The sequence below is a fragment of the Eumetopias jubatus genome, unplaced genomic scaffold, assembly GCF_037043125.1.
Source record: "Eumetopias jubatus isolate StellerSeaLion01/CBP00866 unplaced genomic scaffold, mEumJub1_p1.0 scaffold_13, whole genome shotgun sequence".
Classification (NCBI taxonomy): domain Eukaryota; kingdom Metazoa; phylum Chordata; class Mammalia; order Carnivora; family Otariidae; genus Eumetopias; species Eumetopias jubatus.
Window position 1 is genome coordinate 26,887,538 of NW_028274819.1, and position 144,179 is coordinate 27,031,716.

General features: G+C 43.2%; 2 protein-coding genes across 3 annotated transcripts; both read right to left on the reverse strand.

Annotated features, from left to right (window-relative positions):
• Window positions 1-231: 231 nt before the first annotated feature.
• Window positions 232-38,090, reverse strand: NAT10 (N-acetyltransferase 10). The gene is made up of 29 exons (XM_028087701.2): window positions 38,002-38,090; window positions 35,973-36,095; window positions 35,537-35,628; window positions 32,163-32,334; window positions 30,754-30,876; window positions 29,049-29,110; window positions 27,299-27,413; window positions 27,094-27,201; window positions 23,622-23,755; window positions 22,279-22,372; window positions 22,057-22,155; window positions 18,916-19,052; window positions 15,770-15,894; window positions 15,176-15,326; window positions 14,793-14,889; window positions 13,603-13,719; window positions 12,395-12,496; window positions 12,226-12,300; window positions 11,548-11,664; window positions 10,363-10,496; window positions 10,114-10,162; window positions 6,922-7,018; window positions 6,729-6,839; window positions 5,604-5,776; window positions 5,002-5,121; window positions 4,481-4,579; window positions 4,052-4,125; window positions 3,328-3,411; window positions 232-1,066 (listed from the first exon to the last, which is right to left on the reverse strand). The coding sequence occupies exons 2-29, from the start codon at window positions 36,078-36,080 to the stop codon at window positions 955-957; spliced, it is 3,081 nt and encodes a 1,026-aa protein (XP_027943502.1). The 5' UTR covers window positions 36,081-36,095; window positions 38,002-38,090; the 3' UTR covers window positions 232-954.
• Window positions 38,091-40,990: 2,900 nt separating this feature from the next.
• On the reverse strand, window positions 40,991-81,181 carry CAPRIN1 (cell cycle associated protein 1). Of its 2 annotated transcripts, XM_028087703.2 has the most exons (19): window positions 81,003-81,181; window positions 80,197-80,412; window positions 66,114-66,176; window positions 65,916-66,002; window positions 61,968-62,206; window positions 61,801-61,883; window positions 58,963-59,100; window positions 57,508-57,560; window positions 57,344-57,430; window positions 55,257-55,412; window positions 55,065-55,173; window positions 53,111-53,172; window positions 52,510-52,620; window positions 52,135-52,284; window positions 50,855-51,005; window positions 47,765-47,959; window positions 46,980-47,080; window positions 45,859-45,922; window positions 40,991-44,324 (listed from the first exon to the last, which is right to left on the reverse strand). In XM_028087703.2, the coding sequence occupies exons 2-19, from the start codon at window positions 80,410-80,412 to the stop codon at window positions 44,260-44,262; spliced, it is 2,130 nt and encodes a 709-aa protein (XP_027943504.1). In that variant the 5' UTR covers window positions 81,003-81,181; the 3' UTR covers window positions 40,991-44,259. The 2 variants fall into 2 exon arrangements, with proteins under 2 accessions (XP_027943504.1, XP_087874173.1); XM_088018047.1 differs by lacking the exons at window positions 80,197-80,412; window positions 81,003-81,181 and adding an exon at window positions 73,260-73,382.
• Between the last annotated feature and the right edge of the window lie 62,998 nt (window positions 81,182-144,179).

The following is a 144,179-nucleotide window of genomic DNA, read 5'->3' on the forward strand; positions in this document are numbered from 1 at the left end:
CACGGCCAGCTAGCTTCCAGGTGCCACAGCTCATCCCTCAGAAGGACCACAGCAAGCACGGCTGGTGCTGGCCACTTCTCCCGCAGGCTCCGGGTTGGTTAAGCATGGCCACTGCCTTCCCTTGGCCTTGGCACCAACACCTTCCAGATTCTACCCAGCAGCCAAGATCCACAAGAAACAGGCAGAGGGGCAACTTCCACCTTCGTGGAGTCAATGAGCACCCAGAGGCAGTTGCTCTTTCTGGCTTATTTATTAAAAATAGATTTTCTATCCCTCCCTCACCCCTGCTAGCAAAAAGGTCTTGCCCAACATTTTTTCCCAAATAGATTAAGTAACAGATTTGGGGACTCAAGGTCCTATTCTTAAATTAAGAGCTCAGGCTTTTCTGGGCCATGGGGCCGCAGGCCTGCGGAGCCAGGAGTGGGACGGTTTACGGTAGAGCGAAGCCCAGGGCACAGAACAGTGACCTGCCGCAGCCACCTGGTTAGAGCTACCGCTGCTGCTCTAGGCCTCAGGGCGTCCGGACAAGGCCCTGATGAGAGGCCCAGGGCTCAACTAGTGGCCTCCTACGCGTCACCAGAAAGCTGTGCGTTTAATCCTGAGACGGGAAAGAGTCAGTGTGGCTTCCATAGATGTGAGAAGGAGCTAATACAGCTGGGCCCAGAGCAAAACAGGAACCTACGGGGGGGAGAAGGCCAGGCGTGCGGGAGGGGAGACAGGCCCTCGGCAGTGCCAGAGGTTTGCCCAACTGTCGAGTTCTAGGTGGACCGGCAAGGAAGTGCCGTTGCCTTAAGCCAAGCTCAGCCCACGGACTGAATTCCTGGCCAGCTTCCGGGTCTGGCGGGGGCTCTCATTGCCTTTAACAGTCTAGGCCGCCGCCGCCGGGCCCCGCCGGAGACAGCTCGGGAAGTCGGGGGGGCTCTCCTTACGCATCAGCCGCTGATGCCCACGCTCCTATTTCTTCCGCTTCAGTTTCAGATCTTTTTTGTTCTTCATGTCTCTGTTTTTCTTCAACTTTTTGTTCTGTTTGGGATCTTGTTTGGCTTCCAGCTTCCTTTTCTTGTCACTGGAGAAAAAAAACAGAAAAACCATGAGTAGAAAGAGAAAGAAAATGAAATATGCAGATCTGTACCATCTTTCAGACTGCTCTGCTTTAGGCTTGCTTTGCTTTGTCCAAAAGGGTTTCCACCTTTGGAAACATTAATGACATTAGACACAAATGTTCTCTGCAAGCCTATCCGCATGCCAGGCACTGGGCTGGGGAGACATGCCGACCCAGTTCCTGCCCCGACCGGGCTCTTCCTCGGACAGGGGAACAACTCTCTCTCTTACCACCTGAAACCAGAGTTCTCTTTGGAGTGCTGTTCATTCTCCACTCCTGAGACCTCAAGGAAAATCTCAGGTGTCATAAGGAGGATTCCCTCCCACTGCTCACCACTCAGGATTACCCAGGAAAGCAGACATATTATCCCAAGGACCCTAAGGAGAGTCTCGAATACAAAGCAGAAGACTTCCAGGAAAACCTTATAATACTTTGTGATGTGGCATTATTTTATTTTTCCTGAATGAGAGAGAAACCTAAAGAGCAGTAACTCAGGTTACACATTTCGGCCGGCCAGCAGGAGCCTGACAGGTCACTACTGGAGTCACTCAGCAAATGGCCACCTTCCTTCCCCTTACAGCTTAAAGATCCTCTCTAGTGGCATTTTGCCCTGGAAACAAACACGTCCCTACGAGGAGAGAACGAACAGTTCTATCCACAGACCACCAACATCATCTGAATGAAGTGACCTCTGGGGGAAAAAAAACAACAAAACACTGGTATCTATCATCCTATTCTTTGAGGTGAGGCCTTGCTTTTTTAACCTCCAAGAGTACAATTGACTCAGAGCCCTGAAGTACCACAAAGGTCAGGGAATTCAGGAGGCTCCTCACCGGCAGTAACAGTCAAACAAACAGCAGGCAAAGCCAAGCTCTGAGGAGTGAGGAACCAGCCATCTCCACACCCGGCACATGCCCCGGCCTTTTGTTGCCGTCAAAGCCCCACGCTCAAGGCTGGGGCCGTCGTGGGCCCTGTGCCGCATCTGCCTTATTGTCCAAACCAGAAACTAGGACACACTGACAGTGGGCTCTTGTGCCACATCTGAGAGCATCTGGGGGGTAAGGCTGACATCAATGCTGGAACCTTCAAAATGCCACGGTAACTTACAAAGACGGCAGAAGACAACATTGTGATTTCTGGGATCTACAGTTGCTAGAGTCACAAGACTTGTCTTTCCAAATACATCCTCTAAGGGACCCTGTCCTGTGGCAATGCCAAGAACTCCCCTCCCTATTAACCCCAAACCAGATGTGGAAGTTCACCTCCAGAGGCCCAGGGCAGGGGAAACCTCATTCTCTTCCAGAGGGAACTCTGATGAAGGTTCTGGCCCGAGGAGCCACTGTCTACGAACGCTCCCCTCTGCAGAAGAGCAGCCGGAGGGGATGGTTATCAAAGCGGGGTGCACGGACTCCTGGGGTCCCCCGGACCTTCCAGGGGGGCCCCAAGGTAGAAACTAGTTTCCTAACGACATAAATACACTGTTTGCCCTTCCGTTCTGTCCTCTCACAGCTGACCGGTCTTCCCGCGGCTGCGAGGTGTGTGGTGGCACCAGACTGAATGCGGAACATGAGCCAGCTGCCTTCCATTAAGCCGGATAGTACCGGTTTGCAAAATGTAAAACAGTGCCTGCCGCTCTAAGATTTTGGGGCGGGGGCGGGTAGTATTTTTTAAGACAGCAAATCAATAACAAATCCATGACTGTTCATTTTGGATGAGTACTTGTTTCTGTTTTTCATTTCTAATATTAGAAATCTCAAAAAATACAACGCACATAAACAAAAGGCCTTTGGGGGCCCTCAATTTTTATGACGCTAAGGAACTCTAAGCCCTAAGCCTTGGAGAACCCTCGGCACAGAGGTACAACTCCAGTCCTCGCGGTGGACACAACCTGCTCCCCATGCCGGCTCCCCCTCCTACTGGCTGGATGCTCCTCGGGAAGTCACCGAACCCCCTCTAGCCTCGGTCACTTCATCTTTAAAGCGGCGCTGGTACTAAAACAGCCACCACCGTTGTTCTGAGGGGAACGGGACACCGCACCCAAGCCCACAGTGGCCCCACGGCCCACCTCATCTGCAGGACAGAGGACACCAAAGCTGCGACCCTCCAAGGAAAGAGCAGTGACTTGTCCCTCAGAGCTTTTGTCTCGGGCCCATCTAGTGAAAGTCACTAGGGAAGCACAGAAGCCACAAAGCCTCTCCGGTCAGAGGTCGTGGGGCCCACCTCACCTCTTCAGGCTGACGATGGAGGCATTCTGCCCGGCTTTGTTCAAAACTTCATTCCATTCTTCGTCATCCCCACGGATTATGTATCTAAAAAAAAAAAAAAGGAACCGTCAAAGCCTGCTTAAAAGAAGACAGCAAGGACAGCCTTGTCAGACGCGGCGTGCGGCAAGCCGGCCTGCTGTGTCAGCGTGAGCGGCAGGGGAAGGGGCCGCGAGCACAGCAGGGCCCGGCCAGACAGCTGAGCTCCGTTGCAGCAAGGGGGGCCACCAGGCCTGCCAGGAGTCCGACTCCCACTCACTGCCCCCCAGGGGAGCCTCCTGTCGCCCCCCCCAATCGTTCACTCCCACCTCCAGCAGCACCCTTACAGCTGGAGCTGGAAGGGGACCAAGAGTCCTAGTACACAGAGGGTTCCACAGCATGGGGTTTTGTGCTTTAGGCAGAATCCTTTCTTCAAATTCACATGCAAAAGCCAAATACAATGCGGCCATTAAAAATGATCCTCATCAATCAGCATCCCCCCCTTCCCTGAGGGGCCTGAGGGAAAATCCTCCCAAATTTTGCAAATAGTGAAGGAGGAAGCTTTCAGCTGTGAGTGCTTCTAGAAGGATGCCATGCAAGGCAGCCAAGGCGCCCAGAAGGGGGTCAGAAGAGGCCCGCAGACAGGTCCTGAGAGTCCTGACGGCCAAGGCGGAGCCTTCGCTCCCCACAAGCCAGGCAGAGGCCTTACTGAGAGAGGTCCATGTTCTTCAGCTTCCCCACTTCTTTCTTGTGTTTCTCCTGGAATTCCTTCGCTGCCTCATCCTGCAAAGGCCCAGAGACAGTCAGAGGCAAGCCGAGGACGAAGCACAGAAAAAGGGAGGGGGCAGAATGTCACCGTGACCAGCACACATGCCCACCATCAGCGGCAGCTCTTACCAAAGACACAGGAATATAAAATGTGCATTGGGAAAAGTCCAAAAGGACCAACAAGAAGTTGTCAGCAGCTGCTGCTGGAGAGCGTGCACGCATGCAGTGGGGAGCTCACACACGGGAGACGCAGGGAGCTCGAGCTGGCTCCGCCTACAGAGCCTTGGCCGGCGGGGGTCAGGGCCAGGCACCCCTCCTCCAGGGGAATGGGTGCAGGGCCGGCGGCACCAGGCCTTCAGCGGGAACGTACCAAATCATCACTGAGGGTCTTCATAGTGGGCTCCATAAGCACGTCCTTCACTGCCGCCATCTGCTCCTCAATGGCCCGTTCCTGCACCTCACTGAACAGCTGCAAGACCACAGGCAGGAGCGGAAGATGAAGCCGAGGCAGAGTCCCAGCCCCTCACCCCCGAGTCACTCGGCACCCACTTCCTGGACACCCCCAAGTCACTCGGCACCCACTTCCCAGAGCAGAGTGCGCGCACATCCACCGTAAGAGGGCAAGAACACAGACTTTTAGAAAGACAGCAAATTCCTCACACTGTGGCCTCTGGGAGAAAGCATGGAACAGTACAGACAGAGCTGAAGCCCGACCCTTAGGGGGTAGGTGGGTGGGTGGGTGGGTGTGTGTGTGTGAAAGAGAGAGAGAGAGAGAGAGAGAGAGAAAATCTGAAATGTTAACATCTATTTACATCTACTTATCTTAAGGCAGGGAGTGAGTTTGTTAAATTATTTGAAACTGACCAGAACCCTGCCCTTGGCTGATGTTACCTTCACAACTTTGCGGATGATCCGGTTGAAAAGTCCCATCAGCTGGCCTGCGGGCAGCTCGATCTCCTTTTCCAGCTGGTCCACAGACTTATGCTGTAGGCCAATTCCCAAGAGAAGAGCCTGGAGGATGGAAAATCTGCTGATGTGGCCACCAGGACAGGCCCTTGCCCATTAAAACGGCACCAAGAACCAGTCACTCTTTTGACCACAGCTATGTGGTACGAACTATGGACTTTGCTGGCATCTTCTCTTTCATCCCATTACTGAAACCACCAAGAAATTCTCCCCCTTCCTGAACTCCCCAAACTCATTATCCTGACAAAAGCTGCTTTAGAGCTGCATGAGAAGTTCAGGGTGTCCCTGACCTCTGCTAAGTTCAAGTCAGAATCAAAGCAACGTGGTGGGGTGGGAAGGGCGTGGGTTGACCGCAGCTCTTCTGCGTGCTAACTGTGGCTGGGCACATGACTGACTTCTGAGTCCAAGTGTCCCCACCTGTAAAATGGGGAGAACACTACCTACCTATCAGAACCGCAAGGAATTAAATGCACAAAATTGCACCCGAGCATCCCAGCCGACACCCAGCACACAAGCAGATGACCTACTGACTGGGCAGCAGACAGGGACAGGTCCCCCAGCTGGTTGAGGAAATACATCCGGGAGATGGCCGGGATCAGGTCCATGATGAGATGGTAGTCCACCATGTTCCGTGAGTACATCTCCAGCCTCTTCAGGTCATAGGAGAGGAAGAGGGCTTCCAGTTCCTCCCGGCGCAGCGCTGTACGTGCAACAGAGCCAGACAGGTCAGGGCAGGTCAGGGCAGGTCTCAAGGTGTGACAGGATTCGCAGATCACACACACAATGGTCCCCAGGTGGCACGCTAATAGCTGCTCCTCCACAGGGCCTTGAACCAGAGCAGGAGAGGAGCCGCCTGAAAGCGCCTGCTCACCGACATAACACACGGCCCTGGGCAGCCTTGACCTTCACCCTGCAAAGGGGGAGGCAGCTCCAGGCCACACAGGGAGCGGGGAAGGCTGGGGTGCACCCCTTGCTCAGAGTTCCATGCCAACACATCAGACCAAGGAAACACTCCTTCCCCACTGTGTCACTTCTCAGGACCCAGCTTCACAGAAAGTGTGTGCTCTGCCCAGTTCAAAGAACACAGCTTTTTCCATCAAAATATAACTGGCAAAAAAAAAAAAAAAAAAAAAAAGGGACACACACACAATGAGCAACAGAAGAAAACCTACAGCTGTTAATACTAAGGATCCACTTTTTAATATTTTAAATATTCAAACAATTTATAAGCCCAAAGCACTTTCCATGTGTTAGCCACATAAGGTTGGGCGCATGTTCTTATTACAATTTCATGAATGAGACTGAGCCTCAGAACTAAGCTAGTTACCCCAGCTCACAGGATTTAAATCAAGTTCCATAATTAACTACCTGTATGACCCTATTTGACATCTGAAGTCAGATCCCATCTCCAAAGCTTTGTTATAAAAATGGAAGGTACTATGGGTGCTGGTGCCCCTAAGGCAGAGCAGGGCCTGGGGTGGGGGGTGGGGTGGCAGTCAGTGGGAGATGCAGGCCTAAGACCCGTCCCTCAATTCCTAAAATTCCTAAGCCAGCCTTCTTCCTGGACCACCACGCTCACCTCACCTCCTCCTCCCACGAAACATACTAAGATCTGCCACCACCAGCCCTCCGCACCGGCCCTCACAGCTCACCTGGTTGTGCTGGCTTCCCAATGTTCTTGTTCTGAATGATGTTCAGAGCCAGGGGGGGAGAGAAGGTGCCGAACTGGTAGGACAGCAGGGCTAGGAACCGCCTTCGGAAGTCTGTGGAGTACAACCACACGCAGTCAGAGGTGTGGGGGCCCCTGGCCTGCTACCTCACTGCCCCCTTTCCCCTCCAATTTACCTTTCCAAAAGGCGGGGAGCCATGCTCCCCGGTCAGCCTCCTCCTCATCAGTCAGTGTCTTCAGCATGATGCATGAGTGTTCCCCAGTCAGGTCATTCTGCGAAACACAAATGCCTGCTTGGCATCAAGAGCGCCGTTTTTTGAAGCATCTGTCACTGCTGAAGGGCAAGCAGGCAGGGTGGGAAGATGCGGTGCCTCCCTGGGCCTTTCCTTCCTCCCAGCTGGGAGAGAGCCCTCTGCACACAGCCTGCACCTTCCCCACAGCTGTCAGAGGCCACTCGGTTCTGACTCCCTAGCAGGTGCCAGCCACCACGGCGGAGCAGAGCGGTTCAGATCGTCCGAGCACGTGGTCTGCTCTGGACCCACGGAAGTGAGCCACTTGCACACATCAGGTCAGATTCTGAACTCAGAGTCATTACAGCTTAAATTCCACGTGATCCAATCCACATGTTTTGGAACCTTACAACAAAACTCCTGGCCCTACACCTAGAATTCCCATACTGGCAATCAGCTTACAAATGCAAGCTTCTTTAGGTGCTGAAATAGTGGGTACAGGTTTTTAAATTTTTATTAAACAACAACCACAAGACCCCACACCATAGAAATATCTAATGGATTTCGACAAAGAGCATTCACAGAAAACACCCACACCACGCCACAAATGAGCGGCATACAGAAGCACAGCAATAATCCACAATCTACACTGAGCTCAATGGTCTGCACCCTCCTTGCTGCTGACCAGCAAACTTACAGCCCAGCCTCAACTAAAACCACTAACAAGGACCCAGCCCATCTGGGAGCTGCTCTATGCCCACACGGAAGCAGCCGAACACCCAGTGGTCTTTGCCAGGCCCACTTTAAACACTCAAATGGGTACCATCCTTGGATACTGGCCTTGTGTGTTCAAAAAAAAAAAAAATCAAATCTCCAACACTCCTTCTCTCAGCTGACAGCCTCTCCTCCCTGGGAAAACAGAAACAACCAGAAGAGAACTTCATCTACCCAATACCAACTCAACCAACCGACACCTTCTGTGCCCAAACTCTCTGCCTCCCCTGTTGCTGTGAAGGAGGAGGTGGCCACCTCTCCTCCTGCACTCGGGTTCCTACTCCCCCTTGCCTCCTCAAGGTCTGCAATCAGAGCCCTGTCACCTATACTACTATTTGTACAATCTCTACAGGATCATACCCTGCAGCAAACAAGCATGTTCTAGAATCTTCCATCTGACAAACTCCCCTTAATGCCAATGTCCCTGAAGCTACCTGGCTTCTCCATCCCCTTTTGCTTCCCCTAAAATCATCTACTTCCTCACTTCCCCTTCTCTCCAGTTGGGCTCTACAGCAGCTGCTCTCCCTCTAATCACCACTGCCAACAAGACCACTGGCCATTTAGTTGTCCTTAGCTTACCTGCTCTCCCACAGCCACAGATTCCCCCTTCTCTCTTTTTGGAGAGAGAATATGTGCACGCAGGCCTCTGTAGGGGCAGAAGGAGAGGGAGAGAGAGAATCTCAAGCAGCCTCCAAGCTTAGCACAGAGCCCAATGCAGGGCTGGATTCCACGATCCTGAGATCATGACCTGAGGCAAAATCAAGAGTTGGACGCTCAACCTACTGAGCGACCCAGGCGCCCCCACCCTTCCTGAAAGACTGGTTAAACTTGCCTTCTGATACCTTCCCCTACTTTCTTCTCCAGCTCAAGGCCACTCCTCTGTCAAGGACCCACTCCTCTGAAGGCTGGAGAGTCCAGGATGCACCATCCTCTCAGCTGACCTTCAGTCTCAGTTTTCAATAACTTTAAAAATGTACTCATTCACTGAACCAAAGTATTTACTGAACACAATACTACTCTACACGGTAGATGCTATTAAGCGCTGGGGTTATAGCTGTGAAGAAAACAAAGTCCTCGACCCTAGGGAGCACATTCTCCTGAGAACACGCTCCCAAGTGTCCATCTCCAGCCCCAACCTCTCCCTGGAGCGCCAGACTCCTGTAGGCAACCAGTTGTCCCACGTCCCCATCAGGTATCCGATAGCCTGTTACACTGCACCAGAGCATTCCCAGTGTCTGCTCCAGACCTGTCCCCTCCAGCAGCTCTTCTCAGCAAACAGCACCTCCATCTTCCAGTTTTTCACCCAGAATCCCAAGCCAAAAACCCAAGAATTATCCTCAAGTCTTCTGGTTCACTCATCCTCCAATCTAATCCATCAGTTCAACCCCCAGACATACCTGGCCTCTGCCACTTCCGTCTGTCTTCACCACTTCCTCTCAGCCCAAGCCCCATCTCGGGCACCCACCTCCCTGCCTTCACTTTCAGGCCGCCACCGTCCACCACGGTCTACACAGCAGTCACAGCTCCTTAACACCTTCCTCCGACCGGACGGGAAAAGAGAGTCCCCACCCACCCTCGCTGCCCCACTGTGACCCACACCAGCCTTCTTTCGCCTCCTTCAAATCACCAAGTCACTTCCACCTCAGGCCCCACACTCGCTGCACCCGCTGCTTAGAAACACATTTTTCTCCAGGAATGTCCACATGGCCGGTCCACTCTGATCATTCAGGGTCCAGTTTGAAAGGCCACCCTTCGGAAGCCTGACCACTCAGTACACTACGATTTCAGTGTTTAGGTTTCTTCACGGCACCTAGTGTGATCTGAAAAGTTCTCGTTTTCTTCACTTTCTTGTTGCCCATTTCGACCCATTAGAAAATAAGCTTCGTGGCTTATCTTGCTCACAGCAGATGGTAAATAAATGAATTTTTTTTATGAACTCCCAGTCAGTAATTCCCCCTTCCATAATCTCCATGGCTCTGTCAGCCATGCAGTTACATCCCTCCCTCAGACACCAACTTATAATCGGAGTCTGTCCACCTGCAACCCTCTCCTAAAAACATGGTTTTACTTTTTACAGTAATATTCGAAGAGGCCCCCAGGCTGCAGGATTCCAGAATTTGATGAACAAGTCCATGTGCACCTCTGCCACTTTATAATCGAGCACAAGGGCAGGCACACACCAGGTGTGCACCGCACAGCACGGGAGTAAGGCCAGGGATGACAGCGGTTTCAGTGTCCATCAGAATAAACTTCTTGCAGGCAGGGGCACACGTGCTCAGAGCACAGAAAGAGGCACCAGGGCCTAAGGACAGGCCTGTCACCAACTGTAACTGCAAACCCACACCCCTCCTCTGCCTCACTCACCGGGGTCTGTCTCAGATAAACAGGAACAAACCCAGCTCGTTTCCAGAACCTGCGAAGATACAAAAAGAGCAGCGTGCACCTCCTGAGAGCAGCTGACACATGAACATGGGAAGGGTATTCAATGGATGGCTGACAGACACACCAGCCAGAAAGGCACGTGCACACACACACACACCCCACAGAACTCTCATTCTGGGGACACCGAGGCCATGGAGTGACGTGAGGAAGGGAGGGCAGGCAAACCCTTACTTGAGGAGCCGAGGGGTCAAGCCATAGGACACACCCAGGTAATCCAAGTGCTCAGCAGGCCTCTCGTTCAGTTTGAGGAGTAAGGGAGGCAGGTCCTTCCGAGGAGTGATGACCTCTTCCAACAAGCTGACGGCCTGGAGGATGCGGAAAAGAACATAGTGCACCCGGCCCAGGAAGAGGGAGCTCAGTGACATTCCCAAGCACGCCCACCAAACAAGGCTCGGACCTAAACCCGGCTAAAAACTGGGACAGGTTTCTTTGTTGTTTGTTCCCTGGTTTTTAATATACAGGCACACCACTAGGTCCAGTGATCATTCCCAAGTACACCAGACACCTGGACACACATGAAATCACACTGCTCCAAACCGAGAATTCAGGTAAACAGCCACACAGTTTCAAAATGCCTAAATATTTAAGAAGAGACAGGGCCTGAAGATCCAGCTCTGTCACCAGGTGGCTCTGTGACTTGGGCAGTGACAAACCCCTAAGCCGTCCCTTAAATACAAGCCCCTTGCCCACCTCCTGAACAGGCATATTGTGAAAATCAAGTGAATGTGTGTGAAAAACTGTCGCAGTTCATGCCGTTAATGATCTTACCAAGAGAGACACAACTTCCCTTAGTCTGGGCCCAGCGACCGGAGGAGGAGTCTGGTGCGAAGGTGGAGCACACATGCGCATTATCTGGGAACTCATTAAGATACACAGATCTCGGGGCCCCACCCCCACCCTCTGACTCCGGAGGCCTGGGGCAAGGCTTGAGAACTGGCATTTTTAACAAGTATCCAGGTGATGCTGATGATGCTGATCTGAGGTTCTCAACTCAAGTGCCTCAAGAAGCTGCTGCTTCTCCAAAACAGGAGGAAATCTGCTAGCGATCTGAGAGCCCAGACCACTGAACAGTTGTTGTTTTTTTTTTTTAAGATTTTATTTATTTATTTGACAGAGAGATAGAGAGCACAAGTAGGCAGAGTGGCAGGCAGAGGGAGAGGGAGAAGCAGGCTCTCTGCTGAGCAGGGAGCCGGACATGGGGCTCGATCCCAGGACCCTGGGATCATGACCTGAGCCGAAGGCAGCCGCTTAACCGACTGAGCCACCCAGGCGCCCCCACTGAACAGTTCTTGATGCTCCTGAAGACGCAGAGAACCATCCTCCTGGGAACAAGGAGCTCAGCCAAAAGATGCTTACCTCGCTGCTGACGGTGTGAATTTCTTGTGGCGTCTCAAGGACATTTTCCTCAAGACAAGGGAATCTGCCTTCGAAGTACATCTGAAGCAGCTGCATGGCTCGGCTGCCATAGCCCATCTGTGAGCAAACACAGAGAGAAACAGACAAAAGGAAGAGAAAGGTTCTCAATCTGTGGAAACCACCTCTACACCCCTGTACTCTCCCAGAAAGCCTTCACTCCGAGTCAAACTACACTTGGCAGAGAACCGATGATATCCCTCAGTGAGGTCAAAGCAGAGACACTAAGAACGAGCACACTATGACCCTCACTCTCACACCATCTAGCCTGAGCAGGAGGAGGGCAGGTCCCCAGATCAGCAAGCCCCAAACTGGCATCTCCATAGCTGACTCCTCAGTGGGGATTTCTAAAGAGATGGGAGCTAACTGTGGAAAGTAGGTCAGGTTCACAGGTGCCCTGTCTTCACGAAAGAAAAGCAAGCATATACAATCATCCTGTCCACCCGCCAACCCCTAGCCCCGGGGCAACTGTCCACAGCAGAGGAGGACCCCGAACTGCTTACTCCTTGACGAGCCACCCATCCAACCAACCAAATAAATACACCTGCCCTAGGGAGCCGCCAGCAGCACAGCTGCAGCTAATAAAGCCCAGCAGGTTGGAGAGGCATGAGGCTGCATTACCCCTTGGTAATCCGGGTGAACAGCAATGCGAACAACCCTTCCACCTGAAAGGCCGCCGAAGTCTGGGTCTTGGAACTGTGTGGGAGACACGAGCCAGGAAGTGAGCCACCAAACATCCTCCAACCCCGCCAGCTTCCCTCACTCGGCCAGGTCAGGGAGAGGGTGGCACCTGTTCCGACACCGTCCACGGGATCAGGTCCCCCGAAGCCTTCTTGCCTCGAGACAGGCTGTTCAAGATGGACTGGCGAGAAATCTCCCCCTCAAGGCACACCTACGGGGGAAGCAGGACAGTGCAGACAGAGAGGCCGGACGTAGGCATCGAGCCCACTCATGGAACATCATCGGCGCTCTGCTGCTGCCTCTCTGACAAGGCCGGCTGTTTCCACTCTAGTTCGGGCTCAATCCTGCAGCAGATTCCTCCATTTCCAATGGAAGTTTCAGGACTGTGCCCTGGGGGCATCCTGACACTGTCATCCATAAGGCAGAATACAGACCTCCTCCTGGCCCACAGAGCAAAAACTACGCTAGAAGACGGTCTCCATGCACGGTGTGCATGTGTGCACATCAATTAAGACACAGGATGCTCCCGCAGCTCTGTATGACACGGTGCAAATTCACAAGGACTCCGGTGTCTAACAGGAGAATGGTTCAAAACAGTATGGTATGTGCATAAATGAAATGCAATGCAGCCTTTAAACTGTGCAGATTATGAGTATCTGACAGGCTGAAAAAAAAACGCAGATTCCAAAACACTATGATCTCACGTTTACGAAAAGGAAAAATAATATAGAAATGCAGAAGTAGGGACGCCTGGGTGGCTCAGTTGGTTAAGCATCTGCCTTCAACTCAGGTCATGATCCCAGGGTCCTGGGATAGAGTCCCACATCGGGCTCCCTGCTCAGTGGGGAATCTGCTTGTCCCTCTCCCCCACCCCTGCGCATACGTGTGTGTGCGTGTGTGCTCTCTAATAAAATCTTAAAAAAAAGAAAAGAAAAGAAATGTGTAAGCACATGCCAGGCATTAAAAACATTATTTTTTCCAACCTGTATCTTCTAATCTTAGAAGTACAGGTATTGCTTTTGTAATAAAGGAGGAAAACAAGTTCTGTTTTAGGAGGAGCCCTAGGTCAAAATACGAGAGGCTAGTTCCGACTTTCACCTCTCCTCCAACAGTGGGGCTTTGGGTTTCCGTCGGCGGTGGTTTCCTTCCACGCACCCTACTCGCCTGCCTCGAATCACCCAGACACTTGGCTCCACACCGGGAATCAACACCTCCCCCACCACGCCACAGTTACTGAGCCATTCATCCTTGATTCCTTTTTTTTTTTTTTTTTAATCCTTGATTCCTAAGTGCTTCCCCAAATCATGGCCACCATACCTGGATGACAGCAAGCACTTCGGGCAAGGCATTCTGGGTGGGGGGCACCGGGGGCAGGAGGCAGAAGAGAAGGTGAGCAGGTGCATCAGAAAGCATCTGGAGATCATTGGGAGAGTTCTGCGGGCACAAACACGAGTCCCTGAGAACCACTCCTCTTGTCCTTTACTCGAGAGGCCACCCCGGAGGCATCGGCTGACCGGTGCAGCTCCCTCCCCAAAGCCAAGCTGCAAGCTGAAATCCCGCTGAGCGCTTTTCTAGTATGTTGGCCAGCCAGCCCGAAACCGTCTGAAATGGCCTAGAGGGGACTTCACCTCAAATGTTTGCTGTCATCTGTACACAGTGCTGAGGCTATGGAGGAGGGCAGAGGACTGCTTCATCAGTACTGTGGATTTCACAGCTGGGAAGTGAACTTTTTCCTGAGAAGAGGCTGCTATTTCAAGAAAACCTGTCACCACTTCTAACACCCAACTCTTCAGGGGCGCCTGGGTGGCTCAGATGGTTGGGCGTCTGCCTTTGGCTCAGGTCATGATCCTGGGGTCATGGGATCAAGTCCCGCATTGGGCTCCCTGCTCGGTGGGGAGCCTGCTTCTCCCTCTTCCTCTGCCTCTGTCTCTCTGTCTCTCTCTCTGACTCTCATGAATAAATCAAAAAAAAAAAAAAAAAAAAAACAACAAAACACCCAACTCTTCAGCCTTCTGCTGAAGGGTGTTCATAAAAATGCTACCTAGATTCTCACCAGGTGTCCTTCCCAACATGCCCTTCAGTTTTGAACACTTTCAAATATTCTAAATTCTCATTTGGTGCTCCTTAAAAACAGCCCAGAGCTGGCCTCGGTCAGTCGGTACCACCGGGTAACCACTGCTAAGCCATCTGAGCCCATCTGCTCAGCAGACGAGTGAGAAACACAAGAACCTATTTTAAAACAGGCAAAGCTCTCCACCCTCCCCAGCTACCAAGCATGGAGCTACGTGCAGGAATTCCACACTCTGTCTGCAAAGCTAGAAGCCCAAGACAGGTCTGATCAATGGGAAATGCAATCTCTCCAGCAAGATAAGTGGACCTCGACAACATCAGGACATCTAAGTCCCAGTGCAATGGTCACCTGAGCCATCAGGTAATAAAGATATGTATGAAAAGCCAAAAAAGGCACTGTCAGAGCTGAAGTTCACCCAAGGGCTGGCTGCAGTTACCTTGTAGTGAGAAGCCACACAGAGGGCCATAAGCCTTTGCAGGAAAACTTCAGAGGCCTTGTGGTAGCAAAAGAGGGTATCTCTGTTAACGTAGTAGCTGCGTCTGGAGTTAAGCAACCAAAACAAACCAAAGAGAGCCCCAAACAGGACATACTGCTTCCAGAAGGGACCTGGATACATGGATTGCCCCCAGCCTGAAAGGAGGAGCCCCACATCCTCCAGACAAGCCCTGTATTGTAGGGCAGGAGCAGAAAGGAAATGGAGAACATTCAACTTTCCCCTCTCCCTGGAGTGGCAGCCTCTGCAACAAAGGGCCGAGGCCTTCTGCTCAATGCTTTCATCGCCCCCCCACCCATCACAGCGCGCAGATGCCGGGAGGATACAGCTCGCAGGCCTCGGGCAGGGGGCAGCCTGAGACTATCCGGGTGATGCTGAGGCAATCCAGGCACAGTAGGTCATTCAGCCACTTCTCCACCGCGTCCCCGGGGGCGTATCGGATGGACTCCTGCAGGGAGACCTCATGCAGGGTCCGTGCTGCTCCCCACAACACACACACGTGATGAGAAACAATTATTAGATGTGTTTTGTCTAAAAGAGCAAGGCAAATGTTCTACTTTCTCTGTCACAGGCCCACGTAAATGTGGCTTGAGAATTTTTTTTTTTTTTTTTTTTTTGGCTTGAGAATTTAAACGGAGTGGTTTTAAACTGTTCTGGGGGATGGTCAATTTGCCATGACACTGAACCCACAGGGATCCCGCTAAGTCGGTGCAACCATGCCCTGAGGCGGTGACCAGCCTGGGTCAGGCTCCCATCTGGTCACAGGCTTGCTGTTCCCTGGGGAAAGCAACTCCACCTCCTGGGGACCCAACCTCTATGCCTGATGGCAGCACAGTCCGGTACCGCCCATGCTGGTACGAGGAGAGGACCTTGCAAGAGAATCTGCGGGACCCGCCGTGGACAGGCCCGTCTGGGGGTACCTGATGCCAGTCTGGCTGTCGCTGTGGCCTTGTTCTCAGCGGTGGTGCTGATCTGGCTCTGGGCACTCTGCTGACGGAGCTGCTGGATCAGCTTGAGGGACAGGGACCGGCCAGTGCCCTCGTAGCTAGGAGCAAAAGCAAAGGCCATCAGGCATGACGTCCCAAATCCACTGTCTAGGAGAGGACAAAGAACTGCCTTCCCCCCTCTGCTGCCGTCTGGACTCCCAGCAGAGCGTGCACACACCTGCAGGAGGCAAGGCAGCCTGGTGGCTCAGCTGAGGGCCGGTGGGGCCGGGGTTCAAGTCTGGCATGACTACTGAGCACCTCTGGGCAAGGAACTCACCCTCTTTAAGCCTCATCCTCAAAAGGGGGTTATTCTACACACCTCACAGGATGGTGCTGTGAACCAAAAAAAAAAAATAAGGACTGGGAAGATGATGCAAGTAAAGCCTTCAGCATAACGAACTGGACCACTGTTCAATGGTCAGTGAGTGAGCGGTCGCTGAAGTAATGCACCGGAAGGAATACAGAGAGCGCTTCCGGTTTGGAAAATCAAGACTGAATAAACCCACCACCTCAGTAATTCCTTTCATCCCTACTTTCACTGAAAAGATGACCAAACAACTAACAAAAATTTTGGAAAAAAAAGAAATCATCTTTACTCTGGCCACCAAATGGGCTCTTGTCATTTGTATTTCCTCCTTCAGTCACAGCGCAGGTGACCAGAGGGGGCAGACCGCTCAGTGGGTCTTCTTTTTTACTTATGGTACTCACTCTGATAATAATATTTAAAGACTATGTATGTAAATACTTCCTTTTACTCAAATACTATTTTTAAAGAATGATGAAAAAATAGGAATTTTGAGGTGTTTTATTCTCCTTCCCGGCCACACATAACAAAGCTTTCTCAAAAGAATTCCATTTACTTATTCAAAAAAGAAAAACAAGTAAGCACAAGCAACAAAACAATCTCTTGTGCTTCAAAGGACAATATCAAGAAAGTGGGAAAAAAACAGAAGAAAATTTTTATAAATCATGTAAGGCACTTATACCTGGAATATATAAGGAAACCTTACAAATCAATAATAAAAAGACAAGCCAAATAGAAAAATGAGCAGAGGATCTAAATAGAGATTTCTCCAAAGATCTACAAAGGGCGGGTAAGCACATGATAAGATGCCCCACATCATCAGCCATTAGAGAAATGCAAATGAGGGCCATAATGAGACACGACTTCACACTCACTAGGATGGCTATAATCAAAAAGACATAACACACATGCTGGCAAGGACGTGGAAAACTTGGAAATCTCATATGCTACTGGTGGGAATTTAAATTGGTGCAGCTGCTTTGGAAAACAGTCTGGCAGTCCCTCAAGCGGTTAAACATAAAGTTACTATCTGACCCAGGAATTTCACTCCTGGGTATATACACAAGAGCAATGAAAACATGTCCACACAGAAAACCTATATACAAATGTTCACAGCAGCATTATTCCTGACAGCCAAGAGATAGAAACAACCCCAATGTCCATTAACAACTGAATGGAAAAAAAAAAGTGTATAAACATACAATGGAATATTATTTGGCCATTAAGAGGAAGGAAATCCTGACACAAGATACATGGATGAACCTTGAAAATATTATGGTAAGTGAAAGAAGCCAGTCACAAAAGACCCTACATTGTTTGGTCCCATTTACATGAATTGTCTAAAATAGGCAAATCTATAGAGACAGAAAATAGACTAGTAGTTCCCCAAAGGCAGGGGGGGTTAGGGAGGGATTAGAGGGCGATAGGTAACGGGTATGGTTTTTCTTTTGGGGGTGATGAAAATGCAAAACTGATTGTGGGGCTGGTTGCACAACTCTGTGCAGATACTAAAAACCACCGAATTACACACTCAAAGTGGGTATATTGTATAGTATATGAATTATAGCTCAAGAAAACTGTTAACAAAAAAAGTAAAATCCATTTTCTTTAAATATTTTCAGTATAAGTAAAGCAGACACAGTAATAAATCTGTAACACAGAATAATCTCTTCAAGATGTGATTTCCGCACAGAAATCTTTCCAATATTGAACATATATACTTACTGGCCTGGAAAGAGCTCACGATATATTGTTACATAAAAAAGCAAATTAAAAACAGTACATAAACTGTGTTTACATTCTTGTTCAAAATAAAAAAGTAAAATAAATGCATAGAAAACGTATAACAAAATTCTAACAGTAGCCATCTCTCAGTGGTGATACTATCAAGTGACTTTTCTTTTTGCTTGCCTATTTTTCCTAATGGTTCTACAGCGAGCATAAACTAAATATTTCAAGTATCTAAACAAAGCTCTTGAGCCATTATAAGACTGCTGTCTTGGGGCGCCTGGGTGGCTCAGTCAGTTAAACATCTGACTCTTGGTTTCAGCTCAGGTCATGATCTCAGGGTCGTGGGATCAAGCCCCGAGTCAGGCTCCACGTTCAGTGGGGAGTCTGCTTGGGATCCTCTCTCTACCTCTGCCCCTCCCTCCACCTTGCTCTCAAGTAAATAAGTCTTTTTATTTTTTTTTATTTTTTATTTATTTGAGAGAGAGAGAACGAGAGACAGAGAGCATGAGAGGGAAGAGGGTCAGAGGGAGAAGCAGACCCCCCACTGAGCAGGGAGCCCGATGCGGGACTCGATCCCGGGACCCTGGGATCATGACCTGAGCCGAAGGCAGACGCTTAACGACTGAGCCACCCAGGCGCCCTCAAGTAAATAAATCTTAAAAAAAAAAAAAGACTGCTGTCTTACACTAATTTGATAATTGCCGTAACACTGTATTTCCACATGGCTCTACAAGAGACGACAACAGTACTGCTGTGTGCTCTCTCAAACCTAATCAGGCCTAGAGACAGAATGAGACCTTTACCACTTGGGTCATGAAATTCTTCAGTTTCATGCTGCCCATTTACCATCAGACCAGAGGTGGGCACCACTCATTAATGAGAGACCGACTCCGACATGCACAAGCCCCAGGAGAGACCAAAGCCGCTCCCACGACTCTGACTTCGGGAACCGGACCGACCTGCCCCAACCCAGGCGCGTTCACTCATGCCGCCTAACAGGCAAGGACCTACAACGGGATCAATGACCCCCACTCGAGGTGCTTACCCATTGATGGTGGATGCCATGAACACAAGGTACGGGCCCAGGAGGCTTTTCACCAGGGGCAGGGGGATGGCAGCGGCTTCATCAATCACAACCAGCTCGGCCTGACCCAGTTTCACAGCATCTGCAGGATGTATATACTGCGGGAAAGAAAAGTTTATATCATCACCGGCCACCCCAGGGCCACAGCTGTGATCCCTGCAAGGCCTCATAAAAGCCACTCTCTGTCCTCTCTCTCTCTCCCCCTTCCCAGTTCTTCTTTCTCTCACTCCTCCTTCCCACTTTTCCCTGGCAGGATAAAACAGAATGAGCTCGGAGCCAGACACCTGGGTTCAGAAGTTCAATCACCAATTATGTGCCCCTAGACAGGTCACTTAGCCTCGCGGCCTCAGACTCCTCTCCACACTGTAAAGTGGAAGAAATTCCTATCTGATGGTTACTCGAGAGAAACATCAGGAAAATGTAGAAACATGTCCTGGCTGGTGCCTGGCCTAGTAATGATAGGCGGGGTTCCCCCTTCCTTTCTTCTCATGCTTCTCCCCAGCCTCACTCTGGCCAGAGAGCTGGAGGGACAGCCTCAGCCCAGCGGCGGCGGCGGCGGATGAGACGATGTCAGGTGTCTCAAGCGCCTGCTACACACTGGGTCCTGGGGTCCCTGCTTGGTCACCGTCATTAAGGCCAAGTCTCCCTGAACTGGTGAGGACACTTCTAAGACTCGATTCCTTCCTAATACACAAACACATGTCCTTAACTGTATTATTAGCTTGGCCACCTAATACCACAAACTTGCCCTAAGTTTGGCATCCTTACACATACTAACTACCTCTTCACTTTCTTCAGGGCTTCCTGCTATTTTTAAAGTTTGTGCAAGGCCACGAAGAGGTATTTTACAGGAGAGGAAACCTGATGGCCAACTAACATAAAGACATGCAACCTCACTAGTAATCACTGCAATACCAAAGACAAGGAGATCCCATTTCACACACAGGTAAAAATTAAATAGCCATAAAACACCCAGTGTTGGTAAGAACTTGAGGAAAACAAAAATTAAAAAAAAAAAAAATGCCATTGGGAAGGTAATCTGGTACACTTTTTTACAGGAGAATTTGGCAAAATCCAAGAAAGGGGGAAATCTGTGCATACTCTAAATCAAACAGTTCCACTCCTAGAAACATAAATAAACAGTAGTATAAACATAAAATGAGTGACATCAACCAGAGCTACAAGCTTCAATCTGGACAAATCTTGAAAACAAATGCTGAGTAACAAGGCAGGCGGGGGAAAAAGGACAAGTATGGTATGTTACCATTTTACCTAGGAAAATACAAACACAAGAACTGAAAGGAAACACACCAACCCAGAGCACAATTACCTACGGGGAATGGCACAAGGAGGGAATGGGACGGCGAGGGGTACAAGAGGGGCCGCGACTGTGTCTAAATGCTTTACATTTTTAAGACAAAAATAAGAATGACTTTTAAAATATGAAATAAACACAGTCAACAACAAAGTGTCGACATTCCTTAGACTTAAGTGCTTAGATTCTGAGTGTTACCTTGACCTCTACTTTTCTGAAGTATTTCATTACGAATAAGATCTAACTGCTTTGTTGGAAGTCGAATGATGGATCAGGGAGACAGCAACTCCACTCAACTCTGAGAGCAAGTACACACCCTCAGTAGGGCCCCATGTCTTGGACTCTTCAAGGGGAAAAAAACCTAAACGAGCACCTCACAAAAGCAGCAGAAAGCAGCCCCCCAGAGAGGTGTAGCTGACTTTAATCTAATATTCGTCTTTTTCTCAATTTCCAGCAAGGAGGAGGAGGCCTCAAAGGGACCCAAATGGAGCCTCATAAAGTCAGGTCACCTCTTCTGTGTTTAAACTCCAGCCTGGAGACAAAGGGACTCTGGCAATACAAGCGGGTCTCTGATTACAAATCCAAACAGCAGCAAGGGCTGAGCCTGGGCATTTCAGGGAAAGGTTTCCTTTCTCTGGTTTGTGTATTTTTCTTGAGTTTTAACAGGTCTCTGTATTCTCACTGCCTGTGGCCTGCCCTCCACCCCACCCCACCATCAGACTTCCCCCCACTTTCAGTGAAGCTGAGGGAATCTGGCAAAAATGGGAAGAAATGTACAGAATGAAGAGATTCTAGAAAGAGACCTAGTAGGAAAAAATTAAGATCCTTAGGTAAAAGACATAAATAAACACTTACCATTATTTACAATCTGGATCTTTGAGGAAAGGTATACCTCCCTGACAGGCAGATACATATGCCTTCACAGGCATAAAGGTCATAAACTGCCAAGTTTACCTGGCTCGCTTCCCACCCCAAGTCCGAAAATAATCGATGAGCCTCCTACGCTGGGAGCCCAGGGGCCTCCATTCCTTCTGCAAGCCTGTCACACTGATGTTTCTCTACAACTGAACAAAACTGTACTTTGGACAAGTGCAGACCATTCAGGCTTCCAGAGCACTGGAGATTTATAGAGCTTTCAGGGAAACACTATTTAAAAAGGAAAGTAGGCCACTGGCTAAACCACAAAGATTCAGAGTACATCTTGCAAAATTATTTTTCTCTTTTTAAATGGAGAGGCTGTTGTTCTAGTTACAGATGCACCATCTCAAAACCTACTGTAACTAAGGAAAATCAGAACTGATGTCAGAACAGTGATAGCACTTCTTTTAGCTGATTCGTATACTCAAAATCCCACTTACTCGATTTTCAAGGGATAAAACGATAACTTTCCAACGTGGCTACATAAGTTTGTGAGTTTGCTTGCAAGTTTACCTTGAGAAGAGGCCGAAAATCTGGATCAGGTTTATCATAAAACAGCAACACTGTATACGAGACACCCACTTAGGGCGCCTGGGTGGCTCAGTCGCTAAGCGTCTGCCTTTGGCTCAGGTTGTTACCCCAGGGTCCTGGGATCAAGCCCCACATCGGGCTCCCTGCTCTGCGGGAAGCCCGCTTCTCCCTCTCCCACTCCCCCTGCTTGTGTTCCCTCTCTCACTGTGTCTCTCTGTCAAGTAAATAAAATATTAAAAAAAGAAAAAGACACCCAATTTACACAGGACATAAAATGACTGTATTTAAATACCGCAGGACAGTGGCCGAACACAGCAGTGTTTTAGAATGAGCCTCACCTGAATGGTCTGCCTGTGTTCTCGGAATACATTCACTCTGATCACAGCTCTGTTAAATTCAGGATTGAGAGACTGAATGATCTCATAATCCAGATGCTCCTGATGGAGAGAGTCAAATCAATGACAAATGTTAGAAATTAAAAGTAAGCAGGCATTCCAAAGACTTCACCTAGATTTACACCCAGCACTGAATCAAAGTAAGTTCTTATCCTAATTTCCTACCTGATATTGCAGCGCGTCAAATCCTTTAAAGACAAATTCAAACAGAGTGTGGAGGTTATCAGGGCTTGGGGAGGTAACAAAGATATTGGAGTACCTATTGAACAAAAGAAGAGGACTTTTTTTTTTAAGGAATTAGGAAATCCAAAAGGGACGTTTAGGGAACAAAAGAGGAAAAGAAGAGATTTCTGTTTGCCCTGTGACACACGGGATTTACCACAGATAATGGCAGAAAAAAAAGAACACTTTTTAGGGAGGAAAAGTACAACTGCTGATCTGAGTACATTTTTCCTCCCAAACTAATGAGAACACATGAACAGCGAGAAGGCAGCACGTCCCGGCAGTCAGCACGTCCCGGCAGTCAGCTCCTGACATCTGGGTAGGCACGCGGCCGAGAGGTGCGTGCACACGACTCCTTCCGTGTGAGGAGCCAGCGTGCCACTTCCCAAGCTTGTGTCCTGGGACCAGAGGGTGGGCCCACAGCCATCACTAGCTGTGCTGAGAATGCTTCAGACCATGAGGCCCAACAGCTCAATCAGCGCTCAGGCCAAGGCCGCAGCGAACTTGCAGGGGACCCTGGCTGAGTGTAAAGGGTGCCAATGGCGAAGGTGCTGACGGGCCCTGCCAGAGCAGCAGGAACGAGAGACCGCACGTCAGGGGCTGCCCTCAGCCCCAGCACCACCGGCACTGACTTGCTGGGGTATCGTGAGTGACTCACTGAAACTCCCTGAGCCTGGGTTTTATCCCACTGTGAAATGCTTACGGAGCTATTAGGAGCACCAAGGAAGATCACGCATGTGAGGACATGGAAAAGTCTAGGTCCATTATTTCTGCCTGTAAAGCTAGAAGTACACACTCTCCTGGCGACTCCATAAATCTTCCACCCAGGGCAAGAGAACAGAAAGGAACATCACACTCAAAGGCAGCTCCCTAAAAGGAAACAAGATGTTCTACTGATCAAAATCATTAAAATACCAAACGTGTGCTGTCCGCAGTCAACAAAGATGGTCACCCATTCCCATCTCCTGAAGAGTTTTAAAGTTTCTTACTCCTGTTTCTTCGCTTTTATACATCTGTCCCACTTTTTTGGTGTGTTTGTTCAACTTTAAAGAGTGATCACAAAGGTCCTGGTGTATGTATCCATGTGCCTGCACACGTATGTGTGCACCACCAGGGGGACGGGGGGAAACAGCGTCGCTGTGTCTAGACAGGAACCCACAACCTAGAGAAATCACACAGGAGCCCGCACAGACCCAGGGACAGTCTCCCGGTCCCCTGCCTCCTATCCCGCACACTTATTCCTTAGAGCTCAGACTTCCCAAAGCGGGGGAATGAGACCTCCTTACCCAAAAGCCACTGCCCCAGCAATAGCCAATCCCAGAGCTGCAGACTTCCCCCTTCCTCGGGCAGCCGTGAGTGCGACAGTACTCCTCAGGGTCTTTTCAGAGATGCCCTCGATGAACTTTAAGACAGCTTTGGCCTGTGAAAAGAGAACCGTATCAGGTGAGCTTTGAGAAAGACCAAGTTTCAGCCATCTACCACCACTACTGTGGAGAAGTCGAGGCAAAATCAAAGGGGGCCCATTCTTGCAGGCCAAGAGGCAAGGCTCAGCACTCCGGCTTCTCACCGCCTGGTCATCTCCTCTTAAGTCTCAAGGCTTGAAATGCCACTGGGAACACCCAATTCTAGACCTCTTCCCCACCCAGCAATCCCTGTATACATGCAACTGTATACATCTCCACTTGTATGTCTGTCAGACTTCTCAGACTGACCTGAGGGGAACCCAGAGTGTCCCCCACCAACCTCCTCCATCTATAGTCTTCCCCATCTCAGTTAACAGGCCCACTGTTTAGGCCAAGAGCCTCTACATTTTCTCCCCATGCCCGATTCACCAGCAAAGCCCATCAGTGCTACCTTCAAAATATATACAAATCCTACCAACCTTCACCAGTGTCCTCTGCCACGCTCCTCAAAGCCCCCAAACTGTCTTCCCCCATTATTACAAGAGACTCCCAGTTAGTCTTTCCGCTTCCACCTTCGTTCCCCTACAGTCTAGACTCAACAGAGCAGCCAGAGGGTGAATTTTAAAATTCAGCCTGGGGATCCCTCCAGCAGCTGTGCTGAGAGACTGGACACGTGAAACCTTCCGTGGGTGCCCACCTCTCAGAGAGTAAGTGCCAAGCCCTTCAGGGCCACGGGGCTGTGCCACATGACCTCTGTCATCTCCTCCTACTCTCGTCCACTCACTCTGCTTCAACCCAGGCAGCCTCCTTACTGGTCCTCGAGCAGTCTACCTTGAGTCTACCACCAGGTAGACTCCTACCTCAGGCCTCTGCACCTGGTGGCCCCTCTCCAGAAGCACTCTCCCTCCAGACGGCCCCGGGCTCTTTTCCCCAACTGCTCCAAGGCTTTGCTCCAGGATCACCTTATAAACCAGGCCTCCCGCCTCCTGCACTCCCCATTCCTCTTTGACACTGCCTGTGTTTCTCCAGCGTACGCAGCACCTTCTACTACACGTCAGGACTGGCCTGTTTCCTTGACCGGCTGTCAGTCTCAACCCATCGGAACGCAAGCTCCACGAAGCAGGTGTGCCCCTCCTTTTTACTGCTGAGCCCAGTGCCTAGGGTCTTGCCTGGCACCTAGGAGAGCAAGATGCCTGAGGCACAGAATGAGAGGAGGAACCACACCACCACTTGGGGGCCAAACACTACTCCCTGACTGGCATCTGCCCTGGGAACAGGCTGAGACTGGGTAGAAGGCCAAATGGCCCAGCCTGGCCTGTCTGATCCTGCACAAGGTGCTGGACACACCCAGGCAGCTACACTGAAGAAGACACTGAAGCGACACAAGCCCAGGGAGATGGAAGGGAAGAAAGGGGACGAGCTCCAAGAAGCTAGAGTCTCTCCAGATGGAAACACTCAGGAGATCCAGGTCCTACTCATCTTAACTTGGTTTTTGCTGAGCACTGTATTTTGCTCTTTTGTTGCTTACTGTTGAGAAGTTTTAAACTCTGACAAAACATAACCAGGAAAAATCTAACATAACAGAAGGGTAAGCTATCTGGACTAGAAATGCATTCTAGGGGCGCCTGGGTGGCTCAGTGGGTTGAGCGTCCAACTCTCGGTTTTAGTTCAGGTCATGGTCTCATGGGTCGCGGGATCGAGCCCCATGTCGGAGTGGGTCGCGGGATCGAGCCCCATGTCGGGCTCCCTGCTCAGCAGGGAGTCTGCTTGAAGATTCTCTCCCTCTGCCCCTCCCCTGCACAGATGTGCTCTCCCTCTAATAAATAAATCTTTTTAGAAAACACATTCTAAAACAATATGCTAAAATGAAAAACCAACCCCCCCAAAATAATTTACAAAACAAACAAAAAAACCCAGATGACCAAGAATTATATGAAAAAAGTACCTGCTTTTCTCTTAATTAAAGCAACACAAATCAAAACAGCGATCCTGCGTTCCCATGGCACAGGACTGGTAGGCTTAGAAGTTTAACCAGAGCCAAAGCTGGCAAGGTGTAGGGAAAAAGGCGTTTTCACACTGTTGCTAGTTCCACGAACTGGTCCGACACCCATTTTCACACACACACACTCTAATCCAGCAATCCTTCTGGAAACTTTCCTAGAGATAGTGCGTATCTGTAAGAAGGTCCTAACAGCATTGTTTATAATAGGAAAAAAGCTGGAGTCAACCCAAATGCCTACTAGGGGACCACTTACACTGTAGAGTGTAATCCCTTCGCATATTTTTAAAATCTCCATTTGTATGCACAGAAAAAGTTCCAGAAGAACACACAATAAACTGTCAATGGCAGTTATCTCTGCAGAGCGGGACTGCCAAGTAGAAATACCATTTTCCATTTTTAAAGCACACTCTTTCCTACTTAGTGATTTTTTTCTATGCATTTTCTTACAGCACTACTGTTTTTACAGCTTCTCCCTCTTCTGCCCTTTCTCCATCCTCTCGCTCATTTCCTCTCTCTGACAAAGGGGACCAGGAAGTGGCTCAAAGCACCCTAGAGCCTGCAGCCTGGGCTGCATAGAGAGCTATGTGGCCGATAATTCTATTTCTAGAACGAGCAGGGAAATCAGACTGCTGGGCACTGTAGCTGTTTTCCATCATGAGGGCAGAGCCTAGTGTCAAGAGGCCTGGACTGTTCCTCTGGCTCAGGCTGGACCGGAACCCTGAACACACCTGACAGCCTGAAGGCCTCTGGGCACTGCCCAGTCAGCTCCTACTCAGCCCAGGAACCATCAGAGAAGCTGAGTTTACCAGCCCTGGCCACCTCGGTGAGCACAGAAATGCATTCTGGAAGCTCCCTCCTAGCCCACTATCTGTACCTAAAGATCAGGTCCACACCACCACAGAGGGCCCTATCAGGTCTCACTCTGAAACCAGGGTACCAGGGGCCTTAGGCTGTCCTATCACTTTTACGCAAAGCTGAAGCAAAAACCTTTATGTCCTTAAAACTTAACTAAAATGGAAGAATACAGATATATCACCCTCTCTTGGAAAAAAATGCTGGGGGGGGGTTCCTCTTTAAATTCAATCCATCTCCCCCATCATCCCCATCGCCCCCCAGACCCTCTACTCCCAGAACGGATGACCTGGGGTGGAGGGAGAGGTGATCCCTGGACTTGTAACGAACGCAAATGACAGAGACTAGCCCTCGTGTTGTTCAAGCAAGAGAAAAGGTCCCTTCCCCAGGAGAATCCAAGTCCTGACTTGTCCTGACTTGGCTTCCATTGCTTTCTGCACGTTCTATTTCCCCTCTGCACTGTCCATCCTGGGGTAGGGAAGTTCGGAATGCCACACTCACCTGGTCTAGGGTCCTGCAGCAATCCACCAACACGCCCACCGGCTGGGTGTCCTGCAAGTTCTCCTTTAACTCCTTCAGCTCCAGGTCAGAAGGACCAAGACTCTCATCCTACCAGAGAGGAGAGGAGAAGGTTTGCCACTGTCACGGAAGGGTCCTCACAAAAAACATGACCTCACCCCGATTCCTGGACCGCTGGCTGACTCACCGGGGTCTGGGGAGGTAGGGCCTCAATACTGGCAGCGTGCGAGGAGATGGGCAGGATGTTGAGCTGGTCATCGATGACGAGACACTTCTTACAAGAGGCCAGAGAGAGAATAAATCTGAGGAACAAAATGGTCATGAGGTGTTGAGGGGGAAAGAAGGCAATGTCTACACAACAAAGGTATGGCTTTTCTTCAGGAAAATCATTTGGCCCCCATGTCTCTGAGAAAGCCAAAACCCAGTTGGAGGGCAGTGCAAGAGGATTCTGAGCCTCCTTTACAAGGCATCTGAATGTGTTTTGGGTTTTTTTTAAGATTTTATTCATTTGAGAGTCACTGAGTTAGAGAAAGAGAACAAGCAGTGGAGGGGGCAGAGGGAGACGGAATAGCAGGGAGCCTGATGCGGGGCTCCATCCCAGGACCGCGGGATCATGACCTGAGCTGAAGGCAGACGCTTAACCGACTGAGCCACCCAGGCGCCCCCTGAACGTGCTTTATACAGCAAACAAGAACACCCAGAACTGTCTTGAGAGACAGATTACAAGCACTCCTACTGTGCACAACCATCACTGTTCCCTGCGTCACACAGCCCTTCCCACACCCTCTTAGGCTCGCCCTTTGAGGACTGAGCTGTCTCAGGCCATCCTTCAGTGGGGAACTCCAAACCTACCCCAAAAATGATCACCAGTCACACAGGGAAACAAACCCATACACGAATGAATTTACCTTCAGCCACAAGGAAGAAAAAATAAAGACAAGGAAGAAGGGAGAAAAGCTCCCTCAAGAAATTAACACAGACACTCCTGTGTGTAGGAAAACATGTTTTGGCTGGAGAATTCAAACTCCTCCCACAGCGCAAGAAGAGAGCCTCATGGGCTACTAGCACAGGCTTCCTTCTGTTCTATCCAGTAGCACGTGGCCACCTCCTGACCCACTCCATCTACTGAGTGAAAGCACCAGAGAGGATGAAAACTGGAAAGGCCCCAAGCTTTCAGGCCAGGACTTCTAAACCTCAGCACTAGCAACATTTCAGATTCTTTGTTGTGGAGCTGTTCTGTTCACTTTAGGCTGTTCAGCAGCATCCCTGGCTTCTACTCACTAGATGCCGGTAGCGTCTCCCACCCCTCCAATGCTCTCCCCCAAGTTATGACACTCAAAATGTTTCCAGACACTGCCAAATGTCCCCAGTGATCAAGACTGCTCTAGATGAGGACCACTGATCCAGGCCACAGCTTCTCAAGGAGTTTCACAGGCTGCTAACTGGTGTTCCCTAAAAAGGGGGTCTGTGGTCAAATAAATCTGGGAAACGATCAGTTAAATAGGTCCCTGCTGCTGCAAGACTTTTGAGAGGCTATGACAGGCTAAAGTGAATCTTCACTCAAGACAAACCGTATCAGCATTTCCCAGACACAAGTGGCCAGAAATCCTTTTGAAATAAAATCCCTCTTAAAATACTAGTGTTCTGTGAAACACATTTTGGGAAACAGTGACCCAGACAAATTACCCCTCTGACAGAAGAGTAAGCTAAAAGCCAGAGAGGAGGCGGACTTGGTTCAAGCCCCAGCTCCCCACTCACTTTCACTGCTTCCAGTTGGCTTCCCAACCAGCACTGCTGTCAGGAATCTCACCTCTCTGGACCCCTGCACTAGCTGCCCTCAGACAAAAGCACAGCTCTGCACTGGGTCCAAGACAAAAATATGCTTCCCACCACGGCTCCCCACAATTAAGGGCCTGAGAAATGTGCCTCAGACCTACCTCTCATTAAATCTTCCCACCACATCCTGATGGGCCTCAGTTCTGTATCTTGAATGCACGTCCTAAAAGAAACAACATCTGTAAACAAAGACATCCCAAAGTAAGGCTGAGGCTCTGGGTCTAAATGTGAAGACGTTCTAATAAGCAACCCTGGGATAAAGGAGGTGCCAGAGCTACTGATGGAAATTCACTCCTGCAGAACCTGCTGTGCTAAACGGCCCAACTGCTCTTTGCTGGAACTGGGATCATCAAACACTCAATGTAGTGTTTTTCATTACAACAAACTTCCCCTCATCTCAACTTGGATATTTTCCCACATTTTAGCCAGCATCATAAAATGTCTTCATTCAATAAAATGTACGTATCAATCGTGTGCCAGACATGTTGGGTATACACGGGTATTTAATGAAGCATGACCTCTGTTCTCATGGAGCTTACAGTCTAATGGTTGGAGGGAAACAAATGAGTAAAATTCTGGCAAATCCAACAAATGAAAAACAGGGTGCAGTGACAGTGAATGGCAGGGCGGCAGTTACTTACATACGGTACAGAGGGAAGGCCCTCTGAGGTGAGAAGCAGACAGCCATATGAAAGGGAGAAGAAGGACAAACAAACTGACGTGGGCACAATGGTCATTCATTCATTCACCAGCATTTAATGAGTGCTTACTAAATGCCAGGCACTCTTCCAGGATCTGGAGTGCACCGGTAAGGAAAACAAAGTCTCTGATCTCACGAAGTCTAGAGACTAACACAGGAAGTCAGACAATAAACAAATATATATGCAACCTCAGGTATTCGGCAAATGCCCTGAAGAAAAATAAAGCAGGTCATGCATTCCAAACAGGGTATGAAGAAAGACCACACTGACGAGGTGGTGTTTGAGCAAGGACTTGAATGCAGTGAGGAAGAGCACCATGCAGATATCCCAGAGACCACAGCAAGTGCACAGGCCTTCAGGTGAGAGCGTACTGGGCATGTCTGAGGATGCCTGAGGAAGCCAGAGGGACCACAGTGGCAGGTGATGGGAAGAGTAGTGGAGATGGGAAGCAGCTACTAAGGTTTGAGGAAAGTCCAGGTCACCGTATAAACGTAGCTCGTGAAACCCTGAAGCCAATCCTAACGCCATTCCCAAGCAGGGCCATGGGCATAACTAAGAACATCCACGTGGCAATACTGATGGGGTCAGAGAGCAGCTCTGCATCCACTGGGATATATTTCCACTCCTAACCATGTCCTCGGCTTTGGATGGAAAATACCCCTCCCAAAGTCGAAGCTCTTGCCAAACTGGGAGTGGAACTGGCAAATGTTCCTCCATCATCCACCAGGATGAGGACTGGTGAGGGCATCTGTGTGTGGTCCCTTTTTTGCAATAGACAAAGGAGGCACTGACTTGGCTCTCTGCAGAATACCATTCCAGAAATGGAACTACGTAACAGCTGCCTCATACCTGAAACTCACCGGTGTAGAATTCACAAATACCCGAAAGCAAACGTTAAATTCAGAGATGCCCAGACACAGTCAGGGCCACTGACATTTCTCCACAGTGACCTTCTCATTACTTACAGTCCAAAAGCTCCCGGCCCAGAGCTTGTGCTGACCACCCACTGGAACTACTCAACAGGAATTCTTAGAAGTACATGGCCAACAGCAAAAACACAGCTTGGTCTGAACCGCCAGAGTTCAGTTAAAAACCATATACCTACCATGGTCATCGTGTACAACTGCTTCAGTGAATTCATGGTCCGTAGGAGGATGACCACCAGCCCACCACCTTCCACTGTTTCCACAGTTCTGGCCAGCAAATTTGGAGTTAAAGCTTCAAAATCCTGGAAGAAGGAGACCTTGGAAAGGGCTGGTCATGCAAAGAGCACCCCCAGGGAAGCTCAACCAAGGGCCAGGTGATAAAGTGAAAGGAGGGCTTCAGAACACAAACACAAGACCAGAGCCCCTACCCAACTCACCAGTATGGATACACATACACACACCCCTTCCTGATGGGCAGAGAAGCAAGTCCAGCCCTGGAGAATAGGGGTACCTGGTTTTATATGTCAAGTGTGTATAATAATCTCAGACAAAATCCTATTTGGGAAGAAATTGATTCCCACTTGCATTTCACAAATCCCTCATGTTCATTTTCTGAGGTGTTTACAGATAGAACCTGTCTGATAAAACTCAACTGCACCACATGGGGGAGCCACTGCCCAAGGGAGCCGCCTTCTCGGCAACTGGTAACAGCGGCAACCTAAGAACACTCCCTACTAATCAGTGGTGGCTTGAGAAGAGGCGAAATGCTCTCTTCTTGTCTCCAAGGCGGGATGCAAGCCAGCACTAAGAGACAACCCACTGGAACGTAGAAAGAAAAAATAACTCCAATTCATGACTTCTTCCCCTCATTTCTTAATTTACATTTTGTAAGGTACGTTTTATAACGTATGTAATCACGGTAGTACAGGCATATAATAAACACATACCAAACTGGGGATTTGAGCTTAAATGTGTTCTTTTTGGGGGCATGCGGGGGTCACAAGTGTCAAGGAATCAAAGGATAAAACACAGACCGCCAGAGCTCAAAACAAAGAAAAACGTGATATTTAGTCTATTAACTTGACTAGCAAGAGAATATTACCAGTGAAAAAAGGCACCAGGGAGTTCTCTGTGGGGGGAAAAGTGAGGGGATTTTAAGAACAACAAAGAGGGATTGAGGGTGTTGGTGGCGGTTATGCCCATCAAGCACTCTGGGGAGAACGCCTGAGTGCACAGGTCCCACCGCTCACTGTTCACCAAAGTCTCCAGCTAGTTCTATTAAGGATCTGGGGACATGGGGTCACTTGAAGTTCACAGCACTTTCTTTCTCACCTTCAGCTGGTTACAAGCAGCTGTGACGGAGCATCTGTGTCAGCCCTGGTATCTCTAGATAAGTGCTGCTCTGAGTGGAAAAGTTTATTTTTATATGGGGTGAGGTATCAAGTCTGCTTTGGAGAGTGGCCAAGTGTTCTGCTGACAATGCTCAGGGGAGGCGGTACAGGTGAATCTTTCTCCTTACAGTCTGCCTGTTCTTGAGGGGAGCCCTCCGCGCTCGGACTCCAGGCACAGGCTGGAGGAAGCCACCCACCTGGAGGACGCACATGCCGAAAGTGTTGCCCAGGATCTTGTGGGTCTCATTGTAGTAGCAGTAGCGAATGTTTGTGGCCGCCACGAACAGTTCGAAGGGGTCATCTTGCTTTATGTTCAATGTCCCATTCTTTATTTTTTTCTGGAGCTGTCGCATTCTTTTCTTCCGGTGACTGCAATCACCCCCAACACCCACACCCCAGGAGAGCCAGTTAACCAGAGAGGCTAGAAGGGTGGGGTCAGGGGACAGGCCAGTGATCACCCACCCAGACCTTCAGAGCTAGAAGGGAACCGGGCAACTGTAGGGCTAGCCCCTCCCTTTAAAGGTGAAGGGAAGAGTAGAGAGGTTGAGGACGGGCTTCGGAGGGAGCCAGAGGTAAATCTGTGTGGAGACCCTGCAATGCTGCCCTGGCACCTTCTGCAAATACTTGACTTCAAAAGAAGGGTAATGGAAGGACCTAAAACCTTACATCTAGCCAGACCAGAGTTTGAAACCAACCTTTGTGACCTCATTATCTTAGCCTCAAGCACATGCTTCCACTACACGGTACCATTCCCCAGAAGACCTGGGAGAGGCAGGGTGACCACAGGTAGTTTATTCATTTTTCATAAATGCATTCATCTACTTCCTTCCCCAGACTGTGGGAAGGGCAGCTATGACTTAAGACAATACTGACAGAGGCTATAAGGGCTGGAATGGGATCTGGATAACTCTCAGGAATCTGGAACTTTTCTTTTGTCTTAAAAACCCTGACTATCCAACTGTCATTTAACTCTTTCCTCTATAAAGAGAAAAATAGGAAAGCTCCAGAATTGAGGATTCTAACTGATCGAAATGTTACCACAGTCCTCTAACTGAATAGCTAGAACGAAGGCCCTCCCTCAGGGACCGTATTTCTTCATCTGTGAAAGAGGCAGTTGGGCAAGGTAACTCTCACTGTCACTTCGGGCTCGTGTCTTAGCCCATGACTTATAAGCATCAGCTAATCTGGTGGTCTGTCACCTCAAGACAGGGCTGGGAGGGCTACAAGAGGCACAGGCGAGATTCTTACAAGCAAAGTCGGAGGGCTTAAGTTGGAAAGGCAAATCTGCCCTGAACACTGTGAACTGCCTAATTCTGCACCCATCTGACATTTACCAACTGCACGGCAGTGACACTCACAAGCCCCAGAAAGTTACCATTCTGCTGACAGGCAACAGGCTTACTCTCAATCTGTATTAATAATGCTTACCTGCCCTATTATAAAAGAACATGTACAACAAAGTACCTATTATGATTTACAACAACACAGTGACACACAGCCAAATGCTAACAATGCCTATGTACTGATATTATGAGTGCTTTTATTTTCACCTTTGGGATTTGTCTATTTTCCATATGTCTTACAAGAACACATTTATATTATTTTTTTTAAAAAGCAAGACAATTTACTCAAAACCTAGTTTCTTTTAGGCAGAATCAAGTCTCTTGAAGACCAAAGGATGCTAACTAATCAAATTTAGCCTTTGGAACTAAGTACAATTAAAAGACTCTTAGAGCCCATTAAACGATGCATTCAACTCAACAAATATTATCTGAGCACCTACTACAAACGTGCCAGGTCATCTGAAAATACGAAAATATAAAGATAAGCAAGCGAGGCCTCCTAACTAAATGAACTTACCGCCTAGAAGTAAAACAAGGCCAGGGTGCAAACGAGCGTCTTCCAGGGGAGGGAGAACAGAGGGTGAGCAGCACTGGAAGACTGACAGGCAGCGAAGGGGGTGGAGGTGCCCTGAGGTGTGACTACAGGGTTTGGGGAAAGTTTGGGGAAGGAGGCAGGCCCCGAAAAGTGGGGGACATTTCAGAAGAGGGTGCCAGAGAGGCGGAGGTGGTATCCTGGGCAGAGGTGGTGGCAGGGCCAAGGCCGGGAGTGTCCATGGCACAGAGCAGCCAGGGCTGGAGATTCCATTTCAGAGTCAACGCCAGAAACAAACACATTTGGGAATAAAGGAGAGAAGAGCGGCTCAAGAACAGAAACGCACACTTGAGCTGGGCAGAGAGTAGGAGATAAGATCAAGAAAAAGAGCACTGCTCAGGAAGGCAGCCCAAGAAAGGATCACAGAAGCCAAGAAAGGAGTGCGCTTCCGATGACACCACAAAGTAGGTTACCTGCCAAGGAACAGGCCTCAGCACCCCAAACTCCTCCATACACAGAATTATGGGTAGAACTACCAGGTTTCCACTAGATGGACTGACCCCACCTCCTCAGGCCCAAGGGTGGGCACCACTCCACAGGAACTCGGGGAGAAAGAATGATGTCCGACATTGCTGGACCTCAACACTCAACAGCTATTTCTGCCGTGGTGACAAAAGAACACAGAAAGCGGAGTTGTAGTGGGAAAGAACAGAGCAGATAAGCAGAGCTGAGACTGAGCAAGAACTGGGAGCATTAGTGCCCTGGCTCTACATCAGCCGAGGCAGGGCTGAAATCTCATCCCCGTTCAGACCTCAGAGACTTCAAGAAACTCCCTTTGGGCCTAAGTTTGTTTGTGGTGGAGGTCTGCTATTTACAACCAGACGTCCTGACTACCGCAGCTTCAAAAAATAAGAGGAGAGCCAACTGTGAAACACAACAGTGAACCAGTGGAGAAAGAGCTGAGAGGAAGGAGAAAGAGGGAGAGAAGCTGCTGCGTGAGGTGTCCGGCTGTCGATGACTTCCCAGAGCGCAATCTGGTCACAATGATCGAAGCAGAAGCCAGCTAGCAACAGAGCATGGCTAGAAGTGCACAAGGCTTCTGTTTCACCGCTATAAACGTGAGAGAAAATGCGAGCCTGAGAGATAAAACGGAGTAGGTAGCTAATCTTTTTTTTTTTTTTTTTTTTTGAGACTGGAGAGCTGAGCACGTTTACAAGAAAAAGGAGCAAGTTTCAAAGGGGTATGGAGTGGCTGGGAGAGGAAAGAGGATGCAGGTCCTGAAAGAAGTGAGAGAAGAGATCCAGAGTAGATTAAGGGGTCTGCGGTGGACATGGGATGAGGCACATCCTCCTCAGACGCAAAAGGCAAAAAAGAGACTGAAAATGCAGAGTAAATTTGAGATGGGAAAAGGCAGTTGAAGGAACTTGCATTAGACAGGCTTGATCAGCTTAGAAAAGTAAAAAGAAAATCACGGGCAGAAAGCAAGGAATTGGGCTGGGCACTTCTAAAGAGCATGAATGGATTTGAAACTCATTGTCAGGAACGAAGAAGGGACATTAGCGCTATCGTTTTCTCTCTTCGGAAGTGTCCTCATAGGTAGCACCTCCCTAATGTTCCCTGAAAAACTAGGTCAGGGAATCACTGCCTGGCACTGAATTAAGGAGCAGGAATTTTAAGTGGTACGGGCCAAACTTACCTGCTAAACCCCAGCTCTTTCTTGTAACACCACAGCACTGAAGGCCGAGCCTTCACGGTTGCTTTGGACAACATGTGATGGAGTATGACCACCTGCCAAAGGAAGAAGTCACAGAATCTCAGGGCCCAAAGGGACCTCAGAGACTGCCAGGCCCAAGACCTCACTTGACAGATCCAGAAAGTAAATCGAGGGCCAGGACAGGGAAGTGCCCCAGGTCACAAGGCCAGCAGCACCTAGGCAGGGGCTAGAAGCCTGGTCACACACACTTAACCTCATGCTTAGTCCCCACCGAGGTTCTCACTAGGCATCTTACTCAAAGAAAACCAGTCAAAGAGACCTTAATGCTACTATGTGCTGAACCCTCCGAGGGCCAGTAACAAGCTGACTCTGTGGGATAAGATACAAAGTCAGTCAGGAAGTGCTGACTACATCTTACCTGATCCTTTCCTCTGTCTCCGACTACAACAAACAAAGACCTTTGCCGTTCAGCAACTCCATTTTCAATGAGAATCCGGATTCGGTTATCTACTTTCTTCCGATGCATGGTGAAAGACTACCACTGAAACAGAGGGAAAGGAAACACAACTGGACATAAACACCAGATTCTGGGTGAGGAACATTAGCTGGCCGCCTCCTGTGGAGCCAGGGGTTGTGCCAGGCACATTTGTAAGTATCATTTTACTTAACCCCCCTGGGTTAACTGCTCCCTAGGGAACATGTCAGTTTCATTTTTAAAATTAGGAAACTGAGGCTTGGGAAGTGAACAATATGTTTCCTCAGCAGGAAAGTCAGAAGAGAAGCTGTAATTCACACTTCTATCAAGGTTTTTTTTCAAAACTGGAAACAATGTTCCAAAGAATAAAATGATTAAAATATATGATGGCATATTTATAGGATACTAAGGCAGTTTTCAAGAAAACTTTTTCAAAATAACTTTCAGGAATTATCTAAGGATATGGATGTAGATACTTATGAGAAGACAGACATCTCAGGACAAAGCACGATACTTTTTTTTGTTTAATGCATGTACATAACATATAGGGAAAACAAACCTGGAAGAAAACACCAAAATGTAATTATTTCTGAAAGGTGAGATTGCAGTTGGTTCTTATTTTGTTCTTTTGTTATTTGGTGTTTTTTTTTTAATTCATATGCACTACTAATAGAATCAGGGAAGGAAATCACTGAATATTACTGTGATGAAATGTATCCCAATTGTCTCCTCAAGGGAGGGAAAACCATACCGAAGCCTGTACAGATAAACCTTAAAGTTATTGTGATTACATATGACACAATACTGCATCATTACCACAATAAATACACCAAAGAAACATCAAGAATATCAATTATATTACTACAACATAAGAGTAACAGGTTACCTAGAAAGCCCAGGGCCTGCTGCATTCTAAACATAAAGTTCATTAACTGCCTTAACTGTGTGGCAGCCATCCTTCTAACCTCCAATCCAAATATGGATTGTAGCAGTTCTATCTTAACATCAAACATTATGTTACAATCAATGACTCCTTTTTCATAAGGAAAGGAGCAAATATAAAGAATTCAAGTATCTCAAGGAAGAAAAGTGACAGAGACAGGATTCACACTCAAGTCTACCTGACTCCAAAGCCTAAGTAAGCTCTTTCCAGCTCACCAATCTGCCCAGCTTGTCGGTTAAGTTGTTGCCTCAAAACAACGACACGCTAATCAATAATTATTAGGGACTGCTCTTTGCCCTAGTTACTGTGGGAGCCCCAGAAGCAATACCAGATAAAGCCTTGACTTCAAGGAGTTTTCATTCTCCTTGGAGAAAATATTCAAGTGAAACAGATAAGGGGCGATCTGTCTGAAAACAGACAAAATTACATGTAAAAATAATAGTACAGCCAGTGGTCTGATGAAGGTCTGAGATTACTCTGGGCTGGAGTTGCCACGGAAGGCTTAATGGATGAAGAGGGCCCTGAGAGAAGAGAAAGAGGACTTTTCTTCATTCACTCACCTATTGGTCTAACAAATAAAATAGCATCTATGTGCCAGTCACCGTTCTAGGGGCATTAGCAAATAAAACAAAGTCCTGAATGTGACTGCTGAATAAAGACTATAAAAGAATGAGCTGAGACAAACAGTTCAAAGCGTGGGAAGATCTGGACTCGGTGTAACGCCCAGCGCCGATACCAAGGACTGTGGGCAAGCGAAGTGTTGTCACCCACCCCCTCACCCCGACCCCTAGCATGAGGTCCCTAGAAGGTGGAGATCGAGCCACGCAACCCCCCGAGAGCGCTCGAGAAGCACGCCGAGGGTGGCCGCCAATCCGGGAAGAGGAATCTGTCATCTAGGAGCGCCCGGGAAGGCAGCCGGCGAGGGCCAGGCATCGGCATAGATGCAGAGACTTCATCCTCGAGCCGGTCACCTCTGGACCCATGGACACCGACCTCAACACCCATCCCAAGCCATCCCGTGTTGGGTACCTGCGCCCCGAGCCCAGCGGATCCCAGCCAGCAGACAAGCGGAAGCACGTGGGGAACCGAATTACTCCAGCAGCCAGGAGGAAGCGGCGGGCTGCCCCTAGCGGATGCCTGACCGCGCGCTCTCAAAGTTGGCCTCGCTCTGCCAGTGGCTGAGGCCCTAGAAAGCGGCGTGCGCGCAAGCGCACGAACGGCACGGCGTGACGCACGTGCGGGGACCTTCCTCAACCAGGTCTCCGCGTGATGACGTCAGAGGCCCGGGAGGCGGAGCTGCAGCCCAAATCCTTAGCGCGGCTTTAGCATTTAACCTCTGCTTGGGACAGCTGTGGTGCCGGGTGCGATTTGCCTCACATCAGACTCAAAAAACCCTGGCTTCGAAGGGCAAAATAAGCGTACTGGTGTCCGCACCCCCAGCTCCTGCCACTGTGCTGGGGCGAGCCCGGGTTCCCAGATGGGTCCGGGGCAGCACACGGTAAGTGGTCCAGGGTTGTGTGTTAGCCTAGTTTTACGAGACGACCGACTCCAGGGATCTGGGCGTTAATTTTACCGATTCTTTTATTAACTTCCCACTTTAATATGACAAAATGAGGAAACTCTACCAGCAGACCTGTTTGACTCCTCTCACTTGACCCTCCACACCTGCAGAAATGATCCTGTAGACCTGTCGAGAATTCAGTGTGGTTTCTACCCACCAGTGTGGGCATTTTGTAAGCTCCCTTTAGGCCTTATCTGGCCATCAAATGACGGCGCTCTTCTGAAAACCAGCTCTGGGGCTCTGCTCTTGCTAAATTACTTCACCTCCTTTCTTCCTCACCCCCCCACCAGCTCCCAGGCGAAACTCGCCCAAGCACAAGAACCACATATATATTCTTACACATTCTTGTCTTTGAGCCAGATCGTAATCCCAACTGCTTGCTTGACACTTTTCGGATCCCTCAAATTCAAAATGTCTGAAGCCGAACTTATCTTCCTCACTGAAACTCCTTCCCCAAATCAAGACACTCCCAATTCTAATGTTATCATCACCACCACCCATTTAGTCCAATATCCATCATTTTCTAATTCACTCAAAAATGTCAATATACCAGACACAAGGGATCAAGTGACCAAAATGTTCCTGTCAGTCATGAATTCTAAGTTTTAAGTGCTGTTAAGAAAAAAGTATCCAGTAAGTAAACAGTGACAAAGGATTATGTTTTAGTGGTGGCCATGGAAGGCCTCTGAGGTAATGACACTGGAGCATGAGCAAAACACCTGAATTTAGGAATGAGCATTAAGAATATTTGAGTGAAAAGCCTTCCCACGCTTAAGATGTAACACGTAGATTTCTAGATGGGAAAAATCTTGGCAAGGTGGCAAAGCAGCCAATGTAGCCAGATTACAATGAGCAAGAACAAAGTGGTAGGAAATTAGGCCAAATGATGAATGCACACAGACCAAACTTTAGAATTCTAGGCATGATGGGAAAGCAAGGAGTTTGGGGAACTGGGAAGTGACAAAATCCGACTTGCCCTCAGCAAAGGCTCATTCTTGGCTGCTGTGCAAAAATCACTGCAGGACAAGAGCAGCAGCCAGCCACTGTAAGCCACAGTCGCTAGCCACTCTCAGCTAGTGGTAGTGGTGGTTAGAAGTGCTACAGGACTCGGGATACACTGCCAAGGTAGAACCATCTAGGTTGCTTAAGGACTAGATACAGGGTATGAAAGAAAAACAAATGATAGCCAAAGTATTTATCCTAAGCAAATACAGGTTAATTGAGAGATTAATTTGGAATCTCAAGACATTCAAATTGAGATACTGACTAGGACTGGAGTTTTGGGGAGTTTGGGACCTAGGAGTATTTCGGAGTGACTGAAATAGTGATTGTATTCAAAGTCCCGGGATTAGATGAGATCACCTAGGAAAGACTGTAGCTAGAGATCAACGTCTCACAACTGAAGCCTAGATTACCCAGTAAATGATAACTATTACTGAGTGGCCAGTGAGACAGGAAACATTTAGAATCCATTCACTACCGCCCTCCACTTTATGTTGTAATCATTTCTCACATGGGCTGCTCCAACAGACATGTCTTGCCCCATACATTTTGTTCTCAACACTGCATTTTGTATTCTTTAAATGGCAAATTTTATTAGGTGACCATCCTTTAACCACCCCTGGCCCCATACACACACAGTTTAGAAACCTTTATAGTTCCAACTGTTAAGAGACAGAACTTAACATGGAACATAACTATAAAGCCATCTATAGTACCCTTTACCTATTTCTTCAGCCACTAACTACGAAAACCCACAGCTCCTCCCACTTGAGCAGATAGCCTTCTCAGTCACTGGAGATTGTACCTTTGGACGTGCTCTTCTCTCCACTTCTCTACCTAATTACTCCTAATCCGTCAAGTCTTAGTTCAATTATCCCTTTCACCAAAGTCTTTCCTGATCATTTTGACTAGGTCATAACCTGAGTCATGGCCTTTATACCTGTCATCAACCATGTTACTCCATCATGGCACTTGCTACATTTTTGTGTCACCATGTCATTATCTTTGACGAGACTGTTCAGTGAAAGCGGGAACCAGTGATTTTGTCACCACTGAATGCTTAGTGCTTGCCGTGATGCTTGGCAAAGGACATCCAAATTTGCCAAATGAAGCCTTAGTTCAGTGGCTTAATACAGTGTCTCCCAAATATAAACACAGTAAAGGAAACTAGTATTTACAAATAAAAATACAACACTAAGAATTGCCTTGTACTAGATCAGGTGGTCTTGCACTGCCTACACGCAATGAGCCAGTCTTCTGCATGAGCCTGGATTAGGCTTCGCAAAAGCTGTTAAATTAAGGTATTAAGATCCTGACTGAAAGAAGGTGGCAGTCTAGTTTCCTTAGAAGACAAGGCTACCAGATAGATTTAAGCTTCTTCCTTCTCTCCTCTCACAAGTAGCACTTCAGAGCTTTGCTGGATAGAATACACAACTAATGCAGACTTCACTCAAGGACAGTAAGGAATCAGATTTTAATATTTAATCTAATGTAATTTAAGACATTCACTAGTCTTTTCCAGTATTTTTATAGACCTCAGAATGGGAAAAGGGATAGAGATAAGCCTTGACAATTTACATTCATTTTCCTGATGGCTTCCCTCCCCACTGACTCTACAGAAGGGATAAACAACTCAAGGGCAATACTGATTCTTTGAATGTAATTTATAGTCAGTAAAACTTAAAAGTGCTTAATAAGAACTCAAGTAGGATGAGAGTTCAGGAACTTAAAGATGAAATAAAGAAGGGTTTGAACTCAGTGCTTACCTGTATCTCATTCCCTTAATTAGATATATTATTGGAAATATAATTAACAGTACAAATTTCCTAAGACACTGAGGAGGCTGACTACTCAACTGCCTTCTACATTTTATGAACTGGTTGTCAACAGAGCACTTCAGTTACTGAGGCTTCGGAGAATAAACACAAATTCTCATGCCTCCTGTGAGTGGAGAAGTCTCCCACATAACAGAGATGCATATATAGGAGACACAAGAAGTGCAGAAGCTAACTGATTAAAAATGTTTAAAGGATATTTGTTTTAATACCAAGATACAGTGATTGCAAAACCTCTTCCATATTCTTTAGGGATATTAGGATCTAGAAATAAAACTGCTCTAACCAAGGTCATCAATGACATTCTACCTTAAAGCTTTAAAATAGAAGTCTCATTATCCACATGAGATGACTGATATTGTGCATTTAACAAGTACCTTATATGTGGAGTCTTACTATACCAAGAAGCTACAGTGACACATGTGACAGTCATTTCCTTGGAACTCTGCTAAAATAAGCATTTGACCAAACAAAAGGCCTTCTGCAGGTAGGACAAGTATTCACAGATTATACAGGACACTTAGTACCAAGACTCAGATCTTAATGGACTTCTTTTTAAAAAGAAGTTCTCTGCCTCGTAACAAGGCACTCCTTTAAAAAATATAGTCTGAATTGAGACATAAAAGCTGTTATAACATTTAGACTATGATGACAGAATGCCAAAAAAAAATTATATTTCCAAGAGAACGATTCTTTTAAAAACATACATAGAAATAATAAAACTACTAAACACCTTTACACATCCACATCTACACTAATGCATAGAAGTTTGAAACCTAGAAAGCATTTCTCCCCCATCTCATCTCTGAACTGATTCAGAGATCACTGTATAAAGAACTTATTTACTTCAATTTTAAATGTCATGAAATTATTTTCTACACAGCAAATTTAGTTTTATATATAGAAGGATTGTAAGCATACACATCTAGGGATTACCCAGTAGACCACGAATATTTTATCTATTTCCCATAAAATACAGCTAACATATGGTTGTGGTACATCCCAGGCAGATGTCATTTAAAGCACACAACGGGAGGTGCTAGCAAAAGAAATACTCATTTGCAAAAGTAAACAGATAACCCTTCCAATATGATGTACCACAACCACACATGAGAAAAGTCAAGAACTTATTTTATTTTAAAATAAACATTGAAGATACCCCCCCTTCCCCACCACCCTACAAAAAACTTTTGAATGTGGAATGTTCAACAGCCTATCCATTTTAGTAGGTTACAAAACCAGCAAAAACTCCAGTTGTCTAATAATGAATGTTTGAGAATAGTTTTGTGTCTTGTTTTTTTTCTTTAGTAGCTGAGCACCTACTGGAAAAATTCCTTAGCTAAAGGCTAATAAAACAAAATTCAATTTCTGCACAGAAAATACCATTCACTTAGTATTAGTAGCCTTTGCTGAATAGATGGGATTAATTCTTCATGAAGTCAAAGTGGGATATGACAAGCAGCATTAAGTTCATAGGCACACACAACAAGTGCTCAAACTGCTAGCACAAATTCCAACAGTACATGAACTACTAAACTGTCATCTCCATCAAACTTGTGACTCTCCCTATGCATCTAAGTGAAGGAATCACCACTTTGAATATAAATGCCTCCATGAGAAAAAGATAATTCAGTTAGGGTTAGACAAAAGATAAATGCAACTACTACAGAAATAGCTGCTGGAAATAACCATAAAATTTGAAACACTAACAATGCATGGGGTGAACCACATAAGCTGCTAGCTGTTGAACACCAGTGTTTCAAGATACAACTTTTATAAACATGTTTTATTTGTTTTGCTTATACCATCAGAACTGAAACTACTGTCTGTCATTTCCCTAAAATAGGGAAATCAATCTAAAACACATACTGGTGCTTTGCAAAAAAGATAGCAGTTTAAAAGGGTGGTAGCAGCAGGCATTTGATACTTTTCTTTTAAAAACCTTCAGGCTGCAGGAAAAACATGTGACCAAGAGTGTTATGATTATCCATTAGATATTTTCATCAGTACCTGTACCAATTTAGGTGACAATACAGCAAGATCCGAGGATTAGTGACAGACAATGGACATTATAAGGAATGATATATAGTACCAATCCTTACAAAAGTCATTGTCGAAGAAACTGTTAAGTGTTCAAAAAGGTATCTAAATACTTCACATTAAGTACAGAAGCGGCCATCCAGATTACATCCCATATTTGTTGCATATTTTTCAAAAAGTGCCAATCAAAGCCTAATTTTGCATTTTGGCTTTGTCTTATACAGTATCAGCTGTTAAAAAGCAATTTACATGTGTTTTTAACCACAGTCGTTTGGCCAGAAGATGAATAGTGCTGTGTCAAAGCTGGTAGCCAGCCTTTTATATTAAGGGCCCATGCATAATTTGGTATGCATCTAACGTTCAGTGCTCCAATTTAACTGGAAAAGCTGTGAAATGCAGTTGTTCTGCCAAACCACACTCCACTCCTTCTCAAAAGGAAAATATTTTAGTTTTGTCAATTACCATTGAATAACTCTAGGGCTGATTTGTAGATTTTATCCAATGTCAAAAGTCAATCTTGCTTTTTCGAAGCCACTTCAAATAACTACGGAGAGATCACCCTGTAAAGTGTATTATGTTTTACTCCTAAGCAAGGGTGAGGAATCTGAGTATCATGTGCAAGGCTCAAGATGACGCTTAGGACAGAACATGCAGAATAAAAATAGTTTCCTTCCATATCCAGGTAATATAAAGCTGACAATTGTAGTCCTGTCTTTATGGGATGAAAACAGTCCCTTTACAATAAGTTTCCTGAAAGGGAGAACAAATAGATAATAACTCTTCTGGTAACATATTATGGTACACTGGCCAGTGTGTTTTTGGCGTTTAAACATAATCCTGTGAATCAGATTAATTCACTTGCTGAGTGTTCATTTGCGGCATCCCTCTGTTGGGTCTTGGGGGCCCTCCACGACCTAGAAGACAAAAATGGCATTTGGTTTTTCTTTCAAATATTATTTGCTTTGCCTTCAAGCAGATTTTCATCTGAAGTCAAGAAGCATGTGGGCAGCTTGTCACATTATTAGGTTTAAGAGGTCAATTCTTCAGTGTTCACCTGTCCTGGAAGTTGTCATGCGCAAATTTGCTCATGTTCTCTAGCTAAAAGAAGAGTAGAGCTAATGGAGTATTCCACCAGTACTCATTCATTCATTCATTCAACAAGTATTTATTGAGTGCCTACTATGTGCCAGGCACTGTCATCAGGCGTTGGAAATAGATACAGCAGTGAAGACAGACAAAGTACCTGCTCTCATGGAGCTTACATTCTAGTGTACACTCTAGCTTACATTTCAGTAGTAAGTAACATCATACTATCAAAATTAATAAAAGCACCAGAATGAAAAACAGACCTTGTTACCTAAACTGTTAAAAAGAAACTACATAACATTCAAAATTGTATAATGACTTGTAACAGATAAAATAACTTTTTACATGCTGTTAAAACAGATTTTTAGCTACCAGTCAACTCAACTTTCATAGAATATGCTACAAGGTGAGAAATAACATAACCCACATTCACATGCAAATATCCTTTGATACTTCAAGTCAGTTAATTCCCAAGTGATCCATTAATTTAAAAATAAAATGCACCTTTTTGCTGGCCAGTTTCTACTAGCATTGAAATCAAAGTACTTTGTAATTCCTCCTTAATATACATTTTATACATATTATGGCCAATATCTAGAGGAAACCTATTCAATTTAACTTCCCTTAAATCAGAGAACCATTTAGAATTTCAGATCATATGAAATGCTACCGCTCTAATTGTTAACACAGGTTGACTTCCTGCCCAAATAGGAAGCAGTTTTCCTATGGTAATAGACGAAAGCAGAAACTCTTTAAACATGTAATTTTTAAATATAGTTCAATAAGTTAGTTAGGATTTTGGGTGTTTTATTTAAAAGTCAGAAATAATTTGACACTTACATCACTATTAGTGATCCAAAGGCATTGAAATTTCAATTAGTTCTATCACTTCTAAATGGTTCTCTAAATAACTATGGCTTATCTGGCCATTAAAGGATTTCTGACCCTAAAATATAATATGCATGTTCAAAAATGAAAGAGGAATAATAAATTTATATAAATGTTCAATCTCATTCCAAAAATGTCTTACAAAAATGTTTCAGTAAGTACTTCCTAAAAACATTTAGCAGGTTTTAGGACCTGAAAAATAATTTGCAGTTGGAAAAACACTTTTTCTGAGGAGGAGAAATGTTCTAGTTTTCAAGACAATTTATATAGTAACAGGGAAAGTCATTCAAAAAATTAAATTTGGGTTCAAGAGAAGTTTTAGAAACAGAGCATTTCATTTAATCCCTAGCAACAAGTCTGGTAATGATAAATGTATTCCTAACATGTAACCTACATGCAGACTACGGAACAGCTCTTCCAAGGCCAGAACAGAAGCTCCACTTAGGAGCTAGGATCACCACCACAAAATATTACCTCGTGGGGCTCCCCGTGGTCCACTCTGCCCAGAGCCTCGCTTGAAATTCTGCTGATATCCATCCTAAAAGACAAGCTAGTTAGTACTGAAAAAAATGTAATTTTTTTAATGCTTACTCATCATCTATTCTTACCGACACTTACAGAACACAAATTTCTTCCTCTTTCTTTTACACATTTCAATTTATCATAGCTAGAAGTTATTCTGTGATTATACTTGTTATTCTCAAGAATATTCAGAGATGTCTCTGCTCTTAAAAATCATTTTTTTCTCCTACACAAACATGTTTATTCACGTATAATTAACATACAGTATGATACTAGTTTCAGGTGTACAAAAGAATGACTCAACAATTCTATATATTTCTTAGTGCTCAAGTAAGTCTACTCTTTATTAACCTCCTTTATCTATTTCACCCATCCCCCATCCACCTCCCCTCTCTGGCAACTACCAAGTTTATTCTCCATTTAAAAGTGTTTTTTTGTCCGTCTCTGTTTTGTTTCTTAAATTTCACATATGAGTGAAATCATATGGTATTTGTCTTTCTCTGACTTATCTCTTAGCATCACACTCTCTAGGTCCATCCATGTTCCTGCAAATGGCAAGATTTCTTCTTTTTGTGTGTGTGTGGCTGAGTAATATTCCAGTATATATACCATATCTTCTTTATCCATTCATCTAAATGATGGACACTGGAGTTGCTTCCATCCATATCTTAGCTATTATAAATAATGCTGCGATAAACAAAGGGGTGCATCTATCTTTCTGAATTAGTGTTTTCCTTTTATTTGGGTAGATACCCAGTAGTGGAATTACTGGGTCATATGGTAATTCTATTTTTAATTTTCTGAGGAACCTCCACACTGTTTTTCACAGTGTGAAATTAGCTGCACCAATTTACAATCCCACCAACAGTGCATGAAATCATTGTTTTTAAGACTCTATTAAATGAGCACCTATGTTGAGTACTTCTTAAGAAAAGCAAAAGTCATCATTTATTTTGTACAAAGGTACAAAATTAGCCCCAAATTACTTAATTACTAAAGTCCAAACAACCACATCAGTCCATTTCACTGGTGTATTTAGGTCAGATTTTTATTTTAAAGCAACTTCTACCTACCCGCTGATAGCCAGAGTAGTCCCGGGGAGCACTGAACTGAGACTGTGTATAACCACTGTTTGGAGTGTTAGAGAATGAAGGGCGGTAACCATCATATCCTCCTAAAATTTAGGACAAGAAAATAATTTTCTTATCTACACAAGGAATTTTTATTTCTTACTACTGACCAAAGGAAGAACTGAAAAATTGTAAGCCATGCTAGTTCTTTAAACTAATTTCTAGTTTCCTGTCCTGATCCAATCTGTTCCTAAATTTCTGAGTATTAACTTCCTTGAAGAGGACATCTTTACCCATTCATGGACACCCCCCACACACAAAAAAAAAAATCCCCATAAAGTCTGATAATGTACGGAAAGCAATTATCACCTAGAGGACATGGAAGACATGGATTTGACACCTAAAAAAATTCATTCCTAATTTTATCAATTTAAATGCCTGTAATAGGACCACCTGGGTGGCTCAGTTGGTTAGGTGCCTGCCTTCAGCTGAGGTCATGATCTTGGGGTCCTGGAATGGAGCCCCACATCACGCTCCCTGCTCAGCAGGGAGTCTGCTTTTCCCTCTCCCTCTGCCCCTCTCCCGGGTTGTGCTCTCTCTCACTCCCTCAAATAAATAAAAATCTTTTAAAAAAATAAATAATTGCCTATAACATACTAAGAATGTTTAAGTTGTACATAAGAGGCTATTGCAGACAGATACGTATCTTTCCCAAAAACCATATGACATATTTCTACGCATTTTATAAATCAAAAAAGAACATAAACTTGCTGCTTTTTTTTTTCTACCTCTGAATCCATTGGCAGGGCCCCTGTATCCATTCATCAAGCCTCTAGCACCACGGGAACCACCACGAGACACACCACGACTGTTATAATAGGGCTGACTGCTACGTGGAAATCCAGTGTTCTGCTGGGGAGGCTGCTGGTGGTTACCAGTCACTTGATGGGGCTGGTCCTGGGAACCATGGTAGGTGCCAACCACTATAATAAAAAGAAAAAATTTATACACACACACACACACACACACACACACCACATACACACAGCTCTTTACAACCTGTTCTCTCACATTTTCTGGGTTAAGGGGTGTCTTATACTGCCTCCTCAAATTGTCTTTAAATTTTCATATTAACAATAGTGAAAACTATACATTAGTTAAGTCATTAAGTCTATTTTTCTCCTACCCATATATTAAGCTAAAGAGAATACAATTCTCCAACAATTCCAAACCTTTAGAAGCACACAAATGTATGAGATCACAAAAATCTATCCTTCCAAATTAAAAATGAAAAAACCTGTATTACTAAACATCTTCTAAGAGGCATCTGCCTACTGAGACCCACAATAATTCGGAAGATCTTACCTACTAGAATACAATTACCATTATGTATCATTTGTTTCTTTTCACTATAAAGCTCCTTAGTGGTAAAAGCTTTCCTATCCTTTTAAATTTCCCTTAATACTTAGTGAAACATACAAAACCATGCTCTCCCATAGCTAGAAAACCATATGGTGGAATATTCAATTATAAAGATAAATCAGCAGAGGCCTTCAACTTATACTCACCCCCCCTTAATGCCTGATTCCATTTCAAGTACTTTTAAGTACAACCAATTTAGAAGACAGTTAAATAGTACTCACACTGGCACTCAACCTGATGAGGTTAAGAGAAGATTCTAGAAGGTTCACACTAACCTTGCACACCCCTTCCTCCTTCCACAATGGGGAGAACTCTAGAATCTAGAAATCTTCAAAAATTAAATCCTAAGGTACCTTTCTGCTATTACCCCAATGTTTGTAATTCACAGGGGGTGGAAAATGGGATGCAAACACTACCTTTGGAAGGTAGAGACTAAAGGAAGGCCCACACCCCAGGAACAAAAACAATCAGCAACCTCTTGCCAGCCCAAATCTCCCATGTTTAGGCAGAGAGAAAAGCTGGTATGACTTTTGAAAAACTTCACCTGATATATTTTGTATCCTGAAGAAACCCCAAACACATTTATCAGTTCTTAGAATGCTATTTGGAGTGAATAAGCCCAACTTTGCCTAGGAGAAGGAGTCATGGCTCCTTTTTGAACTATGTAATTAATGGACCAATTACACTATTCATAGTGTGATCTTTCTACAGAGTGCCTTTTCACTACATTCCCCAAATTTAAAACTACAGGCAACTATCATGATCACAGGTAGCAGTTTCTATTTGAAGAGATTTGATTCACATGCATATAGAGAGTGTCAAAAGTGAATTTTCAACTCAACTTTTTATCAGTAAGAATTGTATTAGTCTTAGTCAAATCTCACTGCAAGAGAACTCATAGCAGTACAATTAAGGCACTTTATTTAAAAATACCAGAAATGGTGGCTCAGTCGGTTAAGCGTCTGTCTGCCTTCTGCTCAGGTCATGATCCCCGGGTTCTGGGATCGAGCCCTGCATCAGGCTTCCCTGCTCAGTGGGGAGTCTGCTTCTCCCTCTGCGCCCCCCAGCCCAGGCACATATGTTTGTTCTTTCTCACAAAAATAAATAAAAATAAAATCTTAAAAAAAAACAAAACAAAACCAGAATTCCTTTAAAAAAAAAAAAACAATTTCTATCGAAGTGTTTGTACAGCATAAACTCTAAGTCCATAAATAATAGCCATATTCTTGCCATATCCCTTTTTCAGGTTGTTCCTGACTGGACAGTACAATCTGCTGTGGAGCAGGTGTATTTGGGGCCTTTAGACATTGTGCTAACATGCTTATGAGTACATGGCAATAATTAAAGGAGCCTGAGAGCATGAAGCCCAGTTTTATCACTCAGCAGCTGACCACAGATAGCATAATGGATAAATATCAGATTACAGCTGATTCAAACTCCCTACTAATTACTGGTGCTTAATACTACAGGAAATGTGTAAGAATGTTGTACTGAAAAATCCATAATGTTGATCCAAGTCTATCAAGAAACTGGACAATTAGAATATTTCATAGTTATTTAAATCAGTCTGGTAAAATTAAACTATTAACTCCTATGATTTTAGAAAGGTATGCTAGTTTGTTATGGGATTCCAATTAAACCTGGGATCTAAATAACCAAAGACCTAGGGCGCCTGAGTGGCTCAGTTGGTTAAGCGGCTGCCTTCGGCTCAGGTCATGATCCCGGAGTGCCGGGATCAAGTCCCACGTCAGGCTCCCTGCTCAGCAGGGAGTCTGCTTCTCCCTCTGACCCTACCCCCTCTTGGGCTCTAATAAATAAATAAAATCTTTAAATAAATAAATAAATAAATAACCAAAGACCTAAAGCAGGTATTTCTTCATACCTTACAAAATTCAGAAATCTACGATATCTCTATCTACATTATTGCAATGTGTGTGGTAACTAACCAACTTGTGAATGACCTTACTTGCCAACAGAGACTTTGTTTCAACCTAGTCTACCAAAAAAACAGCCACCATGAGGTTTTTGCGCATTTTATTCTAACCAGCACACTGACAACCAAGCCAATTCCTTACTGCTTCTTAACTTTGTATAACTGACTTACTACCTACCAGGTATCATGCTCGTTGGCTTCAATTAATTAGCAATTAAGAGTAAAGTTGATCATAATTTGAGTAACGAGTTTAGTTCCACTAAAACCATAGAATGGAACAGGGATATTATGAATGCTTACTGACCAAAAGAAAATTGGTATAAGGCCTCCAAAAAAAGTGCAGGTAATTCACATACAATAAATATGGAATCAATTTAATGAAAAATCCATAAGGTCTACTACTAAAACAAAAACTCTTGGACACTAACACTCTAAAGTCTAAACTCTAAAGTCTAAACTCTCCTAACACTGTCACTAACAGCTGGAAAGCAAGCAGCCAAGGAAGGGACGCTGGTTTTCCTACCTGTTTGAAGCTGTTCTTGCTGAAGGTCTGTCTGTTCTACTTGGTGAGGCTGACTAGAAAAGCTCTGGTTATAACTGGCCTGGTACTGATTTTGCTGTTTCAAAGTTTCTGGTTCATTAACAGGAGGAACTGGGGCATTCATATTGAACACCTGTAAGTAAATAAAGTAAATGATTACTTCATCCCTTTATGCTAATAATTTCCCTACTTATAACAAGGCAGACCTCAATGCTGGTTTACCTCAAATGTAAATGCATTACTGAAGTCTCAAACACACTCTCTCTCTCTCTCTCTGTATATATATATATTTATATACACACATACACACCACATGGCACTTAAAGGAGAGCATAAGAGGGGATCAAAATCTAAAAAACACACAAAGGGCGCCTGGGTGGCTCAGTTGGTTAAGCAACTGCCTTCAGCTCAGGTCATGATCCTGGAGTCCCTGGATCAAGTCCCGCATCGGGCTCCCTGCTCGGCAGGGAGTCTGCTTCTCCCTCTGACCCTCCCCCCATCTCATGTGCTCTCTCTCTCTCTCATTCTCTCTCTCTCAAATAAATAAAAAATATTTTAAAAAATAAATAAATAAATAAATAAATAAAAAGACACACAAAGCATCAGCCTTAGAAATACTATTATAAATAAGAAAGCTTTTTAAAGGATGCAAACCACTGATACAATGTCACTTACTGAAATTAATTCTATGAAATTTAACTTTGAGTTGAATATTTTATTCACTTATTTATTTTTAGTGACATTTTAACCAAAAGTTAGTATTTTAATATTTAACTCTATGAACTTTACCATGACCACCAATTTAGCTGTATCCCATTAATTACAGTATTTTCATTATTTTCTAGAAATTCTGCAATTTAGAGATGCTTACTGAAAAACCACAATGAACTATAATATGTGAAATTTACTATGAGAAACTTCAGTAAGATTAAGCAAATATGGAAAAATGTAGACAATTGTTAAATCTAGATAATGATTTATATTTAGATATCGTAGTAGTCTACTTTTCTGCATGTTTACTTTTGTTAATCAAACCAAAAAGATGAAACTATAAAAAAGGAAGATGTGAGCACGTTAACTCCCAAGACTCAAATGTTCTCTCTGGGAACAGGAAAATATTAGTTTATTTCAATTAAATATACTCCACAGTTTGGATAGATGCAAACTCAAACACAAAGCTAAATGAAGACTTTTTTGTTGACACTCTGGTATGATCATAGCACACACTAGGCATTTAATATTAGTTCAGTTAATTTACTTACCGTTTGCATGGATTGGAATGGAGCTGCATTTACATTGATTCCACTACTATGTAATGGTTTGCTTGTCCCAGCCTGGAACACCTGAGGCTGAGAAGCAGCCGGAAGGGATGATGATGCTGTAGTCTGGTCTGTATTTAAAGAGATTGTTGCCTAAACACAAAATAAATAGATGCATTTTAGTGGTAAACTAAATTTAGCCAAGTCTATTATCCAAGACTTAGTATGTTAAGAAATTCAACTATTTCATAAAAGCAAAATACTGTATTGCATGCATTAGGTCCAAAAAGAGTCACAATATTAACACAATATTTACCTCTGCCCAATTCATGAATAAGTGCCTCATCAAGTTTATGTTACCTAGTAACAGAAACTTGCCTGAATCTGGTCAATTGGTTCCTTTTGTGGTCGCTGCTCTGTAGCATGAGAAGGCTGGTACAAGGGCTGAGATGCTGTATACCCCTCACTTGTGGATGAAACCAAAGGAACCTACACAGAAGTAAAGCAATCAAAGCTGCTTTCTGTTACACACTCTAAGACAGGGCTAAGAAACAGATATACCTGTTAAAGAGACTATAAAACCTAACAACTGCAAAAGATACATCTAATATTAAAGCTGAAACTTAGATAAATCCAAGTCCGGTTATGAAGTCCCCCAACAAATGCTTCTAAATGGCAGTATCTACACTAAATTTTAGAATTATGATATTTAAATAGGTCTTCTCAAATTCTACTCCGTTCAAAATAAAAAGGCATCTTCCTTCATTAAACTATTAATAAACATGAGACTTAACAAAAAACAGTGTTTTTTAAGTTATTAAAACAAAAGTAAATGTAACATGGAAATAAAGGCTGAGAACTACCCACCTCAGACTCAGATAATGATAAAATTCATACCTGACTTTCAAAAGCCAATTAAAGGAAGAGACCCAAGAACTGATTAAAAACAAACCTACAGCAGTATTTCTGTCACTCTTACCTGTGTAGCTTCTGGTTGTACAGGAACTTGATTAGGCTGAGCAAGTCTAGATTCAGAATGAACTGTAAAATTGACCAAAAAAACCCCACTGTTACCCAGGAATCAAATTTCTTTGGAGAAAATTTCTATAGCCAAATCCTAAAAAAAAACTTTTTAGTGATCATGAAAATAAACTGGAAAAGTATAGGTAGGATTTTAGTTTTCAAGTGAGCATTTTGGTTTCCTGGTAATCATTATTAGTCAACTCTCACAATGGCTTTCATTTTGAGTTCTGCTAAGGTAAAGTAAGGCGTCAGTGAAAAAGTACTAACAAAGAGGTACAGAGCAGAACAGGCAAGAATCAATGCCACAGTTATCCATGAAAAAGAGCCTTTTAATGTGGTAACTACAAAGCAGCATTACCCTTACTCAACACCTTAGATAGACAATATTCAAGAATATTTTAACATTATCAACTTTCAATATAATCTTTAATGCTTTCACAGGAAAAAATAAGAATACACCTTTAAAAAAACCTATATTCAAATTGTCAACTCTTATCAGTCTTCTACTCCCTTCCCCAACCACGGGTTAAAGAATCAAAAATACAGGATCTGTGGTTAGTCATTTAGAAATCACCCATTTTCATCAGAAAGGCTAACAAACTCAGCATTAACTGAGTATCTAAATGGCTTACAGGTTATATCAATGCTATATGTGTTGATTTTGGCACAACTTTCCAGCTATAAAAACTGTGTGTTAGTCTTCCTCTGGTAGAACTTGGAAAATCAACTTTGATTCCTTTCCAGAAGGCTTAACCTGGATTTGTTTTTTAACTCTTGGTAGAAATGTTGGAGATACGAGCTCCCTTTACACTTTGGAGAAATCCTATCTTGACAAATCAACGGTGTCATTAAACAAGCTTTCTCTCAGCAACTCCTTTTATGACACTGAAGATTTTTATGACATTAAATGTTTTTTTAGGGCGCCTGGGTGGCTCAGTTGGTTAAGCGACTGCCTTCGGCTCAGGTCATGATCCGGGAGTCCCGGGATCAAGCCCCGCATTGGGCTCCCTGCCCAGCAGGGAGTCTGCTTCTCCCTCTGACCCTCCCCCCTCTCATGTGCTTTCTCTCTCTCATTCTCTCTCTCAAATAAATAAGTAAAATCTTTAAAAAAAAAAAAAAGATTCTCTTTTAAAAATAAATAAATTTTTTTTATATAGTTCCACTTTTGTGCCCTTAATAATGACATGTTCTGGGGAAAAAAACCAAGACTCAAAATCACTAATGGTCCTGGAGAAAAATGGCCCAGGTAACAGAGTACAAGACACCAACAACTCTATTTAGTGCTATTTCTAATAATGGTGTAACATTAGCAGGAGTTTGAAACTTCAACTGTCTTTTGGCCTATCTTCACCTTTCCTCTTAAACATCCCCTTAACCACTTCACTGTTGCATCTCATCTTTATTTAGGTAATAAAATGTTCAGAAATTCTCCTAAAAAGCTGCAAGCATCCTTGAGAGAGACCCCTCTATTATTTTTATGCTTAATTTTGAAATTTAAAAAGCCAAGCAAAATTTAATTTATATAAATTACAGTAACAAGCAAAATTGGTCTGTAATGTTACAAATCAGGAAATAGTTCCCACAGGGCTGGAAGAGAGGGCAACTAGTGACTGAAAGGCTTCTGAGGTACAGGTAATATTCCATTTCTGGGTGCTGGTGTGTTCAGTTTGTGAAACTCATCAAACTACATTTGTACGTACTTAAGTCTATGTGTGACAAAAGGTTTAAAAAAGCAACAGAACTACAGTTATTCATATTACAGGGAAAAACAGTAAACATTTCTTATCAAATTAAAAGACCTAAGATCCAAAAGTTAAGCAAACATTAAAAGGAAATAATTTTCATATGCTTTACAAAACCTGAAAGCACTGGCCCCTATATTTCACACGTAAGAATATATCATTACTAACCCGGAGGGCAAACCAGCTGAGGCATGTCCATGTTTTGTGTCGGATTCATAGGCTGTGCAGATACAATGGCAGGATCAAGTGTCTGGTTTTCAAAATCCAGCATTGAATCCTGCAAGTCAGGATATAATGGAATTAAATTAAATCACGTAAACACTTAAACTTTCAGTCAGTGTTTGACTCAACTGCACCTACCTGTATGAAATTATAGGGCCCCTGCATTTGCGCCATAAGGTCCTGGACTCGCTGTCTTCTCACAAGGGGATCTGCCTGAGCCACTGGAGTCAAAGAGTGGGGCTCCGGTACTGAAGGAGATGCAGCCTGAGGTTGCTGCTGGAGTGAATTTACCACCTAAAGGGGATAAAGAGGGAGGGATGCAGACTGGGAGAATGCAAGAGCTCCATTCATATATGGCAGTATACTATAAACAAAATAGTAGACTTTAATGCAGTTACTCAAACTGACCAAAATCGTAAATTTAAAATTTAACATTCAGTGCTATCACTTCTAGAGTGTTCTCAATTCCACAGGATCACTACGTAGTATTTCAGATTTACTTTATAACCTGCTTTCAAAGATTACCAAGAATGTATCGTGCTTCAACTGCTACGCCTTCTATAGTAATTAAATCTGTATTTATCTCAGTACCTGATAGTCAGCACTCAAGTTAGTTATTATCATCAAACTTTGAGTTCCTACCATTTCATTCTCTCTGCCAATACCATAGAATCAAGCCCTATCACCTTATCTAACTTGCTACAAAAGCCAAAGCTCACTATACCTACCTTTTTCCTAGCTCTAATAATTTCTGATTATTTAGTAATTCCCTGCTCTTCTGGGAAATCTCATTAATTTTTATTATATCAAATTTACATTCTGTCTGGCTTTTAAACGTGGGCAAGTCATACCTGGTGAGCCCAGATAAATCATAACCTTACTTCTAAGCAATAATGAGATAATAATCACTACCTAAATTGTTATGAAAACCAACTGAAGTGTCATCTACATCAGGTTGCTCAAAAAATTCCTTAGAATTCCATCTGGATAGCCTTTAGAAAGGCCCTACCTACCAAGTACTTAAGAACAAACTATACTGGCACATTACTAAGTATGATAATATACTTTTCTCTCCCAATAAAAAGCAAAAAGTACTACACTAAGCACTGTTACTTCCCAAACTTTACTACTATGCCAACATATACTTTTCATCCCTAATGTTCAATAAAACAAATATGCTAATAATTCATTTCTACCTATATCCATGCTAATATATACCTATTACCTCACTCCCCTAAAAACATACGTCAAATCTACTTAGTCAAGGCCCAGGAGGTTTACATACCTTGTATATAAATCACCATTCTACAATATCTATTGTTCTTTTAACGCTCCTCTAATATTTCTGAACTGCCTTGCATAATTCAGCAAATACATACTGTCTTGCTAGGGCTTCATGGGACACTGTTTTCATCCAAACTAGGTAACTTTCCAGAGTACAGGGCAAGTTCTTTACTCAAGCTATCAAGAGTGCATTTTAGCACATCAATAAAAAGCTAAAGGTATTAATACAATCACACCTTTGGAGAATGCTCTTGATGGAATAATAATATTAAAGAAAAAAGCGTATTATTCAAAGCTATTTTTTCTGTGCTTTAGATATATAAAAGTAGTAACCTAAAAGAGGATGGAAAGGATGGCAAGGACCAACCTGGCAAGGCATTTTGATTTTATCTTATAGGTAACACAGCACCATCAAGAGTTTCAAGTAAAAGTAACTTAATTAAAACTAAATCTTCTAATAACTGACCTATAAAACTGAATAGAATGGCCAGGGGCAGTGAGAAAAGAAAAATATGAAGGGGGCACCTGAACTAGATAGACATGAGGACCTGAAGAAAGGTAATGTCAATTGAGGAAAAGATGACACTCCAACATATCCCTTGGAAGGTGGGCCTTTTCTGAAGGCTATCCATATGGGTGCCCAGATTTTTATAGAGCAACCTGGTATCAACAACACACAAATCATGTACTGTAATAACCCTAACTTACACACAAATAACTTTACATAAATTTTCTATAGCTGGATCAGCTAAGATTCTACTAAATATTCACAGGTATAAATAAATTATCTTTTAAACATAATGATCTTATGTTTAATAAGTTTGTTATGATAGTAAATGTACTAAAAATGCAAAAGACTAACAATCTTAATTTGTTCTTAGGAGATCCAAAAATTACTAATAAAAACAAAAGACAGCAACCGTGTAACCGAGAACTCTTACCTCAACTGTTTCAACTGTCCACTCATCTACCTGCTCCTTTTCTCCACTGCTGAACTGTGTTTCTGCCATAAATTGTCTATTTACATACTGCAAAGCAAAGTAAATGTTTGAGAGTTCTGCTTGAAAGGCAGAAAAAGAAAGCTAACATTAAATAAAAATCATACCTCTGTTGATTCAACTTCACTTTGTTCGGTGTATTCTTCTGCTGGCTCAGGTTCTAAGAGGTCAAGAGAGGATATAAATGAAGAGTCAGAAAAGCTTTTGATAATTAACAGTTCATTTAAACTCCAAGTAAGGTAGCAGTTTACCATCAAACAGCCAGAATTTATTTACAAAGTTATAGTTAGCAGTAAGTTTCTGTATTTTAATCATTCTTACAATAATGTATTTAGAAAGAGTTTTCTTTACCATTTACTCCAGAATGAATTAGGTTCAAGAGTATTTCTGACTAGGTAAAATGCCAATAAAGAGCTAAGTTAAAACTTCTCTCTCTAGCCTTAAGAAGTAATATTATAAAGCAGCATACAGATTAAAATCTTACTCTCTATTTTAATCAGTTGGTGAAAGTAGTTAAAGGTGGGGAGAAGACTTCCTTATGTTGATCTGCAAACAATAAATTCCACCAACGTGCAATCTTCCCTTCTAGTTTCAACCTTATAACACTGTACGAAGTGCTTACTATGTGCCAGATACCATATACATACATACTTCACATACTACTTTCTAAATAGAGAACCTGAGATACAGAGAAATTCAGTCACTTGCCCAAAGTTACATAGCTAATGAGGGTCAAAGCCAAGATTTCAATCCAGGCAGTCTGATTCAAGAATCCGTGCTTTTTAACCACTACAAAATTTATGCTCTGACAATGCTTCCAATGATACTCAGAATTTTATTTATCAACTTAAGTTATCATAAAAGTACTCCTAGTGAGTAAACTTACCTACTTATTAGTTTATGCTAGGTGTTAAAGTTCATTGGAAAAGATCCCTTGCCATTAAGAGTTATAGTTCAAGATTACAGTTATAATCACCCCAACATTTAAAACACAGACACGCGCACACACACATGCGTGCGTGTACCCCCATGCTATTCACTTCACATATTAGCATGGTAAACAACAATAAATCTGGGCATGTCAGCCACAATGTACTTAAAAAGCCCTACAACATTTCCCCTCACCTATACTCCAGCCCAGAAATACTGCAACAAAAAAAAGTATCAGTTCTTAACAGTGATCCAGTTGAACATTTGAACCAGTAAGTAAATGATACTTTTTTTAGGGGGGAGAGGGAGACGGAGAGGATCTTAAACAGGCTCCACACCTAGCATGGAGCCAGATGCGGGGCTTTATCTCACAACCCTGAGATCATGACCTGAGCTGCAATCAAAAGTGGGACGTCAACGGACTGAGCCACCAAGGTGCCCCTAAATGACTGATATTTAATACCTCTGGGAATAACTCTTAATATACATTGTTTTAATATTTTGTCTTGCTTAAAGTTTCATTAAAAACCTCAATGTGCATATGTAACTAAGTAAATGTATAACCTGAACTTGTGGCAAAAGAAGTAAAGCCAGGACTATAAACTAAAGCTCATATCCCCCTAAGTACTTACCAGCTTCAGCTACCTGGTCTTCAACTGTAGGTGCTGAGGCTGCCTCTTCTTCCTCACATAGCCCATTCTGGTGGTTGTGAGTGCTGTCAAAGTAGTTTGACTGGAAAACACGCTCAACAATTTCCTTTAGAGCTTTATCTAAAAATTAAATATGAATTACAATGTTAGACCATCTCAAGATGCCTGACTTGAGTAAGATTCAACACGCTACAAAATATTGCCCTAAGAAAAAAACCTTATCAACTCTTACTGAAACATACATATAAAAAACATCAAAGTCCACCAACAACAGGAATTGTGGAATGACAGATAAGAACCTATTAGTATTGAACTTTATATACTTATAGGAAGTTAGTTCAAAACAAAAAGCTGACAGCTATCATTTAATTCATTTAGTATGTATTTAACACCTACCTATATGTTGGGCAATGCAATAGGCAACGGGGCTACAACAAGATTTGTAAAAGATACAGTATCTGTCCTCCCTAAGTTTATAAACTCCAATAGAGAAGAGTTATCAGATACAAAAACAGTAAAATCACATCTGTGAAAAGTACTACACAGAGGTAAAATGGATTAGACCTAGGCATGAAGAAACACAAGAGGCTTTCGTCGTGTGTAAGTGCTACAAGAGCACCGATCCGGAAGGTGAGTAGTAGAAAGGAGAGAAGTGTTTCAAGGCAGAGACAACAGCATTTACAAAGCCCTGTATAAAAAGAAAGGGTGCCAAACACAAGAAAATGAAAGCATGTGCTGTGGCTGAGGCATAGGGAGTAAGAGAAAACATAAAGAAAAGACGAGTCTAGGGCGCCTGGGTGGCTCAGTTGGTTGAGTGACTGCCTTCGGCTCAGGTCATGATCCTGGAGTCCCGGGATCGAGTCCCACATCGGGCTCCCTGCTCAGCAGGGAGTCTGCTTCTCCCTCTGACCCTCCCCCCTCTCGTGCTCTCTCTCTCTCAAATAAATAAATAAAATACAAAAAAAGAAAAAAGACAAGTCTAGTAAGGGCCAGAACATGCAAGGTCTTTAAGTTAAAGACAACTGTATGTAAAATATAATTAAAAGAAAGCCATTAAAAGAATTTAAAGAGGGATGCAGAGGGTGGATTCAGTTAAGAGATTGCATTAGAAAAGAGGCAGAAAAGCGGAAGAGAAAAAGAAGTAGATAGATTCAAAAGATATTTAAAGGGCAAAACTGGGGCGCCTGAGTGGCTCAGATGGTTGGGCGTCTGCCTTCGGCTCAGGTCATGATCCCAGGGTCCTGGGATCGAGTCCCGCATCAGGCTCCCTGCTCCTTGGGACCCTGCTTCTCCCTCTGCTTCTCTCTCTCTCTCTCTGTCTCTCATGAATAAATAAATAAAATCTTTAAAAAAAAATAAAAAAATAAAAAAAATAAAGGGCAAAACTGTCAGAATTTGGTACACTTGGATATAAGGGGGCAGGACAGCAGGTGAAGGTATGTGTCAAGAATTAATCTCAAATTTCCTGGCCTTATATTTAGTACACGTAGAATGTACTTAATGTTTATAGAACGTATTCCCTAGTAGGTCACTTTACAGAAAAATAAAACTTCAAGGACAGGATCAAAATATCATGAAGTTAATCCTGTTAACAATAAAACTAACAACTTTTTGAATGAACATTCATGTTTTCCCTTCCTCTGCATCAGAGGCTCGTAACTAAGAACTATTTGTTTTAAAAAACTTATGCATGAAAACTAAATGCACATAAAAACACCAATTTGAGTTCATTAGTACCTCTTCATTAGCAATAAAGATGTTACATTCCTAAGACGAGTGAATAAGACTAGTAGAAAGTAACACCAAAATAAGCTACAAGCTTATTTAACTCTTGTTACTCCTCAGTAATGATCAGGTTTGACCCAAAACTATTTTTTCAAGCTAACAAGTTTATACATATGCGTAGATTTTTTTCTATTCGAACTTCAACTGATGAATTCAGTACATATTTGGTGCAGAGCTAAAATTAAGAAGCCAAAATGATTTTTTTACAAAGAAATACAGTAAACAACACAAGTTAACAAACCAAGAAAATTATTTCTTACATGAAGAGATACAAAAAGGCTGGTTCCTCATATTTGATTTACCTATTTCCTTAAAGCAAATACACTCAAATTACATCATATAGTTTTGCCAGTTAAAGCTTTTTATCCGATTTTTCACCGAATAGCTAAAAATAAGGTATAAACAGACACTTTTACCTTAATATGTTCAAAATCTACTTCCCTAATCAACTTTATAAATAGCAAAGATAAGAACCTATTCCCTTATTTACTAAGGAAATGAACCTAAAATTCCTAATTTACTGAGGTAGTGAAGCTTAAATGGCCCTTTATTTTCTTTAAAATCAATATGCAATGCACATTTGAGGTTACGGTTTAAAAAAAATACAAAAAAATTAACATCCTCAAATTAGCTGAAGTCTAAAACAAAACTAAAGAAAGACGAAGGCAAGGGCCATGAGTAAAACATACAAGGTACAGTTAGTATTTTTCACAAAATTTCACCAGTAAGGAAAAAAAAGTCCCTATCTAATACCAACAACTCTGAAAAGTGTATTTGGTGTTAATCTGTCCACCTCAAGCAGAGTAAGTTATAAACAAAACCATGTTAAGTTAGGATTCCCACCTCTACAGATTTATGATTGGTGTTTGACTTGCACACACACACACACAAAGAACAAAAAAAAAGGAAATAAACCAAAAGTAAACAGTAGATGAATGTTATTTACACAGTTCTGAAATTTCTTCAATTTACTTTTAAAAAGAAAACTAATTTTTAAAGATTCTTAGTTACAAAATAAAAAATTATAATACTCACAGGTTGTTCCACATACAGCTTTTTCCTTTCCTTCCAGTAAGTCCCATAGGTGAATGGAAGCATGTTCATACTGCTCATTCAACCTTATAATAATTAAAAAGCTAATTAATTACTTTTTAGTTGTCAAGTCAGCACTTAGAAGTTTCTACTATCAAATACCACTATACCTCAAGCTCATGTCCCGTTCAGGGTCTGCTAATTTGTAGAATTCATCCAACAATGACAATTCCTCTTCAGACAATATTGGCACTCCATTCAAACCTTGCTTCAGATCAGTTCTCACCTCATCATCTCCCAATTTGTCCAAAACATACTGGAGCTCAAGTACAGTTTTTAAACGTTTCTGTTCTGCTTCTTCTCTCATAAGCTGCTCCCGACGCGCTGTCTTCTTTATTGTTTTCTGAATCTGCATAAAAATGTAAGCATAAGACATTGAAATGAATTTCACAAAATTCCTAATTTAGTTCAACCAATTTCAAGTCCAATATAAATAAGATATATTTTAATCAATGCGTATGTGACCCTGATATACAAAATGATGATTCCCAAATTACAAATAAGTTTAATATTTAATGCATCATGTTTTAAACAGTTGCTAGAAATTCAGAACACATCTTCTCCTATAAAGTATTATACTACTGAAATGTTACCAATAAAAGGATATTATTTGGGATTTGTTTCAAAGTAACCTAGCTGATAGGGAACAAGGGAGTAGGTGTGGGTATATATGAAATAGGATTGCCCACGAGATGAAAACTGTAGAAGCTGAGTATGGATACAGGGGTGTTCATTATATATCCCTTTCTTTAGTTTTGCCATTTTTCTAATAAAAAGTATAAAAATTAAAATTTCTAATTAAGCCCCTGAGTCAATTAAAAAAGAAACCCGGGGCGCCTGGGTGGCTCAGTCGTTAAGCATCTGCCTTCGGTTCAGGTCATGATCCCAGGGTCCTGGGATTGAGCCCCACATTGGGCTCCCTGCTCAGCAGGAAGCCTGCTTCTCCCTCTCCCACTCCCCCTGCTTGTGTTCCCTCTCTCGCTGTGTCTCTCTCGGTCAAATAAATAAAATCTTAAAAAAAAAAAAAGAAAGAAAGAAAGAAACCCAAACACAGTAACAATAAAAAAAAAATCTTACCTATATCCATCTCCTCTAGGAAAAATGGTCCAAATTTTTCACTTTAAATACCTACTATCGACTCACAAAGAGATACTACAACCCACCACTGCCTTCCTCACCCCCAACAATCCACTGCTAGTACTATATTATCCCAACATATTGAAAATAGTGACTAATAGTGGCTGGCTCAGTCAGTAAAGCATGCGACTCTTGATCTCAGCGTCATGAGTTCAAGCCCCATGCTGGATGTGGAAGCTACTTAAAAACAATAATAAAAAGAAGAGAAACTGACTTGTTTTTATGAATAAAGGTATGCTGGCAGAGAAAAAGAAGGTGGCGATAGAAGAGAGATGTATGCTAAGTACACACTTATTTTTCCCCACTATTCTTTTCCTTCTGCTAGTCTTTTAACTTTCCTGGGAAGGTAAAGGGAGAGCATCCACCAAACTCAAGTAGGTCTCTCTTTTCTCATGCATAGTGTCAGCTTGGGGTCAAAGAAAGGTCAGACTTTTAAAGAAAGGTCACTCTTTTCAAGAGCCATGAAAGTGTTTTCCTTCCCACTTCTCCCATTTTTCAAGCCTCAGCAGGATAAACTGAGACAGAGAAAACCAAATAAAGACATACGAAATGTATAATAAAGGGAGAAATGGGGAAGAGAGACCTAGGAGAACAATGAAGTCTGCAATAAGACAAATCTATGATGGCAGCAGAGAGGGTAGCAGATTAAATGATATTTAATGGTAAGTAGCAAATGAATACTACATACAAACATAGAGATGAAATCTAAGCTAGGGCAGTACAGAAAGCTTTCAGGCAGAAGGTAACATCTACTCCTAAGACAGATGAGCTTTCAATCTAATTGGGGAACAGGGGCTGGGTGTGTGTGTGTGTGTGTGCAATTTTACGGTAGAGAGGCAGCCAGTAGCCAGAGGCAGGAAATATTATAGGAAGAGACGCAGGAATGTGAAATTAAGAAAGCAAAAGAAAGAAGATAAAGAATGCCACTTTGGATAAAATGAGTAATTCAAGTAAGAAAGAATATGAAAACTCGAAAAGGTAGGCTGGAGCTAGGTTAAAGAACTTTTTTTTTTTTTTAATTTGAGAGAGAGAGAGCGCGCGCGCAAGAGCATGAGTAGGGGGGAAAGGGAGAAGCAGGCTTCCCGCTGAGCCAGGAATGGGACTCGGGACCCCAAAAGCAGACGCTTAACGAACTGAGCCACCCAGGAGCCCCAAGAACTCTTGAATGCAAAACAAAGAAGGCGTTTAAAAATTGTGAGAAAGTGCAATAAAGCATCAGAGTTCAATAAAAAGACTCCCAATAAATTTAAATGCCCAGTGAAAAGTTCCTGAAAACATCACTGTTAAATTAGAAGCAAAGGAGAATCTAAGTATTTTTTTTTTCACTTACATGGTGTTAGTAGCTTGAGAAATAGATTGCTTCTATTTTTTTTTTTAGATTGTTATTTATTTATTGAGAGAGAGAGAGAATGGTAGAGAGAGAGCATGAGAGGGAGGAAGGTCAGAGGGAGAAGCAGACTCCCTGCTGAGCAGGGAACCCGATGCGGGACTCGATCCTGGCCTGAGCCACCCAGGCGCCTAGATTGATTCCATTATTAAACTGTACGGCAGGGGCGCCTGGGTGGTCCTGGGATCCAGCCCCTCATCGGGCTCCCTGCTCCGCGGGAAGTCTGCTTCTCCCTCTCCCCCTCCCCCTGCTGTGTTCCCTCTCGCTGTCCCTCTGTCAAATAAATAAAATCTTAAAAAAGAAAAAAAAACTGTACGGCAGTCCTACTTCTCTGATCCGTATTTTTTTAAAGAAATCAGAAAAAGAAATTGCCAGGATTCTGACCTAGGTGAAGCGGAACAATTCCCTACTTGGGTGTAAATTAAGTTTCCTTTATTCCATTTTGAGGGATATCATCAATATTTTCCAACTTTAATCAAATTTCGTAAGTACTATATTAAGTGCATGATCTATATGAGCCCTGAGTCAGATACTGTTCCAAGCACAACCCTGGGATGAGGTAGGGACCATTATTATCGCCACTTTACAGATCAGAAAACCGAAGCACTGTGACAGCCTCTCTCCTCTCCCTGTCTCTCTTTGGGTACTACTGGTTCTGTTTCTCTGGAATACCCTGAATGATATAGGGACAGACAAGTTCGGCAACTCAAAGTCCTACAACTATTAAATAAAAGTGGCAGAATCAGGATTCAAACCAGTCTGGTTCCCGAATCAGAACTTTTTATCTCTGTACTGCAATGTCTCTCATCACATAATTGTTTTGTTTATTCACTTTACCAAATGTGAGGCAACTTTGTATCTAATGCTGTTAACCTTTCTCCAAATAAGGTAACACTAATTCAGAAGAATATGAATTTTCTGGTCTCCCTCAATTTTCAACAAATTATTTGACTTTGCTTGTATTCTTATCCTGTTCCCAAAGACTTCTATCACATCAAAAGATGTACGAGAAAAACACACCACTTTGTTAGATCATGAGTTGATACAAGAGCTATGTATCCAGTCTGCCACATTCCTTAAGATCCCTAATGGAGAGAGTGATTACCAAATATAAAAACAAGACTCTATTTTCTGATCGTTAAAAGAACTGTAAGATGGTCATTAGGCATAAAGGAATATATGGAAAATAAATGTTCATATACAAGAAATATATGGAAATTATGTGTGTGTGTATTATATATATAGGCTAATTTCTTTTTTAACAATGAGATCTTTAGGGTAACTACTATAGTAAGTTTGTCATATCTGGAAAAAAAAATTTGTCATATCTGAAATCTCAGTTCTCAAGTATCTTTCAGGTATTACATTAAACTTTACAGAACTGAAAAGCGTTTCAGGTGTAACTGAAAGCAATCCTCAACTTGCAGAGAGCTTATCAACAGTAACACAAGGACTAAAACCCAAAGAAACAACAAAATTTTCTGCCTTCCTTATTTTTATTATTGCATAAACATACATATAATCTTTTACTTACATCTTGACTTAATGCCATGAAACTCCTCTGTAATTCTTTTGCAAACTCCAAATTATTTGTGACTTCCTGGTACTTAGATACGGCATCCTAAAATAACAAAGACAAAACCCAACTTTACTAAAACACAAAGAACCACAAATTAATTTTCTTATTAAGAACAGCAAACATATAGTCTTTGATAGAATGTAGCATCTTTACCAGCTGATCTTGATTAAGCCTTTCCCCTTTGTTCATTCGTTCCTGGTAATCATCAAGCTTGCCCTATGTTAAAAGAAAAAAAGAAAAAGAATTATGCCCCACATTAAAGTATATACCAGCCTAACCATGCTGAAATACAAACACATATAATCCTCTAAGTTTTTCTCAAATCTTGCCCTAAAGATACGTTTTAGTTAATTTCAGTTTAAGTTAGTGCATGAAGTTAGTTAATAAACAGTGAGCTAAAAAATGAATGTAGATACTCCCACCCCTGCTGAATGATACCAAATTTTGTACTACAAGCCAATGACATGACACAACATTGCTTATTCTTTAGGTTTCTCAAAAAAGATCTGCATCAGATGGCCTGCACAAATGGTTCCTATCCACATGAGTGAGGGCCACAATTTGGTTACAATCCTGCTTATACAGGAGCATATCAGACATTTTAGTGTCGAATTCTTATCCCTCTCTTGCCCTTGCCAAAGAATTCATGTGACTAAGTGATATAAAAAGAGTGTATTTTTGGGGCGCCTGGGTGGCTCAGTCGGTTAAGTGGCTGCCTTCGGCTCAGGTCATGATCCTGGGGTCCTGGGATCGAGCCCCATGTCCGGCTCCCTGCTCGGCGGAGAGCCTGCTTCTCCCTCTCCCTGCCACTCTGCCTACTTGTGCTCTCTATCTCTGTCAAATAAATAAAATCTTTAAAAAAAAAAAAAAGTGTATTTTTCCTGAATAGACCCAAGTGCATATTATCTTTGATGAGCTTCACGCATTTCTTTTGAACAACATAATACTTCAGCTATCACATCACCTATGCATAGTGTGCTAGTCAACAGCTTTGCTTCATTTTCTCACAAATGGAATTAAATGTATGAGAGTGGGAAAAGAAAATTAACCTCTGGTTTAAGTCATCTTTACTTTCACTAAAATAAAAACTTTGGCAGTTTCCCAGGCTACTACTATTTGATAAGACCCCAAAGAAAAGATATCCAGGTAATGCAAAAGTCAAGAATTGAGTTGTTTTAAAGGTCAGAGGAGAGGGAGTAAATAGAAACCTAAATTAAGGGGGAGAAATTTTTTTTGAGAGGGGGGAGGGGCAGAGGGAGCGAGAGGGAGAATCTTAAGCAGACTCCATGCCCAGCGTGAAGCCTGACATGGGGCTCAATCTCACAACCCTGAGGATCATTACTTGAGCTGAAATCAAGAGCTGGACACTTAACTAAGCCACCCAGGCACCCCAAGGGGGAAAAATATTTTAATTAATATAATCACAATAAATTATGAATATTTATTGTTCCTTCCCTCAGCAAAAATAAAATTAACCACAAAACAAAATACAAAATCTAATAAAATGCATTCAGGGTCAAAGAAACAAGTTTTAAAAACAATACTAGTTATAGGTCAAACGATCCATTTTCTTTGTACCAGAAACATCAGTCAACTTGCATAACCGTTCCACCCTAAATTAAAAAGCCTAACAGGACACCTGGATGGCTCAGTTGGTTAAGCGTCTGCCATTGACTCAGTTCATGATCCCGAGGTCCTGGTATCACACCCCATGTCGGGCTCCCAGATGAGCGGGAAACCTGCTTCTCCCTCTCCCCGGCACTGCCCCTCCCCCATTCATTCTCTCTCTCTCTCTCTCTCTCTCTCTCTCTCTCTCTCTCTCTCTCTCTCAAATAAAATCTTTAAAAAAAAAAAAGCCTAACAATTCCTTAGTTATCTTGGAAGTAAATAAAACCAAGATAAACATTAAAACATTAAAGGCTGATGAAAGTATCCAATTGTATTCTTAGGTGGATTATTTCACACAACAACCTCCAGCTTCTGGAAAGGTATAAAATTTGTCTATGGTTGAAAAATGAAGGCAGGCCTAATTCCAGGTACAAAAGATATGCTCAACTGCCTTTGAACATTCTTTGAGGATGAATAAAGGCAGTTCATTCTCTTTTTTAAAAGGATAGGCTAACTTTTAAGAAATAAAAAACCAAACAAGATTTGCTTTTAATGATGATGACTTAGAGTATAATAATACTTTATTATAGTCAGAATTCCTCTATTTAGAAATATACAGATAACAAAAGATATGAGAATGGAAAGAGGACCTAAAATGTAGTGCTAGTACAAAAAAAATTCTGAATTCACTATTAGGCAGAAGAAAAAATAATTAGTTTATACCTGGCATTTATTATGTTCCCTTTTTCTATCTTTTTCAAAGAAGCTGTTGCTAAATCTAAAGTAACAGAGTTGAGTATATTATATATCCCTCATAGGGTTTTACCCTATGAGAGTTTTACCTACCTAGCTTAGCTTTATCATTTAATGTCTTAAGAACTTAAAACATATATGCCAATTAAAATTGATATCAAGTCAAATTCCTAAAAAATGTACATATATAAAAATATATATATGAAAAGTTTTTTTAATGTTAAGAATGGTACCTGAGTAGAATTAGAGGTGGAAATTTTTTCCTTTTGCTTTGTTTTGTGTACTCATTCTGCAATGAACACATACAGTTTGAATAGAAAATTAAAGTTTCTTACTATAGAAGATAGTAAGAATGACAGATTTCAGGACACTGCCAGGACTTTAACCTATAACAATCCTTGACTATGAATCTATACTATCCTATACCAGGACAAGCTATCCTAAAGCAGAAAAACTCCAATTTTCTACACAATTAACAAATTTAGTATTCATCCAACCCAAAACTCTATGGCAGATTACATTTTCCAAAGACAGCTACATCTGCAGTTCTACATATTCTTCTACTATGTGACCTTGGCACTGCTCCATGTAGAACTATTCCAATTCCTCTGCCATTGTATTAAGAGGGCTTCTACCAACAGAGTACAGTGGAAGCGATCCTGTAAACTTCCAAGGCTGTTATCATAAAAACAATGTATCTCTGTCCTGTTTGCTAGTCACTAAAAACACTCGTGTTTGGAGCCCCAACCTATCCAACAAGAAGTCCAACAACCCTGAGGTTGCCATGCTATGAGGAAGCCAAGCCATGAAGAGGTCTTATATAAGAATTCTGATCAGCAATCTTAGTGTTATAGTCATTCTAACCCAGGCATCAGACATGTGAGTGAACAAGCCTTAGTCTTCCCAGCTGAGGCCCCAGGAATCACAGAGCAGAGACACAAACCCCACTGTGTGCCCTGTCTGAATCCCTGACAGGCAGAATCTGTGTGCATCATAAAATGGAGTAAGTTTCGGAGTAATCTATCACACAGGAGTAACTGGAAAAACGTTAAAAGGGAAATCAAAACAAAGGGAAAGCAGCTGCTATATGAAACTCAGCTTCACAGTACACACCTTCATTGAATATTGTCACCAAAAACTATGCAGACTTTGCAGCCAAAACAAAGATCTATTTCCATTAAAACTTGTACATCTAGGGGCGCCTGGGTGGCTCAGTCGTTAAGCGTCTGCCTTCGGCTCAGGCCATGATCCCAGGGTCCTGGGATCGAGTCCCACATTGGGCTCCCCGCTCGGCGGGAAGCCTGCTTCTCCCTCTCCCACTCCCACTGCTGTGTTCCCTCTCTCGCTGTGTCTCTCTCTGTCAAATAAATAAATAAAATCTTGAGAAAAAAAAAACTTGTATATCTATTTCTTTTGATTTTTATAGCGCTATTTAACAGATTTCAAATTTTTCAATCCGTAATTTAAGAGCCATAATTTTCAAAGGGAGGACTGCCACTGACACCACAAGAAATGACAGTTTACTGTGACAGAAGAAACATGTTAAAAAGTCATGATGTAACTGAAAAATCTCAAGGATCTTTAACAGGGGATTTTCAAAAGCTGACCACACTTCCTTATACCTGGTGAGCTGAATGCAGTTTTAGTGATACAATCAAAAAATGTCATTAACTACAGGAATGGAAACTACAAATCTTTTGTAAAACATTTTTCTAACCATAATAAAAGTTTCATTATAGCTTTACATTTGTTCCTCTATAGACATTAACACTTGCTATACTACCGTTGTAAATATCCTATTCCCTTGTCCTGGCCCAATCTTCAAAAAGGCAAGATGCTGAGTCTGGTCAAAGTTCCTAATAAATGGGGGCGCCTGGGTGGCTCAGTCATTAAGCAGCTGCCTTCGGCTCAGGTCATGATCCCAGGGTCCTGGGATCGAGCCCTACATCGAGCTCCCTGCTCGGCGGAAAGCCTGCTTCTCCCTCTCCCACTCCCCCCTGCTTGTGTTCCCTCTCTCACTGTGTCTCTCTCTATCAAATAAATAAATAAAATCTTAAAAAAAAAAAAGAAGAAGAAATGTAAATTCTCAAGGTGCCTGGATGGCCTGGCTCAGTCAATGGAGCATGCAACACTTGATCTCAGGGTTGTGAGTTCGAACCCCCGCTGGGTATAGAGATCACTTACAAAAATTAAATCTTAAAAAAAAAGAAAGAAAGAAAAAATGCAAATTCTCAGGCACCACCCCAAGTGCCTCTGGGGGTGGGACCCAGCAATCTGTGTTTTATCAAACCCTCTGGACGATTCTAATGTGTGCTTAAGTTTGAGAAACATTTATTACCTAGATCAAATACACTGTAATTCCCTTATAATAATCCAGTAGAATACAGAAATAAGAAATTATTTTGACTCAAACACTGATAAAATTGTGACCATAAAAATCATTATATGGCAGCCTCAATTTGGTTACTTAAAGGTTTAGCTTTAAACAAACTCAGAAAACTTGTTGAATGGCGGTTTTCTAAACCAGCTTATAAATCTATTTAACCTAGTCATTTACATAAGATCCATTTATGATCTGAACACTGAAGGGTTACCATCTTCCATTCACAGTTCTTTTATTAAATTGTGCACTGTCCAGAAGTTCAGAGCACTTTATAATTAAACTCACTGGTGAGTGCCAAATTCATACTAGCAACAGAAAGCCTCTTAAGAACAATCAATTGGTCTAATCTTCTGCCTTTCAAAATGAGGGTGGATTGCAATCCCAGCCCACTCCTAAGTAGCTTTCAGACATTAAAAAAAAAAAAAAGACATGGTATCTGCACTAGTCCCAAGAGTAGGTAACTCAAAGACAAATAACACTATCATAACTGGCTTCATTCCTACTGTCACAACACTCTTCATTTGGGGTTAAATTTGCAGTATGAACTAAATCAACATGTAAATAATTTAGCTTTTCACAATGACTGATCCAACATTAACTCCGATGAATGCAAAGGGGCACACACAAGAGCAAAGGGCTCCAGACAAACACAGCCTTTTTCTTCCCTAAACTAGAACATGACTACCTAACACCTCGTACGAACAAACTGGTCAATTACTCACAGCATCCACATAAAACGAATATTAAGTATTTTTTCTGGAAAATGGAGCTGTTTTCCTAGCATAAAAAGATATCCTCATCAGAAAGCCTATCACAATACTGGTAACAAAAACCTGTCCTCTTAAATTCTTTCTATCTTGAAATTCAATTTAGGGTTCCTTTTCAAATACTGAGCATCCTGAGAGTATTAAACATTCATTTATAGCACCACATATGAGGATGGCAAAAATCAGGCCATTTTCCAGATTATCCAGTCTCTAAAGGGATAGAGATGTGACTATCCCCAATTAATGTCAAAAGACAGTATGTGGGGGCACCTGGGTGGTTCAGCTGGGTGTCTGCCTTCAACTCAGGTCATGATCCCAGGGTCCTAGGATGAAGCCCCGCATCAGGCTCCCTCCTTTTTGGGGAGTCTGCTTCTCCCTCTCCGTCTGCCCTTCCCTCTGCTTAGTCTGCCCTTCCCTCTGCTTATGCACGTGTACTCTAAAATCTTAAAAAAAAAAAAGACAACTCGCTCCTAAGAAATAATTATCCCAAGAAGTGCTCCCCAGTCCCACCCTATCTCCTGTTTGTTGCTTTTAATAGTTGACAGTATTCACTATGTGACAGACATTCAAATTTAAGCTATCAGGTAGCTAACCCTATCAGCAAGGGCTATTACGAATCATATTTCACCTAACTAGAACCTGAAAGACAGGACAGTTAATAACTTGCCTGAGGTCATCAATCTCAGAAAAATCATTTGTGCCTCAATATGTTCCTTCTTTATGTCACTCTGGATTCTAGCCATTGCTACATTTCATTTTTGCCCTGCTGTTTTCCTCCCTTCCTTCCTCCAGAGTACTATTTTTTTATAAAGATTTTATTTATTTATTTGACAGAGATAGTGAGAGCAGGAACACAAAGCAGGGAGAGTGGGAGAGGGAGAAGCAGGCTTCCCGCCGAGCAGGGAGCCCGATGTGGAGCTCGATCCCAGGACCCCAGGATCATGACCTGAGCCGAAGGCAGATACTTAACGACTGAGCCACCCAGGCGCCCCTCTCCAGAGTATTATTATGTTACTGCATCGCAATACAGCTAGATCTTCCATTCTTCTCAAGAATTTTTTCATGACCACAAAAGTTACTTTACTGAAATTCAGTACTTTACTAAAAATTCAGGACAGTGCTATGAGGGGGCCAGAAGATAAATATCCAAAATAGCTATCCTCCCGAGCTTTCCTTCTTCCCTCTTAATATCTGACAAATTCCATAAATGAATAAAGAAAACATTTTAAAAGTACATAATTTTAAAAAATAGAAAAGAGAGACTCCAAAAACACAAAAATTCTTTAACTAGACAATTATAGTCACAACAAGAAAGATTATGAGGGGACAAGCATCTGAAGAAATTAGCTTGGCTATCCAGGAAACTATGTAACCTCTCTTCTCAAAGAGATCTCCAAACTGAAACAGAAAAGTTAAAAATGAAGCCTAAAATAAAAGAATAAGAGAATCTATCTATAAGTTATTTTGTGTCTCCAGGCCAAATAAATCACTTCTACAGTATTGAAAACCTATAGAAAAATGCAAAACCAAAAGATAAGGATTTTTCTTCTCAATTTTCTGTAATCTTCAGTGGCCTTTCTACATACTACTTCAAGTCTCCAGTCCCTATATTCCCTGTTCTTCACCTAGAAATATCAATTCTGACTTTGCCCACATTAATGGTAGGCAGCTGACTGCCTCCTGGCATTCAATTGACAATTAGTTACCAGTAAAATTCACAGGAGACAGGAAAGATACTAAGAAACAAAAGTTTCCAACTGTAAAAAGGAGGGTAGAGAGAACACATACTACAATCCATAGATGATCCATAACACCTCTTCAAATGCTGGAAGCCTTCTCATGTAGCAGAAGTCTGAGCTGTTCCAGAAAACAAAGTCAGTATTAAATATTGTGGGGAGCAGAGGAAGGGTGAGTTGAGAGGTGACTCTAACATCAAGATCTTAAAGAGTTGTCCAAAAATGAGAAATGAGCATTCTACCAGGCCCTGTAAGACTGATAATTGCAGAAACTGAGTGAATACTTGTCAAGAATGCAGGATTTCTTAAACACTAAGAGTAAGAGAATACTAAATTAGATCTTATCTACAATCCCATTGTAAGACAAGTTTTTCAAGCAAATAAGTAACCAGGAGTTTAATTTGATAAGACTTTTGTCCCACTGAAAAGGGAAAAAAAGTAAAAGGTAATCCTGTAAAAATCCTTATTCCTTGTCCGTGGCTGTAATTATGAGGCTAAGTCTGAATGAATGGAAGCAGCTGACTCTAGTAGGAAAAAAAAAAAAGTGTAATATTGAAGAGTTCCAGCATCACCTACTTTGCATTATACTCTTAAGAAGTCTAAAGCTTGTGCATTTGACAAACAAATGACTACTGATAATCTTAATGGTTATCTTTTGAATTATTAGTTGCTTTAACCAACTACTCATTAGGATGAGCTGGTACAACTGAATGATTTTATATACTGCTGAGAGTTCAACATAAAAAGATAGGAACTGTAATTAGTGGAGACCAAAATTCAATGATTAAAGTATATTTCCATTACTTCTATGTCTGGATAACAATATTAAGGGGAATGCAGTGAAATTTCTAGTAATTTACAATGGTTCAAATACCAAGAATCATCTATGCCCCACTTCCTAAGACTATTTACAAATCATGCTTATAGTACCAAGATTTTAAAATGTGCTCTAGTTGCCTACTCATCAATGCTACTCACTTAAAAAATAAATCAAAAGAAAATTCTTCAGGAAAAATTGCATTTCAGTAAAAACACTGCAGTAAACAGCTCTGTACAAAAAGCATTTTTCTCCCTCATGGATTAATCCATCTTAACAGGGTTTTGTTGATGAAGCTACAAATATTTCTATACGATTCAGTCGAACTAAAAGATATTTATTTAGCATTTACCATGCGTAAGGCAGTGTTATATCACTCATAATCTCTGCCCCAGAGGAGCTTAACTACCTATTTAGAAAAACACAAAAGGTAAGAACATAAAACAATATCAAAATGTCAAGTATAGAGATAATAGACAGTACAGGACATTAAAGGAAACAGACTACTTTAGCTGAGCATAGCCAAGAAGCACACCTTCCCTTTTGCTCAGGAAATATGATTTTTAACTCTGCCCTATAGTCTTTTTCATGTATGTTTTTACACTCATACTCTATCCAACAAAAGCACCAGTGTAGCTAGTGGGAGAAATAAAGAAATGAACAAAAGTCAAGCAATTTACAATTCCAACTTTGGCTGAATGTCTTTTCTGCTACTCCTCTCATCCTTCTCTACTGCTTACATACAATTCATTGCCTCCAGAAAAAGGGACCAATTACTAAAAAATACCTAGAAGCTCGGAATACAAGAATTAAGATGGAAAGGTTGACACACCTCCTACTTCCTCCTACTCGTAATGCTTTTCCCAAATTATCTGGTGTACAACATACCAAACCTGAGTCAAGAGGGGTAAATGTGGGTTCGGGGCTTACGTACGCATAAAGAGACACTTCAGAATTAAAACTTTAAAAGTTCATTTTGTTACAACAATACAGATGTCCCAATGATACCTGATACAATGGGACCTATACTGTTATTCTCAAGACCCCATTACCTGAACAGCACAAACACAAATTTAACAAGCTATTAATAAAGGTTTAACAATGAAGAAATAAAAAGCTTTGTCCTTTTGCTTTCAGCTTTTTAAAACAGAGGAACTCTAAAAGATTTAAAGTAAAAAGCCTCACTTGGTTCTAAAGGATCAACTTAAACATGAAAATTTACTTATGTTGCAGAGCATTACAAATTCTAATTACCCCCATGATACATGAGACCTTGGAATTCACTCATTCCAAACCGGGTCATTTTACCTGAGCATCTCAATTTACTCTTCTGTAATACAGATTGAGAAATGAGCATTCTACCAGGCCCTATAAGACTGATTAATGAATTCGACCAAATCTTAAGATGACTTTAAGGTATTAAAATATCTTAGATTCTATTAACAATATAGTAATAAAATTAACACCATGTTGTTACAATTTCAACATCTGAAAGTATTTAATTTTTTTAAAAGATGAAACAGTACTAATCTTCCTAAATGTAAACTAAACGTTACTTACATAAAACTATGAGAAATTGTATGTTTAATCTCTAAGTCACACAAAATGTATTTGGACAGATATATCTGCCACATAGGAATTATCTAGAGTAAAATAACGTACTCAGGCTAAACCAATTCATCCTCTTCACAATACTTGGGATTCTACTTTCAAGCAAGAAAGATACCTGTATTATCACATGAGGAAATTCACATCTTTTCCTTTTTAAATTCAAATTTTAAATACTTCTCTCTCTCTCTCTCTCTCTCTCTCTCACACACACACACACACACACACACACACAACATACCCAGGCAGGAAGACAGAAACAAATGAAGCATTATAAATGCTTTTTTTTTTCCTGTGACAAGGTGAATGCAAAACAAAGTAATCTTGCCCTCTGCATTGCAGAGAAATACTTCATGCAACCAATGGGAGAAGCAATTTTTAACTGTCAAGAAAAACTTCAGATGTTAGCCCCAAGAAATATTTTACTTACAAAACAGTTAAGAATGCTTTTATTTCAAAATACTTAACAAAGAAATTCTGTACAACAGCTGCATTGTATATTCTAAGTAGACGCACACTGCAGTGCTCTGAAAAGAAATGTTATCTTCTCTAACGATAGCATCCTTTTTCAGTATATTAACTGAAAAGATATAAAGAGCAAAGACTTTGGGAGTAGTATGAAAAACAGTAAGTACACTTGGCTATCACTTCTGTTCACATATTGGTTACAAAGCTGTCAGGCTGTCTTCCAAGAGAACACCTGGTTAATCTTTCACCTACCAAAATCAGTAATGTCTAAAACTTTTATATTTCCAAAAAGCATAACAATTTTAAATGTCATCTATTAAAACATCCTTTATTCTACATTAAACTGATTACATCTTACCATATAAATGAGCTCTCTATTCAGTTAAAATTAAGGCTTGGTTTCGAAGTACCATCTTGCACAGCCTAGAGCCCAGTTCTATGCCAACAAACTTGATGAAGAAAACTAGGCAATCACTCAATTGATTATTACTTACAAAAGCTAAAAGATCTATAAATGGAGTTTTGCACTTCACTCTTTTGATTATATCTGCATTTCTTCTCTTTGCTAAACACACACACAGTCTTTATAAGCCCAAATTTCAAAAACTACCAGGCCATTTAGTTGCATTACATAATAGGATCATATTTCATTAATGTTAAGTATGCATTCTCACTGAACAGATGCTTAGCTTTCCTCTCAAGGCTCAACTTACTAGAAAATTAACAAACAGGGGCGCCTGGGTGGCTCAGTCGTTAAGCGTCTGCCTTCAGCTCAGGTCATGATCCCAGGGTCCTGGGATCAAGCCCCCCGGGCTCCCTGCTCGGCGGGAAGCCTGCTTCTCCCTCTCCCACTCCCCCTGCTTGTGTTCCCTCTCTCGCTGTGTCTCTCTGTCAAATAAATTAAGATCTTAAAAAAAAAAAAAAAGGAAATTAACAAATAACTTTGTATTTTAAATGAAGTGCAATTATTGCAATTCTCCAAGTCTTAAAGTTAAGTAATACTACATTATCTGGTAGTAATTTTGGTCAGCATACTTGATTTTAGAATCCATTAAAAAAGAGATTTTGTCCAGAAGACTCTTATGAATAGGTCAAGTCTGAAATACAGCTCAAATACAAGTTGCTATGTGTGGACTGAAGTAAAAAGAAATCCAGTTATAAATATCATCTTACTTTATTGCATAAGGATTTCTACAAAGGTTCAAAACTGATTTGTAAAGTAAATCCTATTTTAGGTGTATTAGAAATGCTCACTACAAAAATCACAGTTAAGTCCATTCATAGAGTAAATCATCTATAGAAAAAATACAATTTAAACTGAAAACCAGATGTGTTTAGAGAAAAACCCAATGCCTTGAGTTTCTCAAAAAGTAAAACTTAATTTCAATAGTAATTAAGTCACAACACCAGTACTGCCAACTTAACTATTTAACAAGTAGGTAGCTCATTCTGTAAGTTATAAAAAAAAAAAAAAAAAACTTTAGGGCGCCTGGGTGGCTCAGTAGGTTAAGCGACTGCCTTCGGCTCAGGTCATGATCCTGGAGTCCCGGGATCGAGTCCCACATCGGACTCCCTGCTCAGCAGGGAGTCAGCTTCTCCCTCTGACCCTCTTCCCTCTCACGCTCTCATTCTAATAAATAAATAAAATCTTTAAAAAAAAAAAAAAACTTTAGTAATCTGACCTTTCCACTAGCATCCAAACACTAAGACAGGGGGAAAAAAGATATGAAATACTTTGTTACTTTGTGTAGTGTTTTCTCCACCGATACAAGAAACTTTTCAGTACTTACTAGCCTAGTCTATAATCTCTGTAATAATAGTTACATTACTTTCTCCTCTATCAGGGTGCCTGAGGGGCGGGTGTTAGGCAATGTATATAATATAAATCCATACAAGAGTGACCTGTCACTGTCAGGTCCTCAAAGAGCTTATAAACTAAACTCCTTAACACATTTGGAGCACTAGACTCAGTCACCTCACAACTAAATTGGCTGCTAATCCAGTGCCTGATTTTACACTAAAAACTTTGAAAAATTATTTTTGAGTCATTAAAATATGAATATCTACATTTAATTGTCTATATTTCCAATATTACATCATTACTATTTACCTTTTGATTCCTACCCTAAAAGAAAACAGGCATTTCCTAAGAATTTTGAAAATTAAACCACTCAGGCATCAACCAGATAGACAGGATTGCTTATTGTAGTAAGAAGTTTTAAAAAGATACCTAAGTCTCAAGTTCAAATAGAGTAGCAAAAACTAAATCAGATGGCAGACTCAGAAGATACTGGCCTTGGGTATGCTTATTCCATTACATATTTCAATGTAACTACCTTACAAGTAAAATACTTTTTGTTTTACTGCTACTAATAAATCTAGTATTTCTATCATTTACGATAAACCACACTTGTTTATCAAAATAAAGTATCACCAAAAGACAGACATCCACAAGTAGTGCATCTCTCGATTTCAAACAAACCCTAAGAAATTCAAGTAAAATTCCCAATAGGAAAAATGAGATAGATTAGTATCAAATCTAAAAATGTTTGTTTTAAAACTCCCCCCAAAATATAAAATAAATCATAGAACAAGCAATTAAAATAATTATGGCCTACACCATTTTCTTCAAGTTATTTGTTATGGCCCAAATTTTAGCTAGTCTCAACATCTTAAGTAACACTGTTAGGTGGGTGGCTAAATAAACATTCTTAAATGACTTCGTCAAAATTCAAGGTGTTACAATAAATATGTTTTACTAGAAGCAAACAAGCCTAAGTTATCCAAGCAAAGTTATTATTAAGGTAAAAGGCAAAAAGTTTGCATAATAGTCAGATGTAATTACCCCATTTTTGTACTACCGATTTGCTTCTTCCTTTCCACCTCGTCTTACTGAAGGTTGAATTATTCACTCTACAGAGACCTTCTCTACATACCTACATACATACACACATACAAATACACACATACACACACACACGTGTCGCTCTAAGAAGAGTTGGTACACTGTCCTGCACTGAAAGCATAAAACAAAATGCCTACTTGAAGATCAACCTCACGGTGTGGCCATAGAATGGCCAACTACTGAATCCAAAAAATTGTGGGTGTGGCTCGACTGTTTTATGGAGGAGCGGGGGGGCGAGGAAGGCCAGCCGGGGCGGCTGCCTGGTCTCTGCCCTCCCCCTCTGCTTTCGCTTTGTGCTCACAATGCAGCTCCTGTAAAGCGCTTCCCTCTCCTCGCAGCCGCCGCCATGTTAGACGCTCTCTCCATGTGCCCAGAGACCTGGCGATCCCCTCGGTCTAACCCGGACCCACGCCCCCCAACGAATCTCAATCGTGGCAGTCTCCCTCCCGTCCCTCTTTAGAGTCCCAGAGGGGCAAAGAGCCGCTGCAGAAAATCTTCTCGGGATCGAGTTGAGCGTGAGGCTCAGGGGGGCACCTAGACAATTGAAACAAAGAAGGAAACGTGGGGGCGCCCATCACAGGGGGGCGGGGGGTGGGTGGCAAATCGAAGACCCACTCAAAACGGCCCTTACAGAGAAGCAATTCTAGGTGAAGATCCTAAACACACTTCCCTCCCGAGAGGAGAAGAGACCCTGAATAGGCCTCAGGTACATGGTAACGGAGGGGACCAATCTCACGGCTACAAGACGTAGGCCGCCCCAACTCCACGAGGCGGTCGGTTGAGCCCTGAGCCCCGTCACCGGGACCCCTTTCATTTCTCCCCGCTGGCCCTCCGTCCAAGAAATCGGGCCTCGGTGACGGAGAGAAGGGCATCACTCAGGTCAGTCTGGCGACAGGACAGGCCCCCGCCCTCACGCATCCCACTCCCAAAGGCCAAAAAGCCTGGCCCACCGCCGGAGGAGAGTAATAAAGCGGCCCGGGCGGGGGGGGGGGAGATGAGCGGCGCGTCCGGGTCAGGTGACAAGCACCTCCCCTAGGAGCCCGTTTTGTGGGCTTCAAGCTCCGTTTACTGAGCGGGCCGGGCGTGGGGGGTGGGGTGAGTGCAGGGGATGCGCCAGGGACGGGAAGAGGGCAGGCCACAGCAGTCAGGGTCGGAGCATCCAACCCTCCCGTCCCCGCCAACTCCTGGCACCTTTTTCTTCTCCAGGTTCCGAAGTTTCTTGTCGATCACCCCGAGGATCTGCTTCATGGCCTCGGTCTGGACAGCGCCGGTGCCGGTTGCGGGGTGCTGGGAAGCAGGCGCAGCTGCCCCGGCCCCCGACGCCGCCTCACTCCCGGAGGAACCCGACGGGGGTGGCGGTCCGGACGACTTGCTGCCGCTTCCGCTGTGGCTGGTGGCCGAGGGCATCTTTAGACCGTTGAGAAGAAAGAAAAAGCGGGAGGAAGGAAGACAAGAGCGGCGAGTCAGGCGGCGGACGGGGCGAGACGCGGGACAAAACGCGCAGCGGGCGGGAGCCTGCGCGAGCGGGTGGGGGTGGGGATGGGGCCGGCGCGCGCCGCGAGGGCAGGAAGAGCCCGAGGACGCGCGCGCGACCCGCCAGCGGGGCGCCCGGCCCGGCCTCGCGCCGCCCCCCGCCCCGCCCCTCCCCCGCGCGGGCCGCCGGCTCGGCCTACCCGCCCCGGGGTACCGAGGCTCGCGCCGGGGGCGGGGCCTCGCAGCGCCGGCCGCCAACGGCCAGAGCAACGGTCCCCGCCGGGGTGGGCCGGCACTCATCGCCTGGCGAGGAAGGGAGGGAGGAGAGAGGTCGGGGTTAAGAAGCGGAGAAGCGGAGAAGGGAGAAGGGCACTGGTAATGACCGGGGTAGGGAGGCTGGGGTGGGGGGGGAGGAGAGACTTGAGGAGCAAGCCCCTCGAGAAGGTCCAGCCGATCCGGAGGTAAAGGACACTCGGGGCAGCGGCCCTCTTCCCCGTCAGCGCCTCGGTCCGGGTGGCGCTCACCGTGCGCGCGCGGAGGCCGCTGGAGATCCCGAATGGGCGGCTGAGGGGGCAAGGGTTGCTGTGCGTTCCGGGTAGTGTCGTGCGCTCCGTGGGCGCAGGCCGCTTCGCCCTATCCCCGCTGCACCGAGAGCCGCTGCTAGTGAGGCGGAGAGCCGAGAGCGGGAGGGACTTAGCCAGCCGGCCCTCTGGGGCGGAGGGGGCGGGAGAAGCTGCGGGAGGGGGCCTTCGCGGCCGCTCGGGCTGCCCGGCGCGAACGCCTGCGGGGAAAGGCCCACCTGGCCTCTTACCGCGCTGCTCTAGCTCCAGTCCTTGGGGGCGGCCGCTCAGGGCAGGTCGGGACGGGCCCGGGGGGGATGCTGTAAGGAGCGGCGCCTAGAGTTTGGAGCGAAATCGAGGCTAGGGTCCTTCAGGCGAAGTCGCTTGACATCCAAACGGGGACAATAGGTGTCAAGCAGCTGGATCGGAGCTGGCGTCTGCCCTGTAAAGAGCCCTAATGGGGGGGTTGCGGGGGGGAGGGGGGGCAAAGGTTTCTGCAAGTAAAGGGTGCGTGGGGTGGGTGGTGCAATCCCAGCTTCTAGAATTCCTTCTGTATGCAGAGCAAGCAAACTCACACACCCCAAAAGGTCTTTTGAAAAAAGACAGTTCGCCGCTTTCCCCACAAAACAATCACCCGGTAGGTAACCTAGGCGTCCTCTGTAGGACGCGTTGGAAATGAGCAAGATGGGTGGCTTACTAAAAGTCTTAAAACTCTGGACTCGGGTTAAAAATAGTCTTCTCCTATCTTAAGATGACACTTATCCAATAAGCCCGAGTATTACAAATTGGACTTTGTTTTCTTTGTGTTTCGAATTTACCTAATACTCTTAAGAGAATGTTGAATGAATACAAAACAAAAATATTCTTTTGCTCCAAGAGAATTATTCCAGTCCTGTAATTAAACTAGGGGCGGGGTGGGTGTGGACAGTAAACAGAAAATAAGCCAAGTGCTGTAAGAAGATGTATTAAAGGAACATAATCAGTGAGAGATTTCAGCCCCATAATGTATGACAACAATAAATGACCATTATAATTTCAATTCTCTGAAAAAGGATTTTGAAGAGGATTCTGCCAAACCCCACTATTCCCTAGGGAATAAAATGAGTAATACTGGCTGGCAACAGTGTATCCTGAGGGAGTCTAGGGAAACGACAGCGGACTCCAGCCTCAAGATATTCCAGTTTGCAGAGCTGCAAAGTATGTTACATATTCGTTCAAATATTTATTGAGCACCTTAGTATGTGTTAGGAACTCTTTAACGCTAGAGATTGTGAACAAAACAAAAATACCTTCGTGGAATTTCATTTTAAGTGTGGAAAAGAAAAGTAAATGTCAGTGAAATGGTACAGAAGAAAAAACCAAGCAAGGTGGTCAGGACAAGCCTTACTGGCACTTGAGGCAAAACTGAAGGGCGTGAGGCCAAGTTTCAGGATCACTGAGATGGGAGTGTGCTCGGTGGGTTCAAGAACAGCAAGCAGGCCACAGTGGCTGAAGCAGAGAGTAGGAGATGAGGTCAAAGACAAAAAAGAGGTCCAGTGTTTTGAAGCCTGCCAGGCCATTGCAAGGACTTTGGCCTTTGCTGAGTGAAATGGGGAGTCACTGCATACATGGTTTTAATTTTAAGCAGGGAAGGGACGTGATCACCCTGGGTAAAGAATTTACCATGTGTGTGGATTAGAGGTAAGAGGGAGAGCGGGGCAAGAGGAGAAGCTGGGAGCCCAATAAGGAGGCTGTTGAAATAATATGGCCCAGAGATGGTGGTGGCCAAGATCAGTGTGTTACAGTGAAGGTGGTGACAGGTGGCTGGATGCTTTGCATATAGAACCAACAAGATTTGCTAACAAATTGTAAGGTGTGAGAGAAGTCAAAAGTGACCTAAGGTTATTCAAGATTGAAGCACCTGTACTGTGCTACACTTAGAGGCAAGAAAGGAAGATTAGAATCTGTTAACCCCTTGCTTCTCTCTCAGTATGCTCAGTCTGACCACCATCACTATCAAAACCTCAGGACCTACCCTGGACCTACTGTATTAATCTGCTTTTTAACAAGATCCTCAGCTGATTTGCATGCACATTGAAGTTTGAAAAAAAAATCACTGCTTTATTCCTTAGAATTTGACCAATGTCTTTAAGATCAGACATGAAATATTCTACTAGATAAATTCTCCCCAGATCGACAAACTCCAGAGGTGGAGCCCAGCACTCTGTTTTTAACACCCCCTCCTGGATTCTAAAGTATGGAAACCAATGATTTGGAGACCTCTAATGAAGGATTCCGGTTTGAGCTAAAGAGGGCTTGTGAGAAAGAGAGGCCTCTTGTGCCTTTCATGGGCACATCACACAGTAACAGTTAGAGAAGCGTACAGACCCGCAGCTCAGTTAGGCTTTTCTTCAAGGAAAAGGGAAAGATTGTTGAGAGGGAGCAGGAAAGATGTCAACACAGGTGACAAAGATTCTCACTTGGGGGGACCATCTCACAGCCCCAGTATATCAAAATAGGCTGGGTTATGCTGCAGTAACAATCCTAAAAGGTCTGTGACAAAACGGGTCTACACACTATAGTCCCAGGGCCAAGTGTTTTTTGTTTTTGTAAAGCTTTTTTGCGGATGCAGCCACATCCATTCATGTATATCTTTCCTATGGCAGCTTTCATGCCACAGCAGAGCAGAGTTGAGTAGTTGTGATAGAGTATGGTGTACAAAACCTAAAATACTCACACTTTATGGAAGAAGCTTTCCAATCCTCTGCTAAAAACAAATGATACACATCCACTGTGGTTCAGCAGAGCGCTTTGTTCACAGTAGTCAGTAGATTCAGGCTGTTGAAGAAACCATATTTCAAGTGTTGCTGATTATTATAAGGAAAAAGAAGTAGGGAGTATCTCTGGTCAAATGCCCCAGACTTGCCACTTGTGTGCTCACACCCCATTGGCCAGAAGCAGTCACATGATCCCACAACCAAGAGATGCTATCCTATCAAATGCCTCGCAGGAAGGTAGATGAACCAGAAATATTTGGTGAATATGCATACCTGTCCATGCTCTCACTTCCTACAATACAGTGATCCCGATCCCGTTTCCTTGGTTTTCAGACATTTTCACAGTTGTGTATTCGGGTCAGCAAGTCCAGGGAGACCAGTACTTCTTAAGGCAAATCAGTGTCTAGTCTGACTTCGTCCCCAGTTCAAAGCCATGGTCTCAGCAAACCAAATTTGTCTATTTCCTACTTGACAGAAAGGGGACTGATGCTATGTTCATGTGGATTTTTAATCCTTTACTGTTTTTTTTTTAACCTTTTTTTCTAATCCAAAGCCATGCAGTAGGTTGGGGGCATTGTATAAACTAAAGAAACAAGAAAAAGTATTTTCCCAGCCAACCAGTGGGAGAGCAGCATATGTCTATACAGGCATACCTTGGAGATATTCTGGGTTCAGTTCCAGACCACCACAATAAAGCAAATATTGCAATAAAGCAAGTCAAATGAATTTCTTGGTTTCCCAGTGCATATAGAAGTTTTGTTTACACTATACTGTAGTCTATTAAGTGTGCAGTAGTAAGTCTAAAACATAATGTATGTTCCTTAATTTAAAAATATTGCTAAAAAATGCTAACCATCTGAGCTTTCAGCAACTCATAGTCATTGATGACAGATCACCATAACAAATATAATAATGATGAAAAAGTTTGAAATACTGTTGAGAATTGCCAAGATGTGACCCAGAAACAGTGAGAAGATGCTGTTTACTTGACACCGGGTTTCCACAAACTTCAATTTATAAAAAATGCAGTATGTGCAAAGCACAATAAAATGAGGTATGCCTGTAAATGGAAAACATTTTTTCCAAAAATGTTGGTTTTAAAGTTATATTCAATATTAACATTTTTGGGGTGCCTGGGTGGCTCAGTCGGTTAGGCGGCTGCCTTCGGCTCAGGTCATGATCCCGGGGTCCTGGGATCGAGCCCCACATCGGGCTCCCCGCTCGTGCCCTTTCTCTAAATCTTTTTATTTGAAAGAGAGAGAGCACACGCAGGGAGGAAGGGCAGAGGGAGAGGGAGAAGCGGGCTCTATACCAGGGTTCTTGGATGGTGACCTGAGCCGAAGGCAGCCACTTAACCGACTGAGCCATCCAGGTGCCCCTAAATGGATAAAATCTTTAAAATATATATGTATTAACATATTTTAACACAAATCTTCCAAGTTGACATTCATTTCATTCATTAGATCACAGCACTCTGAAGTCTTCACAGGCAAGTGAAGTGAATAATTGAACTACTCATCCTGATCATTTCGGCAAAATAGTCCGACTGCTTCGACTTCAATCACCCAATAAACTAATGCCAAGTTTATTTATGATAAGGAAAAGAGGGGAACTTTCATCTGAATTACATTAATTCTCTGTGTCAGATTCACAGAAACCTAGTCTAGTTATGAACTACACTGTTCACACAACTAAGGCTTTTAAAGCCTCTTAAGTTTGTTTTTCAGTCATTTTACTACAAGTGAACTATAAACATTGCTATAAAAATTTTTCCAGTTCTGCCCATTTAAATAATTCAGTGTTGTAATTATTTGTCTATGTGTCCTTGAGTCCCCACTAGACTCTGAGCCTTACGAGCGAAGGCAGTTGTTTTGTTTCTCATCTCTGCATTCTCAAAGCAATAATATGCCTGGCACAAATGGTTTTTTATTTTATTATTTTTTTAAAGATTTATTTGACAGAAAGAGAGAGATAGCTAGAGAGGGAACACAAGCTGGGGGAGTGGGAGAGGGAGAAGCAGGCTTCCCGCCGAGCAGGGAGCCGGATGTGGGGCTCCATCCCAGTACCCTGGGATCATGACCTGAGCCGAAGGCAGACCCTTAACGACTGAGCCACCCAGGCACCCCACAAATGTTTTTTTAAAGATTTTATTTATTTGAGGGGTGGGGAAAGAGAGAGAGATCAGGGAGGGGCAGAGGAGGAGGGAGAAAGAATCTGAAGGAGACTCCACACTGAGTGAGGAGTCCGACATGGGGCTTGATCCCACGACCCTGAGATCATGACCTGAGCTGAAACCAGGAGTCAGATGCTCAACTGACTGAGCCACCTAGGTGCCCCCTGGCACAAATGTTTTGTCAATATTGCCTACTACATTAACATATCAGTACAGTATTGATATTATTATTGTTGTTGGTCCATACTGCCTCTTACATACTGAGATAACATTCTTTTCCACTTACATTTTCAGGTATCCACCTTAATTTTAAGTTAATATCACTTTTAGAGATATGCTTCATATTTTGTAGAAGTACAATATGTCCAGAATAGGTTTTTTTTGGATTTCACAAAATACTGTTTTTTCTAATTGAACACTCTCAGAAGCTACACACTATTTGCAGCATAAAAACAAAAATACTTTGACCACAGGCCTTAAAATGTTCCATAGAGTTACCATGTTAATTGTACATTTTCTTCACTTAATGTTCTATTTCAGTGGTTCTCAACCTGTGGTAATTTTGCTCCCCCAAGGACATTTGGCAACCTCTGGAGGTATTTTTAAGTTGTTACAACTTGGTTGGGGGAGGGGGGCAGGTGCTACTGACATCTAGAGGGTAGAGGCTAAGAATGCTTTGAAACATCCTGCAATTCCCTGGGCAACACAGAATTATCCAGACCAAAATATTGATAATGCTGAAATTGGACAACTCTATTTTATGGGGCCAAAAATGTAGTCATTTGCTCCAGTACTTCACAAATAAAAATATTGGGATGACAATGATGGGGGGAAAAAAGTAATTTAGAAAGAAAATGTACAAGGGCGCACCTGGGTGGCTCAGTCAGTCAAGCGTCTGCCTTTGGCTCAGATCATGATCCCAGGGTCCTGGGATGGAGCCCAGCATCAGGCTCCCTACTCAGCAGGGGAGTCTGCTTCTCCCTCTCCCTCTGTCCCTGCTCCTGTGCTCTCTCTCGCTCTCTCTCTCATGCTCGCTCACTCTCTCAAATAAATAAAATCTTTAAAAATAATTTAAAAAGAGGGGCGCCTGGGTGACTCAGTTGTTAAGGCTCTGCCTTCGGCTCAGGTCATGGTCTCAGGGTCCTGGGATCGAGCCCCGCATCTGGCTCCCTGCTCGGTGGGGAGCCTGCTTCTCCCTCTCCCACTCCCCCTGCTTGTGTTCCCTCTCTAGCTATCTCTCTCTTTCTGTCAAATAAATCTTTTAAAAAATAATAATAATTTAAAAAGAAGAAAATGTACAAGGATGTAACACTGAACAATAAACAGATTATCATCTTGCATCTTGGCAACTGATGCATAATCATGATCTTCCTCAGGCAATATATAGTATATATATTCATTTCTTCCACGAATACTTGTAGCCCACTGTGAACAATAGTCTGAGAAAATTTCTTCCAAAGTGACAACTTTTAAGGAATGAAACTTTATGTACCTCAAAGTTACATGCTAGGAGAATATAAGTGCAAAAGTAATTAGCTTATTCAGGATTGTTTCTTCAGTTGTTTAGGACATGTATTATTTCAAGAATGACTTTCCCGCCTAGCAGCAGAACTGCCCCTACATTAACAGTTTACCCTTCAGGTGCTAATAATATTTTTTTCTTGGGGCACCTGGGTGGCTCAGTCGTTAAGCGTCTGCCTTCGGCTCAGGTCATGATCCTGGGGTCCTGGGATCGAGCCCCACATCTGGCTCCCTGCTCCGCGGGTAGCCTGCTTCTCCCTCTCCCACTCCCCCTGCTTGTGTTCCCTCTCTCGCTGTGTCTCTCTCTGTCAAATAAATAAATAAAATCTAAAATAATAATATTTTTCTTTCTGAGAGTCTAAGAACTTGATTTAAAGTTCTAAGCACTCAATTGCTAAATTAAAGACATGGAAAATGTTACTAAAAGATGTAGGTCCTGTGTTACTTTTTTTTTTCTTGTATAAATTTCCAGCAAGTGGAGACTCTGCAAAGGGGAGAGGTATGGAAGCCGTCCCCCCACCTCCCCCATCCCCCCCCCCCCCGGCCCCACCATAAGACTCTTGCTTTACCTGCTTTTTCTCAAAGTGGGCAAGGCCCACCACCCTCCAAATCACCTGAGGCACTTGTGAGTAGGTGCCTAAACTCCACCCCAGATATTGCATCTATAGCCCAGAATCTGAAGCTTAGAAACATGCATTTTAAAAACCACAAACTCCCCTTTGCGCGTTCAAGTTTGTCAATTCCTGCTCCACAGAAGTAGCATGCTCATTTTTGCCAGAGTAAGTACCATAAATGTTCAAACAAAAATTTCTCTTCTCACGGTTACCCTCTTCTTTTTCTCCCCAGGGAAGTGCTGTGATGGCTTCTTAAGTAGGGAATGTTGACAATCTGCTAGCTAGGTGAGAAAGGACAGAAACACGTGTTGCTGGTTTGGGCAGGAACAATCGGATTCCAAGATGCGAGAGAAAATGCTGAAAGAGGTTGAGGGAAGAATCCAAGCAGAGTGGCTAAGGGAAGGTAGGGTAAGGGAAAAAAAGGTGACTCAGCAGATCTGTAGCGCCTTACAATAGTGTGCATCATGCCCGGAAAGCTGATGGTTGAGGAAAAGGGGCAGGAAGGGAATTAAAGGCCAGCAGGCGTCGCACTCACCTGGGGGGCTACTTAAGCCCCGCCCCCCCAGCTCGCTGGGCCCCACCCACAGTGCCGGCAGGGGCCGGTCCCGCAGCCGATAATTTACATTTCTGACAAGTCCTCTAGTGATGTGAGTGCTGCTCGGCTGGGAACCACATTTTGAGAAGCACAGGATTAGAGGAAATTTTTTTTAAGTTTTTTTTTGTAAATCATTGGAGCAAGGGGGAAAAAAACCAAGGGGAAAACGAAATTTTAAAATAGTCAAAGGTGACAGTAGTATACTCTACTACCATGTTTTATGCATCTATTTTTTGCTTCGTATTTTCCTCTCCAAGAGACCAGAAGAGAAAAATAAAAGGGGACATTGATTGGACCAGTCACACTTGATTAAGACGTTGCTTCCAGAGGACAATCAGGGAAGGAACCACCAAACTTTTGCCTAGGTTCTTCTCGTCTAAACCAAATGCCTGTGGCAGCCCTGTCCTACTGCACTGCACAATCATATTCCTTGACATTCTTTGGAGTTAGAGCTGATGACCCTTCTCATGAATGCTATGCTAACATTTCACCTGAAGATGGTAGAGGCCAGTTCTTTAGGACCGTATGGGCTGATTCAATGAGAGAAAAAGAAGAGGTAATGATACAGGAATAAAATACAAATCATAATTAAATATACAGTTGACCCTTGAGCAATGCAAGAGTTAGGGATGCTGACACCCTCCCCTGCAAAATGGGAAATCCGTGTATATCGGGGCGTCTGGGTGGCTCAGTCGGTTAAGTATCTTCCTTTGGCTCAGGTCATGATCTCAGGGTCCTGAGATCAAGCCCCGCATCAGGCTCCTTGCTCAGCGGGGAGCCTGCTTCTCCCTCTCCCTCTGCCTGCCACTCCTCCTGCTTGTGCTCTCTCTAAATCAAATAAATAAATACAATCTTTAAAAAAAAAAAAAGAAAAACCGTGTATAACTTTTGACCCTCTAAAAGCTTAGCTACTGGGCGCCTGGGTGGCTCAGTTGGTTAAGCGACTGCCTTCGGCTCAGGTCCTGATCCTGGAGTCCCGGGATCGAGTCCCGCATCGGGCTCCCTGTTCAGCAGGGAGTCTGCTTCTCCCTCTTCCCTCTCGTGCTCTCTGTCTCTCATTCTCTCTTTCTCAAATAAATAAATAAAATCTTTAAAAAAAAATAAAAAATAAATAAAAGCTTAGCTACTAATAGGGTAATGTTGACAGGAGGCCCTACTGATAACATATAGTTGATTAGCACATATTTTGTCTGTTATATGTATTATATACTATATTCTTACAATAAAGCAAGCTAGGAAAAAAGAAAATGGTATTAAGAAAATCATAAAGAAGAGAAAATACTTTAACATTACTGTACTATGTATTTACTGAAAACAATCTGTTTATAGTGGGATACACACCCCCCACGGCTCAAACCCCTTGTTCAAGGGTCACCTGTATTTTTAAAACCTTTGTTTTCTTGAAATCACAAGAGGAATACAAGCTTATAGCAAATAGTTCAGGTAAGAAGCAAATTATACAAAAAATAAATTTAACAGTTCAAGGTAATATATAACAGCTTTATTGAGATACAATTAACATTCCATAAAATTCATCCTTTTAAAGTGTACAATTCAGTGGTTTTTAGCATAATCGCAGAGTAGTGCAAGCATTACCATTATCCAATTTTAGTACATTTTTATCACCCCCAAAAGTAACATGTACCCAGGAGCAGTCACTCCCCATTTATTCCTCCCTGCCCCCCAGCCTTTAGCTACCACTAACCTAATTTCTGTCTCTGTGAATTTGCCTATTGTGGACATTTGATACAGATGGCCCTATATGGTATGTGGCCTCTGTGGCTGATTTCACTTAGCAGAATATTTTCAAGATTCCCTCATGTTAGAGCATATATTTCATCCCTTTTTATGACTGAATAGTATGCCATTGTATGAATTCCATTCATCAGCCGATAGACATTTGGGATGTTTCCACTGCTTGGTTATTATAAATAATGCTGCCATGAACATTTGTGTACAAGTTTTTGTATGAACATACGTTTTCAATTCTCTAGATACTATGCCCAGAGTAGAACGTCTGTGTCAAGTAGTAACTCTATGTTCGTTTTTGTTTGTTTGTTTTAAAGATTTTATTTTTTTTAAGTAATCTCCGCTCCCAATGTGGGGTTTGAACTCATGACCCCAAGATCAAGAGTCGCAGGCTCTACCCGCTGAGCCAGGCAGGCGCCCCTGTGTTCATGTTCTTGAGCAACAGCCAAACTGTTTTTCAAAGCAGATACCCTGTTTTTACCTCCTACCGGCTGTATATGAGGTTTCCAATTTCTCCACATCCTCGCCAACACTTATCATTCATGTTTTTTTTTTTTTATTAAAGCTATCCTAGTGAATGTTATCTCAGAAGTGGTGTGTGCAACAAACCCACAAGGTTTCAACAAGGATTAAGTTCTTTAATCATGGACTGAAGAAGATTAACATCTGTAAATGAGGATTAGCTTCTTCTCTGCTTTGAGTGGCTTAGATGTGATTTTGCCAGAAAGTAGCGAAAAACAATTATATTTCAAGGTGTCTTTTAACTTTGTGGTTAGAATTGTCACTGCCCTGGTATATACATTCCTAGTCAATGCTATGGAGTACCTAGTTAGTGAGTCCTTGTGGAAGAACCAGAAGAATAATACCGGCAATGGATGGACACTCCAACAAGTCTGATGATTAGGACTTGACTCAAAGTTAGGCAAAAATAGACCCTTACCTTAAAAGCTTAATTTTCGCATTAGGAAGACTTGTCAGCCCCTTCTTACTTCTCCAGTAATCTGTTCACTCAACAAACAGTTCCTTAGCCCCTGAGCGTGCCAGGCACTATACCTGTCGGTACATAAGGCTGCCTAAGACAGTCCAATGGCCTCAAGGAAATCAATGTTGGGAAGGGTAGACTAATATATAAAAAAATAAAATTCAGTGTAGTATATACCTCAGTATACCAGTATATCACCAAAGTGGCTAAAACTTAAAAACTGTAATGGCCAAGTAATGGCGAGAACATACAGCAACTGGAGCTCCCAAACACCATTGATGGGAGTAGAAATTGACCCAACCACTTTAGAACAGTATTTGGCAGTATCTCCTAAAGCTCAATAATCACATACCCCATAACCCAGAAATACTACTTTTAGACATATACCTAATAGAAATGCATATATAAGGTAACTGAAAGAGAGGGATAAGAATGTTCATAGCAACCTGTTCTTAGTAGCTAAAAATGAAAACAATTCAAATGTCTATCAGTAGGAAAAAGGATAAATAAATTATACAACAGAATACCATACAGCAGTGAAAATTGACTGTTACTAGGAACACGAGTGAGCCTAATACACAGAATGTTGAATCAAAGAAGCTGGGTAGGAGAATATGGAAATTTTTTTTAAAAGATTTTATTTATTCATTTATTTGAGAGAGAGTGAGAAAGCACAAGCAGGGGGAGTGGGAGAGGAAGAAGCAGGCTTCCCCCTGAGCAGGGAGCCCGATGGGGGACTCGATCCCAGGACCCTGGGATCATGACCTGAGCCAAAGGCAGCCGCTTAACCCACTGAGCCACCCGGGCACCCTGAGAGTATGGACATTTTTTAAAAGGGCAAACCAATTTATAGTACAAGAAATCAGAACAGTGGTTGCATTTGAGGCTAGATAATGACTGGGATGAACAAGAGGGACTTTGAGTGTCCTGGCAATATTCTACTTTTTTTTTTTAAGTTTGTTTGTTTGTTTGTTTTTTCTTTTCTAAGGAATCCCTACACCCAACCTGGGGCTCAAACTCACGACCCTGAGATCAAGTGTTGCATGCTCTACCAACTGAACCACCCACCCCACAATATTCTATTTTTTTGAGAGAGAGAAAGAGAGAGAGTGAGGGGGAGGAGCAGAGGGAGAGGGCAAGAGAGAATCCCAAGCAGACTCCACACCCAGCATGGAGCCCAATGTGGGACTCAATTCCACGACCCCAAGATCATGACCTGAGCTGAAATCAAGAGTCCAATGCCTAATGAACTGAGCCACCTAGGTGCCACCCCCCTTTTTTTAAAGAGAGAAAACAATATTCTATTTCTTGATCAGAGTGACAGTTATACCATGTACTCACTTCATAAAAATCATTGAGCTGCTGCACGCTTAAACAGTTAGCACATTTCTGTATGTATGTTACACTTCAATAAAAATGTCTCCTTAAAATATTTCAGTTTCTTATGGACACAAATATGGGCAAAACCAGAAGCCTGTACAAGAAAGAGAAGTGGCTCTTAAGTCAGAGTAGTTAACTCTTGATAGGAGGGAACCAGGGAAAGCTCTCTGAAAATGTTGCCAGAGCTGGATTTTGAAAGATAAATTTTACAAGCAGACGAGAGCTAATAAAGGAAAGAGGGATTGCAGGCGGAGGGATCAGGATGCAGAAGAGCACACAGAGGCATAGAACGGTGTGGTGTGTTTTGGGAATCCCAGCAGTTTTATATTGTTGCAGTGTCAAGTGGAGAGGGATGGTAGGAGGGAGACGCAGATGATAAGACTGGCCAGGTAAGCAGTGCCCAGGTCATGAAAATCCCTTTCATCCCCGCTAAAGAGCTTGAGCTTGAACTGTAGCTCTTAGCCTTTCTATGGAAATACATTCCCCTGAAGCTCTGATGAAAACCATGAGCTATCTCATTGGAAAAATGCACATATAAAATTTTGCATATCATTTACAATTCCTCTGATGCCCATCCATTGACTCCTGCTTCATGCATCTCAGATGAAGAATCCCATCCTTGCAATAGATAAATGGGGATTAATTAAAGAGGTTTAAACAGAACAGAGGCAGGATCAGATTTATATTTTAGAAAGATCAACAAATGCAATATGGAGGTTAGGATTGGAAGTTGAGCCAGGGTTATTTGTAAGAATGATTAAAATGGTAAAAGAACAAATAAGGGCTTGAACTAAGTGTCAGAGCTGAATTCTGTGGGTGTTCCTAGATAGAATCATCAAGGATTGGTGGCTGGTTAAGTGTGATTGAGGGAGAAGGCAGGTCCTGGGATTATCCTGTGTTGAGTTAGTGGTCAGACCACCTACTAAAGACAGGAACTAGAAAGTGTCAGGGACATTTCGGTTGAAAATGATCTTCTTTCTCAGAAAGAAGTAGACTACACCCTAACTAGTTAGGCTTCAGGTGTATTCTGATCAGTGTTGGGGCCCTGGCCTCTGGTAAGATCCTTTGTATTTGGGCCTTAAGACCTGGGCGAGAGCAAATCAGTCTGCACGCACAAATTCACAAAGGTATTAAGACTTTGCCCTGGGAAATGGAAGCAGATTCTGACACCCACCATCACTCCTTGTCCATGTGTAACTGTGTAAGGGATGAGTTCTAACATTTGGGTCCCAGGCCTACGGTGGCATTGAGCCATCATAGCTGACTATGACATCTGTAAAGGAAGATTTCCTCCCCCCCACACCCAGCCCCCACTTCCAGAACTGAAACACTGTGGGGCTTAGACCATCAAAACATTTTCTTTCACTGGATAAGGATCACCCTGGGCTATTTGGTGGACACTGGTGCCTGGTCACTGCAGATCATACTGCAATGGATGAGCACTGCCCAAGGACGGAAGACTAGTACAGTCTGGTGTTCTACTGACAGTCAAGCAGTCAAAAAGAATAGAAGCAGCTTTTCCAGTTCCATCTATTAAGACAATTTGAACCTTTGGAATCTAAAGTTATCATACCAGGCAGACAAGTTGAAGGCTCTAACTTGTCTGATTTGAACATTAATAGGAATGTGACCTCATTTTGAACCCCAGGGGAGTGAAACAGGATATATTGGTTTAATCAGATTTGAATTTTGTAAAAGATCACTCTGGCTGTTTTAGAGAAAATAGAATGAAGGGAGGCAAATATGGATGCAGGAATACAAGAGACCACTATAATCAGTGAGGTGAGAGGTGATGGTAGCTTGAACCAGAGACTGGAAGGGACGTGGAAGCAAATGGAATGGATTTAATATGTATCCCATGTAGGTTAGAAAAAGACTAAATAAGGGGGGCCTGCATGGCTCAAGTTGGCGGAGTGTTTGACTCTTGATTTCAACTCAGGTCATGATCTCAGGGTCATGGGATCGAGCCCCGCACTGGACTCCACACTCAGTGTGGAGTCTGCTTGGGATTCTCTCTCTCCCTCTCCCTCTGCCCCACCTCCCATTCATGTGCATGTCCACTAAATAAATAAATAAATAAATAAATAAATAAATAAATAAATAAATAAAATCTTTTTTAAAAAGGAAAGAAACTAAATAGAACATGCTAATTGATGGAAGGTGAGGGGCTGCTGAGGGAGAGCAAGGAGTTACAGATGACTTCTAGATTTCTGATTTCTACATCTGGGTGGATGGTAGAACAATCTCTGCAGAAAGACCAGATGGGGAGCTAGGAGCTAGGAAGCGCAATTTTATGTAACATTTGTAGATTTTTATGAGACATCCAAATGGTATGCTAAGCAGATATTTGAGTCAGGCCTAGAGTTCAGAGGAGGGGTTTGGTTAAACATTTAATGTAGAATTCATTCACATACAGGTGGTAATTGAAGGCATGAGGTGAGAATAAGTGAGATCTATTGAGATATTAAAGAGAAGAGGATCTAGAACAACATCAACATTTAAAGGTTATGTCAGGGGCGCCTGGGTGGCTCAGTTGGTTAAGCGACTGCCTTTGGCTCAGGTCATGATCCCGGAGTCCCGGGATCGAGTCCCACATCGGGCTCCCTGCTCAGTAAGGGAGCCTGCTTCTCCCTCTGACCCTCCCCCCTCTCATGTACTCTCTCTCTCTCTCATTCTCTCTCTCTCTCTCAAATAAATAAATAAATCTTTAAAAATAAATAAATAAATAAATAAATAAATAAAGGTTATGTCAGTGGAGAAAGTCAATATAGGAAACTGGAAAGTGCAGGAAAAAAATCAAGAGTATGGCATCACAGAGATCAAAGGAAGAGCCTGTTTCAGATATTTGTGTTAAATGATTCTGAACAGTCAAGAAGGAGTCTGGAAAACTTGTTGATTTTAGCTGAGATGGGTTATACTAAAAAATATAGCACACAAACCAATCAGAATGCCTGTTAGCTTGATATGGGAGTTGGGCGAGGAGGACCCTTGCCATGATGGCATTAACCCCTCAGTTACTAGGTGATGGGGATCTAAGGAGGAGGGTCTGAGACAGGGAAAGAGAAGATGTATTGGGGTGGGGTTGGGGTGGTAGCTCTTTATAAAAACTGGTACAGAAGTATTCCAATAACTTAACATAAAGCACAGGCATACTTATATGACATGGCTCAACGTTTTCTATGGTTTTAGCAGCAAGAGATCATTGGGAACCTGGTGAGAGATCTTTCAGTTTAAGGGTGGGAACCAAAGCCAGGTTCAAGTAGGTTGGGGAGGGGAGGGCGATTGGAGGATAGAGAGAATGAATGTAGCAGCTCTTCTAAGAGCTTTGTTCAGCTTTGCAACAGAGTGATAGCTGGAGGTAGAGGTGGGGAAATTATTTTTAACATGTTGGCAAAGACTTGAGCAGACATGAACCATAAATACAGATAAGACAGAGAGGCCGCAGTTAGAAGCAGGAATCCCTCTATAGTATGAATAGACTGGAAGGAAATAATTCTATAGCTATGGTAGGCAGAAATGGAAGAATTCTTACATGATGGATTCCTTCCCCCATCCCCACTGTGAAGTATGAAGTGAGAGTTATTTTCTGAGAATTAGGGAATATGTAAGGGATCAGAAGTTCAATAAATGTAGGTAGATGAGTGGGGTAGGGCCTGGGAATTTGCATTAGAAGTTTCCAGATGATATGGATGATGCTGGTTCAGGGACTACACTTTCAGAGAAAAGTACAAAGAAAGTATATGGTTCACCCTCATCTCCCAGTTGGATCATAGCAGGATTCCCTCACTGTGTCCAGCTCCATCCATGCCTTCCCCACAGGATAATTTCTACACAGCCCCCAGAGTGATGTTTTCCAAGGAAAGTCAGACCATTTCAGTCAAAGGGATAAAACTCTTCAGCTTTGGAACAAACAAACTCCCAAGTCCTCATTTGGATCTATAAGGCCTTCATGATGTGTCCTCTGGGCATCTTTCCCACCTCATCTTCTACCACTCTCTGCATTTCAGTCATGCTGTCACCTTGCTCTTCCTCTAGCAGGCAAAGCACTTGCCCACTCCAGAGAACCCTTTGCATCTGCTGTTCTCTGGAGTCTCCTCCCATGCCTTGGTTCTCACCTCAGTCTCTGTTCAAAAGTCATCTCCTCCTGATGCCTTCTCAGACCATGGGGTCTAAAATAGCATTGCCCTCCCCTCCCCGCGCTCCTACTCCCATTACTTTCTGTCTCCCTCTTGGCACTTATTTTTCCTGGAAGCACTTATCATGATCTTGATAAATATTAAATATCTATATGCCTGTTTTTTTCATCCCCATCAACCCTCCAAGAGGGGATAAACTCCACAAGGCCAGGGCCATGATCCGACGTGTCCATTTTGCATCTTTCTTCAGTGCCTATAAAAGTACCTGTCTTGCAGTTGGTGCTTATTCAATATCTGATTTATTGATGGTTGATGTCAACCATGATGGCATTTTGCCAGAGTAGAGACAGAAGGTCAGAAAGACAAAGTAAATAAAGATGTATGCCAAAGACTGACTGAAATGATAGGCCATCCGATCAAATCTGAAGAAGGAACAAAGGAGGTGACTAGATGAAGAGAATTAAAGGGGAAGGTTTAGAATTCGATATCCCGAAGAGGTCAGAAAATGAGCTTAACGGGAAAAGCTAGTCAAGCAGAAGGGTAATGCAAGAATTTTTGGTCAGGAATGGGATGCTTATGTTTGTGATTTTAGAGGGAAAGCAAAGGGGCACAGGTTCTGTGTGTCCTGTGCAAGTCCATGTTAGAGGACCAAGGAGAAGGTCATTGGAGATAAAGTGATCAAGAAATTGAGAGTTTCAGGCGTTAGCCATCACAATGGACTTCAAAGTGACCCAGGATGAGCCTGGTACAAAAGACCTGAATGATGAGAAGTGGGGAGGGTGGTATAACCACAGGGCATGAGCCTCAGTGGAGTAGGTGTTTTTACGAGAGGGCAGGGAAGAAGTAATGGTTTAGAAATACCGATGGAGAGGAAGGACAAGGGCCTGTCCTCCAGTAAATAGATATGAGTGTATATCCACCACCACAGAGGGCTGCCCTAGAAGAGAACAGGTTTCAGTTAATGCAAGGAGGTATGGAGAACATTCCTGGAAGATGAGGAGGATGAAGGGGAATTTTCTGATCACAGAGCAGCTGCTCCAGACGGAACATTGGAAAGCAGTGAGGGGAGGGGGGACCACGGAAACATGGAGCATATGGGGATGATGTTCCGGTGCAGGCATTCTCAAACTTTAATGTGCATGAGAATCACGGGGGAGGGCTTGTAATAACACGGACTGCTAGGACCCACTCCCAGAGTTTATGATTGAGTAGATCTGGGTGGGGCCTGAGAATTTGTATTACAAGTTGTATTACAAGTGATGCGAATGCTCTGATCCAAGGACCATACTTCCAGACCACGGACGTAATGAAAAACCAGTGACTAATGTGGCCCGGGAAACAGGAATGGGGAGGGCAGAGTGGATCAGTCCCAACTACCTCCTGGAGGTTGTCAGATTCTGGGCTAATGGACAGAGGGGTTGGCTCCCCTCACTCTAGGTGGTATCAGCTTGACACCAGTGACCTCAGTATATTCAGTATGGGGTGGTGTGTGGGTCTGGTCTTAAGTCAAATGATGTCAGCTTTGTCCCGGAGAATATACCGTGGAGCCCAGAAATCTTTCTTATGGAACATCCCTTTCAGGAGCCTAGCACAAAGCAGTGTTACCTTGCAAACGGAAGGAAATTTATACTACGTCCAATAAAATTGGAGGCTGGCCTAAAACTGCATCATCGTGGAATTGTTGAGGCTTGGATTGTGAAGTCTCAGCAGTGATATAATCGGGTGTCTGGCTCCAATAAGAAGTAGTGATAGTGCTTGAAACACACAAGGCCTGCCAGGCATAGACCACTGGATCAGAACAACAGTACTGCCCATAGCTCTTAGGACTCGGGTTTCACAAGCTGGGTTACATAAATGAAGTCACAACATCCCAATAGCAAGGCCCCTAATACACCAATACCGCTAATCTTGTTGTTTCAAGACCTTCCCTAACTGACTAACAGGTACTCAAGTTGTTTCCAGGGTTTTCCCAAAAACATTTGGGGAGGCTTGTGGAACTGAAATTTGGAATAACCTCACTGGTACTTGGCTTGAATTCTGGGAATAGTTTTGAACCTTAACGCCAGAATCTCCAAGCTCCAGGCCCTAACTTAGTTGATTTGAAGATGTTAGGTATCTGTCGGATTTCTCTCCCTCCTAACACTTATGAAGTTCCCAGGGAACATCACACATGTCCATAAATCACCACTGGCCATCATTTGCTGCTAGCCTGTTAGGAGAGGGAGAAGTCACGTGTTTCAGGCAGAAACACAAGCATGTGAGTCAGGAAAAATCTAGAAGCTCAGTCTGAACAGAATGCAGGAACTACAGTGGAGAAAGGAGTGGCATTTGTGTCAGAGCCCAATCAACTCTGGGGATTGCAGGTGGAACTCCCAATCTGAGGCACCAGTGTCCTGAAGGGGTTATAAAGAATTCTCTAGGGTCCTTAGAAGAGGCTAATGACCCCAAGTTATACTAACTTAACATATTATTCCCGTGAAAAGAGCAAAATTAATCCTACTTCTGTCTCTTCTTCTCAAGATGACCCCAGACTTACATTGGGCCCTTCCCTTTAATTGTCTGTAGGAACAAAGTGGGGCCACCCATAAATACTGTGTGTACTCTGGCTCAGGTGAAGGCAGGGCAAGCCCAGGCAGAGCCAGGGACCTATCAGGACATGAAATATCTGTCTGCTAAGTCCTTAGAAGGTCTAAAAGTGTTGTGTCTTGTACCCTCTGGGCATGCTAAAGTTAACTAGAAATTAGGGCAAGCGAGCACAGCTTGGCAACAGAATTTGAACACGCTCCCAGAGGTTCTCCACTGTGGGGTTTCGGGGAGTGGGAATTCATTCATTCCAATAAATATTTATGAGCGCGCATCAGAATCACCAGGGGTAATCTTCCCCCCAAATATAAACGTTCTCGTAAATCTGCTTTGCACAGTCCTTCAGAGGCTGTTTCTTTCTTTCTACACACTGTGCCTGAAATTTAGGTAAGATTAAAAAAAAAGATGAATGATAGTACCTCTATAGGACTACATATCAAACTGAATTGTTTTTCCTAAATCCCAGGTAACCTGCTCTCATCAAACACCCTCAATAACTTTTCTGTACAACCCATTAACGAAGCAATTCCTAATTTCGGAGAAAAATTTAAAGAAACCCAAAGTAAAGCTGAACACTTTCTTAGATCTAAAAATCTAGTATGAAGCACTGCTCATCTCATTCTGATTGAAAGGCCTCAGTAGAAACAATCCTGGCTACCATTTATTGACCATCTATTATATATGCCAAGCACTTCATCTGTATTCTTACTTAACCTGCACAATAATCAAGTGAGGTGTGTGTTATTTTACCAATATGAGAGAACGGAGACTCAGAGCGTTTAAATGACTTAGCTAAGATCTACAGCTGTGATTTAGTAACTGAGGCTCTGTCTGTGGTTGGGCCTCAAATTTAGAGGGCAAGGAAACATTCTTTAAAAAGACCATATATTTTAAAATCCCTTCTTCCCTTAGGAAACACTCTCTACCTTCAGTTCCCCACCCCTGGCTTCGGTGGCAAGCTCTCCTGTACACTGGGACGTTGCCCTGCGGCAACCTACCAAGATATGACTATGTGAGAACCTTCATCCCCACTCCACTTCCATTTTAAGGACGAATGTCATGTCCTTTTGCCGTGGTGCTACATTTTAACCCAACTTAATGCTGGTCTTTAAAGACCAGGCAAAAGGTTCTTTTCCTTCTTCTCTCTCTCCCCTTTAGCCCTCCCCTCTTCTTTTTAAAAATTAAGCTTCTGCTACTTCTCTACAAAATAAATCTCATCTGACACTAAAACTTTACTTAGAGCCAAAGCCTCCTGGGACTTGGGCCATGAGCACAGCTTGGCTTCTGAAGCTGCAAGTCAGACTGACCTGCCGGAGCCTGAAGTCTTCTGCCTGTGCTCCCAGATGCTGCCCACTCGCTCAGCTGAAACCTGTGCCATGTGCCGAGAAGTTTCTGCTCGATTCCGTCACCCCGGGGGCTAGGTCTCGCTGCCTGCCGAGACTCTGGCAGGCCAGAACAGGGACAGAGACATCTGATGGTCTTTATGCCAAGGTGCTCTACGTTAAGATCACCCCGAACTCCCTGTGCCACGGCAACTCAGCGTCGCCAACACAGCCTTTCTCTGGAAGCTTGCCTTTCGGGAAGTTGGGCCAGGGCTTCTCATAGACTCAGGACCTTCCTTTCCCTTTGCATGATGCAGAAGCGAGCCCTCTGCTCCCTGCTCTTTCTCTCCTCACCGGGACTTTTATCACAACTTCTTGGGATTTCCTATCACAAGAATCAAAGGGTCACCTAAGTCCACTCTGGCAGATTTCAGTAACTTCGAGTTTCAGAGTAAAAGGATTGAGGACTTAGTTTTTTTCCAGATGATTACAACTCCAGGAAGGTACATTGAGATGAGACAAGCCCAATACTGCTGGTGAATGTTCAACAACCTGCTTTCTGGGGAAAAAGTGTGTGTGGGTGTGTATGAGATATACACATATATGTATGCGTTGGTTGTATTTTATACTTTATCACTATAAAAGATGAATAGACACAACAGACAATAAGATATAGAATACGTTGTTTTAAATTTTATTTTATTTTTTATTTTTTTATTTTATTTTTTTTTTAAGATTTTATTTATTTGAGAGAGAGAGAATGAGAGATAGAGAGCACGAGAGGGAAGAGGGTCAGAGGGAGAAGCAGACTCCCTGCCGAGCAGGGAGCCCGATGCGGGACTCGATCCCGGAACTCCAGGATCATGACCTGAGCCGAAGGCAGTCGCTTAACCAACTGAGCCACCCAGGCGCCCTAGATTTTATTTTATTATTTTTTAAAGATTTTATTTATTTATTTGTTTATGTGAGAGAGAGAGCATGAGCACAAGCTGGGGGGGTGGGGAGCAAAGAGAGAAGCAGACTCCCCACTGAGCAGGGAACCCAACACAAGGCTCCATCCCAGGACCCTGGAATCAGAACCTGAGCCGAAGGCAGACGCTCAACCGACTGAGCCACCCAGGCGCCCCAATATTTTTGTTTTAAATTCTCTATAGCAATTGATTGTTACAAAACACTTTTGTTTGGTGTCGCTTCCACTGTGTTCTATTGGTTAAAGCAAGTAGCAGGGTCAGTCCAGGTTCATTGTAGGAGGGGACTCTGCAAAGGTGTCACTATGGGTAAAAGTGGTTCATCGGGGCCGTCTTTGGAGAACCAGCTACCATACCTTCTAATGCTAACATCCTGTGGCTTATTTCCGTCCCAGTGGCTCCTCTCGTCAGCATGTCCTCACTTTGGCAGATAGGGAATTTCACATATGTTATTTATTTATTTTTTTAAAGATTTTATTTATTCATTTGACAGAGAGAGAAGAGTGGGCACAAGCAGGGGGAGCGGCAGGCAGAGGGAGAGGGGGAAGCAGGCTCCCTGCTGAGCAGGACTCGATCCCAGGACCGTGGGATCATGACCTAAGCCGAAGGCAGATGTTTAACTGACTGAGCCACCCAGGCACCCCCACATGTTATTTAAAGTATGATTTTCACACACCTCACTTAGTGGTTGCATTAGACTGACATATATGTGTTCATTCATGTGGATTTACATGCACTGAGAGGAGAGTTAAAAAGATACTCTTAAAATTTAATTTCACTTATTTGTAACTGTTTATGTTGATCTATTTTATTATTTTGTGGGGTACCAGAAGAACTCAAATTTATAATATTTATATTTATATATACTTATATATTCATATATATAATGTAAGAAAAATCTTAGACTAAAATATGTAAGTGTATGTGCACAATTCTGTGTATAGGGGAGCACGTGCGTGCGTGTGTGTGTACGTGTGCGTTTAAAGTCATTTCATCCAAGGGAGCTGTCGTTTGTTTTAGCTTCTGGGGTTGCCCTTGGAGCTGACTCCTTGGTTTTGGGAAACTCACCACAATGGGCTTTTTATTTATTTTTATATAAGGCAAACATTCACCCACTGATCTCTAAGAAAGCTATGCAGCTCCCCTTATATCTGCATGCTAATGCCATAGACTGAGATTTCGTGTTCTGTCTAGTAATGCGACTTGAGCTTGTCTTTAGCCATCCTGTCACTTTGAAGGAGAAGGAGAAATGGCTTTCTAAAATTTTAGTAATTTCAGTTAGACTGTTCAGAGAGTAAAGGGGAAGTCCTGTGGAAGTCAGAGAGTAAAGAGGAAGTCCTATTCCATGATAATGCCTCATCTGCGTGGTGGGGTCTGCCTTTAGTTTGGGAGAATTTACGGGATAATGACTGCATCCTTGCTTGGACCGAATGCTTCCAGGTTGTGCAAGTGATGAACTCTAGAAACTTCCTGACCAAGCTCTCTAAGTGATTGCCAAGGGAAGTGGTGATAGCAGCTGTGAATCAGTGTTTCCCAGGACTGCCCGGCAGCTTACGTTTCCAGGGCTGGGCCCTGCAGCAGGTGCCATGGGCATCATGGGAAATGGGCATCTGTGACGGAGATCCTCAGAAGGAGAGACTTCCCATAAGTCCTTTATATTTGACCATCGAACTATTTGCCTATGTTATACTGCAAACTGGTGACGTGAAATATTTCAGGTCTATTTTAGCCTTGATCTTTTTTTTCACTAAAATTTGGGTGTTTTAATTAAGCACAAGCAGAATTCCATTTGCAATGGCATATCGAATATCTCTGTATTAACAATACTAACCTAGGTAGATAAGCTTCCTTCACATTTAAAAACAACTTTTTATTTTCAAATAATTAAAGATTCACAGGAAGTTGCAAAAATAGTACAGAAAGGTCTTTTGTACCCTTCACTCAGTTTACCCCCAGGATATCATCTTACATAATATATGGATTTCATAAATTCTCTATAATATGTTATAATCAGATTTTTTAAAAAATGTCTTTTTCCAGTTCTTGAATATGTTTTTTAACCTTTTGTTCTGAATTAGGTCCCTCTCCTGAGCTACACTCCCATTGAATTCTAACCCTGCGTGCATATTCCCAGGGGTGATATTGAAAATATGTAAAGATACGCAAAATCCCGGCTTTGCTCTGGGAATGACTAATCAGAACAGCAGCCTGATCCCAACAACTGGAACAGAGTACTGGATACTCATGCATTAATCTTTTAGTTTCTGGATCATGGGAGTGTCTGGGAGAAGGTAGCAGGGGAGGTGGCTGTTGAATGACTTAAAAATATTTCAGTATTTGGGACATCATGCTAGTTTGGACATCAGCTCAATATCAGGCCACATTTCCTGTGGTGCACTTGTCACATCGCTTGGTATTCATAGGATTATTTTTACTTGCCCCCTCACCCTCAGGATATTGCCAACTCTTTGAAAGCAAAGATTTTGTGCTTAATTTGTAGAACTATAGAGCCCAGCACAGCACCTAGCTCAATATTTTACAAATGACTAACACATAAACGAAACTGAGGTTCTAGTCCTGGGCCTGTCCTTAAACTAGCTCTGTGACCTTAGGCAGGTGACATTCTGAGTCTCTGAATCTTCTGTTAAAACAAGATTATTAAAACTTTTTTTTCCTTTTACAGTTTTATAAAGAGTTTGTAAGAATTTCAAGACAACGCAAGAATAAGGAAAGACTGCTGGCAAAATAAAAATTCCATTTTAACAATTATCTGAGTGCCTGTTATGCAAAATACATAATTTTTTTTAAAGATTTTATTTATTTATTTGAGAGAGAGAGAATGAGAGAGAGAGAGCATGAGAGGGAAGAGGGTCAGAGGGAGAAGCAGACTCCCTGCCGAGCAGGGAGCCCGATGTGGGACTCGATCCCGGGACTCCAGGATCATGACCTGAGCCGAAGGCAGTCGCTTAACCAACTGAGCCACCCAGGCGCCCTCAAAATACATAATTTTAAAAAATCTGGGGGGAAAAGGAAAATGACTAAACAGTATTCATCATGAAGAAATCACTGTGAAAACCATCTTCTGTCATACCATAATGCCAGAGACAATGAAATAAATGCTATAATAGGTACACAAATAAGGCGTTTCAGAAGTACGGAGAAAAGAGGGATGCATTCTAACTGCCATATTGATATAACTTCATGACATCTGTAACCAGTCTCTTCGCCAAATTCCAAGGTGTAATTAATATTGATATATAATCTTGGACGAATAAAAAATGTTTTAAAGCCATTGTTACGTCTAGCATGTAGTAAATTATTGTTAAGAGTTCTTATCATAGCAGCTATCAGTCTTTGAGAGGCTATTATTAGCAATCTGATAATATTTCTGTGCACCGGGCAGTCAAGAATGTGGCCACACCCCAATGTGTCCACTCCAAAGCTCCTGTTCTTAACTACCATTTAAAAATAAGGTCCACGACACCACTTTTAATCACAAATGCAAGTTGAAACAACATATTAATTACAGCAAGTTCATATTAGTAAGTGGGCTGTTCTGGCACAAATCTTCCAGGACAGATTTGTAACCACTGGAAAAGATTTTATTAGGTACGGCCCTTTGAAAGTGAGAATTTAGTCTGGAAATAATTTTCTCAGAGTATGTCCGAAGTGTTCTCAGCTGTCCTTGAGTGCCAGTTATAGATGGCGTCTTGCTTCTCAGCTCCAATTTCACCTTTTGGCCTGTTCTGTGAAAATGGGTCTGGGCCTTTAGTATTTGTCCTTTGCCCACTGACCCTGGAGCTTTGTCAGCAAAGGGTGCTGGAGAGACCTTAGAAGAGAACAGGATTGTATTTGTTGGTTCCTGCGGCATAGCCGAGTTCCTATACACCCTCCTCCAAGCCCAGGCTCCCGCAGCACAGGTCACTCTCGCAGTGCCCGGCTCCTGTCGCCTGGCGGGCTTCTCTAGAGCCCTGCCCCTGAAGTGCACGGAGGTCCAGCAGCCAGGTTCCCCGGTCCCCCTCTCAGGCAGTGTTATAATGGTGTGCACTCCAGAGGGCAGATGGGCAGGGGCTGCCCCACAGAGACTTCCTTGCCCTCCAGTGAGCCATGGCCATACCCTCTCCAACAAGGTCTCTGGGCGCCTGGTTGGCTCAGTTGGTTAAGAGATCCGACTCTGGATCTCAGCTCAGGTCTTGATCTCAGGGTCATGAGTTTAGGCCCCACATTGGGCTCCACGCTGGGTGTGGAAACTACTTTAAAAAAACATATCCAATAAGGTCCCAACCTTCGGGGCCATGAGGGCTCTTCCTTCAACCTCAGGGGTAATTGCTATTAGATATAATACAGAAAATAGAACTGCTATTCCTATATTCTTTAGAGTTCTCTTTACTTCTTAAGAGTTAATCATTCATTACTGCAAATCCCTGTTATAGTTAATAATTCCTTATTTGTACTTTCCCTGTTACAATGACTACATGATTTCTCTTCCTTGATTATACCCCGGCTGATAGACCTTGTACATATCATAACTTACGTCCTGCTGTCTTACCTCTCAGCCAACTCAAAAAAGAGAAACAAATCCATTCCATGTTAATGCTCTTTTGACGTCTGAATTGTCCTGAGGCTTTACTTCTCCCATACTTCTCCCCACCCCCACCAAATCCTTCTTGAGACACCCTACACTGCAGCCTCACAAATTAATGATGCTGATCTATAGGCAGACCACATTCCTTTACGCTCCTGCCAACTGGGATGTCTGGGTGGCTCAATGGGTTAAGCGTTTGCCTTTGGCTCAGGTCATGATCCCAGAGTCCTGCGATCGAGTCCCACATCAGGGGACTCCTTGCTTAGCGGGGAGTCTGCTTCTCCCTCTGCCTGCCATCCCCCCTGCTTGTGCTCTTGCTCTCCCTGATAAATACACCCCTGCTAACCTCAGTTCCTCTGCCTAGAATTTTTCCTTCCTGTAATGTCCTTGAAAAATCCCTACTTATCCTTCAAGACTCAGCCCCAATATTATCTTTTCGAAGCTTCTTTGTCAGTTATTCACATAGCTCCAATTTAGGACTTAGCATATAGTATTTTATTTTCTCAAATATTTATTTTCTTCATTAAACTATAAGCTCCCTGAAGACAGGGGGCTCTCTCTTGTTTATCCTTATACTCTTAGCTCCTAGGACAGTGCCTGGCACATAGCAGGACATCAGTAAATGTTTGTCAAAGGAATCAGTTTGTTTCCATTTGTTGCAAGAGATACAAAATTTCAAAGCCATTATCATGAGGTGGAGATCTGGGCACCCAGATCTGCCCATTCTCTGCTGTGGAATCTGCCCATTTTAGAATTGGGGTGCTCCCAGTCTGCCTTCTTGGAGCCCAACTCATACTACATCTCAGATTCACCTTTGTCCTTCAGACAATTGTCCAAGTCGCTGTCTTGCTCAAAACTCACGCTGCACTTGTCTCCTCAGCCTCCCTTCCCATATCCACCTCCCCTTCCTGCCCCACCCCCATATCTAGCACACACACTGACAGTGCAAAAGTGACACCAGCAGAGGAAATTTCAGGTCTTTTCCCCAAAGTAGAGCTCGTTGGGAAATTTCTAATCAGAAATAAATGATCCTGGGGTTTCACATAATTGATGCGGAAGTATGTGTGCTGCTAAGCAATGTTTGCTTTTCTGCTTTCGTTTTCCTGGTGAGGAGGAAATGTTGGCTACAGCTTCTCTATGCCTCAGAGACTTCAGACCCGCCTCTTTGGCTTTTCCCACTAATAACTAACAGTATTAGCAGTAGCCTTAACCCGTGAGTGTGGCCCTGAGAGAGTTCAAGTCCCGGCCCTGACATTGCCATCTCTGTGAGCATGGGCAGGTTTCTTATCTCCTCCAACCCTCATCTTTTCCACCCATAAATAAGGATGAGAATAAGAATAGTAGGTACTAAAAGAAAACTAGATGATACACATAAATTACTCAGCACAACACCTATAGGGAACAAGCGCCCCATTGAGAGTTAGCTGCAATTTTTCCACCAGAGCCCAAATGGTCTGGAAATAATAAAAGAATAAAAGCTGCTCCCATCAAGGTGGAATGCCTACACACATCTGCAGAAAAAAGGCCCTCTGAGAGGACTATAGCAGAGGTAGATTTTGAACAAGTGGTGACGTGTCCAGGGACCCTAAGGATGCTCAGAATCCAAGTGGCTCAAGTGTGTAGTCCTTATCAGCACTCTTCAGATGAAGAGAGTCTCTAGTGATATTCCCACTGCAGGGAGAGCAAACTGTCCCCCCGCCAGATGTCCCAATGCCTCCTTGCATCTTGTTGCCTTCAACTGCACTGTGTGCCTCTTTTGGAAAAGACCATGGTGACTAAGGGGCCCAGGGTGGCTTAAGCCAATTACAGCCCATCCTAAAATGGAGCTGGGGTCAACCCACCCAAACCACATGGCTGGTGATGGGAGTAAAACTTAGGGGCTATCACCAGAATAGGAAATGTCTACTACACTCTGTCCTGCCCTCCACCACCCCGCCAGAAGTTCAACCCATGATCCCCAATAGAACGATCTCCTATGTATTTCTAGCTCATCCATATTCCAGCAGGCTCTTCTCCCTTGCTGGCATTCTGGCCTCATTCTCCACTGCTATTCGTATAATGACATGACAATGAAACATGGATAGTCACTGACCCTACAAGTTTAAGTTTTCAACTACTCCAGAATGAAGGGGGCCTTCAGTGAATTTGAAATAGAGCTAGGAATGTTGAGTAACTATGTGCCCTGAATCTCAGCTGTGACAGTCTCACTATCCATAAGAGAAAAGTCAACTTCAGAATCCAAAGTCAGCTTTAGACTTTACACGAGCAAAGTCTAATGGATATGGCCTTAATCCTCTTGCCCACTAGCCTAACACCTGAAAACAAAAGTAATTTGAAGGTTTACTAAGAATGGTATGCCATTATGCGAATTGAGCTGGTCTTCTGCTAATCTTTTCGAATCCGCAGATTTCTCCACAACAAGGGATTTCTGTTTTTGGCTACTCTGACACAATTTTCTCATGCTCTCTCTTTGAGTTGCAGTGTTCACCTCTTAAAAACTTTCCTCGGGGCGACTGGGTGGCTCAGCAGGTTAGATTTCCAACTCTTGATTTTGGCTCAGGTCGTGATCCCATGGTCGTGAGGTTGGGCTCCATGCTGGGTGTAGAGCCTGCTTTGGATTCTCCCTCTCTTTTTGCCCATCCCCTGCTCCCTCTTCCTCTCTTAAAAAAACTTACCTCTCCAAAGAAGAAGACTAAGAGGTATAACAACTAGGAATTTACAAGGAAAGAATCAAATTATACTTCTATACTAATTTCTGAAATTGCTTTTAAAATTAAAATAAATGAACATAAGCAATACTGATGAGCACCCATTTTAAGAATTTTCATTTGGTCTTTTAAAGGTGAGTGCTCATTTCTCCTGCTTTCTCTCACTTAGCCACACCCAAGGTGGAAGACCTGCTGTTTACATCTGGTGGCTATAACTGAGATACTAACCGCTCACTGGTGACAGCATGCTCCCATTGCAGGCAAGGCATCCAAAAGGAAGTAAACAGTATCTCAGGTGCTGATTGAGCAAAACCTAAACAAATGATAATATTATTACTTAAATTCTTGAGGTTTAAGTATCTCAAACCACATATACTTTAGAAAAGTATGCCATCTTATGATTTAACATTTTGTTGCTTTGTGGGATGACAACTTTCTAGTCAAGTCTAGTCAATCTGATTTCAGTGTTGTGACCATTAAAGGGCAAGGCCTTGTTTGATCATATACTTTATGTATTATATATATACACATATATTTATATTTATATATATTACATACTACACATTACACAGTATATATTATATGTCACATATATACAGATGTACTCTTTCACTTTTTTCTCCTCCTATATAATAACTAAGAGTTAACATTTTAATTTCAGCATGTATTTCCTACTGAAGTTGACAAATGAAGGAATATATAGTTTCTTTTACTCTGTAAAACTTAACCTTTTTAAAAACAGATTTATTGAAGCATAAATGGCCCACAACAAACTGCACATATTTATTTATTTGTTATTTTTTTTTAAGATTTTATTTATTTATTTGACAGAGGGAGACACAGCAAGAGAGGGAACACAAGCAGGGGGAGTGGGAGAGGGAGAAGCAGGCTTCCCGCGGAGCAGGGAGCCCGATGCGGGGCTCAATCCCAGGACCCTGGGGTCATGACCTGAGCCCAAGACAGACGCCTAACGACTGAGCCACCCAGGCGCCCCCAAACTGCACATATTTAAAGCATACAAATTTCCTAAGTTTTGACACTCATGAGACCATCACCAATAATCAAGATGGTGAAAATATCCATTACCCCCAAGAGTTTCCTCATGCCCCTTTTGTAATCCTCTCTGTGCACTCCCCTGTCCCAAGCATCCACTGATCTGCCTTCTGTCATCAGAAGACAGAAAGTTTTATCAAACGGAATCCTACAAAATGTCCTCTTCTGTGCCTGGTTTCCTTCGTTCAGCATAATTATTTTGAGAGTCATCCATATTGTTGCACAGATCAGTAGTTTGTTGCATTTTATGGCTGAGTAGTAAGGAATATAGAGTTTTAATATCTGCTCTTGCAATTTATAAAATAGAAGTTTGCTAATACGGTTAAGTCTTTTATTGAATACAATGACAGAGGACATTTTTGTTGAGGTAGTATGTCTATGAGGCCTCATAACTCTGTTGCAACTCTCCTGGGATACCAGGTTTAGCTATGACTTTAAGTTGTGTTAATATTACAAACTGTATGCATTAGGAGGAAGTTTGACATCGGTTTGAATTGTAGAATCATAGAATTTCATGACAAGAGGGAGCTTTCAAGATTATCCCATCTACCTCTTCATTTTCCGGATGAGGAGCTAGATGCCCAGAGTGGTAGGGGTCTGTCCAAGGGCACACAGAACGGGCTTCTTTCAGCAACATGATGGGGGCTGACAGAGGGCTAAAGTGGAGGCTGTGGTCCATTCTCCCCTGTGCTTTCTTGGCCTCCTTTCACTGCTCCTGGCGTGGACCTCGGACCCTCTGCCTCATCCTTTGTCTGCCCTCCAGCCAGTGGTCCACCCCACCAGTGTCCCCCCAACCTCTGGGATGGGGTGCGTGGCCTTGCTCCAGCATGGCAGGATTACTGCAGCCCCTCAATGCTTGAGAACAGCTCCGAAAGCCTAAACCTCAAGACTGCCTCTGCCTGACCAAGCTGAGCTGCCAAATTTAATGGACTTGTGCAATTGTTCCCCTTGTGGCTTCAGAACAGCCATCATGGCATCTCCCTCCCAGAGATCCAATGTACAGCAGGGCAAAAGGCTCCTGCTGAGGCCGAGAGAGAGAAAACTGGAACTCACACCGACACGCTTGATCTGCCTCCTTTATCCCTCTTCCTACAATACCTCTGGGGTCAAGAAAGGGCAGGCTTTCCTCCTATGGAACTTCCTATAGGGAACTCTACAAGCCTGGACCTGGATAAGTCAAGATAGAGGAAGGAAGATACGCAATCCTCCCTTAAATAGCCTGACTTGCAAAGCTAGAGTGGTGCAGAAAAATCCTATTTTCAAGTGCCAGGAGCTGGACATCTTCCTTGCATTCCTCCGTAACAGTTTGAATCTCCCTAGGCAGAAGGATGTCTCAGGAAGATGAGGGGGAAGATCACGTGTTCTGACAAGCTAAATATAAAAGCACATTGATAATTTTCTTTTCTTTTTTTTTTTAAAGATTTTATTTATTTATTTGAGAGAGAGAATGAGAGAGAGAGACAGCATGAGAGGGGGTTGGGTCAGAGGGAGAAGCAGACTCCCCGCTGAGCAGGGAGCCCGACGCGGGACTCGATCCCGGGAGTCTGAGATCATGACCTGAGCCGAAGGCAGCCGCTTAACCGACTGAGCCACCCAGGCTCCCGCACATTGATAATTTTCAAACTACCAGTATTAACTCCATTCCACTTGCTACCAAAGTGTCCTAATTAATACCCACCTACTCAGATTTAAAATAAAATTACACCTGCCCACAAACCAGAGACCCTCTCCTTTCCACAATCCATCCTCTTCTCTGCTACAATGGCAGTAACTAATATAACTAACATTTATTAAATTACTGTATGCTATGCAGATTATCTCATTTAATTCTTACAACAACCTCATGTTGTAAGTACTGTTATTCACCTATTTTATTGACAGGGAAACCGAGGTTTAGAAAGATCACCTACTCAAGGTCACATATTTAGTAAGTGATAGAGCCAGGAGTCTAAAGCTTGGTTTTTGGTTACTAACTGCTTTCTAATTTTTAGTTACTAGTCTCCACTGCTCCCCACTTGATCACCATGTACATAGTGGCTATATTCCTTGACTGAACTAAACAAATTTTTTTTAATAAAGATTTTATTTATTTATTCATGAGAGATGGGGAGAGAGAGAGAGAGAGAGAGAGAGAAGCAGAGGGAGAAGCAGGCTCCCAAGGAGCAGGGTGCCCGATGTGGGACTCGATCCCAGGACCCTGGGATCATGACCTGAGCCGAAGGCCATCGCTTAACCATCTGAGCCACCCAGGCGCCCTGAACTAAACGAATTAACCCAAACGGGGGAGGGGCAGTTTTTCCAAGACGTTTACTACCTATTAAAATCATTTGAAACATACAATGAAATCTGAGCGGATCTTAAGGCAAAACTACAGGTGGCTAATTTAACAGATTTTATTGCTTCTAGAAATCTTGACACTAGTGATAGTTTAATTATCTTAAATGAAACTACCAGCTTAAAAACAATCAATGTTGCAATTAAGTTATAGATTAATAAGTCACTGTTTCAACCTTTATTTTCCCTTTGCCCCAATTTTCTCATCTATATTTTATCCTTTTATATTTGATGATTTTTTTAAAGCTTTTGCAAATCCTCTTGTGAATGAAGTGGGAGAGTCGATAAGTCTAATCAATGACCTAGTGATCACTATATTTACAAGATTATGTAACAGTGACATTTTGTATACCACTTGGTAGTTTTGTATACATTGTTTACCATTAACTTTGAACTTTTCAGAAATCAATTCTGCATTCATCTTTGTGTCACCAGGATCTGTCACAATGCATCCATTCAATAAATATTTTTGGACCTTTAGAAAAAGTGATAGTACAAAGAGCTTGTTCTCTAAGAGCTGACAATGTAATGGGTAGTGTCAGGTTTATTGAAAGAGCTCAATAAATGTTTGTGGAATAAATCTCACTTCATTTTCACAAAAGAAACTTGTATGAAAGATTGAGGTTATTTCTAGTTTTTAGAAAGACACAGAGAGGCGAGATGGCTTGTTCATGGTGGCTCATTGGAAAGAGGCAGAGCCAAGTATTTGGACCCCGAAGTCCTTGCTCTTTCTACTACATGAATATAAACCCACACAAAGTAAGTAGACACAGGCTTTTTCCATTTGCCTAGCATTTCTATGGGCAGCCACTGAGGTTTCAAGGGAGGACACAGGTAAAGCCCACCTTTCCAATCAGAGACCTGTGTGCCCTTGGGCATACGCTGCTACCTACACTAAGGTAATTATCACATAACCATCCATCCCCAAATTTGGCACCTTTAAACAATGATTTATTATTTCTCCTGATTCTGTGGGTTGACTGGGCATTCCTCTGCCCCATGTGGTGTTGGCTGGGCTTATTCACACCGCTGCATTCAGCTGGCAGCCAGGCTGAGCTGGAAGGTCTGGGGCCATGGTGATTGATGACCTTCAGCTGAGATACCTCAGTTTTCCTGTGCGGGCCTCCTGTGTGGCATCTCATCTCACAGGGCCTTCTCACGTGACCTTCTCCGGTGGGATAGCCTGGACTTCCTTATGGCACAATAACAACAGTCTGTTGTTGTCGTTGTCTGGAGGCTGGGCTCAGAAGTCCCAGAATGTCACATCTGTCACATTGGATTGGTCAGAGAAAACCACCTGATTCAAGAGAAGAAATGGACCCCACCTCTTGATGGAGATGCAGTGTGCTCACGCAGAAAAGAGCATTGTTGGTGAGCACTGTGTGGGGAACTTACCACAGAGCCCTCCCCAGGGCCATTATTATACCTCGTCTCCTTCTGAAAAGCGAAGATGATAGAAATCCCTCAAACCCAGAGCTGCTGGGGCCATCGCTGCAGCCATGTAGAAAAAGTCTGCTCGAGAACAGAGCCAGCCCAAAGGAAAACAGAGGGAGAAAAATGGGTGAACCTCAGTGTTCCACTCAGGTGGAACAGAGAGGCCAGAGAGCTGGTGGTTAAGAGCTCGAGATCTGGAGTCCTACCACCCTGAGTTCCAATCTCAACTCTGCCACTTACTAATCCTGTAACTTTGAGAAAGTCAATCTCTCCGAGCTTTGGATCCATCTCCGTTAAGATGTGGATGATGATAGTACCCGCCTTCATAGACTGTTGTGAGAATTAATCTGGATAACATTTGTGATGAGCTTAGCAAAGTGCCGGGCTCAGCCTTCGCCCCCAGCAGAGGACTGTTGCATAAAACCGAGACGCGCTTGGAATCCCTCTCCCACAGACTCTTCCCTCTTGCACCCGTCCATGAAGGTCTCAGAGACGTCCCCATGCAAGTGAGATTGCCCTGGAAACCCAGCAACGTACAGCAAAAGATCTTCAATGTCAGAAGCCTTCTAATTAGCACGTTCTTATGTCATCTTTAAACTAATGAAGCCAAAAATAACAAATGCTTAACTTTAATCTGGGGTCAAGAACAGTGGGTAAGTTTTATGCCATTCTTAAGATTTGTGAGAGTCCTATGCCAGACAACTTTGATAGATGAAGAACCACGCGACTATGACCACATCAAGAAAGTGGCACCATTGGGACCTGCCACATTTTGTTTATTCCCAGAAAGCTGAATTCAAACCATGCACAGTTGCTTCTGAGACATCAGGCAGATCCAGGGTGTGGTTCACCTTGATAAGCTGAAGGTCCCTTGTCCGACACGGGACACTTTTGCCTGTTACGCGTGATATATTTACATCATTGACGTACCTTGGTCAGTTCACAAAGTGATTACTTGTCTCTGTACTTTACTGGAATTGTAGGCCAATTTTTGTTTGGTGGATTAGCCTGTGGATCTCGGGGTTACACGTGCATCGTTCTTTCTCTCTCCATTGTGGTAAAATACAAGTTTATCATTAGCGATATTTAGTACATTCATAACTTTGTACAACCCTCATATCCAGCCCCAGAATGTCTTTCCTTTTAATTCTTTTTTTTTTTTCTTTAACCAACTTCCTTGGTCATCTCAGCTTATAGACCTAGCTAGAGGGGAACTAAAGGAGATTGTTTGAAGCCCTGTGTCCTGATCGGACTGGTTTGACAAGTCTGAGGGATCTGTTGTGACTGTCAGCAGAGGGCAAGGGCCCTGCTGCCTGGAAACCCCACATTACTGCAAGTGCTGTTTGCAAGGGGACACCCCAGACAGGATCAACCTTCTTTCCGTTCATTGGGTAATGAGTATCACCTCCGCTGACACTACTCTGGAATAGGAAAAAGGTCTACATTTGGTGAAATGCATTGTTGCTTTTATTTTTTATTTTATTTTTTTTTAAAGATTTATTTATTTATTTGAGAGAGAGAGAGAGAGTGAGAGAGAGAGAGCGCCCAAGAGGGGGTAGGGTCAGAGGGAGAAGCAGACTCCCCGCTGAGCAGGGAGCCCGATGCGGGACTCAATCCCGGGACTCCGGGATCATGACCTGAGCTGAAGGCAGTCTCTTAACCAACTGAGCCACCCAGGCGCCCCGCATTGTTGCTTTTAGATGACTGGCAGCTTTTGTAGAAGCATGCTGCAATTATTACTGGAATTTTTCTGTATTTACAGAAAATGGTCAATGCTCATTAAATGTTTCATGTGCCCGGCACCACGCAGCTAATTCATTTCTTAACATCCCTGTTGAGAAGGCCCTTCATTAGCTCCATCTTACAGATGAAAACACGAAGCCTCAGAGAAGTTCAACAACTTTTCCAAAAGCAGACATCTAGGAAGTTGTAGAACCAGGATTCAGACTCCAATCTCTTTGACCCTAGAGCCAGTGCTCCTAACTTGTAGTGACTACAACCAGTTTTATTCCACGATGCAAAGCCAGACATAACCAAGACATGTAGCCTGAGTCTCAAGAGCGAGAAGCATCATCAAAGAAAAGCTGCCTGGACAAGTGAACCCAATCCTACGAGACTGCAAGGTAGCACATCTTATAGAAGCAAAAACAACCCTACCCCTTGTCTGCCCCATTTTTCACAAAGAGCTGACCTACCAACCTGATGTGGGAAACAAAGGCAGAAGAAAAATTATTAAATTTCCTTACTTCCTAGAGCCCATTGACAAGTCCTTGAAACAGGCAGAGTGATATTCCTCTAGGGACTCAACTGCCTCGATGTTAATACTTTGCTAAGGGCAAAAGGCAATCCTAGCCTCACACCCCCCCCCCCTTTAAACCTACTTTAACACAGAAAAATTCTTTTGGAAACTTCCTTTATCTCTACACCCCCCAAGATACTTCCTTTATCTCTACATCCCCCAAGCACATGGCCCACTGATATACATCTGAAGGGTCTCAGACTAAGGTTTTATTAGATGGTAATAAATGACCTTTTCCCAACAACAGCTAGCCCCCTCAAGGTCCTGGAAACCTTGCTTCCAAAATTCCTTGGAGACTTACACTATCCCTAACTCCCTCCCAACTTGAAAGTACGTAATGGGCCACTCCTCATAACCCCCCACCCCCAGAGCTCTTTCTGCCCATGGGTCCTGTCCCGTGCTTTAATAAAACCACCTTTTTGCACCAAAGACGTCTCAAGAATTCTTTCTTGGCCATCGGCTTCAAACCCTAATGTTCCTTCTTACATCACAACCCACGTAAAAACCTGCTGCGGATCTCAGTTTTCATCTCCAGAATTTGTTTACAGCATTTCCCTTTTTGCCGGGTTAGATCCTCAGGCTCTTGTTTTCATCTTCGAAGTACACTTTCTTTCCTTTTGGTTCCCTTTCTTAGCTCCTGATTCTAGCTCTCCATACTTCTGACTATACCCATTTCAACAAGTCACTTGAGCTCCAGCCAGAATTTGGCTCGATCTTCACCTTGACCTTGTAGGAAATGCTGGTGAGAGAGACCCGGGCTTGGCTCCCACCTCTCCCTCAGGCTCTGCCACACATGAGGCAGCCACAGTCAGGCCAGTGGACACCGTCCACATTTGTATAAAGCTTTGTTGTTTACAGAACACTTGAAAAAATCTCCTCTAATGTTTATAGAAGACCAAGCAGGAATTATTTTCCCTATTTATTTTTAATGTCACAAACATTTAAAGCATACAAAAGGCATACACAGAATAATATAGAGACATCCATGAATGTGGTGCCCAGATTTGATACATTCACATGTATTTTTTCCTTAAAGAAATAACAATGTGACAGATATGATTGGATACTTTCCCATCCCATTTCCCTCCCTCCTTCCTCAGAGAATCCACTGTATTTAATTAGTTCAAATCATCCCATCCAGGTTATAAAATTATCCAAATCGATGTATCTATCTATCTGAATCCGCAATGGACATTATTATTTTGTGTGTTCTTTAAAACTTTTATATACTGTATGTGTCCTTGCATAACTTTTTCAAAGTTACATTTTTGGGATTTCTCTCCATCGAAATGTATCTAAGCTTATTCACTACACTTACTAGATAATGTCTCTCTATGCATATGCATATAACTCATCTAGTCTCCTGCTGATAGAAATTTACATAACTTTGTGTTTCGTACCATATCAAAAGATATGGTAATGACCGGTGTTGTGCACCTGTTTTTGTAGACACGTGACAGACTTTTCTAGAGCAAATTCTTGGAAGTGGAATTGCTGGGTCAGATCTATAATTTTAGAAGACGGTGCCAATACTCTCCCAAATGGTTGTAGAAAATTTACACTCCCATCATCTGAGTTTGAGAATTCCCTTTCCCTTCATCTTTGACAGCTCTTGGCATTATGAGATGTATCAGATTTTTATCAATCTGTCTGCTAAAAAATAATTTCTCATTGTTTTATCATAGATTTTTAAATTAATGGTCCAATTTCCTTATTATAAATTTCATTGAGGTTTTCTATTTCTTCTTGACTCATCTTTGGTAATTTATACCTTTCCAAAAAAACATGTTCATTTCTTCTACATTTCATATACTTTGGCATAAAGTTGATATGTTTTATGCTTATTTTTCCAAATATACTGTAATATATACTTTTCTTTCCTGATATTGTTTATTTATGTCTTCTCTCTCTTTTTATTTAATAATCTTGATGTGGGAGCTCAAGACTAGCTGAAGACGAAGCACAAGCTGACACCCTGCAACCTCCCCCCAACCCCTCTCCTGGGTGGGACAAGTGTGACATTCTTCCAGGGATCTCCCAACTGTCTTAATGTTAATACCTTGCTAGAGGGGAAAACAACCTTAACTTGACAATGGCAAGGCCTCCATTATCTTGTAGGTCCTCTTTAGCATATGAAAGTTCTTTTGAAACCTCCCTTTTCCTTACTTCCCCCAATTCCTGAGTATATAATCAGCACTCCTCAAGACCCAGAGTGGTAGCTCTTTCTGCCCGTGGGTCATGTCCCGGTATTTTAATAAACCACAATTTTGTACCAAAGACGTCGCAAGAATTCTTTTCTTGGTGGTTGGCTCTGGACCTCACCCTACCGAACCTCACCTATATTCCAAAACCCCATGAGATCTCACTAGAAGGTTGTTTATTACACTAATCTTTCCTGCCAAAAAAAGCTTTGGTGGTTATTCTTTGTTTCCTTATTTTCCGTTTTGTTAATTTCTGTGCCATTTTCTTCGTCTTTCTTTTTTCTCTCTTTTTTGGGCATGCTGTCTGGTTCTTTTCATAACTGCTTCACTTGCATGAAAAATTTCTAATCTTTCTTTTTTCTAATGTACGCATTTAAGTATACATTTCCCTTCAAAGACTCCTTTAGCTGTCTGATGTATAGTTCTTGGGTGTGATTTTTGTCTTAAATATTAATTTCTGCCATAGTTTAATTGTTCAATGTATTTATTTTAAAAAGTTTTAAATTTTCTGACTATGTTAGTATGAAGGGGTGTTGATTATGCTTTTGCTAGAGGATTTTATTTTTTTATTTTAATTCCAGTGTAATTAACATACAGTGTTATTAGTTTCAGGATCACAATATAGTGATTTAACAATTCCATATATCACCTGGTGCTCATCATGACAAGTGCACACCTGAATCCCCATCTCCTATTTAACCCACATCCCCTCTGGTAACCATCAGCTTGTCTCTTGTTGGTTTGACTCCCTCTTTTTTACCTTTGCTCATTTGGTTTTGTTTGAAATCATATGGCATCTGTCTTTCTCTGACTGACTTATTTCACTTACCATTATATTCTCTAGCTCCATCCATGTCATTGCAAATGGCAAGATTTCGTTCTTTTTTTATGGCTGAATAATATTCATATATTCATATATATTCATATATGTTCATATAACAAACACTTGTTGTTTTCTTATGTTTTTGATTTTAGCCATTCTAACAGGTATAAGGTGATATATCTCATTGAAATTTTGATTTGTCTTTCCTGATGGTGAGTGATGTTGAGCATCTTTTCATGTGTCTGTTGGCCATCTGGATTTCTTCTTTGGAGAAATGTCTATTCATGCCTTCTGCTCATTTTTGGATTGGGTTTTGGGTGTTGAGTTGTATAAGTTCTTTATATATTTTGGATAAAAACCCTTTATCGGATATGTCATTTGCAGATCCTTCTCCCACTCAGTAGGTTGCCTTTTAGGTTTTTTTTTTATTGTTTCCTTCACTGTGCAGAAGCTTTTTATTTTGATGTAGTTCCAATAGTTTATTTTTGCTTTTATTTCTCTTGCCTCAAGAGACATATCTAGAAAAATGTTACTTTGGCAGATGTCAGAGAAATTACTGCCTGAGGTCTCTTCTAGGAATTTTATGGTTTCAGGTCTCAAATTTAGGTCTTTAATCCATCTTGAGTTTATTTTTGTGTATGGTGTCAGAAAGTGGTCCAGTTTCAGTCTTTTGCATGTTGCTGTCCAGTTTTTCCAACACCACTTGTTGAAGAGACTGTCTTTTCCCCATTGGACATTCTTTCCTGCTTTGTCAAAGATTAATTGACCTTGTGATTGTGGGTTTATTTCTGGATTTTCTACTCTGTTCCATTGATCTATGTGTCTAGGGTTGTTTTTAAGATTTAATTTTTACATTTTTCATGTTTTTTTTTTTTAATATGGACTCCACAACCCAGCGTGGAGCCCAACATGGGGCTTGAACTCAAAACCCTGAGATCCAAACTTGAGCCGAGATCAAGAGTCAGACGCTTAACTGACCGAGCCATCCAGGTGCCCCTTAAAGATTTTATTTTTAAGTAATTGCTACATCCAACATGGGGTTTGAGCTCACAACCCTGAGGTCAAGAGTTACATGCTCTACTGATTGAGCAAGCCAGGTACCCCAATCTATGTGTCTATTTGTAGGCCAGTACCAAACTGTTTTGATTATTAGAGCTTTGTAATATAACTTGAAGTCTGCAACTGTGGTATTTGCTAAAGGATTTTAAATTTCATTGTATTTTAGACAGATAATGTAGTTTGCATGATATAAGCTACTTTTTGTAGTTTTTGTAAATGTTTGTGCTTGAAAAGAATGTATAATCTTGAATTACTGAGACAGAGTTCTATACAAGTCATTTGATTAAATTTGTTCACATTTTAAGCATTCTTACTACTTTTCTTTTGTCTGTTTTATCGATTAGTTAACTAAAGCTGGTATATGAAAATTTCCCAACTATGATTGGGAATTATCAATTTCTTCTTTGAAATTTTGTCCATTTTTGCTGTAAGAACTTGGAGGCTGTGTTAGTAGGTACATGAGTCCAGGAATGTTTATAATTGTCTGGCAAGTTACTCATTTTATTATTCCATAATAACCCTCTCTTTCTAGTGATGTTTTTATTTCTTTTAAAGTCAATTTTGTGGGGCCCATGGGTGGCTCAGTCATTAAACCTCTGCCTTTAGCTCAGTTCATGATCTCAGGGTCCTGGGATCGAGCCCCACATCGGGCTCCCTGCTCTGCAAGGAGCCTGCCTCTCCCTCTTCCCATGTCCCACTCATGCTCTCTCTCACATCTCTCTCAAATAAATAAATAAAATCTTAATAAATAAATAAATAAAAATAAAGTCAATTTTATGTAATAGCAAGGTAGCTACATCAGGTTTTTTTCAGTTTGCTTTTGTCTGAAAGTTAGTTTAGCTTAGTTAATCATGTGGTTTTCATTCTTTTAAAATGGGATCTCTCACAAGAGAGCTGTGTTTTACCTTCTTTAAAATCTGAGTATCTCTGCCTTCCAACTGGTAAATTTAATCCTTTTTTATCTATTATTTTTTTAAAGATTTTATTTATTTGAGAGAGAGAATGAGATAGAGAGAGCATGGGGGGGGAAGGTCAGAGAGAGAAGCAGACTCCCTGCTGAGCGGGAGCCCGCTGCGGAACTCGATCCCAGGACTCCAGGATCATGACCTGAGCTGAAGGCAGTCGCTTAACCAACGGAGCCACCCAGGCGCCCTTTTTTATCTATTATTGATCTATATTGGGCTATTTCTACTCTCTTATTTTGACTTCTTAAAAAAAGCATTCTTTGTTGGGGCACCTGAGTGCCTCAGTTGGTTAAGCATCTGACTCTTGGTTTCAGCTCAGGTCATGATCTCAGGGTTGTGGAGTCAAGCCCTGCATTGAGCTTGTGCTCAGCATGGAGTTTGCTTGTCTCTCTGCCCCTCTCCCTGCTCTCTCTCTCTCTCTCTCTAGAAATAAATAAATACAATCTTTAAAAAAAAAAATTCTTTCTTTTTATTCAGTTCCTGCCTTCCACGGAGGTGACTGAATTCTCTCCTCTGTCTGCTCCTCCCCTCGGATCATTTCCTCTTCTACTCATTTGAAAGCTACATATTCTGTTTTCATTCTTATACTGGTGACTCAAGAAAAGGTGTAACAATCTTAACAAAGTATAGGGGTAGTCAATAGCTTTATCTTCCTTTGAAACAAATATAAGCACCTTAAAATGTTTCAACTGCAACCACCTATCTTCCAAGCATTTGTTGTGTAGTATCATTGTTCTATCTTTTCTGGTAAACTGTCCTCTCTCCTTAATTATTATTATTTTTCCTAATTTATAGACCAGAAAACTGAGGCTCAATGACTCATCTAGGGTCACACATTTCACAGGTGGCAAAATCCATTTCCACCATCATTGGGGAATGAAATGAAACCTCTGTAGACTGGAATTAGTTGGGATATCCTGATCAAGTTATTGTATGGCTCATTCTTCTGTTACCAGCTTTAAGGCACAAAAGGTATTATTGGATCTGTCCAAATATCTCTCAACAAGGAAATGGATAACATGGGTGTTTTGCCCTTCGTTTTGGCCCTAAATTGCAAGTTGGCTCTGTAAGCACTTTGTGTTCCGCAGTGTGTTTACAGAATCTCGTTATTACTCTAAAGGAGTGATGAATGACAGGGGATGTGCTGAGAGTAGATTAACGACATAATATAGAAGAGACCACTCCCTCCTTCTGCGTGTGAGATGGTTATCATACAAAGAGAGCCATCCTTGAGATTTCTTAGTTGAAATTTCCGTCTCTGTGTCCACCCATCCATCCTTTGATATGTGACAGTTTTATGGCGAAGGTTGGAATTGTAATTGCACAAATTTCCAGGCTCGTGCTTCGGTCCTCCAATCATGTTTCTTACTAATAAGGCTGAGATCCCAAGTGAAACAGTGGGTGGAGGGCTTACAACCCCATGCTATTGTAAGAAAACTAACAAAGCCCAGTGAAGGTGAAGAGTGTCACAATGTCATCTGTGTTCATGAAAGACAGCCCAATTTTCAATTGGGGAACAAAGAGTATATTTGAGGGCGAAAGGCAGGCAGAATAGCCCGGCTGAGGAAATGCTCCTGCAGCAATGATTATTACCTCATCACTCAAAAGTGAAAGAACAGGAAAATAAAATGGCACAGATTGCAGCCAGCAGGTAACAGATGAGGGAAAGAAGAAGAATATAGTTCAAAAGCTCGCAAGTCCCCCACGTGAGCTTTCGCAGACCCCGAAAGGAGACACCTGTACTAATTTGGGATTGTGCAATCATATTGAGCACTCACGCCTCCTTTGACAAAAAAATCATGAGAAGATTTGGGGCTGTTGAAATGGATTCAGAAGGAAGCAATTGAGAAACACATCCCTGGCTGTCGCTGGAAAGTGAGAACCAGACCAAGGACAAAATTAATATTAAAGGTCTCCCTCTGTCAGGTCCTGTGCTAAGCCCTTGACATAGATTTCTTTTAAGTTTTCCTTTTCATGTAGCTAATAAGTAGGAGACTTGGGGTTTAAACCCAGCACTGCTTGGCTATCAGTTCATAGTGTTGTTGTTTTTTTTTTAAAGATTTTATTTATTTATTCATGAGAGACAGAGAGAGAGAGAGAGAGAGAAGCAGAGGGAGAAACAGGCTCCCAAGGAGCAGGGAGCCCGATGCGGGACTCGATCCCAGGACCTGGGATCATGACCTGAGCCGAAGGCAGACGCTTAACCATCTGAGTCACCCAGGCGCCCGTCATAGTGCTTTTAAATGAGATGATGTCTGTAATTGAACAGGTTAAAGGTTAAAAGTGTGATTACGAAGTATACACTCTGGATTGATTCTTTTCCCACCTCCCTGAACCAACGGAGAGGAATTCTGCACGTCTGCATTCCTCTGTTTCAACGGTGCAGGCCTGCAAGCCCCCCACGCCCCCACTACGCAGTCCTCCTAAGAATAGGACTTGAGCCCCCTCCCACCAATCTCAGTCTTGAACCTCCTGTCCTGACCTGTTGCAAGGGCTGCACACTGATCGGATTTCAATTCTCCCTCCCCATTCCATCCCTCCACCTCTACTCTGGTTCTCATTCCCATTGCTTTTCTCTAGTTTCTTAGCTCCTGTCGCTCCCCCCGGCAGCCTGCATGCTGGCTGGGGACTTGATTTCCGTCTCCTCCCTAGTTGTGTTGCTAGTGCCCCTTCGGCCACTCCGGCTCAGTGCCACTCCTGGGACAACCTGCCTCCCACCTCCTCCGGAGCCACATCAAGGCAGTCTCCTACCCTCAGCTCCCTTAAATCTGACATTCATGAGTGGCAAGGCACTGAGCTGCTCCTATGTGCCAGGCACTAATCCAAGCGCTGGGGGTGCAGATATGTCCAAGAAGATCATGGTGCTGTGAAAGAGACAAGCAAGTAAGCTGATTCCCGAAGCCACGCAATAAGGGTTCTCATACAACGGTGCACGGGACAGCCATGTCGTGGTAGCAGGGGGATGGTCTCCTCCCAGGCTGAAGTAAGGATTGAAGGAGGCGTCACAGATAAGGTGAAGACTTCCCTGAGTCTGAATGAGTAGGAGTTTCCGAAATTTCCCACCAGCTGGGTTGCTATGGTTATAACTATGGTAGGCGACTGAGCCTTAAGGAATAAGGGTAGAAGGCTAGGTGACAAGGAAAGGGAGGGTACTTAAAGACTTTTCATACCCTCTCCTAAATCCTGTAAGGTGGAGGAAAAGTTCTTTTCCTGCCTAGAGTTTCATTCTTCTGCTAGTAGGGAGACATTCCTTCTCTTCTTTCCATTTGGTGAAAACAGAATGGTGGGATTATGTGAGTGATTACGTTCCCCATAATAGTAACTTCTTTTCTTTAGGGTAGTTCTTGTATGTTAGAGACTGCACTACGTGCCAGAGGGTTCCCTCTTACTGAGTACAATGGTCTCGGTTCCCAGATTGCCGCTGCTTGACGCCCCACCTGCTGGTAAGAGCCGGAAGTTCAGCAGTCCTATCACCTGTCCCCAGGGCTCCACCTGCCTCTCTTTTAGGTGACCAGGAGCCCTGACATGTGTCCTGTGGCAAGAAGTTTACGTGGGTTTAGTCCTATTTCAATGGATTGACTGCAGTGAAGGGCACTGGGTGCCTCAGAAGCCAGTCAACATGGCGGCCAAGGCACGGGGGGTTGGACTCCAGTTCTCTGCTCCTGTAGCAGCCCCTATAATAGCTGGAGTGGAATCTCCTGCAGAGGGAGTGGAGGGACTCTTTGAGGACGGGCTGTACACCTCCAGGACAGCACTCCCTGAAGGGGGCGCAGAGCCAAATCATTCGCGATTCTCATTCTATTCCCCCACGGAGCCACATCCACCAGAAGCCAAGCAACTCCAGGATGGTGAGCATGGGACCCAACTTCTCGACAGCATCGCAAGATGGTAGCCCCAGAGCTGACATGTAGCCCAATCCGTCCTTGAGATGCTGCGTGGGCGGGCGTCTCAGCCCACCAACTCTGTTTCTCCTTAGCTAGCAGTTTTCCAAGGAAATGGGATGCCTCTGGGTTATGCTCAGTTGAGAGGCCCTTGTCACTCATAATAGAACTGAATTTGTAGGGTTATCATTCTTTTTTTTTTTTTTTTTAAGATTTTATGTATTCATTTGACAGAGCGCAGGTGCACAAGCAGGGGAAGGGGTAGGCAGAGGGAGAAGCAGGCTCCCGATGTGGGACTGGATTCCAGGACCCCGGGATCATGACCTGAGCTGAAGGCAGATGCTTAACGACTGAGCCACCCAGGTACCCCTAGGGTTATCATTCCTAAAATACACCGGTGTGGAGGGACAGGCAGAACCGATTATAGCACAAACACTTAAAGGACCCAGAATCCCCATCTGATACTCTCCTTTCTGGGTTTATTGCCAAGGCAGGCCACAAGCCCCACATCTTTTGATTCAGTTGGAACCCTTTTCTCTCCCCTTTCTGGGCCCTTTTCTGGGTGGCCCACATTCACCTCCATATATCTCCCTGGCTCCAACTCTCAGAGAGAAGGTCTGGGAACAGAGAAAGGAATCAGTCTTCTCTCTCCCAGAAGATCCCTGGGTTCACTCTGCAAACTGGCCCCTAACGCTCCCCAGAGCACTGCCTACAAGGAGGGGGCCTTCACTCAAACAGGAGGCCTTCTTGACATTTCCTTAGGTAGGGAAGACTCTAAAGACTTCTTCAAAGTAATTGCTAGCAGATTCTTTTGTTGAATAGGAAAGAAAAGACCTGCCACACATAGGTTACCTCATTCCATCTTCACAAAAACCCTATAAGCTGGTCATTCTGTGATCCTCATTGTATAGGAAAGAACTCGAAGGCAACATGAAGTAACTTGCCCAGGTTTCGGGTGGTCATTAACAGAGCAGAGATCCCGAGCCAGCTCTGTGGGACTCGAAAGCCCCTGCCCTCCGGCCAGGGAAGACCTCTTCATCCTCAGTGGATAATATTCACCTGCGAAGAAAGGGTACATTGCAATGAATGCTGAAATCAAGAATGGGTTTCATTTGGTCCCACTGACACGTGCTACTTCTGTTTGGTTTTGTCCTCTGTATCTGTTATGGGCTCAGTTTTGTCTCTCCCCCTCTCCCCAAATCCACATGTTGAAGTCCTAATCCCAGTATATCAGAATATGACTATATTTGCAGATAGAGATTTTAAAGAGGTGATTAGGGTAAAAGGAGGCCATAATCCAATATGACTGGTATCCTTATAAGAAGAGGAAGTTGGGGCACAGACATTCACAGAAGGAAGACCATGTGAAGACGAAGATGAAGACCACCTACAAGCCAAGGAGGGAGGCCTCAGAAGAAAGCAATCCTGCCGACACCTTGATCTTGGACTTTTGGCCTCCAGAACTGTGAGAAAATAAATTTCTGTTGTTCAAGCCATGCAGTGTGTGGCACTTTATTATGGCAGCTCTAGTGAACTGGTAATAGGGTTTATAGTCTTGTTACTGATAGCATTTTCCATGGTGTCAGAGAAGTAGGTTCCCATAAAGAATAAGCAATATTTATAAATTTCCTTAACAGAATTGCTTCCTCCAAGAGTATTTGCCTGGATGCAAGGAGGAGAGACTGGAAAGTGGGAGAGCTTATATTAATACTGAAGAAAGAGACATCCTACATGTTTTGTTTTCCATCGTGGTCTTACACTTAGTTACCATTTACAGCATTAAGTTAGTGATCTCTCTCTCTCTCTTAAGATTTTATTTATTTAGTTGGAGGGAGAGGGAAAAAGAATCCGAAGCAGCCTCTGCACTGAGTGTGGAGCCTGTCGCAGGGCTCGATCTCACGGCTCAATCTCACGACCCCGAGATCATGACCTTAACCAAAACAAGGAGTAACCAAATGAGCCACCCAGGCACCCTGAGGTAGTGATCTTTATTGAACATTCTGAATGTGAGATGTTTCACACATTTAATCTTCACAACTATCCTCTAAGGTGGTATCATTCCTATTTTGCTGATGGAAAAAGTAAACCCTAAGGAGGATAAGTGATTCGTGGGATTGTGCAGAGTAAGTGGCAGTAAAGACCCATGCTTTTAACTAGTATGTTTTTGACTACTAGGATTCACTGTCCCTCCCCACTGCTTCTCGAACTTTCCCAGTTAAGTATTACAAAGTGTGGAACAGAGTGAAAGACTGGGTCTTGCCACTCAAAGTGTGGTCCTTGGACCAACAGCGAGCACTGCCTGGAAGTTAGATCCGCAGAACTTCAGCCTCACCTCAGACAGGCCAAATCAGGATCTGTGTTCTAACAAGATCCTCGGGCAGTACCAGCTAGATAATTTGCAGGGCCCGATGCAAAATGAAAATGTGCAGCCCTTAGTTTAAAAATTTGTAAGAGTTTCAAGATACAGGCAGCAGAGCATTCAACCAAGTGTGGGTGAGACTATGCGGGTCTCACACCCATGGAGGCAGCCCTACCCACAGGTGATACACATGCTCCGTAAAGCAGGAGAGGCATAACCCTAGAGGATCGATGTAGCAGCCCCTCCTTAGAAGGGTACTTTTAGTTTTATTTTATCTTTTTGCCTTTTATCCTAAAAATACAAAAACTCTGCGGTATATTCCTTAAGGTCTTACCATAAAATAATATGTTCCTTCAAAGAAACCTGAAAGGAAAAGTGATAGTCTTGGATGATGCACTCTGTTTACTTATAACATCAACAGCCTCTGGCACTCCGGCCAACCAGGAAGCACATGCATCCCCAGTGCACGGAGCCTGAGGTTAGCTCATCCCAGGTGCAGACTGAAGAGCCCTTGATTAAATGGTTTCGACAGAATCACACCATGCAAGTTTCATGTGCCTTTCTTGCAAGAGGCTGGGCAGTAATGTAGTATCACTCTGGACCAGTTATTGAAGCTCTCTGCACTTCAGTGTTCTCATCTATAACGTGGGGTGAAGAATAGTACTACTTAAGAGGATTGTGGTGAAGATTCAGTGAGATCATAAATAAAAATAAAACACGGAGAGCATTTCCTGGCATATGTTAAGTGTTCGATAAACATTGACTTATCATTACATCCTGGAGATTAGGTTCTTCTTTCACTTGGAAGAAAGTGGAAAATGAGACAGAGAGGGTGTCCCAAGAGCAGCTTGCCCAGCTCCCAGGCAGAACCCCTTGGGACGGTACTTATTCTAGTGAGTTCAACTTGACCTGAGGTCTGGTCTTCATTCTACTGATGCAGAAACCTGATTTTGTCAGCACCCAGAGTGGTGACTGGGGGGTGTACTTACAATACGGGATGCCGCTGGTGTGTGAGTGTGTGTGTGTGTGTGTGTGTGTGTGTGTGTGTGTGTGTGTGTACGCGTTAGCACCGAGAAAGAGAGAAGGTGTTGAGGGAGGAGAAGAGGGAGAGGGAGAGGGATTGAGACAGAGCAAGAAGTTTAGAGTCTGGTGAAGATGACCTTTATATTTTTCAGTGAGAGAAACTATTTCTACAAAGAGCTTGAAGGTTGCGGGGAGGAACAACACCAGCAGTGACAAGACAGTCTCAAGGGACTGGTGGGTTGCATCTTCTGAAACACCTTGCTGGGTTGCATCTTCTGAAAACAGTGAGAACTGGGTAGCGCTGTGGAGCCTTACGCCTCAAGGGGGCGCTCTAAGCTGCAGCGCCAGGAACGAGGCAAGAGCCTCTAGCCGGGTCTTGCCTTTTGGGTATAAACAAACCCACGGGATTTTTGGAGAGAACGAGGAGGGGGAGGATAGGCGGGTGGGCTGTGCTTAGGAGAGATGGGATTAGTCTGAGCATGTGGAGCTCCAGAAGTGCGTTTGGGGCCACTGCGAGGAAAATGTTTTTATTTCTCAAATTCTACAATTGAATACGATAATGTGTGTGTGTGTGTACATAGATATCTGATTATAAAAGTTAAACATGCCTGTTGTAAAAATTTTAAATATTAAGGAAAGTATAGCTTTGAAAGCAAAATCCCTTCTTACCCCTCCCTTGCCCCCCACAGTGTTAAGAGTTTGGTAAGTTTGCTATGATCACACTCACTAACTGGCTAGCAAATAACTACAGTATTCAGGAGTACACGCGTAGGTATTTCTACATAAATACGAATGCCGACGCTTAAGTTCACAATGATAACCTGAGCTGTAAAGCCGGCTGATAAGCTTGTGTCACATGACCCGCTGCATTCCCTTCCCATGAGCAAATAGCACAGAAAGGCAAATTATCAGAAATTTATGAGTGGAGTATGGAAAAAAACAAGGGGAGTGAGTTAATCTTCTGAAATGTCTCTTGGCTAAAAGACAAACCCTCCCCCACCCCCGCCCCCCGCAATCAATGCATCAGGGAACTAGTATCTCATAGGACCACATTTTGGAAAATGTTGATCTTCTCTGCCTATGTCATTTTGAGGTCTCCTTAAAGCAGAAATTATTGCTGGGTTATACTGTGCCTTTTAAATTTCTTTGCATTTGCGTAAAAATTAATAATTTTCTTTAACTTACCTATGGGTTCTTTGGAAGGATATTTAATGGCCTACTTAAGATGATTAAATCCATTCTATTAATTTTTTACTCATGTTTCCAAAAGAGAGTGGGAAAAGCAACAGTTATTTAAAATACAATAAACCAGCAGACCAAAAAACTATTAGTACTAATAAATCTAAAAGTCAAATCTGCCGTTAGGGATGACTTAAATATATGAAGTATTTCTTTTAAAATAATCATGATTCCTATATCCTTCAGGTAACCCCAGAAGCACAAGTTATGATTACTTTTAGGCATATAATACACAAACAGATGACAAATGGTACCTCTGGCCCCAAACCATTCTTCATCTCATCCACTAGAGGGTACTTGAGGGTTGTTCAGCGAAAGCACTCAGGAAACAAAATTAATAATGAACCACACACCGAGAGCGCTGTATATATATTTTAATACTTCTGGCACATTATTAACCAAATTCAGTGTGCTAAAAGACAGCCACGTGGTTTTTTTCCCCTCTAAATTATAGAATTTTGACACTTCTGTTTTGTAGACTGGTGTTTACTTTCGAAAAAATTTTGAATCTTGCCTAAACAGGAACGAAACTGTGTATTTTACAATATACTAAACACAAGAGCTTTTCTAGTGAAAGTTGTGGTATTTAAGATTACTGGAAAGACTAGTACTTTTATTATCATAATCCCAGACTTGTTTCTCTGTTTTTGTGTAATTAGTATATTACTTCATTGGATTCCCCCCCAGATAGTCTCATGAAAGATGTGTTATTTTTCCTTCATTAGGTTCATCTTCTACTTCTCACTCTTTGTTCCAGTAAGAGCAAATTACTGTATTGCACAGTAAGACCGAAAATTGAAAGTAGTCCAAATGGCCACGGAGTAGGAAAGACAACAGTGTTATGGCAATGGATATTTTTATTAATGTTAATTATAGTATATATGTTATAACACTAATGCAATAGTATTAGGAATGCATTTGCAAAATATGCTGACCATTCACTAAGGATCAGTCCTGTGCTATGTGAATGATGAACAGGAAATAAATTCGAGCTCTTGAGTATATAATCTGGTGTGTGTGTGTGTGTGTGTGTGTGTAAAAAGACCCATAATTGAATACTTAGAGTGTAAGGATTGAGAGCATGAGCTTTGAAGTCAGAAATTCACTTTGGAGTCCCACTCATTTGTTATATGACCTTGAGCAGATTACTTCACCTGTCTCTGAGCCTTGATTTTCTTATCTGTTAAATGGGGATAGTCATCTACCTTAATTTTATTGTGAAAATTAAGTGGGATCATGAACATAAAGTACCTGACACTTAGTATTGATTATGGAGTTTAGTAAATGATAGAAGTGATGGTCTTTTTTTTAAGAGATGTCTGTTTTTTTTTTTTAAAGATTTTATTTGTTTATTTGAGAGAGAGAGAGAATGAGAGACAGAGAGCACGAGAGGGAAGAGAGTCAGAGGGAGAAGCAGACTCCCTGCTGAGCAGGGAGCCCGATGCGGGACTCGATCCCGGGACTCCAGGATCATGACCTGAGCCGAAGGCAGCCGCTCAACCAACTGAGCCACCCAGGCGCCCGAAGTGATGGTTTTTATTATTGTGACTTTCTGTGTCACAATAATAAAATTCCCTGTGTAGCAGGGAATCATTGTGTGATGCCATGTGTGATAGGCTGTCTCAGCTGGCTGCCCCCAGGATGAGATGGAAGCATTGTTCCAGGGCCAGACAATTGCTCATTAGGCAAGCTTCAGTCACATCCTGACAGTCCAATTTTCTGGATAGCCCAGTGGTTTGGGCTCCCTGTGTGTAGAAAACCACTGAGAAGGGATCTTGCCTCCCTTGGAGTAGCATGTGTTTCTGTTTTTCCTTTAAGTGCTTCAAGGTCCAGTGGTCAAAGCGGGCTTCTTCAGGCGAAGACTTCCTATACGGTCCTGAGAGCCAGTGTAGACAGCTGCTCCCACGTGAGCTAGCAGACGGAGCTCTCTGCATTGGGAAGTGGGCTTGGGGCCAGCCTAGGATGGCAGAGGAAGTGTTTCTCAAGCAAAACTCTGAGTGATGCTAAAATCTAAGGACTCAGGGAGCCTGGGTGGCTCAGGGTGAAGCGTCTGCCTTCAGCTCGGGTCATGATCCCAGGGTCCTGGGATCGAGCCCCGCGTCAGGTTCCCTGCTCCAGGGAAAGCCTGCTTCTCCGTCTCCCACTCCCCCTGCTTGTGTCTCTCTGTCAAATAAATAAATAAATAAAATCTTAAAAAAATAAAGATATAGCTTGAAAGTATATAAAAATAAGAATTAAAATAGCCACTATGTACTGCATATCTACCATGGGTAGAGGCTTTGTAAATGCAACAGAACACTTACCGACGCAGGAGTATTTTTGTTCCTGTTCTGTTTACTCTTCCTGTTGCGCAAAAGGATTCTGGCTCTGGGACTGACCCATGTAGGTCTTTGGATGCAATATGGCTACAAAAGTCTTTCTGGACAACCCTGAAAGCTAAGCATTAATGTAGCCACCTTTTTGGGGATGAGGAGACTAAAGTTTAGAGAGGTTGTTTCCTTGGTCCAATTGAGTGATAAAGCGAGAATGTGAATCCAAGGCTAGCCAACTCTAACACCCCGAAATCCATGCTGGAGCCACTCTTAGACACGAATCATAGGGGTAGGGTACAGTGATTAAGGGTGTGAACCATGGTGTTGGGGGGTCTTGGATTTGAATCCTGCTCCCCCATTTACTAGCTGTATCATTTTGGCTGGTTACTTACCATCTTGGATCCTGTGTATCCTCATCTGTAGAACAGGCGGTAACAATAGCCCCTCTTTCAAAGGTTGCTCTGAAGATTATGTGAGATGCATAGCATGGACCTGGCAAATGGAAGGGGACCCAGTAAATGTTAGTTAATTTATATATATACCATGCTGGCCTCTGTGAGGGGTACTTTGGCATTCGTCTGAACCAGTTTCCCTGCCAGCATCAGAAACATATATCCTGCCTTGGAAATGTCTCACATAATAGATTGTGTCTGCTCAACTCGCTCTGCACAGTGCTTTGAACACCAGGCATCTAGGAAGTGCTCTGGATGATATTACCCACCTGCATGAGTGGGTTTGATAGCTTTTCCAAAGGGCTGGTATTTCAGTTGTGCAACTGTAACTATTTCGTGGCAATAGAAAAGATTTATTTTTTGGACCCCAATCAACCCTTAGCCCCATTTCTCAAACTCCAGCTATATCACAAGATGTCAACATCGTGTGGTATTAACGTTCGGTCAAAGGTGCTAGTGGCATTTTGCAGACGTAATGAAGAACCCACATTGTCCAAGATTGCTTCGTGATGCCTTCTGCCCTGAGCCTCGCTTGCCCTTTAAGGCCCAGTTGACGGGGAAAATTCTGCTGCTAGCTCACCTGGAAGGCAAGGGAAAGACAAAAGAACTGAGTCATTCAACTTTGCAGGAGCCTGGGACCTCGACTGGGGTAAAAGATGCCATCCAGGCATCCTAATCATCTTCCTCCATACCCGAGTCGCACAAAGGAAAAGATCTCCCATAATTAAAAAAAAAAAATTAGGCATAATGGAGTGATTTTCGAATGTGGGTGATTGCCTGGCTTAGAAGGCAATGGGGTGGAGACGGGGAACAGAGAAGAAGGAGGGGTTTCCTATCAGAGGGTTACTGTTGTCAGTGAGGGAAGCAGTTAAATCATGTATGACAGGTTTTCAGGAGCAGATTTCTTGACCTGACGGTGACGAACCGTGTGTTTGTTTCAATCCGGTCTGTTCTAACCAGCTTGTTGTCACTTGCACTAGAGAAACTGAGTCAGCCTGACATATTTTTCATAGTGTGAGAGCCACGTCTTCAGGGAAGTTTCTGTGTCCTGTCCTGCAGCTCAAAGTGGACCCGTTTTCCTCTAAGTCTTGGTGACAGGGGTTGCTGGACAGGCCTGGTTCAAACAGTGGTCCAGCATGTACTTGCATTGCTACTTGGGCAAATCCCCTGACCTCAGGTTCCTCATCTGTAAAAGAGAATTAATGAAAGAAACTACTTTGGTGATGTACATGTAGTGGACAAAAAGAGAGTATTTAAAAGCCCAACTGGACTAGAGACACTTCTGCCTTTTAAGGGAGGTAGGCATGCTTCATACCAGTGAGGAAATAGATTTTTCATTTGGGCCCCTCCCCAGAGAAGGAAAAGAAAGAGACAGAGAGAGACAAAGAGACAGAGACACAGAGACAGAGAGAGAGCACTGGCACACGACTGGGTAGAAAGTCTGTTTAACCGAGCATGTTAACCATGAATGGTGGGACGCGGCTGAATGTGGCTCTGGTGGCTAGAGAGGCGGAATTGCTTTATCCGATAAATAGTTTTCCGGGGTTTCTAGTGGCCAGTGAGAGAGAAAGAAGAGAGAGTATGGCCCAAGCAACACTGCAGAAGGGCAGATCTTAAAGGGCCTGGAGAGCCCAGCTGCTCTTCAGTTTACATGTTTATGTATATGGAAACACTCAGAATAATCCTTGGCACCAGTGAGCATTTAATAAATAGCAGCTGGTAACCATGTAGCAAACGACAGAACTGTTGTCTTCAGCGAGTCCCTCTCCCGTGAGGAATAGTATCATCTCTCTCTCATGGTGTGTGTGTGCCTGTGTGTGTGAGTGCGCGCGCGCGCCTGTGTGTGCCTGTGTGTGCATGTGTGCCTGTGTGTGCGTGTGTGCCTGTGTGTGCGTGTGTGTGCGTGTGTGCCTGTGTGCCTGTGTGTGCGTGAGTGCCTGTGTGCGTGTGTGTCTGTGTGCGTGTGCATGCGCGTGTGTGCCTGTGTGAGTGTGTGCGCCTGTGTGCGCGTGTGTGCCTGTGTGCGTGCGCGTGTGTGCCTGTGTGCGTGTGTGCGTGCATGCCTGTGTGTGTTTCTTGGGGGAGCAGGATAGACAGCAAAGAGGAATGTAATGGGTTCAAATTCTGGTTCAGTAGGGTTTGTTTCTCTTTCTTTAATACTCCATCTTTAAATTGGGACAAAAAATAGTACCTCATCTCATATGATCTATTTGAAATTTAAACAAGAAAATCTAGATAATTCATACGTTGGGCATTTAACCTTCACAAAGAATTAGCTTTTGCTAGTGTTCTGTAATAATAGGAAGATGGCATACTGTCCTAGAGCATATGCTTTGTGGTTTTTATTTTAAAATTGACATGAAGGGGCGTAGTGGTTGAGCATTCCACTCTTGGTTTCAGCTTGGGTCATGATCTCGGGGTCAGGGTGGTGGGATCCAGCCCCTCCTTGGGCTCCGCACTCAGCATGGGGTCTGCTTGAGACTCTCTCCCTCTCCATCTGTCCCTCCCCCACTCTCTCTCTCTCTAAAATAAATAAATGCTTGAAAAAATTTACATGTATATTCAATACAAAAAACTTGAAAAACAAAAAGAACACAGAAAGACAATAGCCGCTCCAACAGAAAGATCACCAGTGTTAACATTTTGGTTGATGTCTTTCAATTATTTTTTCCTCCCGAGTGTATGGACATCTTTGTTCTATCTTTTCAAAATGGGATACTGTTCTATACCCTGCTTTTTTTTTTAAACCCAGCAATAGACTGTGAACTTTTCCCCATGGATGAGTTGCTTCTTAAAATAGATGTTCCAGTGGAGGCAGCCATACCCCGGGGCCGGCAGATTCATTACTATTCTTCTTTTTTATAAAATGGGTGTGTGGGGGGGAATGTCTTATGGCCATCCAGATCTGGGAAACACTGCACACACATCTCCTTGTTGGAAGACTAACAGTGCATATTAGCACGTTAGTGGCTCTGAGAAGTTCTTCCATGGAGAACCTGCCTGACTTGGATATGATCAGTGATTCCCAAACTAATTTAATCCTGTGGAGCCATCTATCCTCATAACTCCCACTGATGTCTCAGGAATCATCTGGGGAAATACTCCTGCAGGCGGAGATTCCTTAAAAGTAGGGAGCAGGTCTTGTTCATCTTTGACTATTTCCACATGGCCTTACAAATGGGTTTTTACGAAATTATGGAAAATGGGATTGGCCTGATGAATCCACTTTCCAACCAACATGCGTGTGAATCAGGGGCCAAGATTAGAGGCTGCGGCTGTGCTGTGAAGTGTCGCTGTGTGTAAAGCTAATTGGCCCCTTTGGGGATGAACCTGTGAACCTGGCCTCGTTAGCAGCAGCACAAGACAGCTGAGTTAGTTTCTCTGGTGCCTTGAGATTGTTTTCTTCCCCGGATTCTCATGCTGTCCTCCAGGTGGCGATGTGGGCTTGTCAACCTGAGAGCCTGAAGCTGGGGCCAAGAAAAGCTTAATAAAATTGAGGCAGGTGTGCATGAGGAAAGGAGCTGGGAGGGAGTGACGATTGAGACCCAGAAGTCACTCTGCCAGGTGATGTGATGCGGAGGTGCGGCCTCATACACTGGGTGTAGGACCCAGGTTTTAAAGAATCGTGATGAACCAGTTAGTCAATAACTATCGCTAGCATTTACTGAGCACAAATTGGGACACGTAATATGCCAGGTAATTTCCTTCATGATTTCTTTTGATCCCCCCCAACACACCTAAGAGGTAGGTCCTGCCGCTAGAAGTAGCAGAACTGGAAATCCAACCCTGGTCCTGTATCTGAGTGCTCTGCTAGACTGAAACAGGAAGATGCTGACCAAGGATGGATACATGTAAAATGTTTCTCTAACTATCCTTCTATCCATCTATCATCTAGCAATCAATCAATCAATCTGTCTATCTGCTTTTCCTTTGTATAGGATGGGCCTAATAGCACTATGTGGTTGGAAAGAATATTCTGGTAAGTCCCCCTGAGAGGATTCTGGGAGAGAGAATTTTTCTGATTTCATTACATTTCCTATGATTTTTATTCTCTTATAGATTGCTGCTCCAGGTGGTTGCTCAGCTGGCCACCCCTTAATTCCACTGTGCTGATGGGGGCTGTGCAGAGGGCCATAGGATGTTTCAAAGGGAACCTAGCCCTGACTTGGAGGGCGATGGAAGACAGAAGGATATGTAGGAGTTTGGTATGCAATGTCGGGAATGGCTCTTCCAGCCAGAACAGCACATGCAAAGGCCTGAGGTCAGCAAGAGCATGGTACATTAGGGGACTGAAAATAGTTCAGTGTGGCTGGTGCACAGGGTAAGGGTGTGTGATGCTGGGCAGGGGTGTGGGGGGAAGAGTAAGGAAAAGCTGAAGAGGTACAAAGAGTCAAGATAGTGGAGGGCCTTGTAAGTTGTGTTAAGGAGCTTGAACTTGATCCTGAGCACAACTGAGAATCCCTGAAGGGTTTTAAGGCAAATGATGAAATGGACAGGTTTGCATTTTAGAAAGAGCACTCTAGCGACAGAAAAGGGCTTAGGAGGGATGGGTGTGTGTGCATGGGTGTGCACACTCCGGCACCAATTGCAGGGGCAGGGATGGTTTGGTGGAAGGACCACAGGACCACAGTTAGGAGGGGGTGTCACTGCCTCCTGCAAGAGATGGGGGGCTCCCACCGAAGGAAGCTGCAGCACCCTACATGGATGGAGTTGTAAGCAAGTTTGAGAAGAATTAACAGCCTCTGGCTACTGACTGGGAGCTGAGGGTGACATTTTTGGGGTTCTTTGGTTTTTAGTGACAGGGTATACAAGGTATTAGACCAAAACCAGGTGGCAAAAATATTCCATGTGGGGTGACCCACCCCTCCCTCTTCACTCCTTCTAGTAGTGTCCCCAATTTCTCTCTCTCCCTCCTTTTTTTCTTTTTAAAATCTCTCCTCAGGACACCTGGGTGGCTTAGTCGGTTGAGCATCTGCCTTTGGCTCCGGTCATGATCCCAGGGTCCCGGGATCGAGCCCCTCATCGGGCTCCCTGCTCGGCGGGAAGCCTGCTTCTCCCTCTCCCTTTGCTGCTCCCCCTGCTTGTGCTCTCTCTTTCTCTGACAAATAAATAAATACAATTAAAAAAATAAAATCTCTCCTCATATAGCATGCAGTAAAGAGCATGGGTGTCAGAGTCAGGCTGATGTAACCATAACAGTCATGATTATTAAGGTATTTATTTTAACTTTGTTGAACCTCATTTATTCAATTATAAACAGGGATAACTGTACCTACCTCACTGGGCTAGGGTTATGATTTAGTGCAGGTTTTTCCTTTCGGATCCAAACCCAATTCTCTCTCAGATGGGTGGTAATTGGCACCCCCTGATAACCCCTTTACCGAAGCCAAAACCCATGTCTCCTCCTTTTCTTTACTCCTCACCCATGAAATTCACTGTTCCCTGTTGCCTTGACGGCTCCCTCCTGTAGCTTCTTAATTGGTCACCTTCTTCCACTTCTCTTCTTTAAGGATCCTTGCTCTATTTTCTGCATAGAGCAGCCAGCGTGATCTCTTTTGTTGTTGTCGGTTGGTTGTTTTTTTATAACAAACTTATTGAGGTATAAGTCACATACCATAAAATTTAAAGGACACATTTCGGGGGCACCTGCCCCGCTCAGTCAGTTGAGCACACAACTCTTGATCTTGGGGTCGTGAGTTTGAGTCTCACGTTGGGTGTAGAGATTACTTAAATAAAGAAAGAAACTTAAAAAAAAAATAAAGCCTACAATTCAGTGGGCTTCAGTGTCTTCACGGAGTTGTGCGACCATCCCCACTGTCTAATTTGAGAGCATTTTAATCGCCCCAAAAAGAAACGTGGGGTCCATTAACAGTCTCCTCCTATTTCCTCCTCCCCAACCCCTGGCAACCATGAATCTACTTTTCATCTCTATGGATTTGCCTACTTGGACATTTTGTATTGATGGAATCAAACCATATGTGGTCTTTTGTTTCTGGGCCCTTTGTCTTAGCATAGTTTTAGGGTTCATCCATGTTGTAGCATGTAGCAGTATTTTATCTCTCTTGTGGCAGAATCACATCATATTGGATGGCTAGATCATATTTTGTTTATCCATTCATCAGTGGATGGACATTTGAGTTGTTTCTAGTCTTTGGCTATCACGCAAATGTTCCCATGCACATTTATGTACATTTTTGGTGTTGACTTATGTTTCTAATTTTCTTGGGTGCAGACCTAGGACTGGACTTACTGAGTCACATGGTAACTGTGTTTGGCGTGTTTGAGGGGCTGCCAAACTGTTTTTCAGAGTGGCTGCAGCATTTTATAGTCCCACCGTCAGTGTACGAGGGTGCCAATTTCTCCCCATTTTTGTCAACACTTGTCATTGTCTGCTTTTTTGAATACAGTCATCCTGGTGGTGTCAACTGGTATCTCATTGTGGTTTTGATTTGCATTTCCCTAAGGACCAGAGATGCTGAGCATCTTTTCATACATCTATTGGCCATGTACATGTCTTCTTTGGAAAAATGTGTATTCAAATCCTTTGTCCCTTCCCCTTTTGACTTTTCCTTATTGTGGTAAAGTAGACATAACATAAAAGTTACCGTCTTAAATTATTACAGATCAGTGGCCTTAAGTACATTCACAGTATTGTGCAAATCACCACCACCCATCTCAAGAATGTTTTTTATCTTCCCAAACTGAAACCCTAGCCCATTACTTTCTCCTTTCAGTCCCTGGTAACAACTATTCTCCTTTCTGTTTTGCTATTGCTGTTCTTGTTCTTGTTTTTAGTTTTGTTTTTAAAATAGCCATCCTACTGGGTGTGAAGTGATATGTCATTGTGATTTTGATTTGCATTTCCCTAGTGATTAGTGATGTAGAACATCTTTTCATGTGCTTATTGGACACCTGTACATCTTCTCTGGAGAAATTCTATTCATGTCTTTTGCCATTTTTAAAAAATTGCATTATTTGTCTTTTTCATATTGAGTGGTAAGAGTTTTATACATATATATATATTGGATCCAAGTCCCTTATCAGATATATGATTTGCAAATATTATTTTCCATTCTGTGAGTTATATTTTCACTTTCATGACGGTGTCCTCTGAAATTAAAGTTTTTAAATCTGAGAACTCCAATTTATCTATTTACTTTTCTTGCTTGTGCTTGGGTGCCATAGCTAAGAAACCATTGCCCAATCCAAGGTCAGAAAGATTTACTCATGTTTTCTTCTAAATGTCTTATAGTTTTAGCTCTTACACTTAGGTCCATGATCCATTTTAGGTTAATTATTGAATATGGGGTGAGGCGGAGCCAGGGTGATCTTTCAAAAACAAACAAGACTCTGTGACTCCCCTGCTTAAAATTCTTTACTGGCTTCCCACTGCTCTTAGAACACAATCCAAGTTCCTCACTGCAAAGTTTTCATCTTCATCTCAATGTCTCCGGCCCCCAGCCCCTCTCTGGCCCCAGTTTTCTGGAGCCTTGGCTGCCTTCTCACAGTTCTTAATCATGCAAACTCCTTCCAGCTGGGTGTTTCTGCATGGCTGTTCCCTACACTGGAAGCAGAATTGCTAGCGGCTCCTGCCATTCTTTCCACCTTAGCAAAGTGCCTTTTTCAGGAAGACCTTTGCTGACCACTCTACTACTGTAGGTTCCTCCATCCACCCCTTATTTCTATATTTGTTTCCTTTGTAGTAATTAACAAAGGCCGTATTCGCTTTGTTACCTGCTTACTCGGCTATTGCCTCCCCCTCACTGAAGTCCCAGGGGGGCCAGGACCACTCGGTCTTATTCCCCCTTTATCCCCAGCACCCAGTACAGTGCCTGGCACAGAACAGGTGCTCCGTGAATGTTCACTTTAAGAAATGAAGAGAAAGGGGGCATTATAAATGTTTCTTCCATTCCCAGCGTCCCTTCCACTTTTGCCAATTCTATGACCTCCCTCTTTCCTCACCTTTTGCCTGGATTGTCTTTTATATCTTGTTTTCACGGAACATGACCTTATGGTGTAGAGGAGCCATTTCCGCTTTTTTGTTTTGGTTTGGTTTGGTTTTGGTTTTCTCACTGCTCTTTCTCACTGTTTTTAGCATATAAGAATCAGTGCTGAGATTTAGCTTTCTAGCTCACAACAATTTTGTTTTTCTTTTCTGAAACTTTCTCAATAGCAGCTCAACATTGAGCTCTCCTGGTTTTTCTTGTGTTTTCAAATGAATAAGACTTTCCCCCTCAAAGAAGCGGGAGGCTCTGTAAGAATAGGAGTTCTTTTCTAACTCAAGGAGTAGATGGTTGAATTCTGGGCAAGTAAATCTACACGCACACTGAGCTGCCCTTTTTAAAACCCACTAACCCTCAGGTACGCTGTGATTAAAGTATCCCCAAATTCCAAATTAGTGTATTCTGAAACTGTTAACAACCCTACCACATACAAAATGTAATTAACCAAGCACCTTTTGTGTAGAAATTCTATGAGAAGTAATAACCTATATTGTCAAAAATGCTGCAGAATAATTTCTTATAGATGACTCCCTGTTTAAATGGAGGAACTGGGATCCTTTGTTTGGTGACATATCTCTGCACACAATTCTGCTTCATATCAATTCAGCAGGATTATAATCATAAAAAAGGAACACACCTTCATCCTAATGTTAAGCTCTGCTCCCCCTGCTGATAGAAATTCTTTTGATGAAGACCTTAGCCAGGAACATGGTTAAAGACCATTTCACCTGAAAGCCTCACATTCTGGAATTTTTTTTTATTTGTTTGCCATCTTGTTTATCATTTACGGATATCCAAATACCTAAGAAGTGAGCCCAAAAGATGATTGAAACTTTTGATCCAAGAAATAACTCACACATGTGTTTTGCTTTGCTCTAATCTTCAGAGCTGTGTATCATGCTGACAAGTCCCAGATTTTTAAAAAACAGATTTTCCTTTGGACTCCCCCCACTTTCATTGTGGTAATATTTTCTCCTATCTTTCATCTTCTAAAAAAAGTAGGTGTAACAGTCTAATCAGCCTTTACCAACTTTTCTGCAAGAACAAGGCAGAAAATATGAAGATATAAATCAAGAATTGTTATTATTGTTTATGTAGTGGTGATATATGGTTCCAATGGGCTTTCTGTTTTACATGGCCACTTTGAAAACACAGAATGCTGCTCAGGCATAGGCGATTTGTTTCTGAGCCCTGTGCTTGGGTATTTCTAATAAATATTATTCTGCTTCTGATTTCATGATATCAACAAGATACCCATGCAGTAAAATATTTTCAGATTCCTGGTATTGTCTGTATTGTCTATGTTTTCAAACAAAGATAATGTCTCTAAACTTCAAGACTGATAGGTAGAGAAAACATCAGGCATCAAGTAACTAGGTATTTGTAAATCATCATCCTGACCATGAGAGTTTTATTCATGGGACAAGGTCTGGAAGTATGTGAATCAGCACATTCAGCCATGTTACTTCTGCATAGAGAAATCAGAGGTGATTATAATTTTTTTTTGCCTTTAACCGTATTAATTTTTTTCTCATCATGAATGTCTATTATTTCTGAAACAAAAGAATAGTACATAAGAAAAGTTGATAAACTAAGTATAAAAATAGAATGAGTAACATTCTTGAATGGAAAATGAGGAGCATAGCTTCTGAGAAAGTGAAAACCTGATTTATCTTCTATTCATTTTTTGAGTTCAGATTGTGCACATTTCCTTTAGTTCTGATGAGGATGCAGGCTACCTGTGGTCTAACCCCCTCCATGTATGGGGCAGGCCACTATGTCTGCATGCCTTACTCGAGGAGAAGCGAGAGGAAGACCCTTCTATTTCCCAGGGTGGGGAAATGGGCTTCTCATTGGATTCCCCACTGGCTCCCACTCCAATCCTGTTTCCACCTAACTTCTAATTCCTACCTTTTTCTTCTTTTTTTTTTTTTTCCCTGCCTTTTTCTTCTATCCAAAGCCACGGGACACCGTACAGACTTGGCCTGAACCCAAACTTCCCGCTCTGAGGAGTGGTGTCTTCCTACAGCCCACAAACCCATGTAATAGCCATGCCTCACCCCCAACTACTTCCCCTACTCCCTTGTCTCAAGATGGTCAAGGAAGACAAGACTGAAAGCTTTTGCTTTATCTTAATAACCCCACCATCTCACCCTAAACACCTCATCTTTCGGTCTTATTTGGGAACAGAACTTAAGGTGAAATGGCAGAGAAGGCTGGACCAAATGATACAAAGTTGTGGTATTTAGAGCAGCAGCCTGAAGATCTCTAAGACCCATCCACTGTGTATGACTGACTAGTCAGTGCCCATGCTTTATCAGTCATTAAATATTTTGATATCATTCTCAGAGTAAAGTTGTAGCATTGTAAATGAACAGTACTTACAAGAGACCTGAACTTGAGTGTGACTTAGGGCCGGTGGTTTACCTTCTCCAAGCCTTGGTTTACACACTGGGAAAACAGGGATGCTAATATTGCCTTGTCCACTTCAAAGAGTTACTGTGATGATCAAACTATCATAGGGGATGCAGAAGTTCTCGGGAAATGGTGAGAGACTGTGCATGGGCAAGGAATGATGATAAAAATGATCAGTTATAATGATAACAATGTTGGTGGTGAAGGTCAAGGCAGTAATAAAGAAGAAAAATAAGAAAAACTTAGAAACACTGAGGACTATCCCTTTCTGGTTCAATAATCTACCAACAATGATCCCTGGCTCACAATTTATAGAAACAGTTAGACAGAAACTTATAAACTGGCAACATCAACCCTCTCTGGTTCATGCCATTGTAGCTCCCAGGTTGTTTACTGGCCTAGTGCTGATAGGGGCTTCCCTTTGTCCTTGGGCACTCTTTCCACGATTTATTTCACATCCTGGCTGGGAAACCCTTCTATCTTGTAATTCCTAACACCAGGGACAGCTCTTGATGTCCATTTAATAATCTGCTAGGACCTGAAGCCAGCAAAATGGAAATGTGGAATTATCCCAGTGGGTTCCTGTACTCCTACACCACACAGTGTGAGCTAGACTCTCCCATGCCCTCTTCTGATACATGTCCCACAATCCCCAAACCCACTCTGCAAGGGTCTTGGATGAGCTGTTGGTTGGGGCCAGGTGGGGTTACTGAGCCCACCTCCTCTCTCCCTCCCTTCCTTTCTTGTTCTCGCCCCCCACCCCCACCCACCCTTATGAAGACTCTCTACTGGAGGAATTATTCTAAAAATTGTTGTTTGACCATCTTGACAGTCCTGTGAACTTGGTACTGTTCTCAGCCTCATTTCACAAATGGGGAAACTGACACCTTGCTCAAGGCCACAGCTAGAAACTGGTAGAGCTGGGGTACAAATCCAAGCTAGTCTAACATCAGAGCATTTTTCCGTGCTTCTATTATTAATGATAACACAGCCCAGCATTTTATAGGTAACCCTGCACGATGGCACCTGTGATCAGCTTCCCGGTGGTACCAACTCCCCTCTGGCCCCCTCCCAGGGATGGTCTTGCTGGAGCTGTCAGGTGAGGCTTAGGTTTATGCCTAGGTTAAAATCCTCTAAAATTCCCTTCTGAGAAAGTGTAAGACAGCTGATGCCTTGATTGCCCCAGGTGACATCATGTTTAAGTTAGTCTGACCTCC

Bases quoted from the DNA above. Each gene is read 5' to 3' on its own strand.
- NAT10 (XM_028087701.2), bottom strand. From the start codon at position 36,080: ATGCATCGGAAGAAAGTAGATAACCGAATCCGGATTCTCATTGAAAAT. The intron at 14,890-15,175 runs GTATCCTCCCGG...CTCCAGACGCAG, and splicing joins CTGCCCGAGGCCTGCGAGCT to CTACTACGTTAACAGAGATA. The intron at 4,126-4,480 runs GTACGTTCCCGC...GGGCCTTTGCAG, and splicing joins AGACCCTCAGTGATGATTTG to GATGAGGCAGCGAAGGAATT.
- CAPRIN1 (XM_028087703.2), bottom strand. From the start codon at position 80,412: ATGCCCTCGGCCACCAGCCACAGCGGAAGCGGCAGCAAGTCGTCCGGA. The intron at 66,003-66,113 runs GTAAAGATGCTA...TTGTTATTTTAG, and splicing joins GGCTTAATCAAGATCAGCTG to GATGCCGTATCTAAGTACCA. The intron at 45,923-46,979 runs GTAGGTAGAAGT...CTTGTCTTTTAG, and splicing joins ACTACTCTGGCTATCAGCGG to GATGGATATCAGCAGAATTT.